At 54.7% G+C, this 141950-nt stretch overlaps 2 protein-coding genes across 2 annotated transcripts; both read left to right on the plus strand.

Annotated features, from left to right (window-relative positions):
* The first annotated feature begins 28231 nt into the window (after nucleotides 1-28231).
* Nucleotides 28232-75904, plus strand: FAM20C (FAM20C golgi associated secretory pathway kinase). Its single transcript, XM_055340851.1, has 10 exons — nucleotides 28232-28830; nucleotides 30685-30863; nucleotides 40447-40525; nucleotides 64118-64210; nucleotides 65161-65276; nucleotides 72167-72347; nucleotides 72923-73032; nucleotides 73185-73266; nucleotides 74208-74267; nucleotides 74905-75904. The coding sequence occupies exons 1-10, from the start codon at nucleotides 28232-28234 to the stop codon at nucleotides 75152-75154; spliced, it is 1749 nt and encodes a 582-aa protein (XP_055196826.1). The 3' UTR covers nucleotides 75155-75904.
* Nucleotides 75905-89649: 13745 nt separating this feature from the next.
* Nucleotides 89650-91017, plus strand: FOXL3 (forkhead box L3). Its single transcript, XM_055339506.1, has 3 exons — nucleotides 89650-89756; nucleotides 90153-90321; nucleotides 90622-91017. Exons 1-3 carry the CDS (start codon nucleotides 89650-89652, stop codon nucleotides 91015-91017), a joined length of 672 nt encoding a protein of 223 aa, XP_055195481.1.
* Nucleotides 91018-141950: the final 50933 nt, after the last annotated feature.

A 141950-nucleotide genomic window follows, 5' to 3' on the forward strand; every position in this document is an offset into this window, starting at 1 on the left:
GGCCCGGCCCGACAGGAGCACAGAGCCAGGGTGGGCAGGAGGAGGCTGTTCTAGAGTGTCTCCCCTTGACTTTCTTCATTCAATCCTGCTGTCAGCAGCTGTGCAGGAGCTCCCCTTGGTGTGGCCACGTGTGAGGCACACAGGGCCCTCCTGAGCTCTGAGCTGCTGGAAAGATAAGCAGACGTTGCACGGGCCTGACAAGAAGACCAGTGGAGACCTTGCCTGGGCTGGGAGGCTGCTCTGAGGCTCACAGGCTGAACGGTTGAGGGGGCAGGAGTGAGGGGTGGGGGTGCTGCCTTCTAACTAGACATGCACTGAAGAATTTCCTCTCTATTGGCTGTGGATGCGACAATGCTACTGAGCAAATGACCCAAATTAAGCAGCTTCAGTGAAAGATCATGGATCCCTTCCTCACAGATCTGTGGGTCAGCGCGGGCTTGGGGGTGCAGGCATTTGCTTGAGTCTAGGTCTGCTCTATGTGTATGTGTCTCATTCTTCTGGGTCCATGGTGGCAGCAGAAGCTGAAGAAGAGAAACCCAACCCCTTATGCACATTGCAGGGCTGGCTGGCATCACACCCACCAACACCCCACTGAGAGACAGGTTCCTTCTGTGGAAGCCAAGGGCAGGAGTGCTACCTGCAGAACAAGATCAAGTCTGCCCTGCCTGGGCACCTCACCTCAGTACCTGCTGCAGTCATGTGCCTGGAGCAGCCGGGGTGTTGGTGAACACACCCTGAGTGAGACCCTGCATTCCTGGATCTCTGCCTCCAGGATTAAGTCCCTCCAGAGCTCCCCAAGGCGAGAAGCAGCCCCCCGAGCACTGCCTCCACTTGCCCCAGTGTCCTGCACGACCTGTTCCATCAACCCGAATATGCAATCCCAGCTTGACACGTCTGCACGGTGGTGTGCAGTTTGTGCCAACGGAGCCGCTGCACCTTCCATCGCCACCTGGAAATGTTCTAGTAACCCTCCAGGCTGGTTAAATCAGCAAAGTGTTTTTGGAGAGGGCCTCATCCTGAGCTCCAGCCCTCATGGTAAAAATGCTGTGAGGAAGGTCCTGTGGGGAGGGTGCTAAGTTCCAGTCCCTGGGCGGTGGGGTTGAGGGAGTGTAATTCTAGCAGAAAGGCCATGGAGTAGGTGGTCTAGCGACTCCTGCTCTGAGGCTTCACACCTTCCTGACTCTGTGTAGGAAGGAGGGTGGGGAAAGTGGGTTCCAGTGGTCAAGGGAATCTTCCCAGCGGGCACCTGCCCAGGGGTCAGCTATTATGTTCACGGGCAGGAACCAGAGCCCAGGTGAGGGAGACCACACTCAGGGGTTTGGGTGACAGGTCTTGGCTGCCAGGCACCAGGGCAAAGTCTCCTGGGGGGAAGTTCAGGGTCCCATCACAGCCACTCACCATAGTCTGCTAGCCCTGAGGACAGAGAGTCCCCCTCCTGGGGATGAAGTCAGGTGGAGAAACTATGTCTATATGCATTCATGCTGAGGAGGGAAAGCAGAATCAGCATGTATGAGTGCTTATTGTATACTTGATTCTATCCTGGGTCACAATATAGTCCAGGCTCTGACACGTACCAGCCCTGTGACCCTGGAAAACCCACCTTAGTTTCCCCAAGCCTCTGTCTACTTATTCTTAAATTGGGCAGAATAATCCCTCCTGGCTGGGTGATTGGGAGATGACATGGGATAGCCCCTTTCTGCATCCAATTGGCAAGCCCAACCACGGAAGCAACAACACTATCACACTTAGCTCCCTCCCCACCTCCAAGAATCCTCCTGACCATGCAACAGGGAGCTAACCATAGACTGACACAGCCTGCTCCCCAGGTACAGAGGTCATGGTAAGAGGTGGCTCCTAAGACGGCTCTTCTGGGGGCCTCTGCATTTGGTGACCGTATGTGGTGGGATCTGCCACCCTGCCTTCGAGAGACTAAGAAGTCTGCTCCCTCCCAGAATGCAAGGCAAGTCTCCGGGCCTGGTGACATCAAGCATTTGTAAAACTCCGTGCAGCCCCAAATATTCCCTTGCAAGGAAGTTCCACTCATCCCCAACCCGTTACTTATGGAAGTGTCCAGAGACTGCTGGGACAGGTCACCATCTGGCCCCCGTGGTCAGGCCTGGGGCTTCTCAAAGCCGTATCAGCTGAAGTAATCTCAAAGCATTCCTGCATCTGAGAACGAAGACGTTACCCCCGTACCTGGGAAGAAGGGAGTCTGATGCATGCCTGGTAATGGAGCATGGTGGTGGGTATCAGGAACAAATAGACACTTTGGCACAAAGTTTTGGAATCTAGATTGCAAAGAAAAGGCAAAATCACAGGATTAAATATGTACAAGGAAGCTGAGGTTAGAGTTGCCCGTCAGTTGAATGTGGCCTCACTCACTCTCCTGTAGGCCACCACGGCCACAGCAGGCAGTTGTGATTTCATGAGGCCGCGTTGGCAGTTTCCTGGCTGTAAACCTGCACAGAGCCCTTCCTGGCCTCAGAGAAGGGGAAATCCAGAAGGCTGCCTGCCTGCCGGATGGTGGACCCAGGGACTGGTATGGTGTTTAAGACATCAAGCTCCAAGAAGATGGTGTGGTGTGGCACGGGTTGTCACATGTCACCAAATACTTCATCCTGCTGAGTGTGCTGTGAAAACATGCCTCACCAGGAAGGGCTGGGAGGTGTGTGTCTTCAAAATGCTCTCAGCAACCAATCATAACGTCTTCCTGGTTTCCTCTCAATGAGTGAGTTAACTGAAATCTTTGACACATGAATATTTTTTATTTGCTTGAGGGTTGTGATTTTTATCTCTTTGAAAATTATATTTTGGCAATCTTAAATTATTTTTATTTTATTTTATTTTTTAAAAGATTTATTTATTTGCTATTTGAATTTTCTTTCTTAAGATTTTATTTATTTATTTATTTATTTATTTATAATAAATTTATTTTTTATTGATGTTCAATTTGCCAACATACAGAATAACACCCAGTGCTCATCCCGTCAAGTGCCCCCCTCAGTGCCCGTCACCCATATTTATGAGAGACACACAGAGAGAGGCAGAGACATAGGCAGAGGGAGAAGCAGACTCCCTGTGGGGAGCCTGATGCAGGACTCAATCCCAGGACCCTGGGATCACGATCTGAGCCAAAGGCAGACTGTCAACCACTAAGCCACCCAGGTCCTCCCCACTTTTTAAAAAATTATGTTTAGAGTGCACATAGATACCACCTTAAACTCTTTGTGTACTTCAAAGGCTGGGATAAGGAAGGAAGGGAGTAAAGGCCATTGGGTAGTCTTGTCAGGACTGTGATGGGGAGGGGAGGAGTGGCTGGTTTGTAGAAGAACACTGACTCATCTATCTATTAACCCATCCACTCATCCATATATCTACCCACCCACATATCCATTCATCCATCCATCACCCACCCATCCACTCATCCATCCACCTATCTATCCATCCATATGTCCATCTGTCCATCCTCCTTTCATGGTGCACCTCACCCGTGAGGGTCTGGCAGTAACCTCAAGAGAGACCTTTGGCAAGAAGCAGACAGAGGGGGTGAGGGCCACTAGACAAGGTTAAGCCCCTGAGTCGGTGGAAGGCAGCTGCTTAGAGGAAGCAACATCTGAATAGGCCTTGGGGGTGGGGTTAGGGTTTTAACAGTGGAGATGGGAGGAGCAAGTGTTCTCATATTTCCAGAAGAGATGGTGTGAAAGGAGGCACAGAAGTGGCAAGGAGGGGCATGACCAATTGGGGAAAGTGCTGGGCTCATCAAGGGTGCGAAGAGGTATGCTCAGAGGCAGCTTCATTCACTCACTCTGCACCTGGGTGGGGCCCACAGATATTCATCAAAGGTGAGCATGTGGAAGGGCCTGGAGGCTACCTGAGTGGCCCTCTGAGGGCCTGGCTCCCTCAGGAGCACAGTTAGGGTGCCAGTCGTCCCTTGACATCTCTGGGACCTGGCTCTTCATGACAAAATGACAGATGGCCTCCACACACCTTGGGAGCCCTGATCTTTTGCAAATGCATGCTTGTCTTGTATCCCTGGTGACAAAGATATTTGTTTCATCAAACCCCTCATTCTCAGCCTACTGCAGCTCTGAGAATCTCCTTGTTTATCTTGGTAGATAAGCAAAACCCCTCAGTCGGTCACTGACTGCAGTCTCTGCTCAGGAGGTCCAGCCGTAACACTGCCTCCACCCCCACCCCACCCCACAGAGCTCTGATCTGGAAGCCTTGGTCCCCAGGGGAAGGATGGAAGGGCAGTGTGAAAGGAGCTGTCTCACTCTGGGGAGGGGTCTTGTGCTTAGGAAGGGCTAAGGGAGTAAGGGAGCCTCCTGAGGAGTGGGTCCTAGTAAACCCCCTGTGTTCATAAAACCCCACACTTGGTTGTCTATGTCTTGTGACTGTTGCATATGCCAGCTTATGGCTTTGCCTGTCCTCTGCCCCACTAGGGTCACATGTAGGAGATGCTGGTCAACCTTCATGGGCTTCCTCTTTCTTCTCCTGGGTTGTCCCCAGACTCCCTGATTTTGCCACTCCTTGGCAGAGCCATTAAGACAGTGTGAGACCACCCTGCCTGCCAATCTCAGAGCATCTGAGGAAGGCCAAGAGGCAGACTTGAGGCTCTTGCCTGTGGCCCAGCCCAGAGACTACGGGGTCTCTATAACAGGCCGAGGTAAGCCCAGGCTCTGGAACATGGGATGAATGGTGCTCGGTGGTAGTGGTGGTGGGGAGGTGGTGGTGGTGGTGGTGGTGGTGGCAGGTGTCTGGTTAAGTCAGCAAATGGTTGGGAGTGTTCAGAGGTAGCCACATCCCCAATAAGCACCCAGTAGGAAAGAACCTCTGTTTTTTTCTTTGGCTGCTCACAACCATGTCTTACAATTTTTTAAAAAATGAGCTTCTCATGGCACCGGCACCAGCCATCTTCCCACTGGACATGCACTTTCTTTCAGCCTAATCAGAGCCCCCAGCTGGAGGACTGTGGACACTGTCATCCCCACTGTCCTGGTTTGTTACAGTCACTTCCCCATTAGAAATTCAGGATAACCAATGACAAGGACAAAGACAATTAATAAATAGAGGGTGTTGCCTCCCCCCCTCACTGGGTGCTCTTGTCTCCTGTCTGAGGCACACGCTCATCATCACCCCTGACCGGATCCACGAAGATGCCCCACATGAGGACACTCAGAGGCTGCACGTTTGTAGTTTGCTCTGGCGAGGGGCTTGGCATTGTAGTGAACAGGGGCCCCAGGAAGGCCCTGGTGGTGGCCACACGACTGGGAAGTGAGGTGACTACCTGGTCACAGGCACCCTGCGTGAATGGTTAGAGGAACATATTTGGCTTTTTCTGGCTTGTCCTGAGTTGGAAGTGATGAGGACCAACAATGCAGGTTGTTCTCTAATTTTTGCAGCCACTGATGAGGTCACGACCTCCTGGGCTGGTGATTGCCAATGCTGTGGGTGGGGGCTTTGGTCCTGCATCATGGTCTGGCCAAGCCACACATCGTCTGATACCATGCCTGTCTTATAGGAGGAGGTGCTCAAGGCCCAACCAGCCAGCCCTCCCAAAGAGGGGTCCACTTGGAGGGAATGCCCATGTCGTCAGACAGGTGTGTGTAACGTGAAGGGACTGCTGGCACCAGGGAGGTCGGGGGCTCTAACAGGGTTCCTTAGATCCTGCAGAGTGATAGAGGTGTCCCTGGCACCATCCAACAGGGGTGAGGAAAGGTCGAGGAGTGGATTCCAAGCCCCTTTCCTCGGCAACCCCCTAGTAACTCCGTTGTGATGTTTTATCTGCTTTTATTTTTTAAAAAATTTTAAATTTTATTTAAAAATCTATTTTATTAAAAATAGAATAAAAAATCCTTGAATCTAAGTCACTTCAATGTTAGGAATCAAGAGGATTATTTCAAAGGGAAATGGACTTGACTTGCCCCCTGCTTCAAGGGAGACCCTGCCTGCGAAGTCTTTAAATGCAGCCTTGCTGGAAGCAGGACACCTTGTCAGTTCAGCCCTGTCCTGAGGCCCAAGTGCATAGGTGTGCCTGTCGCCCCTTCCTCCAGAGCACCTAGACTGTGTGGGGGGGACCTGTGCATTAGGCAGTCATCACATGCCTCCTGCCAGGGGCTGCAATTTCCTCCTTGTGTGGGTTCCAGCCTTGCTTTTAATAGCACCCACACCATTACCAGGAGGAGGAAATGGGCCCACTTACTCTGTGCAGATAAGAATTCCATTAATGTTCTAAGAATTCCATTAACGTTCGCTCTGACCTTTGCTAATTCCAGCATCATTAGCAGTGCATACGTTTCAAAATCTCCTTAATGCCAAAAAGCAGTAATGGGTGTCTGCTATGCTTGCTTAATGAGCCATAAAATGAACCAGTGGGTGATGTGTTTCTTGCCATCAAGCCCCTGGTTAAGTAATGGCCAGGCCGGTGGAATGAGGCTATGCATCTTGTCACCAGACAGCAGCTCAAGGCACTGGCTTTTCTAATCACAATTGATTAAAAGGTAAAAATATTTATATGCACCTACCTTATTTTCCATTATCTTAAAAATTTTTTTCTCAGTAATTAGTTTCTCCATCATCATTTTGAGAGAATGTTTACCATCATTGATCTTTGTTTCTTTAATTATGATAGATCCTCATGGGAGGCTCCCCCAGAGGCTGGGCCTTCCTCCCCAGGACCAGCCCCTACCTCCTTCCCCGAGGACCCAGCTCCCCTGTCAGCTTCCCTGCTCAGCTTCTCCGTTCCCCTGCCAGTCAGGGCCCCACACAGCTGGCCCAAGTCTCTGTGTTAACAAAGCCTGTATCTTTTCATTAAGGAGAAATGTGAGAAAAGCGCACACCCCAAATCCGTTACTCTACCACATTTTTTTTTACATTTACTCACATCAAGTAGCATTTTTAGTACATGCAGACTTTTTAAGTGGTTTCTGTTTCAGTGTGCATATAATACTGTTTTAATATATAATTGGCACTATTTTCTCAAGATCTAAGTCATTTTGAAAACTATTATTGCAAACAATTGCATCACATTCCAATAAACTCTTCAAAATGCACCTTCCATCCCTTGAACACTGAAATACTCTTCTTCCCCTAATAGATATACTTCAACAGATAATGCCACAAATATCTTTAAGAATGGAAGTTGGCCTTTTTGTTGTTGTTATTATGTGTTTATTTGCTTGTTTCTTCAGCTGACGATTTTTTGTGGGGTCAGTTGTGTTGAATAGATTTATGGGTCTAGATTTTCAAAAAGGCTGTGCAGGGGGGATCCCTCTGGAGGGAGCTGAGTGATAGGCCCTAGAACAACTTCTGGGGTCAGATGGGTCCCCTCCCTTTGTTATCACTCCCGTGTTTTGTGAACTCCTCCCAGGTGTAGTCCCTCAGTTTTGTGCAGCCAGAACCCAGCTTCCAATGGATGGTGGGCTCTTCCTTGGAGATTGGGTGGTAAAGACTGTGCCTCCTAAGCCTTTTTGTCCCTCCTATTTGCCCCCAGCTTGTTCCCTCTGGGGAAGCCCCCATCCTGTTGTGAGCAGCTGACAGAGAGTCCCACATGGCCCAGAACCCAGGGCAGCATCACCAGGGGCCTGGGGCTCCGACAGAGGCACTGAAGAACCAGCATGGGATGTGACCTCCCCCAGAGGCCAAGCTGTGACAAGGCCAGGGTTGGGGGCTAGTTGTCTTCCCTGACTGTAGGCCTGCAGGGGGAATTCTGATGGGGCACCCCTCTCTCACTCTAAGACCCCTGTCAGAAGCCACACTCAGATGGTACCTTGATGCCAGGCAGAGGCAGCATCCCACACTTCAGAGTCACTTTCTCTGGGCTACTCAACGCTGGCTTCATTCTGTAAAGAGAGCCTGAGCTCTCCCTACCTCCCCTGTCAGGCTAGTGGTATGTGTGGGAGAGACAAGTGAATCTCAGAGAGCCAGCACACAGTAGGTGCTCAATACATGTCAGCCACCAGCTTCTCCAGGCCATGCATTTATCCCCTGGAGCCCAATGCGTTTGCATGCCCTTCTTCCACTTCAGACTGGATGCAGCTGTGCACTCTTCTGGTACCTTGAGGGAGCACTGGGATGCCTGTTCAGTTAACAAAGGGGTGAAGGGATTAGCAGGCCAACCAGAGGCCTCCATGTAAGGGCAAGGCCACTGTCAGCCCCAGAGGACTGTTTCCAAGGGTCCGGGCTGGGAGGCCACAGTGTAGCCAGAGGTATGGGTCTGGGGACTGCCAGCGGGTTTGCCTGCTGTCCTCTCATGGCATCTCCTCTGTTCTCCTTCCAAGGCCCGAAGCCAAACGATTCAGTGAAGATAGAGAGGCTAAGAGAAGCAGGGTGTGGACGTGTGGACGCTGGGGTGTGCCAGGGGAGGCTCACTGAGCCTCGCTGGCTTGGACCAGTCACTCCTATGCTCCAACAAGTGAGACCAGGCCACTGCCCCTGGGGCTTATACACCTCAGTGCAGCTGTTCCAGGAAAGGGGCCAATGCACACACTTCTGGGTGGGGCTGGGGTCTCCCGATCCTTGCAGAGAAGCATGGGCACACACACACCAACACACGTGTGCACTCAAATATACACGTAAACACGTAAACACACGTAAACAAAAGAATGCATTCTTCATCCCTGAGAGCCTCCCAAAGGGGCTCATCCTAGTTTCCCGTGACAGGTGACAGGTGTGCAGGCTCTGAGGTCTTGGGACTCTTGGGAGATGCTCCTCTGTGCAGTTGTGGACCTGTAGGGAACAGGCCATCCTTATCGTTCCCCTGCCCAGACCTGAGCTCACTCCCTGACCGACCTTGAGCACCTGCTTACTCTGCCTCAGTTTACCCACAGTAAGCAGTTGGACCAGAGCATCAGTGGGGCTATTTCAGCTTCAGCCATGGAGGACTCACCCCTATGCTACCCAAATCCTGGCCAGTTTTTCCTGCATCCCTGTGGTTTTCTGACAAAGAGGGGCATGCTAGCACTTGAAATGTTCTCACCTCTTGCTATTTTTGCAAGAGGCCTGAACGCAATTGTTAAAAATAGAAATAATGAGGGAAGGCAGAAGCTTCTGACCTTGAGTCACGAGGCCAGGACAGGTTCCCAGTATCCTCCCGGCTCACGATGATAGATGATGGTCGCGCAGCATGTGTCCTTAGCTAATTTATCCTTGGCCTAGAGAGAGAGAAAGTTTTCTGCTTGCTTTTTTTGAGGGGATGTTGCTGGAAAGGTGCTTCAGGACCAGTAGCTTTGCCTGCTCTGTTTTGGGTGCTCTCTGGCTGGCAGTGCTGGGGGGAGCTCACCCCAGGTGCTCTGAATCATCATGCCACCTGTGCTGGCCAGAAGCCAGCAAGGCCCACCAGACATATTCCTGCTCCCCTGAGTTGACCCGTCCCCCTGCAAAGGGGCCATGAAGGCTGAGGATCTTCCAGCATCCTTGAGAGGCTGTTTGTCCATAGAACAAGGGCCATCCTCCCCGAGATTCCACAAAAAGGCCGTAGGGCAGGGCCTGGGAGGTAGTGGGACTCCAGCATCTGACTATTGCAGGCCTACTCTGGAAAATACAGAAGTTTGCATCTGGAAGGCCCTTGGCATCTCCTACCCAGGAAGGTTCAGGACAGTAGCTTCTTTCCACTCTCCTCCCACATACACAGCCACCCCTTGCCCCATGCTACTAACCTCTCCCAGACAAGAGGCGCCCCCACCCCTCATGAGTCATAGAGAGAGGCAGGAGATCTTGAGAGAGGCCTGCATCCACCACCCACAGCACCTGGAACAGAGCTGAGATGCTGTACCCATCCTGGACTTAGGTCTGCACAGATTTAGAGCTTCTTTTTTAAAATCCAGGACGCTGCTCAAAGCTCACAGTTGTACCTCCACCTTCAGGTGCTGAGACAGTGAGAGATTCAAACCAAAGGGCTTTCTTGCAAGTTGCAGTGTGGAGAAGGCATTCGGATGTGGCTGGGGAGCATGGATCCATGCAGGAGGGCAGGTGGGAAACCCTGGCCTGAGGGCATTCCATCCCTGGCCTGGAATGCATGGGTATGTTTTGGAGATGGGATGGGCATATTTAACTTTTTGTCGTTTATAAATTACTCCAAGGCAGGTTCTGGATCAGTCCCAGGAGCGATAGGACAATGGCTGATTGCACTTATCTGCTGTGACCAAGGGGGCATTTTGGCATGGGTGTTTCCCCTGTCCTGCCTCCTTAGCTTTTGCATAATTCAAGATTCACAGTGTGGTTCCTGCTAAAGTGAAGAGGGTGCATATGTACTTGTGTGTGTGTGTTGAGGTGTGTAAATGTGCGCATGCATGTCCCACATATTTGCCTGCGTGCACCTGTATGTGTCATATGTGCATACACAGATACAGACTATGGAGAGATGTGTGTGGACCTGCCCAGATACTCAGCTGCACTCTCTGCTCTGAGTCCCTCCCACTGGGCCCCCCATAGTTGACAACTTGGGGTAAGTCTTGCTGAGGCCCAGGCAGTGGCAGGTACATCCTGCCACAGGGACAGAGCGGGTCTCTGAGTCCTTACTGAATAGGAACTACACCTCTGATCTGGGGATTCTCAGGTTTTCCTCTGGTCAGCCAGGACGATGACAATATGGAGAGGCCCCGTCAGGCTTTAACATAGTGTTCCAGGGGTGTAGGCTGGTGAGAATCATCCAGTGATCTTGCTTTCAAAATCAGCATCATCTACCCAAGATGGACAGGGAGGTAGATGCCAGGTGGGTTCCAGTAAGCAGGGCTGCTGTGGAGTCGGCTCCCAGTTACCACCCCAATTCTGACCCTTCCAGAATCAGTGTATGGAGGGCCATTCTGTTAGCACATCCAGGCTCGACAGAAAGAAAAGGAAGAAAGGCATCTGCTGATGCCCCAAACAGAAAATCAGTTAAGTACCCTGGGCCAGGAGCAGAGGGTTTAAGTGAAGGAAGAGCCAAAGTCCAGAAGGGGCCAGGCGTCTGTGACTCAGCCTCAGCAGAGACAGCCTGTTTCGTGCTTTGTCCAGCCTCCCTGTCCTCCTGCTACCGTGATCGTCCAGGAACAGAACACATGCAAACACGTGCCACTGGAGACACACGGAAGCGAAGGCTGGCATCATGCAGGGGCAGGACCCAGGCATCCGGTGTCTCCCCCAGGCGGTCTGGGGAAGGCTACTCCCAGCGCAATCCTTCAGCTGAGGCCTGACCACCACTGTGCGAGCCCCCTCCTCCTCTTCCTTGGGGAGGGTGAGGCCCCTCCTGGGGTCCCACGCTTACTGGACACCCCACCGTATGCTGTCTGCATCAGTCTCCTTCCTTCAAAAGACTTCTCTCGACTATGAAGTCCCCAGGCACGACCCCAGACCGTCCCAGTGGGCCTTCTGCCAACACTGCTGGGTCCCCTCTGGGCAGGCTCCCTGTTCTGAGCACCTTCGGACATCTGACACATGATGTGCCTGCAGGTCTGCTCCTGTGCCCCGACTGGAAATGGAGGCTTCAGCCCACAGAGCTGGGCCGGTGTCTGGAGTCCCTTCCTGCTCAGGATGCCACATGGCCTCGGGGATCCCTGAGGCTGCTGGCCTACATGCCATGCCACGGCCTTTCCCACCAATCTCGGTGGGGCCCAAAGCCCCAGCCCCTGGACAGGCGGACAGAAGGGTGGTGGCGGGGGTGGACGCAATGAGCCCCCAAAAGGGGACAATGTACCAGTGGGAGCACGCATGAGTGCAAGTTCAGAGGGCAGGCTAGACATGCGCTGGATTTGCTGGGATGAACTCCCCTGTGACGGCTCTTCTTTCCAACTGAGAAGACTCTGAGGTTGAGGCCCTCTTTCCTCCTGGAAGGTCAGCAGTGGAAGGTCCCCACTGTCCACTCTCACAGCCCTGGATGTGACCCTAACCCTGAAGGGTCTCTGCTTACCCCTCCCCGCCACCCTCTCTACAGGGCCATGGTGGGGACACACGGGCTCTGGGGTCATGGTGCACCCAAGCCTCGGGTCCCTCATCTCAGGCACAGTGAGGCAGTGAGGGCATCCCCTGTGGGGTGTCTCGTGACATAGCAGAGTGGAGGCACCCAGCCCCACACCCAGCAGATGCTCAGTACATACTACCTCCCAGATCCCTACTGCCCTGGGGCCTCTGTCAGCCCTGGCCCCCCAGTGCCTGCTGCCTTTGGCCTGGGATCCTCCCCCAACACCCTGGTTCTAGGCTGCCCCCTAAGCTGGGGAAGACAGTGGAGCCCAGCTAGTGACATGCTCAGGGTCAGGCCCCATGGGGGGAGGAGGGAACAAGGAGGAGGGACAAGCCAGCCCAGTCACGGAGGGCTCATAGGTGCCACGATACCTGAAGAGGCTCTTGAGGTGTGTGTAGGAGTCTCCCAGGAAAGCGATGGAGGGCCCGCCGGGCCACAGGGCGAGTGTGAACAAAGGACTTGCATCCCCAGAGCCCTGGAGGGTTTTCTCAGGTATCCCACTGTACTTCCCTCTCCTGGGTTTCAGCAAACTGTCTTTAAGATTTGCACCCTAGCCTGGCATGCTCCCTGGAGAGAGCCTGGACCTGTCTACAGGGATCGGCCTCATGCTCAGGGGAGGGCAGACTGTCCAAGGTCAGAGGTCCTAACCCTGCCCGGAGGAGGTAGGGGCTGGCTGTCCTGAGGGAGGCCCTGGACCCCAACATTTCTGTGCAGAGCCTGAGGAGGGGCCGGAGGGCTGAGGGAATGTCACCTGCAGCCCACCCCAGGGCAGGAAGAGACAGGGAGAGAAGAGGCAGGACGGATCAGGGATGGGGGTTGGGGTCAAGGGACAAACTCAGAGCGCCCCGAGAGGCTTCCCTGCCCACACTGACCCTTCCCTACTCTCTCTGAGGCCCTACTCTGGTCCCAGAACTCCACCATCCAGGCCCAGAACTCCAAGCTGCACACATAGCCATTGAGTTGGGCTCCAGAGGGGCCAAGTCAACCCAGAAAAGCAAGGATGCTCACACAGACGTGGCACTGGCCTCGTCCTTGGCCGGTGGCCACTCCCTCTGCCTCGGGGGGGTCCCTGGGAGGCTCCAGGGATACGTCTCCCCACCCCACTCGAAGGTGATCCTACTCAGCCTGAGGATCCTCTGTGTGGTCCGTGCCAGAGGGACGAAGGGGCATCAGGGCAGGACTGACCCTGGCCAGGTGTGTGTGGTTCTTGGGACTGGCTGCTGGGGTGGGGCCCAGGGCTCAGAAGTCCAAGAAGGAATCCACACACTCGAATCAAGCAAGAGGTATGGCCCTACGTCAACACAGCTGTCCTCTACAGAACGTGTATCAATGGAAACTTTATCAAATACTCAATATTTAAAATATGCAAACCCAACTATCCCTTTAGGAAGAATCCTCTAACGCTGGAGCGGGAGCCACAGATCCAAGGCCATCCTTCTTGTCAGGGGGCTGAAAATGATTTCTATATGTTGCAATGGTTAAATAAGGAGATTTTGTGACACATAAAAATTGCAGGAAATACAGGGACACCTGGGTGGCATGGTGGTTGAGCATCTGCCTTTGGCTCAAGGCGTGATCCTGGGTCCAGGGGTCGAGTCCCACATCGGGCTCCCTGCGAGGAGTCTGCTTCTCCCTCTATCTATGTCTCTGCCTTCTCTCTGTGTGTGTTCCTCATGAATATATAAAATATTTTAAAAAGTTATAGGAAGTTCAAATTTCAGTGTCCATGAATAAAGTTTTACTGGGACATAGGCACTCTGTCACTGGCTGCAATGGCAGAAGTATTGTGACAGAGGCAGGCTGACAGCCTAACTATTCACAGAAGAGCCGTGACCCCTGTCTACTGCAGAAACCCAAATTTCCTGTTTTGGGGTTTAAATTAAAGCCTCAGGACAGAAAGGCCAGAGAGACCAACACCACCATTCCTCCAGCCTTCTGTCGTCAGAGGAAAGATGACAGATCCATAGGACCAGGGAATAATTGGTCCCAATGCAGCCTGGGTTTGGGGTACCGAGTCCATGAGGCTAGCTGGGCTCACCCTCACAGGGACAGAGAAATGGCTGGGGGTCTGAGGATGGTGCAAATGCAGGTGACTCCTCTCCCGAGAAGAGGCAGAGCCGCAGACCACAGGGCAGCAGGCAGGAATCTGGCCACGGCAGGCAGCCCAGGGCCTATGGCTGCTGGAAGGCTCCCATTCCTAGGGAGACTCCCCAGGAAGCCCCTCTGGATTTCTCCTCCAAGAGGATGGTGCTGGCCCTCCACCGTCACTCCCAGCCTCTCCCTTCTAGTCCCTCTGATGCCATGTCAGCCCAGTGGATTCCCCTTTGACCCTGGCACCTCTGAACCTTGTTATGCTGTTTATAGGATAGGTGGCCAGGACAGTGGCTGGCCTAGGCAGGGGTCAACCATCTTCTGTTTAACTGATGGATTTGGACTCTGGGGTGAGCAGAAACCCCAGCACATTTCCTGCACCACTTTTGCTATAGACTGAATGCCTGTGTTCGCTCCTCCTACCAATTCATGTGTTGAAACAAGATGCCCAATGGGATGGTGTTAGGAGGTGAGGCCTTTGGGGGTGATTAGGTTATGGGTGGAGCTCCCATGGAAGGGATTAGTGCCCTTATAGGAAGAGACCCCAGAGAACTTTTGTCCTTTCAGCCATGCAAGGACACAGTGTGAAGACGGCCATCTAGTGTCTAGGAAGCAAGTCCTCAGCAGATATCAAATATGGTGGTCAGTGCATCAACCTTGAACGCCCAGCCTTCAGCCACCTGAGTGGGCATCCTGTCTGAAGCTGGACCAGCCCATGACCTCCATGCTGGACCGTGGGCAGACCAGGAGCTGCCAGGAGGGTGCAGGCAGTGGCAATAGCCCCACCTGCAGACCTGGATCTCCCCACCTGCTTTATCAACAAAGACCATGAGGGAGCTCGGGATCAGAGTGTAGAAGGAGGGATGGACAGTCTGCTTCTTTCACATTCAGTGATTTTGATCCGTAAGTGCTTAAAATAACAAGAGCCATATCCCAAATACTCACTTTGTCCCTGGTTCAGCAAGTGGAATTGGGTCCATGGTGCAGGGCTGCTCCTCCCACTCTGGGGTCTTCCTGGTGGGGGTGCAGCATCGGAGTTCAAAACCCAGGGCTCTTCTTTAGGCTGGGCGGTTCCAGTGGTCACCTCTCAGGAAGTCAGGAATGCATGCCCGCAGATCACACCTGGGCTTCTGCTGCCCAGCCGTGCTGGCCTGTTGCCTCCCCCAAGCCCAGAATCAGGCTGGGGCAGCTCCAGATCCCTGGGCAACCTGTCCCAGGAAGCCCCACCCCGCCAATTCCGGGGCTCCCCCAAGTCCATCTGCAGAGCAAGGCATGTTGGCAGGGTAGGGCAGCCCAGCACAGAAGCAGAAGGACCAGGACCCACGGATGTCAGCACTGCTGTGGGGTTACCATGGGCACCCAGTGTACCTCCACTCCCTGGTTCCTGCATCTCCACTTCTCATTTTACCATATTCAGGGTCCAAATTGCCGAGGCTTCTGAGAACATGGACATCTTTGCACCTGCTTTCTCAAGGGATGGGCCAGGCGCACTGAAGAGTAGTGGGTAGGAGAGACAGACTCTGGAAGGAGGCTGCATTTTCCAGGGAGGGGTCAAAGGCAGCCTGGGCCCCTTTGGGGTCCCCTGAGGGTTGGGGCCAGGGGCTTTCTAAAGGGTACTCAGTGTCCCCCCAGCCTCTCCAGGGCTCCTCCTTGGCTCCACAGAGAAAATAAAAACTTCCCTAAAGGCACCAGCAGGGACCATGTTCAGATCCCATCTGGAGGACAGCAGCCTGGAGCAGGTCCTACACAGAGGGATGGAGGAGATGTCACTTGGCCACAGGGTGGGGAGCATGGGGTCCCTGGGGTGCTGATCCTGAGACCCAGCTAACAAAAGTGCTCCAAAGGAAAGTGAGCTACCTCGGTGCTTGGCTGTCCTCCAGCCTGGGTGTCGGTAACATGAGCTTGGCCCCTGAGTGAGATCCCTTCAAGAAACTTCTGGACTCCCCACACATATCTGTCCCAATCCCTATTTCTACCATAGCCCCTCTGCCTCCCAGCTTCTAGGTCATCTTCATCCTGCACTTGCCCTGCCTCACTCACCCCAGCTGACCCTCCTGAGTCTTCTCTTATCCTTGTCCCAGCAGCACAGCGTGGGCCCTGGAAGCTGGCCTCTCTCTCTCAGGGGGCCGAGCTCTCCTTTAAACCTTTGCATGAGGAGCCATGCATTTGGTGGCATTCATGCCATTCTTCTTTGGGCCAAATGCAGTGATTTCCCTGGACTGAGAAATCTTTTCAAATTCTTTTGCAGTGCCAGGAGGCTGGGGATTGGAGCCACAGTTATGAGATTCCCGGAAGACAGGTGCCCCTCCAGCAGGGGCCCAAGGCAGTGATAGGAGAATATGGAGTTTTTGGTCTTGACCACTAGACACAGGCCTCACTGGGAGGAGCGCAACAAACACTGACTTTTGTCTTCTGATAAAGAGAATGGGTTGGCCAGGGGGGTCCACGCAGATGGCCACAGGACAGAGGACAGCAAAGAAAGGACAGGTGCAGGGTCTTCGGTCCAGGTTGGGGGATTGGGGGGTAACCAATCCCTGTGGAGACTGGCCTGTGCTAGGGCTGTGCCCAGATATAGGGGCACCAGCAGCTGCCTTTGCTGCTGTGACTTGACTGGCAGGAAAACAGAGTGGGAAATGAACCTCAGTCAGTGTGGTCCAGGGACCTCCAGTCAAGGCCAGGCCTGCAGGCTGTGCCTGCTGCACCCGCTCAGGTGCCCAAGGCCACAGGGCATCGCCATGGCCCTATTACCATAAGCAATAATGCAGAGGTGTGATAAAAGCCATCTGTCATTCATAAAAAGGCGACGTCGCCTTTTTGCAAAGCCATAAGCCATCCTGGGGCTCAGCCAAGAAATGGCCCATAAAATCCTGAGTAATGGCCTCAAAGCATACTTTTCAATATAAAGAATATTCTAGGCAGCTGTTTCTAGAACTTATCTGTGTGCAGTAATTTTATACCCAAAAAGGATTACCGGCTCAGTGTCTGATGCACCCCTTCAGCAACCCCCTCATTAGCAGCAGTAAAGTGTCTAGAACTTGTTTGATGGTCCTGTGAGCACAGGATCCTGCCCCCTGGGTGACAAGTGGCAGTGCTGTGCTCATGGGCCATGCCCTCTGCCATCAGATGCATTGGCATGCAGGGGCCTGGGGGGACACCCACTGTCTTTAGGATCTCCAAAGTTACCAGGGAGGAAGAGCTCAGCCTGTCCTGAATCTGTTTCTATGGTAACGCAAGACCAGCTGGTTTTGTCTCTGTTGGATGAGGGCAGGCATCCTCTCTGGCCAGGGCTGTAGGGGACCCCTCTGACCACCTGCCCCGGGCAGAACCTGAGGTGTGCAAAGGACAGGGAGCCTCAGGGGAAGAGACCCCCGGGAACTGCTTGGGGCAGACCTGGGGCTTGCACCCAATAAACAGAGGAGACTTGGAATTTTCGTGATTTGGCTGAGGAGGTTGTCAGCACTGGCTATAGGGGTGGGTCAATGAACTTCTTCGCATGCTGCCCCCCACCCCTGGAGAATCGACACCCCCATACCAGGAGGAGTAGCAGCATGGGATTTGTGCTCTAAACTTGGAAATTTGAGGGCTCTGTATAAGAAGTTTTGATGTAATTTAGCCTCTCATTTGAATCTTGCATTTGCCTCCAAATATCAGAACTTATTTGTCTAATATCTATATTTTCATCTCTGCTCAGCAAAGCTGTAGATTCCATTACACATAAAATAATGTTTGATGAATGCCTTTTAATATCACAAGATGCCTCTTCCTAAAATTATTCCCCTCTACCTAGGAAGAGACAGAATGATGTCAATGGAAACTTGGAGATAGAAATGTCTTGCAAGTTTTACTGTTTTCGCTTTCTTCATTCAGGCTAGCAAGCTTTGCTGGACCTCAGAGTGACGTCCCCAATGTTGAGACGAGGGGGACTGTCTGGCTGGTAACAGGTTCGATTACTCTGTCCCCTTCCTCCCCCTGACCCTTCCCTCAGCAGGGGCCTCAGCCCCAGATGAATCGGGTAGTCCCAAGGCAGCACCCCAAGGCCTTGCAGTTTGGATCTGAAGGCACCTGCATTGTAATGTCTGTGTGTTTACAAAGAAGCGTGCATTTTGCTGCCGGCTGCGAACCACATCTGGGCCAATCCAGCCAACAGCGTCTAGCCAGCCCCACACCCACAAAAGCTGCACAAGGGCTTCTGGGAGACCAAGCGCTGAGGATGCCCCTAGCTGTCTGCACACTCTGCCCAGGTGCCTGTTACCACCTTCTTCCTTGACCAGATCCTGCTTCCAGGCCTGCTTGCATGGCCCTGCAGAGGAACCTCCCAAGCTCTCCCAGCAGCAGGGAGATCGTGCTACCAGCTTCTACAACTCTCTACTCTGTTTTCCATGAGGCCCGAGCCTCTGCTTCCTTGGGGAGGCCTGTGCATGCTTATTAAATGGTGAGTGGCTCCTGCGTGATGGCACTCAGCTGAAAGGCCTTCATTTGGAAAGAAGGAGAGGCAGAAGCAGTCCCCTGTGTCTATTGAGCATTTTCTGTGCTATGCACAGGGCTTAGAGCTCTGGCTCCCCATTAAGACAGGCTGACCCTGCCCTCCCGCATCCTTCCTACAGCCCTGGGAGGACAAAGGGTACCCCATCCACTATTGCTCAGGGCAGAAGCCAGGCTCAGGAATCCGAGCATTGTCACACACTCATGGATGGGATGAGACCACAGCTGGATAGTGACCTGGCTAACAAGACCCAGGGCCCTGCCCCCAGTGACCCACCAAGGCAAAGAAGAGATGCTCCAAGTGTACGGACTGACTCATGTGGGATAGGAGAACTCTGAGCACCAGTGATGGTGTGTAAAAGGCATTAGGCACTTCCAAGGCAGCTTGCCACATACACATCCCTTTCAGAGCAGAGAAACTGAGGCCCCAGAAATGTATCCATATGCTCATCATCACTTTGCCAGTGAGAGATGGACCCGGCTGAACCCAGGTCTGCAGGGCTCCCTGCCCCACCTGGCCTCAGGTGGCCCCAGCCAGCTGTGCCCACAGCCTCCCTCCAACCACCTAGTCTTGCCCCAATGTATACACAGCTATAGGAGACAGTGTGTGACTCTGCAGGCCTTGCTTCCTCATAAAAAGCAGTAACAGGAACTCTGCTTTGTAAAGGTGATTCGCTATGTGGCTGCTCTTGGTGGCTGTTGGCTGCTCCCACCACCAGGTCCTCTGTCCTTCCAGGGCTTGCATCTGGGGTCCCATCTGGACAGGTGACAGGGCCTGGGCGGGGGGAGCTGCCTCCTTGTTTTCAGAGGCCAGTGTCTGCAGGATAAGGAGTCCTCTTCCACACCTGAGGCCGACTCAGCTATGTGCCCAGGCAAGACCTGGCTCCCTGACAGCAGGAAGAGGCCTGAGGCCCCCTGACCCCTTCCCATTATGCCCTGGGTGCCCAGTCTTGCTGAGGGCTCAGGAAGCAGAGGCTCTGGTCATTTTTTGAAATATTTCAGATTATTGTAATTTGCTGATTTCTAAGTTCAGGGATTATTGTAAGCAGCTTCTTGGTATGAGTTCCAGGGTGACAAGGTTATGTGGAGCCTTCCGGCAGGGCCCTGTCTGGCTTATTCCTCTATCCCTTGAATCCCTAGCAGAGGGCCTGGCACACAGTAGGTGCTCAGCAAACAATGGCAGACTTGAACAGATCTGGGTGATCTGTACTCCCCCTCATCCTCGCCAGACTGAGTGCCCCAGACGCTGGGTGGGTGGTGTGACAAGACACAATGAATATAAGGCAAGTAGGGTCCCAGCCTCCAGAAGAAAGCACCTGTCACTGCAGGAAATAACACTCATCAAGACAGTCCCGAGAAGGTGAAGCTCAAACCGGGGCCTCAGGAGATGAATGAGAGAAGGCAGTGCAGGGTGACCTTAGAAGCAGGGGTCACTTTGGCCAGAGCAGACATCAGCCTGGTCCCAGCCCTATTGAGCCACCAGGGTCTTTCCAACAGACTCAGCCCAGATCTTCAAGCACGTGCTCCTTCTTTCCTGTCTCCAGGGGCTGACAACGTGGACTCAGGGATTCTCCACGGGATCACGCATTACCCATAAGCGTCCTACTGGTCACTAAGTGTGGCTCCCATGACCAAAGGGTGACACATCATGAGAATCTTCCAGGACTCAAATGTGTGCTCTTCCACGGAGCTACGGAAAGAGCCCTGGGCCGCAGCCGATGTATAAACTTGGGTCCTAGCTGGGAGGCGCAGCGTTTGCCATATGATTAGGGATTACAGCTGCTTTTTGCTTCATTGACACCAGTTGAGTCGGCTGAGGGCAGTTTGGTTAACCGTCAGTGAGCACATTTTCATATTTGTAACCTGTACCAACCTGATAGCTGGTTAAGAACTACATATTGAGTATCTGGACTGTGAGTCACCCTACCCCCGCAATCAAGACTGGTGTGTGCTCCCTGCCTTCTGCCCCATGAATCTCTACATTCGCTCTATTTTCCATCAGGGAAAGTGTGATGATTTTATAAATTCGAGGGCATTGTTTTATCATGTAAGATTATGACTGCAAACCCACTCTCCTCCATGACACAGGTAGAGACACAAGGTATGGCCATGGCCTTTCAAGAATGCCTTGTTGTGTTGAGTTACTTCCTTCTGCAGGCAGTGGTGGGAAGCTTGGGTCTGGCCCTACCTGGCTCAGAGCAGGACACACAGTGAATTTTTTCATCATGCTCCTTCCGAGGTGGATGGAAATAAAGTGATGGGACTAAGTATGTGGCATGGAAATGGAAATGGAAAGTCAGACCTCACATAAATGATGTCAGGTGGCAACAGGGTATGCAGAACATGGAAGCAGGATGAGGGGTAACAAGTGAAGGTGTGAAGATCTAAAACAAATGAGGGAGCAAGCCCATAGACTTCTGGGCAAACAGTCCTTCAACAGCTCGTGCAAAGGCCCTGGGGTAGGTACCTGCTTGCCTAGGAAATAGAGGAGAGAGAAATACAGGACAAGTCAGAGAGGTAGGGTGGAGGCAGATCCAGGATGGCCTTGCAGGCCATGGGCAGTGCTTTGGATGGAGAGTAACTGAAGGGCTTTGAGCAGAAAACCAACATGTTTCATTTGTCTTAATAGGATCACTCTGATGCCATCTGCAGTATACAGCAGGGGGTGGGGTGGGCAGGGCAAGGACAGAAGCCAGGAGACCAGGGAAGAGGCTATCCCATCAGTCCAGGCAATCAACGCCAGCTTCAATCGGCCCTGGAGGTAGCAAGAACATGTTTTGAAAACTGCATTAACAGGCTTTATGTCCAAGGTGATTCCAAGATATCTTGGCCCAGGAAAATATCTGACCAGGAGGAGTATTGTGGCAGCAGGGGGACTTTGGTAGTGGACATACTGGGTTTGAGATTTTCATCGGTCATCCCAGCGGAGAAAGCCACTAGGGTGAGTTCTGCAGGGGCAGATGTGGGGCTGCCAGTGCACTGATATTTAGTGGGACTGGAGGAGACACCAGGGTGCATGGAGACAGGGCTCCTGGGCCTGAACTCACATCTCCAAGTGCAGGATCCAGCCATGGGACTGCCCAGTGAGGGCGGCAGAGATGCAGTGGGAGGTTGGAGGGGATTGGGATCTTCTCAGTGGTCTGGATCTCGGGGTCAGAGTCGGGGAGATGGGGAGAAAGAGCCCTGGAAGCCCAAGCCCATGGGGGCACGGCCACACATGTGTTTCAGAAGCTCCTCCTAGTTGAGTGGAGTGTTTATAACAAACCTCTGGTGAGTGGATGGAGCAGCAGATCTGAGAGAGGCAATTTCCGACCCTTCCTGGTTTGCCAAGCTGTTTTAACATTGATAAGTATGGAATTTTACAAAGTGGATTTTCAGCACCTACAAAATGATCACAGGATTTTTCTCCTTCATCTGTGAAGTGAACGAAGCGCTCACTGCTTAGAGATGGGATGGCCTTATCTGGGGTGTCTGAAGTGGCCGGTGACTTCCCATCCTTCTCATCCACTTTGGAGCAGTTTCCATAACATATTAAGTATCTGTTCGTTAAGTGTCTGATAAAGGTCAGGCAACACGGGCCTGACTTTTAAATAAATAAATAAATATTTGACCATTTTCAACTTCTCCCACAATGAGGAGTCTAGCACCATTTTCTAGGCCTTCCTTTGAATCTTTTTTAAAAAACACACCTTTTGTTTGTACCTTCAAGCTGGTGCAGGTGGCACCATCTCTTTAGGGACTCTGCAGCCAGTCCCACTCCCAGCCCTATGCCTCTCTCGGCCTTACCTCTCACCGCCTACCCCCACCTCTTCCATCTCTGAGCGGCCTCCAGCACTGCTCACTTGCTAATAGCTGTGCTTTTGGTTTGCTCTGCATTAATTCATCCCTTCTTTATTTGGGATTTTTAAAGATTGCTCTTCTAGTTTCTTGGAACAAAAAAAGCTCAGTTCATGTACGTTTGGTCGTTAGCATGTTGGAGTGAGTGTGGTCATCACCCCAACCTCCCTCTGAGCACCCTTCAGTGGCTGCCTGCGGGTTCAATGGGTGCTGCTCTTACTTGCTTTCATTTTAAAATGAAAAGTGTGCAAATTCTCTTCTGGCTTCCTTCATAAGCCCCAAATTATATATGAGCGTTGTTATTTATGGTATTTATTTCCAGGTAGAAATATTTTTAAAGGTGAGCTCTTGTTTTTATTAAACTGTGCTGTGTTGAGTGAGCAGACTGCAGATCATGTATGCATATGCTTCTGCATGAATGTGTGTATCATATGTACGTACACTCGGTGAACAGACTGCAGATTATCTGCCTTTGCAATTTCTTGACATTTTCCTTATGGTCCACAGATGGTCAGTTTTTATGGCTATTCCATGTATGATATATATAAATCGTGTATTTGAGGAATCCAAGATATACAAAATAAAGTCGAGCTTTTTTATTGCTTTCTTTGTTCATTTTTGGCTTTTTGAACTGTTGCTTTAAATTAGGACAAAGAAACCCTATTTTCCAAAGACCCCCGATGCTGCAGATGAATGGGCCAGAGGCTCCTCCTGGTCCACTGAATGCTTCCCCACTCCCCCTGCTCCAAGCTGCCTCAGGAGACCCTTAAACCCAGAATGGAGGGACACTGGTCTCAGCTCGCCTTCTCCTGGGGAGGGGGCCATCTCTCCTGGTGGTGGCGCGTCCCTGTGTAAGCTCTGCTGGCCCATTATCCCATCACCCCTGCCTGACAAGTCCAGTTCCACGTTCCCTGATTCCACCAGACAAAAATTAAAACCGCACATCCCATGATGCCTGAACACAGGTGCCCAGTGAAGCCCATGTCCTGCTCCTCCTCCCTGCTGCCTGCCCGCCCCCAGCTCCCAGAATAGCCTGTGGCCAAGGCTGGCCTGTGGTAAACAGCCCCAGAAGCTTCCCCAGTGGGTCCTGGATGAGTAATCCCTAGGAAAACATCGAAGGGTATGAGAGGTGTAGGTGCCAGGACCTAGTGGGTGGGTCCCTCTGGGCCTCCCTCCTGCACCCTCCTGGAATGTTCTCTAGTCATTTGGGCAGGAAAACCAGTCATCCTTCCCTGATGGGCCTGGAGCTTCCAGGACAGTCTTTCTCCAGCAGCTCTGTCTCTTCACCTCATTGCACACCCCCCTCCCGCCCTTCATCCTTGTGGTGGGGGCTCCATGTCACGGTGACCACCGTACTGACCCGCCCTCCATCCACACCGCCCTCCATCCCTCACACAACCGTCACCATTATGCCTGTCCTACACTGCCGCTCTTCTTGGACCTCACCTCAGTCACCCACAGGAGCCCTGTATCCATGGTGGTTCTCAGCCAGGCCAGCTGTGGCTTCCCACAGCCAGGGGGATGTTCAGGGTGCGAGGCTCACCTCCTCTGTGCTTTAACCAGGACTGAGGACTGACTGGCCGCTGGGGGAATCTGGGCAGACTTCTCGGCTGCCCTAAGCACATTAGAGCAAGCGGCATCTCCTCCTGTTGCCTGTCCCCAGGGATCCAGCCACAAAACCCAAAGACCCAAAGTCCACAGTCCTGGGCCTGTGCCCAGGCCACGTGCTCTCTCTCTGCCTGGAAAACACCTCCCTCCACCAGCCACCGGGGAACTCCATCTGTCCTCTGGCTCAGACCCTGTCATCCTCACTGCTGCAGCCCATCGCTTTCTCCTTGCCCCTGGGAGGCCTCCCGGGCAGATGTCATTGGATGGCACCCTGGGGACTGTACTCTCACTGAGGCATCCTCAGAAACCCAGAGCCCAAGAGTCCAGGCCCTCTAGCTGGTCTAAATGGGAGGTTGGTCCTGCCTTGACCCCAGCCACCGTCCCATTTCTACACTCCCTCCCGCACAAAGTTCTTCAAAAGTCACGTCTGCCCTATGGTCCCCACCACCCTCTGCTTCACTCAGGACTCCTGCCTGCCTCACCTGGCCCCACCAGGGCCCTGTGGGTAAGACCACCAGCAGGCCGACATGGCTTGGGGTGCTCCTTGTCTGCCTACCAGATGGGTCACCTCCCTCCTGGCCTCAGGGGCAGAGGTCCCAGGGCCCAAGTCTCGGTCCTGCCACCCATTCTTTCCTGACCCTTTGCGCACGACCTATGGCTCTGTGTACACCGGCAACTCACAGTCCAAAATCAGACTCCTCAACCCTAGCACCCAAACCTGGTCTTCCAGGGCCCATCCTGGGGCACTCCCCTTCCTTACCCATGGCAGATTCTTTATTCTATTTTCAAATGTCTGAGCCCAGGACATGGGGAGCCCACCCCACCCGGGTCTGACCTGCCACCTCCCACCTTTACGTGGCTGTGCTGCTGTTGCCATGTGGGCACAGCCCCAAGCCAGCCTTTCCTGCCCTGGGGCTACCACGTCTCTCTGTCTCTATCGTCTGGTGGCTGCTGGCCTCCTGTGGGTTGCCCTAGCCTGCTGTCTCCATCACTCAATTCCAACCTTGAGGAAACTGCCAGACATCATCCCATCCTAGGACCGTGTCACCTTCAGCCCCCCACCCAGACCCCATTCACACAGACCTCCAAGTTGCTTATTCCTTCATGTGCACATTTCTGACCAAATGTCACTTTCTCAGGGGTCTCCCTTCACCTCAGCCAGAATGTCCAATTCACTCTCTCCGCTGTACCAATTTGATTTTCGACATAATTCTTGTTACCACCTGACTTATTTTACATCGGCTCATTGGAGCTCCAGCCCCCAGAACTGTTCCCTGGTCTCTGACAGGGCCTCATGTCAGTCTCCTGTAGCCCTTCCCAGAGTAGCCCAGCCTGGCCCCCAGGCCTTTGTACAGAGACCATAAGGCAGAAGCCTGAGGAGCTTCAGGCACTATGTGCATGTGTGCATGTGTGTCTGTGTGCATCTGTCTGTGTATATGTGTGTCTGAATGTGCCTCTCTGTCTGTGTTTGTGTGTGTTTGTTTTTTGTGATTTCCACAGATAAATGGATTGAACCAAATCAAATTACTCCTCAGAGCAAAGTATAAAGACACTAGGCATAAAAATTCAGCCAAGTGTTTTCATGGTCCGTCCCCTACAGCATGTGCTCCGTTTTCAAAGGCCATTTCATGTGTGCACCTTAGCTTGCTAACACCTGACCCCAAGTTGGATGGTGGCTTGTGGTCTGCTCTGAGCATCTGCTCTGCACCAGGACAGAGTTGTGAACAAGGCATCATGGAAGGCTCCTACTTAGTGGGGCATGTGCCTTTTAGGGGAGACAGACCATAAACAAAAACGGATGTTGCCTTCCAATAGTGGTGTTGCTAGGAAAATAGAATGGTGGGACATTGAGGGAAGGGGGTGAGGATACTTTGAAACCATCTGGTCAGCGAGATAATGCTTCTTCAAGGTGATAGTTGAAATGAACCAAGGACTATGCAAGGGAGCCATCCAGTGGTGAACAGAAGTCCAACTAAGCTCCCCAAAGAATTTAGCAGGGGAGGGGCATGAAAATAAGCTCCCCTCTACATGATGTCTACGGTTCATAGGGTCAGGCCACCCCACAGCCACCCTGAGGACATGGACCAGGGGACTGCTGAGGCAGCCAGAGGCTACAGAATCCCAAGGCCAAGGAAGCTCTGTGGAGCTCAGGGTCCTGCTCCCTTCGTGAAAGGGAGCCTCCATCTCAGCGTGGACGCCGTCTCCTTGGCCTCTCTGGGTAACCTTGCCCAAAGTGACCTCTTTGGCACACAAATGGCGCCGTCAGTGTGGGAAGGAGGGGGAGCTCCATCTCCAGATCAGATCCACGCTCACACTCTGCCCGTCCAACTTCCATTTCCAGCTCCAGAAGGGCTGAGTGACCTCTTCACTTACTTCACTGACCAGCTGGGTGGGGACTCCTCTTCTTCACCACAAGCAGCTAGTGGGTGCCTACTGCATGTTGGGCCCTGGGCCAGACACAGAAGTGCTGTTAAAGCAGGTAAGGGGAAACTGAAGTCCAGAGAGGGCAGGGAGATGCCCAGGCAGCACCGCAAGTGCACGAGACAGTAGGGGCTCCCCGCCAGGCCCCCCACCAGAGACTGCTTCTCCACAGAGAGGCTGAAAATTCACAGTGCCTTGAGGGCATGGGGCAGACAGCCTGTTTGCTTGGCTGCGGATGTGTTTGGACTGCCTTCCCCGGCCAGGGTCACTTACCCTTCTCACCAGGACTTTAGACATTCACATGAATATTCCCCACTGGGGGCCCAGATGAGGCCACGTAGAAGTGGCCCGCCCCTGGGTATGGGTGGGTGATTCTGCGCGTAGGAAGCAAATGGCACACACACACCAGCCAGGGAGGTGCGGCCTCTGCAAACGCCAGGTATCTCTCAGTGCCAGGCGAATCCTAGCACGGGGGCGCCCGCGCCACCAGAGTTAAGGCGCAGGCGTGTCCCCTTGGGGTGGGGTGAGGCCCGGCCGGGCGCAGGGGCAGCTCCGGCATCCCCTCCGGATTTGCTACTGGGCCGAATACCGAGCTCCTCGCGTTTCTTTCGCGGCGGCGCCGGGGCTCCCCCTCCTTCCCCCGCCGGCAGCGGGGCGCGCGGGGGCCTCCCGAGGCGGGGGCGGGGGGCACAAGGTCGCCGCCCGGCGGGGAGCTCATCCGGCGGCGCAGACGCCCGGAGGCTCCGGGGAGGGACTTGGCCTGGGCTCTGGCCCTCGGCTCATCTGGGGAGGAGCCGCGCGGCTGCAGCTGGCGGCCGCCGGCCCGGGCAGGCGGAGGTGCCGCGAGCGGCGGCCCGGCCCGGGGGACCCCCCACCCCCCCCCCCAGCGCCCGCGCCCGCTCCCCGTCCCGCAGGAGCCGGCTCGCTGCGCCCGCGCGCCCGGGCCTTCGTCTCTCGGGTCTCTCCGTCTTCGCTCGGCAGCCGCGGGAAGGAGGCGCCCTCTCCTCCGCGGGCCCGGAGCTGCAGAGGCAGCGCGGGGCGCGGCCGAGGGGAGGAGAAAGAGGGAGCGGAGTCGGCTCGGGTCTGGCCGTGCCTCGCGGGGCGGCGTCTCCGCCAATCTGCGGGCGCTGACGCGGGGGGCGGCTCCGCGGCTCTCGGATATCTGCCGGCCCGGGCGCGGGGCGCCGAGAGGCTCCGCCGCGCGGGCGCTGCGCTCGGGGGACGGCCGCTGCACCTGCCTGGGGACCTCCCCGGCCGCTCCGTGCGCCCCCGGCCCTGTGCCCGCCCCCGCCCTGTCCCCGCCGTCCTGCGCCCGGCTCCCCCTCCAGGTCCCCTCCTCCGGGCCGCAGCGGGAGGGAGACCAGCCTTGCCCGGAGGAGCCGCCCCTTCTCCGCCGGGCCGGCCCACGGAGCGGCGGAGGGGACTGCGCCGAGCCGTCTCACCGCCGCCCCCAGGCCGCCGCGCCCTGGCCTAGATGGGCCGCAGCGTCGGGCCCCCGCGCGCCGGATGAGCGCAGAGACCCCAAGCCGGCCGCTGCGTGCGTGCGGCCTCGCCGGGCTGCGCACCCAGCTCCGCGGACGAGGGCCGCTGGGCCCGGCCGCCGAGGGCGCGGCCGCTCCGGAGAGGCGAGGGGGAACGGCCCCCGAGATGGCCCGGCGAGCGGGCTCTTCGGCGGTGGGCGCCCCACACGTGGTGCGCGCCGGGGGACAGCCCTGGAGCTGGTAGCCGGCCGCCGCCAGATGGACCTTGACCTGTGCCTCGGCACTGCGTTCGTGCCAAGCCGAGACTAGCCGGGGCCCGGGCGGAGCGCGCCCCGGGAGGGCTCCCGGAGTCCCAGGCGGCCTCGCCCGCGCGGCCATGAAGATGATCCTGGTGCGCAGGTTCCGCGTGCTCATCCTGATGGTGTTCCTGGTGGCCTGCGCGCTGCACATCGTGCTGGACTTGCTGCCCAAGCTGGAGCGGCGCGCCGTGCGGCCCTCGGGGGAGCCCGGGTGCTCGTGCGCGCAGCCCGCGGTGGAGGCGGCTGCGCCGGGCTGGGCCAAGGCGCGGGGACGCCCGGGGGAGCCCGCTTCCGCGGCGGGCGACGGGGGCTGGCCCAACAAACACACGCTGCGTATCCTGCAGGACTTTAGCTCCGACCCTTCCTCCAACCTCACGTCCCACTCGCTGGAGAAACTGCCGGCCGCGGCCGACCCGGCCGAAGGCGCCTTGCAGGGGCAGGATCCCGGCCGGCCCCGGCCCCGCGATGCCGCGCACCGGCCACTGCTCCGAGACCCCGGGCCGCGCCGGTCGGTGCCGCCCCCTGGCCCGAGCGGGGACAGCTCTCTCCTGGCGAAGCTGTTCGCACACCCGCTCTACCAGGTGTCCGTTCCACCGCTCACCGAGGACGACGTCCTCTTCAATGTGAACAGTGACATCAGGTTCAACCCCAAGGCGGCCGCTGAGAATCCTGACTGGTGAGTGAGGCCGGAGGCCGCTCAGGGTGGGTGCCTGCAGGCCCCGAACCCTCAAGCAGCCATCAGCCTGTGCTCCCCTTCCCCGCAGATGCCCTTGCACATCCAGGCATTGTTTAAAGAGGCGTAGGGGCTCAGGAACCCCCAGGGGGCATGGACCCCTGTGGCAGAGTCCCCACCCTGGCAAGGAGAGCTCTGTGGGGCGGGGCAGCATGCCGCCTCCTACTCAGGGCAGTGCCTTTGTCTCTGGAGTGACTGCCTCCTTGAGAAGGGCCTCTGGGTGGTTTGGGAGCTGCTCCCTGTGGAGTCAAGGGAGGGTCAGTGCTGACTCTATAGCAGAGCAGTTGCTGGCCTGCAAAGTCCTGGTCACTGGCTCTGGAAACTAAGTCAGGTAATGCATGCCCAAGCTGGCAAGGGAGCGAATGAGAGACAGAGACTGCCCCTAACCTTTCCCTGGGGAGCTGCTGGCTGCTAGGATTTTAGATTCTCGGCGACATTTCTCTGGTGGACACGTCAGGAAAGTCTGCAAAAGCCTAATGAGCCTTGTAAGCCAGCCGCTGAGAACAAAATTAGCAGAGGGGCGTGCTGGCCCCAATGAGGCATAACAAAAGGGCTCTCCCAGCCAGGGTGCAGACAGCAGCTGCCCTTGGAACCGTGCCAGCTGCGTTGGGTGACAGCTTCATAAAAGGTGAGAAGCATCCTCAGGAGCATCGCTTTAAACTGTCCTGGTTTAAACAGGACACCCCCCCCCCACGCCCTCCTCAGCCACACAGATCAGAATAAACGGATGCTACAGCCCAGAGTAGTGAAATATTAACTAGCAGCAAGGCCAGAATAAATACCTACCTGCAAAAGGTTACCCAAGGAACTCAGGGGGAAGGTTAGCTTTCCAAAACATCTTATAAAAATCCTTTCTACCCTGAAATTTGACCAGGCCCAGGCTTTTCTGTCTAAATACACCAAGGTGCTTGGTGGCCTCTGAGCTTTGTCTGCTGGCCAGGTTCAAGGAAATGCTTAGAAACTTGAGAATCAGAGCAGTGACCTAGGCCTGGGGCTCTTCCCAGGAGAGACAGCCCAGGGCTGGGGGTCAGTGATGTGGCCTCTGGGGGACAGGACCCGGGGCCAGAGGGCCTCATCCGTAGGTGAATTAGGGTTAAGACAGGTTCCACTTTCCCTCCAGCCCAGCCGCAAATAGGCTCTGTCCTCCCCCAGACTGGCCCCTCAACTCCAGAGATGTGAGGAGGGCCCACGTGGGCGGCAGGTCCTCACTTTAGGCCTCAGCTGGAGTGAGTGCCTGACTCTTTCCTCTCTCCCCACCCAAGACTGCTCTCGTTAAAATCAAATTTAGCTTCTTGCATCATTTCTACGCTTGGTTGTTGGAACCAAAACAGAGCGTCCAGGGAAGGTTTCTGACAGGCGGGGCATGTCTGTGATGTGCACACAGCTCGGGGTCAAAGATGGCTTGCTTGTCTGCCCCCAGGAAGAAGTGACAGCCTCCCATACCCCAAGCTGACATAACACTTGTTGGGCTGTTTTCGTGACCCCAGGACAGACGCGGTAGGGCCTGGCACTGATGTTCTGGGCTCAGTCTTGATTTAGTTATAGCTGTCTGGGCGTCTCCCGAGGGTAAGTAAGAATTACAGTTTAGATATGTTATTAGTTAGTAGAACAACAGCCGCGGAAAAAGTACAGGGTGTCCGCAGGGTCCTGTCTGAGCAGAGGCATCTTTGAATAAATCTGCATTTGTTTAGATCCAAAGTTAAAACCTTGGCATTGGCACCAACTCCCTCCTATTCATCCAGATTTTACCACTCTGTTCTTTCCCTGCTGATTCCGGGTCACCTTCATTTTCTGTAGGCCACGTGAAGGCACTGAAAATGAAGAATTCTTGCCCACGGGGGAGGCGGCAGTGGACTCCTACCCCAACTGGCTTAAGTTCCACATCGGCATTAACCGGTACGAGCTCTACTCCAGACACAACCCTGCGATCGAAGCCCTGCTGCGCGACCTGAGTGCTCAGAAGATAACCAGTGTCGGTAGGTGCCCTCACTGTGCTTCTCAATGGGGTAGGGTCTGCTGGGTCGGGGCTGGCTTTCCTGTGGAGGAGAACTGGGAAGCCATGGCTCCTTGCTGGAACATTACCTCCTGGAGTGATTTATGAGGGCAGCCTTCTAGAGGGACAAGCTTGTGAGGCCTGTAAAGGAGGGGAGGGATACCTCTGAGCAAGGCCAGTGAGGGAGGCAGAGGTGCTGTCGCGTTCTGCAGGGGCGAGGAAGGAGCAGGCACCCCTGCTGACTGGGGCGCCTCCCTCGGCACAGCAGGAAGACAGCGGGCAGAGCTCAGAGACCCGCTCTGCCCTGCTCCTGCCGTTTCCATGCACAGGGAGTGACCAGGGCTCAGCTCTGCTAGGGTGGAGGCCCATGCGCTTAGTAATTCAGAGGCAATATCACCGAGTACTTTGGGATCTGCTGAATTGGACAAAAAAAGGCATCCAATTACTGATTTCAGGGAAATGTGTCAGCAGCAGTTTCTGAGCACGGAGGTTTGGGGCCATTGTTCTCAGGCCTGTAGGCGATCATTTGTGAAGATCCTCATTAGTCACCGTGGCTTCCAAGAGGCAGTGAGGGAAGGGCTGAGGCCCTGGGGTGGAGGGAACAGTCTGGGGGCTTTGCAGGAAGCTGGGCTGAGTTCACACCGCGGGAAGGCGTGGAGGGAGGCCAGTCGGGGGTAACGCGAGTGTAGGCCCCCACCCACCCTGTGCTGCGGAGCAGACAGTCCGAGACACTGTCTTCTTGGCATTCCCCTAAGCAATGCTGATGCCCTGGGGCTCGGTCCAGCTGCTGACACAGGGGAGTGCAGCTGACAAGTGGGTTTTCCAGAGCTCTTTAAGGACTGTGTTTGGCTCGCTCTGCCCAGTACTGAGGTGTCTGCTGGGCATCTACTTGCTGTGTAGCCTCTCTCTAGCCTGTGATTGCTCACCCTTGGGAAGGGGAGCAAACAGGAAGAAGCTGGTGTTTCCTCTCTTAGCTGGCTGCACCTCCCCGACCCCCATCCTGCCTCGGCCTTCCCCGTGAGAAGCTCAGCCTCCCTCCTGCCATGTGCACAACACAGACCATCCCGTGGACAGCCACGGCCAGGGTGCCCCTTTCACTCCTGATAATAGACGAGGCCAGTATCCAGGGCGTTGACTCACTGGTTCATCCACTCAGCAGATTTTCTTGAACATCTCCTGGATGTCAGGCCACTTTCTGGGTAGCGGGTTGAGGATGAACGAACCTCAGCAGGATTGATGCTACTGACCCAAGACGTCCGGGGGCAAGCAGGACATGAACACACAATGAGGAGGCATGAATGCTTTGAGCACCATTCACATAAAATCTAGGTGACCTCCATCTAGAAGGAGGGCATGGAGCATGTTCCATAAGAAAAGATTTCTGACCCAGGGCTTAAATGAAGTACAGGCACTTGTCATAGTGGACATATCCTCCATAGGGATCTGGAGGGCTGGGGCTTCTGGGAAAATGAGAACATATTAAAATTAGAAATGTTTTTAGGGAAGTACAATGTTAAAGGAATCTGCGCTGCTGCTGTCTGTGGCACCTCTCTTTGCCTCAGTCTCCCCATCTGTCAAATGGGCTTGTGGCTACTCAGGTACATTGCATTTGTTCTAATAAGATGATGCATATGACCAAGCTTATAAATATGAACTAGTTTTTTTTTGCACTACGTGCTTGGAGGGTCACCACTCTCAAGTGCAGAGTCTGGGGTGGAGGAAGGGCTGTTGGGATTCCAAAGGCTGGCCAAGCTCACCATATCCCTCAGGGAACAAACAGCCTCCAGTTCTCCCTGGACACCCACTGTGCAGAGGACAGGGCCCAGCAGCTCAGGGAGCATCTAGAGTGAGAAGACAGGCCTCTGGGGCTCACAGGCATGTTGCCCACCCTCAGTGTCCTCCTCCCTCTGTCTCCCCAGGGGCCTGTCTTTGAGGCGCCCCCTACCCACAGTAGTCTGACTGCCCTGGGCAGTGGTGCCTAGACTGCCTGACCACAGTGGACTGAGCCTATGCCTGGGGATCCCATCCTGGCGGGATGCTTGGTGGTGTGACTGGGAATGTGTCCTTGCCCATTGTCTCTGGTGGGCTGTCTGTGTTTCTGCCACTCACGCCTGGACTGCCCTGGCCAAGCTGGTCCTGCCCAATCACCGTGTAGGACCTAATTGGTACTGGAAGGTTGACTGATTCATCTGTGTGTGGTGTGAGTCTGGGCTAGTGGATTAACCTCTATGCTCTGGTGTTCTCACATGGAACATAAAGATGGTCTAACCTAGTACCTATCATCTCTGGCTTGCAAATCTGAAATCCAAACGTAACTTGTTCAGCAAAATCTGACTCAACCTGAACTTATATGGGAGCAAAACCTAAATTGACAAAGCTATTTATAAATCCTTATTTTTCTCACTTGGAGCGAATATTCACATGTTTCTCTGAGGAAATAGGAGTGTGTTTAATTACGGAGTTCTGCCCAGACCCATTTGGGCCGTTACATAATATGTGGGATGTACACATTACCTGCGCCTTTTGTCATCTGAAATTTTTGAAATCTTTGAAATCTATGAGTACTTCTGTCCTCAGAGATTTTGATGACGGGCGTGGACCTGTGAAACCTGTATCATGGGGTTGTTGAGAGACCTCAGCGAGTGAATAGGAGAAAGAGGTCAAAACAGAGCCTAAGCTGTGTCCCTGCCAGTAGGTATATGTGTGGCACGAGGGTTTCGGGGGCAGGCCAGAGCCTCCTTGACCAGAGCAACCTGTGCTGGACAAGCCAATGGGAGGCCTCAGCCAACACTGGGCCCCACTGTCCCTGCTGCTCTGGTGTCATTGGTCAGAGGCAGACCCTTTGGAAACTGCCTTCCCAGAGAGGTCACAGTGGGTGGCTGCAGTGGGTCCCAGGTGAGTTCATGCTTGTGAAAAAGCCCTGGTCTACAGGGAGCAGCAGGAGAGGGGCTGGCCCCGGGCCAGGCTACAGGCATCCCTTGGAGATGCACACTCTCTGGGCAGAGTCTGCCCTACATCCAGTTGGATATTTTGACCAAGAACCCAACCTTCTGCTTGAGATAGCAGCCCCTGGCTGGGCCCTTGGCTTAGCAGAGCCAGCTGGGCAGGTTTGGAAATGGAGGCCCTAGCTAGGAGCTATCTGCATGGCTGTGACCCAGAGCAGGATGCAGCCTTTGAAGGCCTGGTGGTGGGGAGCCCAGGGCTGCCTCAGGGTCAGGGTTCAGCAGCGCCACCCTCCTGATCGTGAAATGGGAGAGAGACATTGAAGCCACACTGAGCCACAGTGGTGGTGTAGAGAAGAGCCTAAGTTTAAAGAACTGGAGATCCAACCCACTTCTAACACCCCTTCTGCAAGCAGAGAAACAGGCCCCGGGTTGGGGGTGGCTTGCGAATCTCTGCTCCCAGCTCAGAGCTCTGTCCCCTAGCCATCCAGCCGTAGTAGTCCCTTTAACCTCCAAGGTGTGCATCCCGCTGTTAAGTGTGAGCCCAGAAACGTTGTTGGAAGGGGGAAAAGTTGCCGCAAGGTTCCCAGAGCTTCCTGTCGGAAGGGTTCCATTAACTCTCCCCGTTCAGAACCACTTGATCCACTTCATGAAGCACGTGTGGCCTTCGGTACAGCTGCTGTGGCCGACAGAGATTTATTTATAGCCGGGCTCCTGGCTGCTTGGTAACGGCCATTCACTGCCTTTAAAGAGGCTCGGGACGTTATCTACCTCTATTCAGCTTGAAATCAGGCATGCGGTGCCTTCAGCTCGGGCCGCCGATAATTAAATTGCTATCGTGCACAATTATGGATGCAAAGAATAAATGACACAATTAACTGCTCTGTACTTGGAATCGCTTAAAAAGGAAAAGAAGTCACATAACACGGAGAGGATCCAGGCAGCCTCTGGCTGAAAGACACCCCCGTAGCTCCGTCCAGGTTGGACACAGCTGTGGTCGGTGCGTGAACAAAGGAGAACCGCTCCACAGGACCAAAGTCCCGGGCACTCAATGATCTAGCTAGGATCCAGGACTAATTGGCCGGCTAGCTTCCAGGAATAAAGACTGTCATTGGGGTAGCCCAGGGTGGGCAGCTGCCTGAGGGGCCCCCCCAGGGGGGGCACCCTGTGTAATTGGTCAGAGGCAGACTCCTTGGGAAGGCAGTTCCAGACCCAGAGACGGCACAGTGGGTGGCTGCAGTGGGTCCCTGTCTCCAGGTGCTGGCTCTCCAATAACCAAAAATGCTCAATTCACTGGAGGCATTTAGGGTCATCTGGGAGGAAGGACGTAGCCCACCCCAGACCATCCGGAAGGACGATCTGGTGCCAGCAATGCACCAGAGAAGGTGGCAAATAGCTGAGAACTTCCTCAGCTCTCCTTCCCACTGTCTAGTCCAAGATCAAGAACAAAAATCCACATGAGTGCCTGGGCACCTGCTTTTTCCATCTTGAGCAGGCCACTGGGGGTTCCAGAATCCAACAGGCATGTATTCCGATTGCGTTCCTTCTCATTCCAGGGAGGGTGCTGGTCTCCAGCTAGGGCAGCGCTCTACTCTCGAAGTAAATTTAATTATCATAACCCAAGTGAGCTGTCTTAAAGAGCTTGGCTACACCGCTGTCCAGGCTGGGGGTGGTGACAGCTCAAACACCCCAGGGGTGCCTGTGAGGGACTAAAGTTTAGTAGAGGTCTGCTAAGCAAGTAGGCAGGAGAACCCCGGCCTCAGAGCCTCTTCCGGTCCCTCACTTGGAGCAGCCCCCTCAGTGCCAGCCCTGGGTGTCCACCAATGACGGACAAGTGAACATGCACCACGCTGCTCTCTGAGGGCCCTCATCCTGGATACCCGCAGGCAGGATAAGGGGCTCTGTGTGGCAAGGGATCTAGAGCACTGGTTAGATCCCTGTCCCACCAAGGGTGAGGCATGTGGGATGGGTGGAGAAGAACAGGTGACCTCAGTGCTCCTGGCATCACAGTCCTCAAATCTGAGCCATCCTTGGCCAGGCGCTTCTTTCCTCTCACACTTAAAAATAAGGCAGTGGTTGTGAAAATATTTGGAGCACTTGCCTGACCATGATCCCTGAAGACAAACATTGATCCCACTTCCAAGACGAGGTGACAGAGGCCAAGGATAGTGACGTCAGAGGGCCCCACTGGTGGCCTGGCAGCGCCTTACCCATGGGCGTGTTTTTGTGGCCCACGAGTGTCTTAAGAATAGAATTCATTATTTAAAAATCAGGAGGTGGCTAATGAAAATATGACTTGGGGGTTCTTGTTAGAAATAGGGAGCCTGGCAGCATTGACCCTGGTTTCCACAGAGAAACAAATTGATGAGTGGGGGCTGCAGCCAGTGAGTCAGGACCCAGGTCACTTGTCCCTGCAATCACCAAGGTGTGTGACGCAGGAATAGCTGGCAGCAGAGCCCAGAGCCCTGTGTCTCCCACTATTTACACCTCCTTGGTGTGGCAGTGTTGGGGTTCCCGGCCAGGATGGCACCCCCTTTCCCTTCCCGGCTGTCTCTCTCCTCCTCAGGCTGCTCTTCGTGCTTGGTTTACTTGATGCTTCCTTGGAGGATCCTACGAAATGCAGTTCCCGTTCCAGTTCTTCGGAGGGGAAAGACAGCAAAACCACACAGTGTCCGAGTGTCTTAGTGGTCATGGGATTTATAGCATCCACGAACATTAGAACAAAGTATAGTGTGTCCTGTTAGTTTATATGAATATGTATAATTACTGCATGTCATTAATCATCACTAATCAGTGCTAATTAATGTATGTTAATGCATAGCTGGGGCATATGGCTCTGGAGGGTTAGCAGGAAGGACAGAGCTGATATCCATGGTCTGAATGGTGGGACGTGCCTGTAGGAGCCGGCTGAGGAGGTGAGAGCCTATATAAGAGGCTCGAAGGAGCCAGGCAACTAGGTAGGTGGCCCCCGTGTATTAGTGAATTGGTGACAGTGAGGCCTAGATTTGGGTGGGACCATGGAGATGGAGAGAAGGTGGCAAATGGGGCTCCTTTGGGGTGAGTGTCTTCTGGGGACATGGCCACTGGGTGTGTGCCAGGACAGCCCCAGCCTTAGCCTGGCCCGGAGTCCATGGTGGGCTCACTGCACCCAGGTGTCCTCAGGGCTGAGGTTGGCCAGGTGTTGACAGGCATCTGTCCCCCGAGAAACCTGGAAACCTGACCAGGTGAGGGCATGTCCACCACCTCTCACGTGGGGTCCTTGCTGCCCACATGGGCTCCTCTCTGAAGTTTGCCTCTGCTCCACAGCGCCTCCCTACCCTGCACGGGGGACAAGATTCCTCAAGCCTGTGTTCAGGAAGAAACCCCAAACTCACAGCCTCCTTCTGGAGGCCTAGTTAGTGTCCTGGCTTTGCCACCTGGGCCCTCAGATTGGGCTCATTCAGTAGCAGCAGAGCAAAGCCACTCACTCCATCTGCCTGTCACCCACCCCAGATGAACACTTGGCCTTTGCCATGACTCGAGGAGTTTGCATGTGGGTTTTTGCAGGGAGACCATCCCTCATTTCCAAGCAGAATTCCAAGTGTCTTCCAGTTTTGGACTCCAGCTTGGCAGAGTGAACGGCGGACCCAGGTGGGAAGGCACACATCCTCAGACAAGAGGAAGGCAGTGTCCAGGGCAGTTAGCAAAATCCTGGCCTTTCCAGAGTCCTTAGTCACCCGGAGCCTCTAAGGCCCATTAATCTCTAGTTCTGTGCTTGTTCCGCGGAGAGGAGCTGGCAGTGCAGTGGAAAACACGGGGCAACAGTGCATTGAGATTCGCTTCCAGAACAAGAATGACTAAACCGACCAGATTTGCATAATAATTTATTATTCAAGAAAACCAGGATTACAGGCCCTGGAACGAGCTGATGTGCTGTCCCCGATTGGCCCGGGAAGGAATAATTAAATCCGGTGACCCCAGTTATTACATGGAAATGGGGACATCGAATGGGGCTTAATCGGGCCACTAATTTTCTTAATGATCACTTCTGTTTTCATCTTATTAAAAATGTAATAAATGTTCATTGTAGAAATTTAGAAAGCATAGATAAGGGAAAAAAGGAAATTAAAATCATCTGTGGTTCTACTCTTGGGGGTAACCACTGGGCTGTAGCTTCATATCTGCATCCAGATTTTCCCACCCGCTTACGTACACACCTTCCAAAGAAGGCAGCTCACGGAGCATAAATGCTTCATAAGCTGCTTTGCTGTGTCATTAGAAATTCTTTGGTACTGTTAAGAGGGCTTCAGAGTATTCCCTCACATGAGATTACCCTGCATTGTACTTCTGCCCCCAGGGTTGGGCACTTTTAGGCTATTTCTAGTGTTTTGGAGTGAAGTGGAATTTATCGCTGGCTTTGTGTTCCTGAAGAGGGTACAGGCTGGAAGGGAATCACCGACAGACCTAAGTCTCACACTGGTCTGGGGGAGCTATGCCTTCAGCTCCACCTCCTGGACCCCAAGACCAGGGCGTGTCTGACTGCAGCCAGGCTGTCCCTGCCACAGACTCTCCAGAGGAAGGAATGGCCAAGTGGCTGGGTTGGGTACCCAGGGAGTAGGTCAGAGGCCATGAGAGCCCCCCAAAACACTCAGGGAACTTAGACCTCCTGGTCATTCTTCGCACTCATGGGGCAGTTTGCCATCTTGAATGTGCCATGTGCCCTGTGCCATTCCGGATGCTTCACAACCATTACCCACTTAATTATGATAGCAGTCTTGCGAGGTAGATGTGATTGTCATCCCCGTGCTGCATGTGGTCAACCTGAGGCATTGTCAGATCAAGTAATACATTGCTCTCATTTGTCTTGACCTTCACTATAGCGCCATAAAGAAGGCTGGGCAGGCATCTGCTGAGCTCCATCCAGTACAAGGGGGAAACCAAGATTAGGGAGAGTGAAGACTCCCTCTCAGGCGCCTGGACATAGGAAGCTGGGCAGAGACTCCAGCCTCAAGGCTCCTCCATACCAAAGCCCCCCAGTATGGCACCCTCTGAGTATGGTGCCCCTCCAATATGGTGCTTCTCCAGTATGGTGCTCCTCCAATACGGCACCCCTCCAATATGATGCCCCTCCAATATGGTGCCCTCCAGTATGACACCCTCCAGTATGGTGCCCCTCTATTATGGTGCCCCTCCAATATGGCACCCCTCAGTCATCTCTACTCATCTGGCCTTGATCTTCACCTCCATGCACATTCCTCCCCATTCATCTACTGCTCCAACTGGAACCCAAGGGTTATCCTAGGTTCCTTTCTCCCCTCCACACCCCACACCTACTCCACTAAATGGTTCCTTGGTTCCTTGGAGCCTCAGATATTTCTTAAATTTTTCCATTATCCCCATCTCTGTCATCCAAACCACCATTGTCTGCTATGGCTGCCTTGGCCTCCTTCCCCTGGCTTCTACCTTACACCCTTGTAGCCAGCCCTCTACACTGTGGGGGACAGCATTTACCTGGTTCCTGGCTATTCTGCTGCCTAGCACCAACCACTCACCCCGTGTTGGAAGGACCCCTCTGAGAGCTGCTGCATACCCAGGCCCCCAACCCACTTCCCTCCTACCCACTGGGATGGGGGGGCCCCACGCGCTTCCTCGAAGGCTATAAATGTGCCTAATTCTCTCCTTCTTCAAGGCCTGTGCATTCCTTCTGCCTTCCGTAGTGTGTTCAGGCCAACCTCTACTCCTCCCTCAGAGCAGCTTAGGTGTCACCTCCTCAGAGAGGCCTTCCTAAGGGTTCTCCAGGGCCTTTTGTCCTCTTGTACCAAAGCCTGAAGTCATCTTGCTGTCATGCCATACCAGACACAGACTCTGGTGGGGATACTTTGCCTCTTCCTTGGTCATACCTGTGACAGTAGCACAGCTCGTGCCTGGTGTGGATGCAAGCGGCCCTCCATGTGGCCTGCTTCACATGGTCTGGGGCTCTTGCCATGCAGAAGGTGGGGTGGGTAAGTGAGCTCAGCTTCGAAGGTGGCCACAGACCAAACCCAGCCTCTCGGCCCCACATCTTGGGGAAACCCCTGAATATTTTCCTTCCTTCAACTCCATCAGCATATAGGAGATCCAGAGTCTGGGGAAGAGCAGGTATTTTCAAAAAATCTTTAAGCTGCTGAGCTGGTGTGGCAGTTGGGAAGCCATAATGATGCTTTTGGAGACTTCTACCCCCATAGTGTCCATGTAGAGCCCCTGAAGCCCTCTGTGATGAGTCAGGTGCTTCTGGCCAAGAGGTCTCCAGGGTCTCCTCAGACTAACCCTGCTCAGACTTGCAATTGAACCCCAGAAACTTATACTGGGCAAGCAGTAATGTGGGGAGGGGTTGGGGGGGCGTATAAGTAGGTCATCCAGGTGTCTGGGGAGGGAGGCATTGCTGGGATGTACATATACTTGACCATCCTTTCTAGAAGCCAGTCCCTTTGTGTCTGGGTCAGACTGTCTGAGAGATCCTGCCTCCAGCACCAGCACCTAAATATCAGGTGGGAGTGTGTATCAGCATCAGTGGCCGTTGGAGCAGAGTGGGAGCTGGCCTCACTTGCCCATAGGAGAAGTCTTGGGTAGCAAGTGACTCCATATCTCTTTCCCTCTCCCTTGCAGCCATGAAGTCGGGGGGCACGCAGCTCAAGCTCATCATGACGTTCCAGAATTATGGGCAAGCGCTGTTCAAACCCATGAAGTAAGTGCTGGGGGCTGGTTGGGACTGGGATACCAGGGGCAGAGACATGTCTGTACCAGCGTGTGCAGCACCAAGTTTCTGGTGGAAAATGCAGTGTTTCCTCCCAGAGGTGTTTTGAGGTGAACTGTTGGGTGACTGCTCTGGGCTTTCTCTGCATCAAGGCAAGAAGTTAACACAGGGGTCCTGCATCCTCACCTCCTTCTCTCCCAGGCCTCCCCAGTCCTCCCCATCCCAACCTTCACCCACTGGCAGATCATTCCTACCCCAGTGAGCATAAATGTTTCAAACAAGGAACCTGAATATGGACACCAAAGAATGCTCCTAGAGGAGGCGGCTTTCGCCTCTCCTGCATGCCTCGGGGATCAGCAGACTGTTTTTCTATAAAGGGCCAGCTGATAGGTATTTTAAGTTTTGTAGGCTATATGGTCTGTGTCTCCATGCCTCAGCTCTGCTATCCTAGCCCAAAAGCAGCCAAATGATACATAAATGAACAGTCATAGCTGTCTGTCAGTAAAGCTTTATTTATAAAACTAGCGGTGGGCTGGATCGAAACCCCCCACCACTGTAGTTTCCTGTTCCATAAAATAGAAACTGTGCTACCAAAATAAATATTAAGGCACTTGTTGGCACATGAAAATTTATGGGAGTGGTAGAAAGGGGTATTTGAAAGCCAGGCCACCGCAAGAAAATTCATGAGGCGCATCCGTGTTTTTGGTGTCCGCTCCGATGATGCTGGGGCATAGGTATCCCGTGTGGTCCAAGGTTGCTGTGCCATCTCCTGTTAGCCACACCAAGGCCATTTGTGAACTGACAAGAGAGAGTTCGTTGCATTTAAAGTGTGGGTTGTACCTCCCAGTGCCCACGAGGACCATGCTGGTGGTGGGAGCTCATGGCAAGCTGCCGGGCCTGGGCTCCACCAGAAGGGGCAGTTGCCTGTGCTCGCCAGATCTTGGCCATCTGTCCCGATATCCAGTTTTCAGGATAAGCTAGAAATACAGATACCCTTTTCTGCTAATTTTCAAATTTCAGAAAGGTTGGTAACTAATTGAGAAACATTCCAAATACCTTAGAGACCCAATAAAATACAGCTACTAGTTGGTAACTTGTTACCAAAGGGGTGATTTGGGGCTGCTGGGATAAGGTGCAAATGCCCCACACTAAGGCGTGGTGAAGGTACCCATGATGCTGTCAGGGGTCTGTGAATACGGGCCCCTCCTTTCTGGGTCTGTGCAGAAAGGGAATTTTACAGAGCCTTCAGGAGAATCAGTATAGAAAAAGGAGCTGCAGTGGGCTTGGCTGTCTTGGGAAGGTGGCTGGATGCAGGAATGTGGACAATCAGCATGGCTCATGTAGCCCCCCACTCCAGAAGGATGACTGTGGCAGGGTCCACACAGCTGGAGAGTACGTAGCCTGGGGAGGGTGTGGGTTCCTCCTGGAACATTCTGGAAGGGATGAGGCCTGGGAAGGCCTGGGCTCCTCATTGGAACATTCTGGAAGGAATGAGGCCTGGGCAAGCCTGGGCTCCTTGTGGAACATTCTGGAAGGAATTGAGAACTAAGCAGGCATGGGCTCTTCATGGAACATTCTGGAAGGAATGAGGCCTGGGCAGGCCTGGGCTCCTTGTGGAACATTCTGGAAAGAATTGAGGACTAGGCAGGCATGGGCTCCTCATGGAACATCCTAGGCTCCTTGGGCTTCTTCATTATTTCAGCCCCTCTGTTGAGGAAAATAGTTGAAAGGGTGTGGCCTCTCACAGGGGAGCTGAGGCAGAAGGACTACTTCCAGGTCCCTGATGCCACGAGGATGCTCTTCCCGCCCCTCCGTGGGATTACCTGTGTGAGCACTTGTGGACGGGATGCCCAGTGTAGGCTCTAACAACAGCAATAATGGTAACGTTGCCTGAGTGGCTGCCGTGTGCGTCCCTTGGGCCTGGCCCTGTGCCAAGGGTTACAGGTCTGTTGTTCCGTCAGCACGCCTCTGGGAGTTATAGGAAGGATTATTACTCCTGCTGTTGTTCTGCCACATAAAGAGGAGGAAGCTGGAGCTTGGAGAAATGGTGTAGATTGCCCAAGGTGGAGCCCAAAGTCCAGGGTACCCAGCCTCCCCCTCTGCCCTCATCTCCCTAACCACCACCGCTCCGGCCTCCCCCTCTGCCCAGCTCCCCCTTACCCCACCTCCCCCCTTCCCCTGGTCTCCCTGACCCCCTCCCCCTCCTCCCCACCTGCCTTCCCCCCACCACTGCCCCAACCTCCTCTCCCCCTCCCCCTCCCCCTCCCCCATCTCCCTGACCTCCTCCCCCACCCTCCACCTGCCTCCCCCCTCCTCACCTCCCCCTCCCCTTGGTCTCCCTGACTCCCCCCCCTTCCACCTGCCTTCCCCACGCGACTGCCCCAGCCTTCCTCTCCGTCTCCTCACCCCCAGCTGCGGCAGCCATGGTGGGCAGCACCCAAGGTCACGGGAGGAGCTGAGTGTAGAGATCTGGCAGGTAGGACAGCCAGGCTCCTGGGTCCCTGGGAAGCTCACGTGGCTCACCTTTGCCCCTTCTCTCCTAAACTGTCAGTCCTCAGCCCATTTAGAGCAGGAAGGATGCCTGGTCCTGCCTCTCCAGCATCGAAGGCCGAGGCCACTCGTGGACAGTCTGGGGCAGGGCTTGTGCCAGTGCTCGGCAAAGACCAGTGTGACCTGTGGGCTGAGTGGGGATGTTGAGGCCAGGTGGTAGCCATGGAAACAGGGTTGAGAGTCTCTAGGCAGTTGGGGAAACTGAGGCCAAGAAGGGCAAGCACATGCTCATGGCTGCCAGCTGGACTGCTGGAGCCAGAGCCACGGTGGGTGTTCTGAGGTCAGCTCGTTCCTGGGCAGCCGACGCCCCCCTCCGCCACCCGCCCCGGGCAGAGTGGACACACGTTGGGTCTCTGATGTCCCTCTCGCCTGGTTCTCTTGCTATTTCTGCTGGCTTGGACCCAAGTGCTTCCTCACACCCAGACCTTCCTCGCTGACCATGTCCTGAGTCTGGCATTGATCGTGGTCCTGTTGCCAGCACCCTGCTCTCCCCTGAGGAACCCCGGGGCCCAGGCCCACGACCTGAGGAGGCTGCACACGCCATTCCCGTCCCCAGTGCTGCGGTCTGAACATGAAAACAGCTGTGGTTTATGACCATAGCATTACAAAATTAAAATCCATGATTAATAGTTCTTTTTAAGAAAAACTTTCTTCTGTGAGCTCTAATGGCTTTATAAGTTATCAGTAGCATATTATGAAGTACTTTTCCTGTTTCTGGACATTCTTGCTTTAGGATTAAGTAAGTAAGCTTTCCAACAGCTTCATCAAGACGTAATTCACCTCTCACACAGTTCGCCCACTTACAGCCTGCGGCTCGGTAGCTTTTACTCTATTCACAGAAGGGCATGTCCACCACCACCATCCACGGTAGAACCTTTTGGTGACTCCAGAAGGAACCCTGTGTTGCCATCCTTCCCCGACTCCCCCTGGACCACCACCGATCCATCTTCTGTGTCTGTGGAGTTACCTGTTCTGGAATTTTATATACATACACTAGGATATGTGTTCGTTGTGACCAGCTTCTTTCACTGCGCATCGTGCGCTCCAGGCTCATCCATGCACGGCGGGCGGCGGTGCCCTACTCCTGTCTGCGGCCAAATGGTACTGCATATGCTGTGGATGGGCCATGTTTTATTTGTATTTCCACCAGTTAATGGGCATTTGGATTATTTCCACTTTGGGGCTGTTACAAATAACGCTGCCGTGAACCTTCATGTCCATGTGTTTGCGTGAACCTGTGTTTTCATTTCTTTTGGGTCTAAGCCTAGGACTGGAGTTTCTGAATCTGATAATAACTGAACGTAACTGAGGGGCTGCCAGAGTGTTTCCCACGGGGCACACCGCTTACATTGCACGGCGACCTTGTGCCCTGGCCAGCACCTCTTACTACCTGTCTGATTCTGGCCCCCCTGCTGGTGTGAAGTGGTGTCTCCTTGTGTTTTGTTTTGTTTAAAGATTTATTATTTATTTATTTATTTATTTATTTATTTATTTATGATAGATATATATATATAGAGAGAGAGAGAAAGAGAGAGGCAGAGACACAGGAGGAGGGAGAAGCAGGCTCCATGCCGGGTGCCCGACGTGGGACTCGATCCCGGGACTCCAGGATCAGGCCCTGGGCCAAAGGCAGGCGCAAACCGCTGAGCCACCCAGGGATCCCCTCCTTGTGGTTTTGACCCACGTTTTTCTAATGACTTGTGATGTTGAGTATCTTTTCATGTCCTTGTTGGCCATTTGTGTATCTTCTTTGGGGAAATGTCTCTTCAGATCTGCTATTTTTTGGTTGGCTTGTTTGGTTAGTTGTAAGAGTTCTTTATTTTGCACATGAGGCCCTCATCACATATGTGGGGTCCTTCAAAGCACGAGCTTTTTATTTTGAGGGTGTCCACTGTGCCTATTTTGGCGTGGTAGTGCCTGTGCTTTTAGTGTAGCATGTAAATGTTCTGTGAACTAGGTATGCCGTGATGCAGGTGAGGAGAGTGACCGGAGTTTGCAAGTGCTGGCTTGTCCACAGAGCCAGCAGGCCTGGTGGTGGTGTGGCCACAGGCACCACGTTTCTCAAAGGCAACTGGGAGGAGCTGGTGGTTTAGCAATGTGCGGTGGAGACAGTTGGACAGGCCAGAGAGTATGGGCACTTTGCAACAATTCCAACTTGCTTCTTGAAGAACGGCCATACAGGTAGGCGCATGATGCCAACTGTGAGCACCTCCTGGCAGAAACATGCACAGCCATCCCACAGTTGCCCACAGAGCCCTGGGGCCTGGCCTCGTGCCTCGGATCCACACTGTGCAGACCCCACTCTCCTGCTGCTCAGGTGGGATGGAGAGCAGTGTGTGTCTGCTCCTACCACAGCCCCGGGAGTGGGGGCCGAACTCAGTGTTGGTGCTGTGTATGTGTGTACAGAGCAAATGAGGGGGTGGGCGGACAGTGGCAGACATGAGCATGTGAGCAGCCACCCTCACCTCCAGGTGTGACGGGGGGCTGGTGAGTACATGTTAGGCAGCTGGATAGCTTCTCAGAAGGGACCTCCAGCTGAGGCCTGAGGTTGAGGTCCTAGCACTCCAGACCTGGGGACCCGAGAGCTGGAAGAGGGTGAATGCTGGACTCCCCTCAGGGAGCACCAGTCAGCAAGAAGGTCCATGCCTACTGCTGGCAGAGAGGTGCAAGTGGTGAGTGAGGGGAAGGCTTTGTTGGGTGTCAGACGAGGCGGTGGTGTAGATTCAGGGCTAGGGTGAGTGAAGGGTTCTGCCCGGGGGCAGGGGCACCCAGCAGAGAGGTGCATGTGGTGGCCTGGAGCCTTGCAGAGCAAACGTGCCTGCATCGAGTGTCATCTGCTGCTCCCTTGCCTGTGACCTTACAGATGCCCCTTGTCTGCTCTGGGCCTCGGTTTCCTTACATGGCCCCAGGCTGGATTCTGTGAGGCTGAGGGTCCCTCCATGTCTTGGGAGGAAAAGGACTTGATGCCCAGCATGGGCTGAGTGCTGGGTTTGGTGGGAGATCCAGGGAGTCACCTGCAGTTTTCTCCATAGTGTTAACTCGAGCTCTACAATGATTTCTGGGCACTCTGGGGTTTTGGGGTCTGACTATCCCAGGGAAGGTGACTATTTGGTGCTACTGCAGGCAGGCCAGAAAAGGAGTACAGACGCGCTTCTCCTAGGGTCAGCCAGCGCCCGGGAGGCCAGTGTGAGGGTCCCATCATAACCAGCACTGCTGGGCTGTCCCTCAGCATTGGAGCCCCTCAGTGAAGTGCACACCAGAGGCTAGAACGCCTCCTGTGCCTATATGTGGTTTGGGATCAAAGTGTCTTCAGAGGCCGTGAGGAAGGGGAGATATCATGACCCATTGGTAGCTTCTCAGGGAAAACTAACTTCAGCAACAGGAATGACATTACTGGGGTTATGATTGCTGGTGCTCTGAGGGCTAGCCTTGCTTGCAAAAAATTAAAGAGAGAGAGAGAAACAAGAAAAACCCTGCAAGTCAGGCTCAGTGAAGTCTGGATGGTCTTTGGGCTGGTAATGACTGTCATCCAAGGCTTGGGGAAACCTAAAACCTCAGGAGCTTTCCCCACGGGAAGCTCACTGTACCTGGCCTGAAGGTGGACAAGGTTGAGGTCTTGGGTGCGGCGCAAGGGTATCACAGACCCCCTGAAGAACCCCATCATGGAGGAACAGACCAAAGTTTAGGGTGGCAGGGGGACATGCCTGAGGGCACCCAGGTCACCCAAGGCCACACAGTCAGGAGGTGAGGCTGGAATAGGCTATGCAGATAACTGACCCCAGCGCAGCTGGGGTGCTACTCAGATCTCAAGGCAGGCGCACCCCAGCCCAGGACCACAACCGTCCCTGATACTGTTAAAATGTAGGTTAACCTCCTAATTCCTCATTGATGATACTTGAATTCTACACTTACATATGCACCCCTGTTTGAGTGTCTGGGGCCAGAAGTATGAACCCAAGGTGTCCGGGCCACGCTCCCTCTCTGGGCTCCAGGGGAGGGTCCTTCCTGCCTCGTCCAGCTCCTGGCTGCGTGGCCTCCTCCATGCGTGTACATCCATGCTCCCGTCCTCCATGAGGACCCCACCCTGCTCCAGTGTGACCTCAACGTAACCATCACCACCTCAGAGTCCCTGCTTCCGAGTAAGGCCACGTTCATGGGTACCAGGGCTCAGACTTGGACGTACCTTTTGGGGGACAATTCAACCTGCTAGCGCCCCCGGGTAAGACACGGCCTGCATGTTCACCAAAACCTCTTCTCAGCATCAGGGTTGACAAAGGTACTAAAGACTCTTCATCTCTGCTATTCATCTGTTCGCCCTCCGACCCCCCAACCTCCTTCTCTGTGTGTTGAGAGATTGGATTAGGTCAAGAGTAAATATCCTAAGCATTGCTACAATCTAATTCCTGCATGCAGACAGCTTGCCCTGGCCCTTTATTGTGTGGAACATGCCAGATGCCTTATGCTGAGTGCTGTGCTTGCAAGATGCCGCTACCTGCAGCACATCTGCTCCTCTTACCGAACTGGGTTCCGTTGTATGAGTGCATCCCCCTGTTGATGGATGTGCAGCTTGCTTCCAGTTTGAGGATATTATTAATAACGCTGCTATGACCACTCTTGTACTTTTGGAGAACGCTGTTTTTGGGAGGTGCAATATGCTCAGAGTGAAGTACTTGGTCTCAGGGTGGGGTGGTAGTGGGCTGTGGTACGTCCTGCCAAAGTTGTCCAAAGGCCGTATGGTAGTCTGTGCTCCAGCAGCCTAGCGTGAGGGTTCCAGGATGAAGCCTTGTGCCTGGGCTGGATGCTGAGGTCTCTGCTGGCTGTGGGGCTGCAGGGGGTCCTCACAGGCCCATGAGAGGTTGTCCACACAGCCTGGAGAGGTCACAGGCAGCAAATGTGCTGATCCCCAGGTCTGGCCTGGGTCCCCACTGCCCTTGCCTAGGTGGGTGGGAGGCTCCCTGCTGTCCTGCTCTAGGCTCCTGCGTCTGAGAGAACTACTGGATGGTGTTGGGGCCCCCCGTATCCATGTATCTTGGTGCAGTGTGGACATGTGTTGGTGGCGATTGTCCCCTTGGGGAGAGTGTGTCCCTGCTTCCCCCACCATGTACTTCTCTTCCTCCTCCTCTTTAATGTCTTGACGTGGCTGTAGAAGGAACGTGTGTCCCAGGCAGCCATGCTGAGTTTTGACCCTCACACTCAAGAAGGCCGTTTCCTCATCTTTGCGTGTCCATCAGGGTTTTCCATCTCTGCTCTGGCCTGCATCGGAGCAGGCGACAGGGGATGTTACGTGGCTCGCATCAAGTCATCTCACCTTTTCAACCACAGAGGTAGGCTTTATTTTTATTGCCAACTCTCCTTTAAGGAGGAGGAAACTGAAGATCCAGAGGGTTTAAATATCAACAGGGAGTGACTAGGTGGCCAGGGCACAAGTCCAGCACCTTGGACACTAGGTCCTGGCCCTTTGGCAATAGGCTGCTGAGGCAGGGCCGTCTTGGGAGTTGGAGCCTGCCTTGCTGGGACCGGGGTGCCCACAGCGAGGCACTCACTAGGCTATCCTCCCAGCCTGCAGATTTCCGGAAACACCACACATGGTGAAGAGGCCTCACTCTGTCTCCTGATTCGTCTCCTGTCTGCTATTTTGCTGTGTTGATGGTTTGCAGGGCAGGGCCTCCAGCCCTGCATGTCCGATCTGCCTTGATTTACCTCTTCTCTATGGCCGGGGATGCAGCTCGGCCATGTGTTTTGTGCATGCTGCAGACCCTGCAAACTGGCTATCTGCTTTTCTTTCCTCTTACAAAGAACAGAAACGTGTACGTGGATGTGTTTGTGTCCCAGAGAAGCCATCTGCCAACAGCTGTTTGGGGCCGAGGAATTCCTAGCAGCCAAGACACATACACAGAGGCATCTGTAGAAAATGTGCAGGCCGAGACGGTATCTTAAAATGCTCTGACCAAGTGTGGTCCACCAGGCAGAGTGCATGCCGGCAGGAGAGCAGGGCCCCTCCCCATGACCCAGGCCCTGCTCTGGGCTGCAGCCATGTGCCTCCCCAATGAACTGAGGGCCCAAGTGGACCTGGGCCAGCCCTTTCCCTTGTGGGATGAGCAGGTTCAGCTGGGAGACTCTCAAACTTAGCATCGACTTTCCCAGGGGCCCTGGGGCCACTCAAGGGGCCACACACTGGAGACCACTTACCTACCATCCCCCCCATTGACCTTTGGGCCTCCGCATGACCCGTAGCCCACCAGGGCCCATCTTCCTGTGCTTGTGCTTCCTCTGGGTTGCTGATGCAGGGGCTCCCTACCCCTTGCTGAGGCCCATCCTCTGTGTAATGTGAGGCCTCAGGGGACTCTTAAGTTCTGAGAAGAGCAGGGTCTACCCTGGGGCCATCAGGGGGTAGAAATTGTCCCTGTTGCAGCTCTGACACAGACTGGTGGCTGGGAGGTGCCAATTTCCCCCTGCCTCCCCTGGGCTTGCATGGGCAGAGAGGCTGTGGTGGGCTCTCCATGGTCCCCAGGATGCCTGCCCCGTTGGCAGGTTTAACCACAACCTGGGGTTCCAGCTTCTTTGTAAAAGCATGAAACCGTGCACACCGTCTCCACTTACCATGTTTGTGGGGACAAGGACTCAGAGAGGCCCCGTGAAAGCTTGTGTTTGCCCGGCCATCCTGGAGGAAGAGACACATACAGCCATGGGCTTTAATTCCGTTTTTACCGTGATATTATTGGGCTGTGGCATGATGTGAGTTTCAGGGGGTTCGACATGTTGGTCTGATACATTCACATGGCAACATAGGTCAGCAGGCCTGACCACCCCGTGCAGTGGGAGCAGTTAAGATCTAATTTCTTCCCAAGCCTGAGGATTAGGATGCAGGTTGGCTGCATCCTACTTCCCAGGACCCACCTATCTATTGGCTGCAAGTTTATGCCTTAAACAGCATCTCTCCAATTTTCATTTTTATTTATTTTTAAAAATTTTTTAAAAGATTTTATTTATTTATTCATGAGAGACACACACAGAGAGGCAGAGACACAGGAGAGGGCAAAGCAGGCTCCATGCAGGGAGCCTGACATGGGACTTGATCCCAGGACTCTAGGATCAGGCCTTGGGCTGAAGGCACCACTAAACCGCTGAGCCACCCAGGCTGCCCCATCTCTCCAATTTTTAGCATCATTCCATGTTCCTGTTAGTTGAGCCACATAGCTCATGTCCAGACACATAGCTGCAGAGACATAGATGCCACTGTGATCAGGCTCCTAAACCTCCCCGGGCCTCAGTATACTCTTCTGTGAACTGGGGTCATGTACCAGGGGCACCACGGGACATGCTGGGACACATCATTAAGGCAGCCCAAGTCAGACCCATAGGCCATTGGAGGATTCAGTATGGACAGTGTAGCTGGGCCCTTTGGTGGTCTTGACCCCACTGGCCTGGCCTCACCACCTCTGCCAGCTGTTTGCCCAAGGGAGGGCCCCAGCTCAGCCCTGCACACTGGCCTGCCCACTGCCTTCAGTTTGTCCAGTTGGTCCCCATCGAGCCCTGGAAGTGGCCTTTAACACTATTACGTGACCTGTGTAATGTCCCCAGTAAGCACAAGGCCCAGGGAACTCAGAGGAGCCTCAGCCTCCAAACTCCATACCTGGTCTCTCAGGGCGACAGGGGTCTGAGAACACTTCCTGTCAGTGGGCATCATGCAGCTGCTGCTCTGACCCCTCCTGGCTCTCCAAGCACGACCCATGTTCAATAGCCAAGGCTCAGCCCAGGCATGGGGCTGGCCACTCCTTCCTCCCAGGGTCCACTATAAGTCAGTGCTTACTGATTGGCAGGGCTAGGAAAGGGGGGGGTGAGGTCGCTGACAGGAGTCAGCATGGGACCCGGCCCAGCCCGCATCTTACAGATGTGCAAGCCCAGATTGGAACCAGGGGTGACCTCAGAATCACTGAAGGAACAGCATGGCCAGGCTGTGAAGGGAAGAGTCCCCAGTGCTCCCACCCACAGCAACTGGAGAGACAGGCACATAGCACAGCACATGTCCTAGCAGAAAGCTCTTCATCAAGCAGGAGATGCAAACAGTGAACCCACCTGGCAGGGGCAAGGCTGACCCTCCCCAAGCCACAGGTTTCCTCCATGAACACCACGGTCCTGAGGCCCAGAAGTACACCAGGAGGGCTCTGTGGGTAGTGAGACCCCAGAGGCCTGAGGGTCGACACAGTTGAGGCCGTGTAAACAGCAGATGAGACTCTGACAAGAGGTGATCCTGAGAATGATTCACTGATCCTGTAAGAACCTTCGGTCTTGTCCTGTCCTGTGTTCACTGTGCTGGACTCGGGGCTAAAACAGCTCCTGGAGGGGAAAGCTCAGGCTGGTGTGTGGCACAGACCCAGGCAAGACCACACGACAAGGTCAGACAAGGTGGGAGGGCAGGAAAGAAGGGTTCTTGGCTGCCAGACCACCATGAAGATGACCTTTGGGCCAAGTCTTGTATATATAGGTATATAGGACTTCTTCCTGGAGGCAGGAAGGGTGCTAGGCACATGCCCTACATACTAAGGCTCAGAAAATAAAAAGATTTTGAGGATCGGTGAGTGAACAGTTAGGAGTTTCAAGGATTTGTCATTCTGCTGCGAAATAATCCACGTTTTGTCTGCACTGGTACACTGACCCAGGCCCCAAAGGCAAACTGATTGCCCAATAGCCAGTCCCCGGGTGTGGGGCCAGCAGAGGCCTGGCCCGACCAGAGGTGAACAAGGACCCGTTTGTGTCCCTGCTCTGCTCGGGCCAATCTCCAAGCTCACTTCCCACCCTCGTTCTGACTGGCTTCCAGGAGCTCCAGCATCCTCCCCTGAGGGGAGTCGGGCCAGCACCCTTGGTCAGACTTGACCCACTCAACAAGCTGAGCAGCGATGCGGGCCGTGCTGTAGTCCATGTGTTTCTGAGGAAGCTCTTAGGCCAGTGTGGGCAACGGGCAGGAGGCACTGGTGCGGTGTGAACCCAGGGCTGGCCAGGTCCAGGGGGCTGATGGTGAGGAGGCACTGCTGGACATGTCCAAAGCAGTGAGTGGGCTGACACCGTCAGCCTCCCACCAGGGCCCTGAATCCTGGAAATCTTTGAGAAGTGGCCTGATTGCCCCCATGCAGGGAGCAGAGGGCCACCAGGGAGTGGCTCCAAACCCCAGTGGCCCGAGCACCAGATGGAGACCAGTCAGATTTCTTCTGACGCTCCACTCTCTGGGAGGCTCTAAAACCCTGGGGCCTGGCCCTAAGCAAGGGTCTCTCCAGCTGGCTGCAGAGGTGAGTGGAGGGGGCTCCAGGGTGGCCATGCAAGGGATGGTGAGCAGCCCAGTGCAAGAGTGTGCGTGTGTTCACACACACATGCAGGTAGGCACACAGGAAGTCAAGACCAGCACTCGTCTCCCCAGCCAAGGTTCAGAGGTTGTGGGACCAGCTCCTCTCTGGCCTGAAGCTGGTTGTTGGCTTAGGGCCACACATGGGCTATGTCTTCTCTTGGAGCAGCAACCAGGCTCCCACCCAGACGGGCAGTTTGATGCTGAGAGCTCAGCCAGCAAGCGTCTTGTTGTCAGGGGGTGCCCACTGAACACTCGATCCTTCCAAGTACCTCCCTGCACACACGCAGTTACAGTAACAGGGATCGGGGGTCTAACTGTTATCTGCGCTCTCTTAGACCAGGAGCTCCATGGGCAGGTCTTGTGTTACTTTTCCTCAACTCTGTGTCTGTAGCACAAGCCACATGGTAGGTGCAAAATAAAATGAGTGTGTGAATGAATGAACGGAAGGACAAAGAACCTGATGGGGTTTAATGTGCATAGCCCACCAATGAGGGGTGCATGGGGCTCCCCTGGTATCTGGATCACCGGATGGGCCACACATGGTCCCCGCTTGAAGGAGTAGGACCCTACCAGGCTGTCCTGGCCATGGGGGAGTGCATGCACACACAGCCATCAGAGTTGCGGGGACCTGATGCTCTGGATCTGGGGCAAGTGGAGGTCCCTGATATGGGGTATGGACAGGCCCCTCAAGTGACTTGTGGGCAGACTCTAAGCACAGGAGGGAGCCCTTCTGTTGCGGTGCCAGGTCCCGCTAGGGCCTTTGGCCTGTGTCTCTGGAGCACTCAGCCTGCATACTTCCCAAGTCTCTGGGAGTGATGAGCAGATGCCACATTTCCTACGGTCATTTACTTGATAGTCCCTCAGCTGCAGGGCACTTGAGTTGTCTCCAGCTTTGTGGGTTATTTTTAGAGTCAGGAAAAAAAATGGACCTTCCTAATTGAAAAACAAGTAAGTTACAACCCAAAACAGGCTTTTGGGAGACTCTCCTGGGCCTCCCCAGCCATTGCTGGATAGCACTTGCTAGTGCCACCCTCAGAAGACAACTGTTCACCCTGAGTTCTGCTGCCCCAAGAATAAGTTGGATTTCATCAGCCTGAGAAGAGACAGCAAGAGAAGAAGCCATGGGGACAGAGTGGGGCTCTCTTGACTTGCAGGGGGCTGTGACCAGGAGCCATATGAGGAGTCCCACCAACCCCGGCTTAGCTCCCCTGGGGTCCCCTGCAAGTGTTTTCCCTGGGATCCTAGTGTCCCCATGCATGACTGAGGAGGACACAGTGACCTGCTCTGCCCCTGGCCCACTGAGCCCACCAGGAAGACCAGCATGGCACTGCCCACTCAGAGAATGTGGCACATCCCTTACAAGAGGGCCTCGAGCTCTTGGGAGCTGGCTCAGATGTCTCAGCACTGTGTCCACAGAGGGGACCCAGAGTCTCAGCACAGAGATCGCTGCCCACAGCCACAGAAGGGCAGAGCTGCTGGACACCAGTGCTGTGGCCCTGAGGGATTGTTGCTCCGTGGCTCTGTGTGTGGCCCTGTGTGGCCCAGCACGGGTGCTCATGCTGGCTCGCCCTTCCATGGTCCCAACACGGCCAGGCCTCCCTAGCCGCTGAGGTCACTGCAGCTTCCCCAAGCGCCCTGCTGCTGTACCGTTAGCCAAGACTGCATTAACTCAGGCTGCCCGCAGAAGCTAACCGTCCTCTCCTGCGCTTACTTGGCAGCTGGGAATTCCTTTGCTTAGCAAAATAAAAAGGAAAGGAAATTATTAACAATTCTAAAGCAGTTGCAGAAACCTGGCAGGAAGATGAATAAATGGTAAAAACATCATAAAACCTTCAGAGAGCGTGGTTCTGAACCTGCACCTGCTTTGCCCCTGCGGTGCAGATGGAGAAGTGGAAATCCGAGTGGGGAACTCCAGGCAGGACCCATCACCCCACCTCTCAGCCAGCCTCCTGGCCTGCTGTGGCACATGTTTCCTTGGGGGCGTCTGGCAAAGATCCCTTTTGTTTAAAGGGAAGTCATTTCTTCCAAAAATGTTCTCCCAAACAGCAATATCAAGGGTGTCTTTTTGTATTTTTCTGTGGTTATCATGGTCTCTGGGGTGCCTGCCAGTGTGTGGGCCATCATTCTAATTGTCTTGAAAGAGAGGGAGGATTAAAGGGCGGGTAAGAAAATACGATTTTCATTTTCCTTGTGCTGGGGAAGCAAGTGGAAGTCAGGGACTTCTCTCAAGTCCAGCTGTCTCTTACACCCCAGAAGGAAATATTGCAGACTTTAGGTCTCCTAAAACAAGCTTGGAGAATGAACTGGAATGTCCCCACCCTCTGGATGAGTTTGTTTTTCTGTTTTTCAGAGCAGTCACTTTGGTGCTGAATATCCACGGTTTAGTGGATCGGGAGTCAGTAGCATCTCGTCTTATTCCCTATAAAAATGTGTTGAACCGCAAGGCCTTGCACACCTGTGTTTTCGGGGCTGCTGCAGAAGGTGTATCCATGTCCATGCTAATTTCATTTGTTAGTCATCCTCATGAACGCTGGATGAGCTGGCAGGAGGGTATTTAAAACACAGCGGATCTTAAACTTTCGAATGAGTTGTTTTCCTCCTTGACTTGAAATCAAATGGCTTTCTTTACAGTTCCAAATCTTTGAATCACTTTTTTTAAAAGATTTTATTTATTTATTCATGAAAGACACACACAGAGAGAGAGAGAGACAGAGAGAGAGAGAGAGAGAGAGGCAGAGGGAGAAGCAGGCTCCATGCAGGGAGCCCAACGTGGGGCTCGATCCTGGGTCTCCAGGATCAGGATCTGGGCTGAAGGCGACGCTAAACCACTGAGCCACCTGGGCTGCCCATGAATCACTTTAAAAAAAAAAAAGAAGATTTATTTATTAGAGAGAGAGTGGGGGGGAGGGGCAGAGGGAGAAGAAGAGAGAATCCCAAGTGGACTCCTCACTGAGCATGGAACCCAACCTGGGGCTTGATTCTACTCCCTGAGATCACAACCTGGGCTGAAATCAAGAGTCGGATGCTCAACTGACTTGAGCATCCAGCCCCCCACCTTGAATCACTTGTATGTTGGTTTTTACTGAGTTGGCCATAAGATGGTTAATTTTTCCACCCAAGCAAGTGTGACTATTCTCCTGTGTAGCCTACCTTGAAGAGACCTGTGGGGAGGTCTGGAGGCTCCTTGTGGTCACCTGAATAGTGGCAAGTTACCTACGGTGCTGAAGCCCAGGCAGCCAAGGCTCATAGTATAGCTGATTGGGAGCATGTGCAGGTGTGTGCCCAAGTAACATGATGGCAGGAGGAGGACCCGTCCACCAGCTATGGTCATGATGAGGCCCATGACCATCAGAGAAATTTTGACAAAAATAGAAGCCAAGTTGGTAGGAAGCCCCACCCCTGGGCACTGCCTTGCCTTGGCGACTCCCATCCCATGGCTTCTGGAGAGAAGGGCTCAGCAGCTAAGCTCAGAAACCTCTCCAGCCTGTGCGATGTCAAGGGTTTCTGTCAAGGGCTGGCTCCTTGAGGGCTCAGGTCCCCTGTGCAGGTCAGGGAGGCCCCAAGAGTCTGTGGCACTTTGGTGGTGGCCACTGGGGCCAGCGTCATGGCTCAGCATGGCAACAGCAGGCCAGCTCTGCACCCTTGGACTGGAGGCCACCTCCCCTGTCCTGCACAGCTGAGGTGCCAGTACCATGGAAGGCCCTGAGAGGGTGGCAGGGACAGTGTGCACAGTGACTGCACGCTACTGGCTCTCAGTGGTTTCCAGAGCTAGTGTGAGCCACAGAAATGAATGTGTCCCACAGGGAAGCAGCAGGCACTGGCCACCACTTGCCAGAACCAAGGCCTTCCTATAGGTGCCGGCCTCCTGGGCACACACCATGTCCTCCACCAAGACCAGCTTGGGCCCGCTGGACAGCGCCGCAACTCAGGCCGCCTCAGCTGATGGCACGGTCAGGGCCTGGGTGGCTGCCTTGACAGGTTAAAGTCCCGTGAACGTACAGGTCCCTCCCTAGGCCACCTCATCCTGAACTGGAATCTCGACCAACTGTCTCATGTACAGACAGGACCAGAGCCAGGTTCTGAGCAGCACAAGGGCACAGCCCGGCCTGCAGCCCTGCTCGCTCTGCATCTTGGGTGCCCCCCGCTCCCCCCTCCCGCCAGGCCCCACAGAGGTCAGTCCGCCCGGCTGTCTTCACGCCTGGATTAGCAGTTCTCGTTGTAACCTTCACACCTCCAGATTCTTGTGGAACAGACATGCTTTCCAGGGCTGAGGGTGCGTGAGTGCGTCTTCTGCTCGGCACTCATTATGCAGGGTCTTCCCGCCCCATGACGAGTCTGTACCTCGCCCACTCCTCCAGGGTTTTCTGCTGCCCTCAAGTTTATGTGGCATGCACGTGCCGCAGGCGTGGAGAATAGGGAGAGGTCTGGGGGGCATGGATTGGCGTGGTAGCCTGTCCTTTCTGCAGCCACGGAGACTCCAGGACAACACAGGTCTGATCCAGAGAGTCTAAGTAGATGAACAGGTGCCAGAGGTTTTGAATAGGACAGGCACGTTTTACCAAATAAACAGATTGCCCCACGCCTGCATGGGACCAGAATTGGCAGGAAATACTCAGTGGGCCGTAAGGCTAAAAGGTCACGCTGAAGGAGCTGCCAGAAGCGGCCCTTCTCTCCCCTTCTAGAACATGTGCCAGCTGAAAACCTGATATTAAACAGCTTAATATATCTCTTTAATGACAAGGTGGTTGTTTTCTGCTGTGTGAGTGATGGGAAAATTATCCAGGATAGAAAGGCTAATTTTTGCTTCTCTGCCTTCATTTGGTGAGTCAGGGATGTGCTATGTGTTTAGGAGGAAAGGGAAAGCATTTGCCTTATCTGGTGTTTTCCCTGCCTGAGGCTAGCCAGGCCCCCAGCAAATCAGACCCCAGTCCCAGGTACCCGGACGTGAGGGGATCGCCCTGAATGCAGCCTTGTGTGTCCTTGTAGGAGGGAAGCAGGGGAGCCAGGGACGGTGATGGGACTGCCCTGAGGAAGCTACTCACACAATGGTCAGGAGACCAGCTGATTTGCTCCACCGTAGTAGCTGGCCAACACCTGCCTCGGCCTTTCATTAGCAAAGATGGTCAGGGGCCCGAGCATTCCGGGGATAGCGGGAACAGTGGTTATGTGCAAAGGGCCTGGGGCTCCAACACAGAGACCCCATCAAGTTCAGCCTATTCGAGGCACAATAGGCAGATGGTGAGAAGTGGGATTTGGGCCATAGCGGTGGGGGTGGGGGTGGTGCACATCGTGATAATGGGGTCCATTGGAGTGCAGTGGGTGCTCTTAGGGTGAGCGGGAGTGGCAAGAACAGCATTGCTCATGGTCATCAGGTAGGAGACACTGGTGGGTGGTGCTTAGGGACATGCCCTGGATGGGATCCTCTTAGGTGGAGGGTTCCAGAGGGGGCCATCCAGGCAGCCACACTGCACGTCCCCAGCTGGTAAGGGTGTTGGAGAGCACTGGCTCTGTTAGTTCCTACAATAGAGTGAGCAGGGAGCCCAGCACACGGGAGTCCTGGCAGCCTGCTGTGTGCCCCAGCATGGACACGCGCATTTCCAGCTGAGTGGAGGTGCAGTGATATCTGCAAACTTGCTTCCTGGTGGTTTCTCTGGGGCCCCTCAAGTATTCTCTTTTCTCTGCTTCTGCCCTGCGGGGTTTGGCTAGGAGTGCTTTTCCCCTGATACACAAGAGGTGCATGTGTGGCCCACCTCTCTCCGGGCCTCAGTGTTCCATCTGCACTCAGGGACCTCGGGGGCCCTCAGCTCTGACGAGAAAACAGTTGTGGGACAGCTGTCTGTGCCCCGAGCAGTCCCACAGCTATCCCTGCTCCAGAGCCTGACCTCAGAGTTTGCAGTTGGCTCTGTTCTGGCTCTTGTGTCCCATCCGATCGGCCTCAGCCCCCATGCCTGCCATATGGAACCCACTGACCAGACAGGCATTTGGCTCCCTCACATGGGACTGCATACCTCTGTCCCCCTCTGTAAGGCCATCTGCAAACTGAGCCCTTTCTAACCGGCGGTGTCCTGGCTGTGGATGGGGACACTTCACAGGCTGTCATGAAGGAGTGGATCCACATACACAGCTTACCTCATAGTAAGAGCTGGATACTGCTGGATTTTCTTCCCCCACAGGCTTTAGTAAAAAGCTGCCAATTTCCTCTATTTTTAACCAAGCACAAGTTTTCTGTTTTCCCACAACTTAAAGAACATTGAGATGTGAATAGCGACAGTGGGGACTGGGCGGGGAGGAAGGGAGTGGTCCCACTGCGCTGAGGGCCAGCGGGATGGAGAAATCACAGTTGTTGGGAGCCAGGGCCTTTCTGGGGACTTGGGGACCGTTCCTGCAGCCAGCCCTCTAAGCCGGCGCATGGCCTCCCCAAGTCCCCAATGAAGCCTGGCACCTGACCCAGTCCTAATCCCCAGAGGTGGTTCTGATCCGGCAGGAAAGGCAGACGTGCAGGGCCAGCGGGAACCATGTGTGACCTTGGGGCTCCCTGGAGAAAGAACCCAGGACCTGCCATTTCTGGCTGTGTGATTCTGCACAGGCTTTTCCCCCTTCCTGACCTTGGATTTCCTTGTCATTAAAATGGGGACAAGGACCAGAGCCCTGGGGGGCTCACGTGGTCTGTACTAGATCCTGCCTCTCTGGCTTCTTCAGAGGCACCTTCTCTCAAAATGTTCTGCATCAGTTCTTAAAAGTCTAATAAACGTAGCAGTGATGGCATGACCCAATCTGAGGAAAGAGACCGGATTTCACAACTGTGCCAAGGTTGCTAAATCGCCGTGTCCTTCCCGGTGCTTTCCTGTTGCCAAAGGTTCTGTGCCAGTGGCCTGTGCTACTGTGGCCAATTACCAGAAGCTGAGTGGCTTGAGGCAACATGAACGTGTTCTCCTACAGTTTTGGAGGTCTGCAGACTGTGCTACTTCTGAAGGCTCTGGAAGGCCATGTATTTGCTTGCAGAGAAAGGCAGGAAGCCTCTAGAAGCTGGAAGGTCAGGAAACAGAATCTCTCCCAGTGCCTCTCTCTGAAGCCACCACTGTGGCCTCTTGCGCAGTTAGATCTCCCTCTGCCTCCTTATATGGACTCTTGGGATGACGTTACACCCCAGATGATACAGGATAATCTGCCCATCTCAAGATGCCTAACTTAATCACATCAGCAAAGTTCCTTTTGCCCTTTAAGGAAATTCAGACCATGGATTTCCTGAGAGACTTCAACATAGTAGTCATTCTCACTTTAGTATAAAAATGCATGATCAGCTGTTACTGTGCTTCCTCCTGAGCTAAGGGAAGTCTCCTCTAAAGGGAGGGAGTTTGGGTGTGGTCAGCTCTGGAGAGGAGGGAAAGAGGGAATGTGGAAGAGTGGGAGGCCCCAAGAGCTGGTCCTGAGCAGCCCCTTGTCAGGGTTTAGCAGGCCTGGACTTCAGGGTGTCAGGATGCTCAGCATACCCCTGGGGGCTGCCCCCCACTGACTGTTTCTCATGGCCTGTGGGGCTCAGTGTGGTTGTCCAGCCAGGCAGAGGTACGAGGTTCGGGGGCCTTCCTCGAGAGCAGGACCATAACCTTCCCTAGGGTCCAGGCCTCCTGAGTTCACCGTCTTCCTGCTTTGACCTTGAGTCACTGTTGCCAGGGCCTTTCCCTGAAACCATGTCCTTGGCTGTGCTTGGTGCCTGGTTCCTTAGCTGCTATTTTCCAAGGAAAGTGAGCTGACACTCCTCCGTTGGAGTGGGGCTCCCAAGCTCTGATTGCTCGCTGCGTGGGGGCAGGGACCCCGGGGCGGGGGGGCGGTGGCCAGACCAGGAGCCTCCTCCTGTGCCTGCGCCCCTCGGAGGGGCTGCCGTCTGCCTTGGGCCCTCCCAGTCTCCGGGAGAGGACAGCGACTTGCTGGCACTGTGCTTCCGGGTGCACACTCGTCCCCAGGTGCCTGGGCTCCCCGCCCCTCGTCAGGGCAGGCACAAGCTCCGGGTGCCGAGCCAACCCCGACTGTCTGATAGCATCTTCTTTCCACATTTCCATGCTCCACGCCCCAGGAAGAAGGCCAGAGCCCCAGGCAGACCACTCCCTTGCCTGGGCCCAGCTTCCGCCACCCACCTGGAGGAAGGAGAGGCTGCCAGGCGACTGGGTTCAACCGTGTCCAGTCTCCTGCCAGGTGCAGTGAGTTCAGAACTTTTCCAAAGTGTTCTCCCCAGATGGCTGAGTGAGCATCAGCATCTGCTCCCCAGTGCCACCAAGGACGTGGCAGGAAGCTGGCAGTCCTCCCCAGAGGGGACCATGCCCAGCTCCTCCCAGCCCAGGGTGAGGCGAGAAATCCCTCTCTCCCCTCCACTGGTGCCCAGAGCCTCCTCCAAAGCCCCAATGCTGTGCCTTGCTCCACAGCCCAGCCCTGAGAAGAGCTCTGGGACCCCCTGATTTTTCCTCTCAGTCGGGGATCAGCTGGTAAGGATGTCCTGTAGGAGGCAAGCTGATGGGTCATGTCATGTCACCAGACCATGCAGGTGGGTGGCAGGCACAGCTACCAAGTGTTCGCTCCCCAGATAGTCAGCAGGAAGAGCCAGCCTGCCCCTCTCAAGTACCCTTACCACTTAGTCCGGGCCTCTTCTTGCCATTCTTCCTGCTTCAAGCCCATTTGTGTGTGTGAGTCCTGGCACTCTGATGACAGGAGCCGGGGTCGGCTGGCTGCACCCAGAGCCCTGCTCACCTCGTGGGGATAGAGGCTCACAGAACTACCCCCATTTCACAGCTGGGGAAACCGAGGGTCCTTCACTGCCACCCACAGGCACTCTGTCTGAAACAAAAGCCTGGGGAGGCCCACCCTGGAGCCCACTGTCCCTGCCACATGCCCTCTCCCCTTTGGGTGTTTCCTGAGTTCCCAGCCCCACCCTTAGCAGGACAGGTTAAGCTAAGCCCCTACCTCAAGTTGCTCACAGCCTACAGGAGCCTTAAGACCATGCCCAGGTCTTTCACACATCTGGAGGCATTGCCCAAGGAGTGCACAGGCCCTGGGAGCCCCTCAAGCACCTCTGGGGTAAAGACAGTCGCTGAGCATACAGACAAACAGCATTTCATCACCACTTCTCTGCACTCGGCCTCGTTCTGGGGAGGGGCATTTGGAAGCTGAGACAGCCAAGCAGAAGGCCTGTGTGTGGCCTCGGGGTGGGGGAAAGAGCTGTCTCTTTGTGTGGACAGCTTGGGGACAGAGGTCACTGGAAAGCCCTGAGGTGGGAGACAGGAGGGAACGAGGAACTGTCCTGGAACCTGATGACACCACCTCCAGGAAGTGTCTTGGCGCTTCCCAGGTAGCAGGGCTCGGAACCACCTGCTTTCCAGGTGTGCAACCTGATAAGAGGGATGAGCTGGAGTGAGGGTGAGGGAACAAAAGCCAAAGAGTTGGCAAGTAGAAATGCTCACTTGTTAGCATCACAGATAAAGTCGCTGCACATGGTGATAATGGTGGTGGTGATGGTGTTGATGGTGGTGATGGTAGATATTGAAGAAATGAGGGAGGGAAGAGCTCAAGGCTGCAGACCGATTTGCGCCCATTCCCTGTCCCTCCATCAACTCATTTGTTTATTGCACACCTGTTCTAAAGCTAGGCACTCCTGCCCCAGGCCCTGCAAACAATGCTCTGATGTAGCAATGCCAAGTTCCTCTGCAGAAGGTGCGTGCCAGCGCAGGCCTGCCGGGTTGCCAAGGAAAGCCTGTGGGGGCTGAGGCTGATCTTGAAAAGGACGGAGGAGGCCAGTATAGGTGGAAAGCCCATCAGAGGCAAAGGTGCAGAGGTGGGGAAGTCCGGGGAGCTGGGTCTGGGAGAGGTGTGGTGATGCTGGAGGCAGCGCAGGGGTGAGGAGAGAGGAGCGCAGAGCTGAAGAGGGAGCCAGGAGGTCTCTGGTAGTCCTGGGTTGGGGGTAGGCACCAAGGAGATGGGGTGATGAGGGCCATTTGGGGAGGCTGAGCCTGGCCAGCACCCTGTGGCCACCTGCCCCATACACTCTCATGGCTGCTCCCTCTGCTTCCCTCCTGCCTGGACCCTCAGTGCTCACCCAGGGCTCGCAACCCTAAGTATGCTAATCTGGCTAGAAGGCCTTGGGGCTGAGGGTGCAGGAGCTGAGGCCTGGCCACAGAGCCTGGGGTGGACCTGCCCCTGGCTGCCCTTCTGCTTCTAGGCCAAGAGCAGAGCAGTGGGCAGTGGGATGTGCTTATGCCTGGATTTGTGCCGGTCACTCATCTCTGGCTTGAGCTTGGAGCCTCTTTTGCCACAAGGAAGCCAAACTATCTTCTGTGCCACCACAGGCTCCTTTGCGGGAGGGTGGCTGTGCCAGAGAAAAGGTAACAGACCAGGTCCTACTTCTCTTGGAGATGCTTCTGACACCCTGTCCTGGTGAGGAGTACTTGCGAGTGTCTGTATGTGTGTACACATGTGTGCATGTGTGGTCTGTAGCAGGCAGTCAGGACCCTGGCCCCGCCATCAGTGACCCTCCCTGGGCTTCAGTGGCCCTCCTGTGAAGACGAGGTCCTAGAGGCCCACCCTCCCTCCCTGGAGGCCCGCCCACACTGAACCTCATCCCACAGAGCCCCAAGAGGCAGCTATGCGCACTGTCCCTTCAGGGTGTAGAACTGGGTATCCCAGAGGGGTCACACACCAGCCAGTGGCAGAGCTGGGCCTGGGGACGTGCTCTCTGTTCCATGGAGGCGGATCTGACAAACGTTCTCCTGCAGACAGGGTCTGGGGGAGCCAGGAGGGGTCTCCCCTCTTAGCATGCATGCATGCAGACCCCAGGTGCATTTACCGGGAAAGGCCTCTGAAAGGAAAAAAACTATTCTGGAGGGGCTTCCTGGAGGTGGTGGCCACAGATAGAGCTGGCCCACCTGGAGGGCAGACAGAAACCACATCAGGCCAGAGGAGCTGCCGGGGTCAAGGGCATGCAAACAGCCCTGGAGAGGCAAAGCCAGAGAGACAGCACGCAGAGAAGGATCTAGGCCCACTGTTCCGCTTAGGTGAGGAAAGCAACACAGAGGGCGAGAAGGACTAGGGACGCCTCAGGCCTCACCCACTAGAGCTGCACCATCCAGGACAGTGGCCCCTAGCCAGGTACGCCCACTCATATCCAGATCGGCCAGAATGAGACACATCAGCCGGTGCCTCAGCCACACTAGCACATTGTGTGTCTAGAGCTGCACGTGGCTAGTGATACGTAGAACGTGGTCTCCACAGCATGTTTGGACAGCACCGGCTGGGGCTGGGGCCATACGAAGAAGCCCATCCTGTGGTGCAAATACTTCCTCATTGGCTGATTTGAAGCTCTCAGCAAGAGGTCACTGAAGGTGGCCTTGGGGACGTGCATCAACTCATCAATATGCTATTTGCACCTGCAAATGCAGGAGAAGTCAGCAGCCAGCCTCGAGAGCAGACAGTAGGATGCCGTGAAATAACTGGGAAGTGATGAGATTTAAATGTTTATTACTTTTTAAATGTAACTTATGTGGTTGTGTGTTTATATATAAGCTGATTTTTAAGGATGACTTTAACAACTGGCTCAGAACATTCTTGGAAGTTTGACAGTCTGTTTTTGCCAGCCGGTAAAAGCCACCTGTACCCTTTCACTGGAGGGTTTTGACGGTGATAAATCCTTTGTTTCATCCCATTTTCTCCAGGCAAACAAGGGAGCAGGAAACACCACCTGACTTCTTTTATTTCTCTGACTATGAGAGGCACAATGCAGAGATCGCTGCCTTCCACCTGGACAGGTGAGCTGTGCCCCAGATCCATCACCCGTCTTCTGGGATGGCTTTACCGGGCACAACATGAACTCCTTTTTGGTCTCCGCACTGCCGCCTGCTGCTGGGGAGCTGGGCAGGGGTGATGGGTGGCCGTGTAGGTGTGCCCTCCAGAGGGTGTCACGGGCCAGCATCCAGGGATCCAGGGGGTGGGGGACCCCACCTTGGCCCTCTGGAGTACCCTGCTTACATGGCAGGGACCTCCAGCTTGGGGTGTAGTCCAGGCCGCAGCTTCACGGTCCCCCAGGCTGGGTAGAAAGCAGAGTCCCCGGGGTCCCCCCAGACTTGCAGATGAGGGTTTTCCTAAGACCCCCGATACACTGAAGTTTGCAAGGCCTGTTTTGTTTTGTATTTTTAAAGATTACATATCTTGTTTGGCAGCCACAGAAACCCCAAGTCAGATTTTCAACAATTTCAGCTACTGAACATCCCAAACCCCACAAAGAGCCCTTCTGTGAAGAGTAGTTGCCACAAAGGCAACAGGGGTCACTCACTTGGGAGGTAGAGCTTATTTATGACACAAGGCGGCAAATATAGCAGGCAGGGCATGCCTGCAGGAGTGTGTAGGGGGATATAGGACGCCCGGCTCCCCATGCCCAGCCACCTTCCCTCGGAGGGCATCCGGGGGCAGCACATGGGGCTCATATCTGTGCAAGTGGGTGAGTGCAGTGCAGTTCAGATGGCATTCCATTAAAAGTGGCCAAATTAATTTTAATTTATTGAGCCCTGAAAGGAGGGTCTGGGCACCTGGCAGGCCTATGCTAGAAATAAAGTAGTCTCGTGGAGCCCATGTCTTCTGGTCGCTGACAGCACCAGGTAGACCTGTGGGCTCCAAGTTGGGCCTAAAGGGATGCAGAGAGATGGGTATTCATTCTGCCCCAGCCCGGGCATGAACCCTTTCCCTGTCACTTTCCTGCCAGGATCCTAGATTTCCGCCGGGTGCCCCCCGTGGCTGGCAGGATGGTCAACATGACCAAGGAAATCCGGGATGTGACAAGAGACAAGAAGCTGTGGAGGACCTTCTTCATTTCCCCAGGTAACCAGCTTATGACATGGTAACCACCAGTGTGTACTTAACCTTTTTGACGAAGAAGAAGGATTATAAAGAATAATTGTATAATCCAGCCCGTTGCTTTCATGGGGCCACATGCAGGGCATCCCTTCTGCTGGACAACACAGTTATGTGTTGGGGTGTGTCTACATCGTAATTTTAAAAGGCTGCCAAATGGCCATGTTACCATCCTTAAATCAATCCCCTGGTCTGGGTATAGAGGTTTTTCCTACCATTTGTTTGTTTTCGAAGACAACATGAGTTCATTTTTTTTTAAAGATTTTATTTATTTATTCATGAGAGACAGAGAGAGAGAGAGAGAGGCAGAGACACAAGCAGAGACACAAGCAGAGAGACACAAGCAGAGGGAGCCTGACGTGAGACCCGATCCCGGGACTCCAGGATCACGCCCTGGGCTGACAGCGGCGCTAAACCTCTGAGCCACCCGGGCTGCCCAAATGAGTTCATTTTTGAAAACTCCCAGCCACTCTGGAGAGTCTCCTCCAGGTGACCGGGCTGGAGGAACCTCTGTTCTCTGAAATGTCCCCTGGAGTAAGAAACACCCCGGCAAGACCCTCACCCAGTGGCAGGGCCTGGGCTGCCTGCTGGTGCCCTCAAGGGTGGCAGGGGCCTGCGTGTACCATGTGCTACAGAGAGAAAGGCGCTGACATTTATGGAAAACTTTAAGACTATATCCTCAATCTCCAGCGCACACCTAAATGTAAGTCACACCCTCCAGAATCATGGGTCCTGGGTGCTGAGTGACAGCAGGTATCCCTGTCCCTGAGAGAGCTTGAGCCAGCAAGGCTGCTAGCAGGCTTGCTCAGCCTGAGCGTGGGGAATACCTTCAGTCTCAGGGATCTGTCCCTTGTATGCGGTTCCTGGAGGTGCCAGGGTGTCCGGGGGATGCCAGAGAAGTGGAGCACAGGATGAGCATGGACCTACCCTGGGATAGAGACCCTCCTGGTGGTGAGGGCCTGTCCGTGGGAACGCCGTGGCCACACCGTTAGTTCATGCACATCAAACCCACGTAAGGCCCTTGACTGGCTGTGCCCGGGGGTCCCCGACATCTGGCTTCTGCTGGTGGTTTGGGCTGCATGGTTTCTTAACAGCATTCACAGATTTGCCTGGGGTGAGGCCCACGACTTAACCAGGCTTCATTTCGGTCATCTGCAACTCAGCACACCCTCACGGGGCTCCTCCTCTCTGACCCCATAACGGGGAAATAGGACAGAAATCTCCTGCCCCTGCTCTCTGTGCCTCAGCGGCTCACCCCGTAACCAGAGACCAAAGGGTGCTTCTCGGTCAGCCTTGTCTAAGCCTGCCCTTTCGGTAAATTTCTGTGGACATGTCTCATACATCCTGGGCAGCTTACACACCCCAGAGACGGGAGCTCATCGGCTCACTGGGAATTCAGCTCCTGTTTGCACAGCCTGAGCTTCTGGGAAGGTCCTTCTGCAAGGGTGGAAACCTGCGTCCCCAATCTTGGGTTCTAGTGCCCTCTGCTGGAATTACGCCCCCCCTCCGCCGCCCCAAGACCTCGAGCTGCTCCTTTCCCTCTGCCCACAGCCGACCCCAGGAGCTCTTATTCCCAGCATCTGTGTGATCGGCCTCCACACCCCCACACCCCACACCCATGCTGCCCCAAGTGCTGACGAGCCCTCCGAGTCCAGGATGGGTCACGCGGGATGCCCAGGCTCTGTGGCTGCTCCTTGTCAGTGGTTTTTGTGGTTTTTATTGTAACATTCCTGGTGATGTTGTTCAGTGTTCAAAAATTACAACATACCCGCTTCCCACACCCACCGCCCAGCTTATCACTCACCAGTGTCCCTCTCCATTAGGTGGATGCTCTGTATTTCTGTCCTGGGCTAGTTCTGGGGCTTTCACCACAGAACCCACACCCACCGAGGGACTGTCATAGGGTCAGCAGAGATGGGCCAGAATGCCTGTTATTGCCAAGGGCATACTTGGGGAGTGGCCATTCAGGCTGGATTGTGTCCCCTCGGCAGAAACTAGCCCATTCCCATGTGGGCAGCCCCCAAGCCCCTCAGACGGGGCTGTGCCTGCCAGTGAGGCCTGCAAGGAGGCTCCCTGGGCCCTGTGTCCCTCCCCTCAGTCATCACACGGTGGGGACGGGACACGTACATCACTGAGCACCTGCTATTGCCAGGCACTGCTGTGTGCCCACTGTGGGATTCCTCATGTAACTCTCAGGCAGGACCAGGGGGGCAGATTGTTTCATCATCCCCATTTTTAACCAATTTTATCAAGGTGTGATTGACATGCTTTGTAAATAGTGTCACAGTGAGAAGTTGCATGAGTTTTGATAAGCAGAGATATGGTGAACTGGTCCATCCTTCCCGGTCCCATCCTGGCCTATATCCTCCGAGACAACACAATCTGTTATGTATCTCTGATTGCACAAGCGGGAGTGGCACACGGTGTGTGCTGTCGTCCGTCTGTCTGTCTGTCCTCTGGCTCGGCAGCACCATTCTGAGATCCATCCGCATGGTCGTGTGGTATCCAGCATGTTGGTTTTTAAGTCAGAGTCCGGTTACACCAGACGGATGCAGTGCACGTTGTCCTGCAGTCATCTGTTGAAGGCACCATCCAGAAGGGACTCAGTAACTTGCCCAAAATGAAGAGAGGAACTACAGTCTGGAGTGTCAAGAGAGGAAAACGCATGAGGATGTTTCCATATTTAGTTTTCTCAGGGCAGAGGGGCCTCCCCTCAGGAGCTGCCGTGCCAGGGCTCTCAAGGAAGGGGCCGCGGAGCCACAGCATCCAGAGCCCCAGCACTGATGTTCTGCGTGTGGTGGGTGATGGGTTGTGGATTCCTTTCTGTCAACAGAAGCCAGAGTCAGTCCGTCCTCTGAGCAGGCACATTAGGACACGTGCTGCCCACTGTGGTGGTTTGGTGCTCCGTGCACTGCAACTGTCAGCCCTGGCCTGTTCCCAGTGTCCTATGGCAATAGCGAGGATGCCTGCGTTCGGCACCATGATTGCCGGAATCTTCCATGGTGCCACTCAGATGGCTGGATCCCTGTTCCTGGTGTCTGGACCTGATGGGACGCAGCGCCACTCCATCAGCCGGATCTCTTCCCAAAAGCCCTTTGAAGTGTGTGGTTTTCTGTAACGCAGCTGGGTGGTGGGAGCCAGCATCGACCCCATTCTAGAAAACAAAGTCTATTCAGATTCACTTGCACCCCTTCTGCTTTGCATTGCTAGAACCATCCAGTCGCAAAGTAGCCACAGAGGCCAAGCTTCACTTGAGCATCAGGCACATGTTGGAGAGGTTAATCTTCCTTCCACCTCAGAGGCCTGAGTAGTTCTGCTCTGGGGTCAGTCATGAAAGGGGAAAGTCACAGCCACCAAGAGGGGAGCTTGGCACCAGCTGAGAGCCGGAGGGGCCTGTGGCTGGTACAGGCAACCCTCTGGCCCAGCCCTGCCTGATGCCAGCCTCTGGCAGGAGGACTGATACCCTAGGAGGCAGGCCGAGCTCAAGTACACTGCGGTGCTTCTGTGCGCCGGAGATAGGGCCCTGTCATTTCGGAGGATGGTGTCAGGATGCAGAACTCACAGGACAGCAGCCAAGTGCTCCCCGCCACGTAGCAGTGCAGAGGCAGGACAGGTCAGAACCCAGTGAGCTGAGCCCCACAAATTCCTTATGCTTTTTCGGTAAATTTCTGTGGACACGTCTCATACATCCTGGAAGGTGCCCACATCCATGGGTTTCCATAGGGGAGCCCACCTCCAGGATGAGACCCAGAATGTGAGCAGCTGGGAACCCCTCCCAGCCACTCAGCCCCCACCCACATCTTTAAAGTGGCTCTTGTTCCTGTCACATGGGCCAGGGGTCTGGCTGGGTGGGCATGGGGACCCTGCCCACACACTATGGACAATGTCCAATTTAAATGCACGTGGAGGGTGAGAGGGGGTCCCAGGCTGGGCCCAGATGTCTTCAGGTCACTCCTTTATATATATATATATATTTTTTTTATTGGATTTCGATTTGCCAACATATAGTATAACATGTGCTCGTCCCATCAAGTGCCCCCCTCAGCACCCATCACCCACTCACCCCATCCTCCTTCCCACCTCCCCTTCTACTACCCCTTGTTCATTTCCCAGAGTTAAGAGTCTCTCATGTTTTGTCACCCTCTCTAAAATGAGTGGGAAAAATTCAGCCACTCCTGAGTGACGGTAGCTCCCCAGCATTCCAGCCCCACCTGACAGCCACCCACATTTCAGAGCCACCCAGGTTGGACGAGGACAGCAAGCGTCCCATTCTTTGGGACTCACCTTCTTGCCGAGCAGATCCCTGAAATGCTCCTGGTCTCCACCCTCAGGCCTCACAGGTGGGGGGAACGTGTCAGTCCTTGTGCAGAGACCAGCCTGTCTTCCCCAAGGTGTCAGGTGTTGAGGAGTGGCCTAGGGTGCTGGGGAAGGCAGGTTTTCCTGTGTCTATCTCAGTTGTCATCACGGAGATGAAACAGGCCCCTGCTCCTTCCTTTCCCTCGCCCACTTCTGTCCAAGGGCAGGGGCGAGCTAATGACCGCTCACATGCAGTGGCCCCTGACTTGCTGCTACATATCTGACTTGACCTGGTTACTGTGTTTAACACTCAGCCCCCTGAGCAGGTGCTGCTGGAGCCGTCATTCAGGTATGGACACTGTGGCCCAGGGCAGAAGCACCACACCGGGGTTGCACCCCTGGGAAACTTTCCGGGCCTACCCTGGATATCCCTTTAGAAACCAGACTTGCATCTCCGAGGAGGAAAACGCCGTGTGCTCACAACATGCCTTTGTCTCCCAGCGTGAATCCATCTAAAACTAGCTCCGGCTCCTAGATTGGCACACCCCAGGGTTCTGGCCAACAGGATCAGAGAAAGACTTTCCTCCTGAAAGTGGAGCCGCTGCCTTGGCTGAGGCTGTTTTGGGTGTTGTTGGGATGCTGACAAACGAGGTCACAGACTGATCTTTCCTGGATCGTCCTCTGTGGCGGTCATCCAGCGCTGGCTCTGGGGTCACAAGGTCCTGGGAGGGAGACAGGTGATCCAAGCAGGGACATGCCGTATGCCAGCAGGGCGCCTTCCCATCTCCTCTGGGTGGCTGCTTACCGGGCGCGGAGAATCTTCACTTGCAGGGGAGCAGCCAAGTGCCCCCCCACCACGTAGCAGGGCCTTGCCACGCATGTGTTTTCATTCCATGAGGAGAGTGAACCTATGGCTGGAAGACCCTGGGAGCCTCGTGAGTGTTGCTTGGGCAGGGTGTGCGGCAGCAGCAGAGGAGACGCCTCGTCTGGCAAACTGGCTGTTTGCACCTTTGGGGGCTTGTGCATGGTGCCTGCCCCTCTGGCTGCCGAGTTACTACACACTCCAGGCTCTGGAGGGTTTCTCCCCCGAACCCACAAAGCAACTGAACTCCGTCGGGAAGCACACATCAGGGACAACTGGTTGGGGTCTCCAGCGACAGCACAGCAGCCAGCGATGCGCGATTTATCAATGACTCGTCTTACTGAGACATGAGTCGGATACTATACAATTGGCCATCTTTTTTTTTTGGCAACAAAATGACCATGGCATTTTATTCTTTTTCTTTAAATAATGTGCCCATCATTTGTGCTTAGATTGAGTTAAATTTGCCCTGCTTTATTATTATTTTTTTTTAATGAAACTTATCATCTTGAAGTGTGCGATTCAGGGGTTTTGAGTACATCCGTGATACAGTGCCACATCACCACTAGTTCCAGAACATTATCCTCACCCCAAAAAGAACCCCATCCCTGTTAGCAGCCCCCCCCCCCCGCAGGTCCCCCAGCCGCTGGACCACCACTGTTTTCTGGATGGATCTGCCCATTACAGACACGTCACACACACGGAGCGTGCCAACCTGGGTCCCTCATGTCTGGCTTCTGTCACGGAGCATCACACTCTTGTGGCTCATCCACGATGGAGCCTTGTTGTGTCAGCAAGGGTGACACTTTCCCATTGTGGGTAAACAGTGTTCCATTTTATGGATGAGCCACATTTTGTCCACTCGCCTCTGGAGGGACACACGGGTTGTCTGCACTCGGCCACTGAACTGAGCTGCTGGGACCCTCTCTGTACGACGTGGATGCTCGAGCGTAGAATTGCCACGTCGTGTGGTCATTGTGCGGCAGACTTAGTGAGGAGCTGCCAAACCGGCTCCCAGGGGGGCTACACCACTTGGTGTCCCTCCAGCACCGTGTGTGCCTCCAGCTACTCCACACCCTCAGCAATACTGGTCCATGTCTCTTCCCCCGACCGAACCTAGCCTGGTGGGTAAGAAGCAGTGTCTCACTGCGGTTTCAGCATGCACTCCCCGAATGACCAAAGACATGGGGTATCTTTGTCATGTCCTCGTTGGCCATTTCTATATTTCCTTTGGAGAAAAGTCTATTGAACTCCTTGGGGCATTTATTAGTTAGGCTATTTACCCTTTTATTATGGGTTGTACAAGTTCTCCTGTGCTGAGTGCTAGATCCTTGTCAGGGCTACGAGTTGTGAACGTCCTCTCCCACTGTAGAGTGTTTACACTTTCTTCATGGTGAGAGTGCCTTTTTTTTAAGGCACTGAACACTGACTCTAGAATCTCAGTAGATGCCAGTCTGAGATCCGAACGCCGGCTCCCCCAGCTGTGTGGCCTCAGGCAGGTCAGCTCCTGTCTCTGGGCCTCTGTGTCCTGTAGCACAGGTTGCAGCAATTCATAAGAGCCGGGGTGAGACAGTGGGTGAGCCTAGCCTGCCAGAAGGTGTGCCTGGGGGCCTGGACCCGGACAGACAGGTGGGGAGGGCTGGCGTGAGGGTGATGCCCCCCCCCCGCCCCACTCACCAGTATGTCCGTCTGCCACCAGCCAACAACATCTGCTTCTATGGCGAGTGTTCCTACTACTGCTCCACCGAGCACGCCCTGTGCGGGAAGCCGGACCAGATAGAGGGCTCGCTGGCGGCCTTCCTGCCAGACCTGTCCCTGGCCAAGAGGAAGACATGGAGGAATCCCTGGCGGCGCTCATACCACAAGCGCAAGAAGGCAGAGTGAGTGTCGGCTGGACAGGCCTTGCGCGTGGCCCGCATCCTCCTTATTCTGACATCCCGGGGTCTGAGAGGCTTCTGCCCACTTTGCTCAGAGGGGCCTCGGGCCCGTTGACAGCCACAGGAGTAAGGAGTATCAGGGAGGGGAGGCACACCCCCTGCCTGCCCCCTGCGTGGCTGGCACCTCCCCTTTGTGAGTAGATGGCAGTGAGAATCAGATGCACCCCCGCAGTGGAGCGGACTGGCCTGCTGCAGCCCGAAACACAGCTTGTCCGAGTTTGAACTTCACTCACACTCCCTGCCCTTCTTGTCCCTTGTGCAAAAGGGTGGCCATGGAGGTATCTCTGTGACTATGCTGTCCAGGCCCTGTTTCTTAACAGCAACCCTCCAGATGTGGTTTGACCACCTCCCAGGCCCATACTCCTGTTGATGCAGCCTCAGCTGTCAGCACTGTTCTGTGGTGACACCTCTCTCCACCCCCGGTCCTCACTGCAGTAATTCTGCTGTGCTGAGCTGGTTGGGGCCTCCCTGTCCACACAGAGGAGGTACCTGGCCTTCTCACACTGGCTTCCCTGCAGGTGGGAAGTGGACCCTGACTACTGTGAGGAGGTGAAGCAGACACCCCCCTATGACAGCAGCCACCGCGTCCTGGACATCATGGACATGACCATTTTTGACTTCCTCATGGGTATGTCGCAGCCCCAGCCTGCACTGGGAGCTCCCACCCTACATGTGACCCTGCTGCGGCCAAACACCTGCTTTGCCCCGTGGCTCTGGCCCTGGGGTCAGACGTGAGCAGTGGGGGACAGCCCTGAGTTTTCGGTCTGCTTCTCTCCACAGGGAACATGGACCGCCATCACTATGAGACTTTTGAGAAGTTTGGCAACGAGACGTTTATCATTCACTTAGACAACGGAAGAGGGTGAGCCTTCTGGACCTGGGAGGACTCGGGCTCCGAGTGCAGGTGGTGGCCGTCCCCTGGGGACGCTTTGTGTGTGATGCAGCTCCTGTCGGCAGGAAAGGCCTGTAGTGTTACTCTTCCTGACCATCAGGGTCACCCTGTGTGCTGAGTCCTGTCATGTCCTCCTGTTACCCTGGGGAAACTGAGTCCCAGAGAGGCTACTTGCCCAGAAGGCATCTTAGTCATCTGGGACTGGCTTGCTGGGACAAATGGCTCTCCCTGCCCCACGAAGAGGGCCAGTGGCCACTGCTGGCTGGCTTCTGGGCAGGCCTGGGCCACCTAGGAGAGCCCTCTGCCTTATAAGCAGAGCGGTGCATGCGGGGACCTACATTCCTAAGTGGTTAGAGCTGCTGGTCTCAGATGCCTGGACAGTTGTATGTGGGGGCCACAGCTTCCCAGCTGTAAAAGGCAGCACTGCGGCTAGACCCTGGGCTGCCCCACCCTGGTGCCTTCTCCCCTCGGCCTGCCTCAGGTCCCGCATCTATGAGCTGCTGCCCAGTGCAGTGGCCAGAACACCAGGCAGCTCTCAGGGGCCTCTCTCATCCCAGGCCCCACGTGTGCTGCTGGGGACAGCAGAGACCGGGACACACTGCCCAGGCTGCTGGGGACACACACTGGGGACAGACTGCTGGGGACACACTGGCCAGGGACACACTACCAGGGGACATATTGCCTGGGGCACTGGGGACACACTGCTAGAGGACACATGCCCAGGGGTGCTGGAGACAGACTGCCAGGGACACACTGCCTGGTTTCCGTGGCCCTGGTGGCCTGGCAGGGCACACACGAGGTGCTGCTCACTGCAGTGCTTGGGGTCCCCCGGAGGATGCGTGTGGGAGGTGGTGCACGCAGGAGTCCTGCTGCCCATGGCACCCTCAGCAATCCTGCTTTCCCTTGGGCAGGTTTGGAAAATATTCCCATGACGAGCTGTCCATTCTGGTGCCTTTACAGCAGTGCTGCAGGTACGGTGTCCACCCTCTGCCCCTAGGAAGCCCCCAGCCCAGCCACAGGCTGGGCAGAGTCCCCCGATCCCTGCCAGCCAAGATACAGAGAAGAGGGGCTCCCCCGAAGCCCCACTCCCACTGCACGGCAGCACACAGGCTGGCACCCCGACACCTGGCAGTGGGAGCTATGGCTCTGCAAAGCCCTTCCTGGCACGCAGCTCGTGCCAGCCGTAACGGCCCATCTTACAGATGAGGACAGTGAGGCTCAGACAGTGTCCTGCCCCCAGTGCTCTGTGCCACTCTGCAACCCTCTCTGTGGGGCTCCACCCCCCCCCGACTCCCCACCCATGCTTCCTTTTACGGTTGATGAAACAGGCCACAGGGCAGGTGTGGAGAGCTGAGCTGGGCACCGTCCCCTGGATGGGTGGGCTGTCCCTCCCCACCCTGTGTCTGCCTGGAGTATTGGTTCCCTGTGCTCACCCCTCGGGTCTCAAGTGGCCACCTGCGCTGCCGGGCAGGATGCTCACCACGGTGCCTCTGAGCAGGTCAGGGACCAACCTGGGACCACCCCACATAGAGCCAACACGGCTCCTCATCCCAGCCTCCCCATACCCAGTTTCTGGGGGTCAGGTACTGACCTCTGTCTACACTGCAGGATCAGGAAGTCCACCTACCTGCGGCTGCAGCTTCTGGCCAAGGAGGAGTACAGGCTGAGTCTGCTGATGGCCGAGTCCCTGCGCAAGGACCGAGTGGCCCCCATCCTGTACAGGCCGCACCTGGAGGCCCTGGACCGGCGGCTGCGCATCGTGCTGCAGGCCATCAGGGACTGCGTGGAGAAGGACGGGCCCCACAGCGTGGTGGAGGATGACCTGGACCCCGAGCACAGAGCCCCCCCCGGCAGGTAGTGACCGAGAGCCGCCAGCCTGCCGTGGAGGAGGGACACGCGCATCTGCACCGCGAATTTGGTGACTTCAGGAACAGACAGGCCACTCCGGGAATTGGGGAACCACGGGAACGTGGGGTCCTTCGGCAGTGGGTCTGACAAGACACGTTGTATTCGCTTTCAAGACCAGAGAAGGTTGGGGAGGGGGCGCTCTGTGCTCACGGACGAGGCGGCCTGGCGGCGGGGGCGACCCACCCTTTTTCTATGGAAAGGAAGCCTTTATTTACTATTTTGTATTTATCCATGGTGTCTATGTACATAAATAGTGACACCTATGCAGACCCCAGACCACCTACCAAATGCACACAAGAGGGCCGCGCCCACTGGGGCCGGGCTCTCCCCCCAGGTGCACTCACTCTGGACCTAACTTGAAACAAGCCCCCATCTCTCCCTCCTGGGGCCCGAGCCCCATGGCTGAGTCCCGTCTCAGTGCAGAAGGCACCCGGTGTCATCATGGGCTGGTGGACGGACAGACTCCCAGTTTCAGAGTGACGCCGATGACCACGTCTTCCATTTCTCAGAGCCGCCCAGCAGCACCTGGACTTTTCTCGGCGGCTGAGGATGCTGCTCATCTTCTGACTCTGCTTTGATAGTTGGTGTAAATACGTCACATGGGCTCCTCTGTGGGCCTCGGCAACAAGCTGAATTTTGCAGCATTTTTGTGGAATAGTTTGCAATGTGGTAAAAGTGCAATAAAACTAGAGCAAATGTATGTTGGAGTCTGGGTCCTCATGCCCTGAGCTCCGCTGCCACCCACCCTCCACAGAAGTAAGTCCTGGAACTGGGTGGAGCCGAGGCTCAGCTTTCCAGGCGCTGTGGCTGGCACCATGGCTGGGAAGAGGGCCTGCTGCAGGCAGGGAAGAAGAGGGGGCTAGCCACATGTCCCACTTCTGGTGTGGCAGGTGCAGACAGAGCTGGGTGAGGGTCAGTCCCAGAGGGTAAGCATCATGCCTACACAGCCCTGGCACCTGTAGGCATACTGTGTTTGCCCAGCGGAGCCAGGACATTCAGGGCCTGAATGCTCCTGGGAGCCCTGCCTGGAGGCTCCCCCTAAGCCTGTTGTCCGCGTGGGGCACCGTGTGGGCACAGGATTCTATGACAGGCCAGCCCCAGGGCTTCCAAGAAGAGGACTCCCCTGAGGGCCAACATAAACCCCGGAGCTCAAGAATCCCTGGGAGCAGAGCACACTGGTGCCTCCTGGGCTCTGCGTCCCATTATGCCCCAGCCCCCCTGCAGCCCCTTTTTTGTGCACCAGCACCTTGCAAACCAGCCAACATAAATTATCACTGTCTCTAAAGCAAGATTGCAAGGTCGGCTTTCTTCTCATTTCACAGGTGGGGACACTGAAGCTCAGTGAGGGGCTGACACTCTGCCCAAAAGTCAGGTTAGGTTTCTGGAATGGCCATGCCATTGGCTCCAGGGCCAGAGGCCTCCCCTCCATCCCTGAATCCCACCTGGAGCTGCACTCAATGTACGGCAGGCCTGCCTGCCACAGAAATACAAAAGAACCTCGACTACAAAGGCAGTAAGTGGGAGGTGTGCTAATGTGGCCCCCAAAGCCAGCTTCTCCGCAGCCCCCTCCCTGGCGCAGGCTTCCCACCCACCACTCACCCAGTGATTCCTGGCCGAGTCATCCCTGCCCCTTCTTGCCAGTAGCTGGCACCTGTGTACCTTGGGCCTTGCCCACCATGCTTCTCCAGTCTTCCTCTGTTCCCCATCCCTGCCCCGGAAAACGCATCCCCCCAGCTCCCAGGCCATCCAGAAAGAATAGGGTGCTCCTCTCACAGCCTCTGACCCAGGGGCTCCTTGGCCCCCTTGGTCCACTCACCATCAGTCCAGTAGAAGGTGCTGGGCAGCTGTTATATGCAGACCCTGACTCGCCACCAGACAGCGAGGGGGTGACACATGACCAACTCATATGTACACCACAAACTAGACCCCTCCACACAATAGGGATGGGGAAGGGATAGAGGAAATGGAGACACCAGGCCAGGCCACGTGCAAAGACATGTCTCCCAAGTTCCTAGGTTGAGGCCCGACCCCCACTGTGACTGCATTTGGAGATGGGCCGTTAAGTAGGCGATTCAGGTTGAATGGGGTCAAGAGGTGAGGCCCAATGCCCGAGGACTGGCGTCCTTGGAGGAGGACAGAAGCAACACTGCAGATCTCTCTCTGCACCTGCAGAGGACAGGCCACGTGGGGACAGGCCATCTGGGGACAGGCAGCAGACCTGAGCAGAAACCAGCCCTGCACCTGCTCTTGGGAGTCCAGCTTCCAGACTGCGAGAATAAACGTCCACATGCAAGCTGCCCGGCGTGCCTGTGCCACCATGGGAAACACACATTTGACCTTTTTCCTCGGGTCCCAACACAGAACCCCCAGGTCCTTTGGAGCTGCCTGAGCAAAGACAGTAAGCAAGCACGTGATTGTCACGCAGATTCAAGCCAGAACCTGCCTCTGTGACCTGCAGTCCTGGGTCCTCCTCAGCCACAGCAGGACACACCCCTACATGTGGAGGTGCCCTTTTTCGATGCGAACATCCCACTCTACAGGGTCACTTCCGCTCTGCTTCAGAGCATCTCCTGTGTCTGCTATTTCTCAAAATAACCAGCTCAAAATAATCCTTATGCCAAAGAGGCCCACTTTGGGGTGACATACTCTGCCTCCCTTCAAAAGCCAGGCAGCATCACGAGGAAACTAGAACATGCAGATGTGTTGAAGGAAGACCAGCGCAGGACGGTGGCAGTGGTCACGAGACTTCAATGTGGCCCTGGGCTCCATTCAGACACAGCTCAGAAAGTGGGGATTCACAGACCAGGGGCAGGAGGCCCCTGAGGAAGTGCAGGGTCTGGGCGACTGGACACCACCTGGGTGTGCAGGATGGGGACCCCCATCAGGCATCAGGGGTGCTCAGGGCTCTCACTCAAGTCACTTAAAAGGACTCTTGCTAACAGTGGCCAATGCAAAGCAGAGCCGGAGGTTCGAAGGCAGACGGCTGGCTGGGAGGAAGGCAGGTCAGGTAGAAAGGAGACCCCTCACTCCCAGCACACACGGAAACACTTCCCAAAGCTGGACGATTGGGATGTGATGGTGGTAATGCTTGAAGCTATGGGGAGCTGGTTATTCCCTCAACAGCCTGTCCAGCCAACCACCCAGCGAGGAGACCTTGGACCCTGGGCAAGGACGCAGGCCTGGACGGAAACTGCGGGAGGATGGCACCCAGGGAGAAAGCCAAAGAAGGAAAGTGGGCAGGGGAGTGTCCGTGCCACCCTGGCTTAGCGGGCAGAGCAGGGCGTGGGAGGGCCATGGCCAGGAAGACACGGAACAGAGGAACTGGCTCTTCCTGCAGAAGAGGGGACGACACAGCCGCAGCCGGTGATGCAAACCTACCGGGACGGACGGGCAGACAGGAAATGCCTTCCTCCCAGAGGATCAGCAGGGCAGGAGACGACGTATAATTACGAGAACTCATGACTCAGCACTGTATGGTATTCACAGGCATAATCAACATTCCTTCTCCAAAGAAAGAAAAGGTGGTACAACCGAGTCGGGACTGAGCGGGGAGGGTGCTGTCTGGGAGCTGAGGCCTTCCTCTCTTGCAGGGCAGAAAGTTGATAGGTGTTAAACTTAAAACCATTGTCACATCTGTCTGTGAGTTAGAGACACAGAGGAAAGACAGACGCAGACGAGAACACACCCAGGGGAACGTGGGATGTGGTTTCTCAGGGACACGGCGATGGGGACAGGAGGGACGAGGTCTGCGGCTCTGCTCAACGCTACCCCAGTGTTACTAAGACTTCGCAAGGCGTGTTCATCAGTTTTTTTGCCACAAGCTCGGTATGAAGGGAGGAGGTGGGATCAGAGCCTGGGCCGCAGGCCTGGCCAGGATGCAGGACCAGCCCCCATGCCCCCGAGAGAAATCCCCACCCGACTACACCCATTTTACAGCTGTCACACTGAGTCCCAGACCTGAGAGATGACTTCCGTGAATCTAACACTGGGCATGTGGTGTTCAGGCCTGACCTCTAGATGCAGGAGACCCCTCTTTCTGTATTCAAAATCAAGCCAGAGTGGCCCCCGATGCACCCACAGCTGCGGAGAGAGAACACAGGCCCAACACCCTGACCAGCCTGTGCCCCAGGCTCCCGTGAGACCTCATGGGGTGGAAGATGCCAGAGTGGAGGGAGCCGTCCCATCCCGAACAAAGAGACGGAAAGGACTTTCCTTTTTTTAAAAAAAAAAATTATTTTTTATGTGTTCAATTTGCCAACATATAGAATAACACCCAGTGCTCATCCCATCAAGTGCCCCCCTCAGTGCCCGTCACCCAGTCACCCCCACCCCCTGCCCACTTCCCTTTCCACCACCCCTTCCATTCCACTCCTCTGCTTACCCAGCCAGGAGGGTCCACACACCAGACGGCATCTCTCCAGAGGTGCCTGAGGGCAAATGCAAGGAGAGCTCACACAGAGTCTCCCCTCTGAGGCCTGGAAGCTCGTTCTGGAGACTCAGGGGGCAGGCAGGAGTGGGGGCAGCACCCCACCAGGGGCTGCAGGCTCTGTGCTCAGACTACCACCCAAGGTAAAGTAAGTGAAAGAACAAACAAACCAATATATAAGCCCCAGTCCTCGTGGGCACAGGGCACAAAATGTGTGCAGTGACACTTTGGCAATGCAGGGAGGTGGTGCCCCCATATCCTAGCCCCTACCCAGAGGTCTGAGATGCACAAAGGACACACCCATGCCCCAAGGCTGGGTGATGAGGGCGCCTCATCAACTCCAGGCCCTCCTGGGTGCTCCCCGGGGGCTCCCCAGATGTCACTGCTCTCTGTCACCTGGGAGCAAGCTGGATGCATAGACCCCCAGGCCCAGAGCCCCAGAGGCCAAGCCCCAGGTAGAGGAGGCCTTCGTCAGGCTCCTAGGTAGTCCAGTGCCATGCATCACCCATGTGGCTTCCTCCTGCCGCCCGGGGGCACAGACTCACCCTCCCTCCCACATCCGGACCAGTTTCTGAGGAAAACCCCTCCCCACATCCCCGCACCCCACCCAGAGGGACCTTGACAGAAGAGGTGAGCCAAGACAGTCTCCAGCAGCCTCTGCTGGGTGTGGGGGTGTGGTTAGTGGTGAAGGCAGACAGACCTCAGACCTCTGTTAGGAGAGCAGCCCCTAGAGCCCCCACATGGGAAGGAGGTCCCCATATGCACAGAGGGGGCCTTTCTTATGCTTCTTGGAGATGGCATTTGAAAGGAAGGGTTCAGAGCTGGCTGGGACCTGCCCACCTGGGAACTGGGAACAGTGTACACTCTGTCTCAGAGTGGGGAGGACGGCTCCTGGCCTGGAAGTTATAACTGGACAAGTGGGGTGAAGCCAGGAAAGAAGTCAGCTGCAAGGTGGGGTCGGGAGGGGTGCCTCGGCCCAGATCAGGCTAGGTTGCTGTGCCCACCGGAGGCCCTCGGTGTGGCCATCCCATGGGTCTCCTCACCACACTGGCTGTTGCAGCCAGATATGTCCTGTGGCCACCATCACTCTGGAAAGGCCCTCCGGGTTGAAGGGGGCCACCAGAAACACTGCCCAAGACTGGCCCACTTGCACCATCTAGAGGAGAGCCCAAGAAAAGCAAGGCCCCGTCCCCAAGGCCTGACTAGAGCCTGGCCCCAGGAGTCTGTTGGTCCTCAGGACCAGGATCCAGGACCTCAGAAGCAGAAAGGGGCATGGGGACACTCAGCTGCCTGGCAGGTGGGCCCCTCAGCCAGGAAGGCCATCAGCAAGCCCCTGCCAGCTGCTTAAGCACCGACCGGGCCAGCCTGTCCTCCCATGTCCAGGGCTCAGGTGGCCCCAGGCAGAGGGCCCATCAGGCTTGCTCTGCATTGTCCCACCAGGATCGGCACAGTGCCTGCCATTCAAAAACCAACCCTGAATGGATGAGTCATTCTTCAAAGATGATTGAATGGAAACTCTGTGCCCCAGTAAACATGTACCGACATTCTCTTCAACACAGAAGTCAGGGGCTCATCTGGAGGGCAGTGCAAGCAGTAGAAGTACACCTTCCTGGGGCCACAGGGCCTTTGCACAGTCTCCCAGCCTGGTGTTCTCTGCCCCACACCAACCATATTGTGTTAATTCCTATCCTGAATGCTGCTCAAATATTCCAGCAGTGGAAGGGAGTTTCCTGGTACTTCAAGGCCATCTCAGTATGTCCTGTCATGGGGACATACTGTCCTACTCTCTTCCTGAGAGCCTCTGCTTTCTCTCCAGGCTGGAAGCAATGTGAGGACTGGGAATGCTTTCCATTCTCCCCGGCTCCCGAACACTGTGGATGAGCAGCATTGTGTGGATCAGTCCCCACCGACCTTCCTTCTTGTCTCCTGCGCTGAATTTGTAACATTCCTCTGAGGCACCTCCCTCTGGGACCCTGAGTGCTGGGACCCGGCTGGCCTGCTCTGCATCTGGGGCCCATCACCGTGGCACTGTAGCACTTGCTATTTCTCTCCATGCTGTCCTCACCGCTAGAGTCGAGGGTTCCCAATTCCCATGGTAGCAGCAGCCCCCTGTGGGCCCCCTGTGGTCTACGCCTCCTGGCAATCACAGCCCTGTGATTGGCCTCTGCTTCTCTGTCTCCCAGATCTCCTGTGTGGGGCACTTATCTGCCTTGTTATGAGTGGCTTGCTGGAAAGGCCCATGCGGTGAGGACCGGAGGCCCCCCCCAGCCAGCAGCTGGGACCACGACACAAGGCTTGGGGAAGGCTGCCTGCAGGGGAAGCCTCCACCCATCAAGCTTTCAGAAGACACGGCCCCAGCTGCCATCCTAGCTGCAGCCTCGTGAGAGAGCCTGAGCTGGAGCCGGTCAGCTCAGCCACATCCAAATTCAACTCTCAGAAACCCTGTGACATAGTGAAGGTTTATTGTGAGTGTAAGCCACTAAGTTTGGAGTGGTTCGTAATGCAGCATAGCTAACAAAATGCATTGTGTCAAGACTTTTACGTGATCTGCACAAACCTCTCCATCTGTTCACAGTTGCTGGAAGCTCACTTGTTAGGAGCAGAGGATCACCCTGGCTCCAGTTCAGACATCTTGGCTATCTGTGTTTCTCATGAGCTATTGCATAGGTCCTTGCAATGAGCAAAGCAAGGGACAGTTTGCTCTCCTATACTGTTTGTGCAGACAGACTGCACAATCTGCATTATGCCTGCCGCCCCACAGCCTGCCTCACCTTGAAAGGCAGGTCTTGCTTTTCCCAGACCTTGGCTCCACTGTAGGGAGTCCCACCTCCCTTGTGAGCTTCAGTCTTGTGGCTCGAATAGGACTGACCTTGCTTCCGGACACCAGACCTGGCCCTTTCTAGTATGAAAACTGTAATCATCCGGCTGCAATGGCTGAGGGGCAGAGGTGACCCTAGGCAGGCCAGCGGGGAGTGACACAAGGAGATCTCTGTGGGCAGGAGTGAGTGTGAGGCACAGATGGAATGCAAGGGGGGGGCAGTTCACTCACCCCATTTGGGGGCTGGATTTATGTAATTAGCTCTGTTCTTTCTTTGGCTATTTATCTCACTAAAGTGTAGGGTTCTGGAAAGAAATTTTTAAATCTCTGTGAATGTTCCATTTTGCTTCTGATTTTAGAGGAGCAATGATTGCTTGCCAAGAAGAAATCCCGAGATACTAATTGCCTCCATTTATGTTGGCGGCTGAGAGCACACACTCAACCACAGTGATCAGGAGCTTATGCTAATGCCTATGCTGTTGGTTTGGAAAAGGGACATTGATGTGATTTTTGTATTTCTTTATTCTGTCCATGCATTACCCATTGACAGTCTGGGAGCAAAAGAACCAAATCTCCCCTCCTGGCTCCAAGAGAGCTCAAGCAAAATCACTTGGAAAAGACCAGGACCCTCCCTTCGTGGGAGCTGCTGCATGCTTGTCAAGTTAGAGAACTTCTCACCAGGTCTGGAATGTGGCACATGCTCTGCCAACGCCAGCTGAGCACGAGCAAGCCGCGAAGGCTTCTGCTCTTTAAAGTTTGGTCGGATTTTTAAGGAAACTCAGCATTAATAAATCTATAGCACAAATCAGCAGATGATTATCCACATAATGAGGTTCCTGAAATTATTTACATTTAAAACATGACTTATAAGTGAATTCTGATACACTCTATATTCTGTAACATTAAAAATCAAATTCTTAAAGAATATTACAGTTAGCAGTTTTGCAAATGCTTCCCACCTCCCGAAATTGAAATAGCATATTCCAGCATGTGAACAGAGCCTGCTTCTGAACAAGTGAATTATAGCTGATTTTTATTTTTATACCTTTCTCTGTTTTATAAACTTTCTATAACAAAAGCAACTTTTAATTAAAAATACAGCAGTGTCCGAACAAGTTGTGACTTGGCGTTACAGAGAGCTCCTAAAGACCCCCATGGCCCTCTCTGTCTGTAATGCAGCATAGCTAACAAAATGCATTGTGTCAAGACTTTTACGTGATCTGCACAAACTTCTCCATCTGTTCACAGTTGCTGGAAGCTCACTTGTTAGGAGCAGAGGACCACCCTGGCTCCATCCTCTTTCCCTCTGCTTGAATTTGGTGTTTATCAAGACCATAATTCTATTTTTGCCATTTATGAGTGTGTCACAAACAGCACAAGTCACCACTCCACTTTCGACCTCCATGAGTGGCCCTGCAAGGCTGCTCTGGGTCTGCTGGTGAGGCCCGCTGACTCGCTGATTTAATGGTGGCGTCGGAGAAGCTCCCCACAGTCTGGGCAGCCGGGTGGTCCCCTGCATGCTCCCATTCTCCATCTCCGCCCAGCCACCTGGCCACACATGGGACTATTCCCAAACCATGTTCTGACACATGCAGCTGCTGTCATCCTCCTGGAGGGTCTGGGTTCAAATCCTTCCCCCACCACCAGCAAGTGGTGTGATGTGGGTGAGAACCTATAAACCAGGAGCAACCAAGAGTGTCTGACTTGGGGGATTGCCCCTGAGAAGGGAATCGGTCAATATACGTAAAAAAGTCTTAGAACATTGCTGGCCTTGTTTGCTGCTGACGTCACCATGTTTAGGAGTATTTCAAGGATATTTTGGCTAAAGATCAGAGAAGTCTGCCTTCTCACTGCCGGGACCCACATTAAGAAGTCAATTTTAAAGTAAGTCAAATAAGTGTTTCAGAACCCTAAGAAATCAAAATTCATTAGGGAGGTTTCCTAACTAACCAACAGGTACTTCTATTGAATTGAGTGAACATGTGTGCTTTCTCCACCACCATTGTAAGTCCCATCCTTTCATGCTTCAAATGGTGGCCCGCCCATCCCTGAACCACACTAGCAGAGTTCAGGACAAGAGCTACCAAAATGTGGGTGGGGGTGCGGGACCCAGCCTGAGCTCCCCTCCCTGGGGGACTGTGCGCACTCCCACCCACCTGTGATTGGCTTCAGCAGCGCATCCTTCTCGCAGGCCCACACACCACACCTGTCGCAGGTCAGCAGGTGCTCAGACCTCAGACCCACCTGGGGTGTAACTTGTTGCCCTGAAACCTGGGTTCTCTGACCACCAGGAATAGCCATGACGGGACACTTTGGTCTCTTGCCACGGGGCTGCTTATGTTGCTCATCTCGCTGTGCTCATGCTCATCTCGGTGCACTCATCTTGACACAGAGCTGCGAGCTGACAGGTGGATGGTGGGTGAAGCCACTAAGTTTGTGACAATTGGCTACATCACAACAAAATGGTGATTATATACATTTGTTACGCTAGCAATACACTGTCCTTATAAAAATTTACATTTGGCAGCCTGGGTGGCTCAGCGGTTTAGCACTGCCTTCGGCCCAGACCATGATCCTGGAGACCCAGGATCGAGTCCCACATCGGGTTCCCTGCATGGAGCCTGCTTCTCCCTCTGCCTGTGTCTCTGCCTCTCTCTCTCTCCTCTCTGTATATTCTCATGAATAAATAAATACAATCTTTTTTAAAAATTAACATTCGAGATGCGTGGTGGCTCAGTCAGTTAAGCATCTGACTCATGGTTTCTACTTAGGTGGTGATCTCAGGTCTTGATCGAGCCCTGCATCCAGCTCCTCGCTCAGTGCAGTCTGCTTCTCCCTCTGCCCCTCCCCTTACACCACCCCCTGTCCTCCAGAATTACTAAATAAAATCTTTTAAAAAAAACAAAAACAAAGTCTGTGGCTGGTTCTCTCCCCAAAGGTCACCACTATTGTTGATGGATGGATGGATTGATTGATTGATTGATTAAAGATTTTATTTACTTATTCATGAGAGACACGCAGAGAGAGGCAGACCCAGGCAGAGGGAGAAGCAGGCTCCATGTAGGGAGCTCGATGTGAGACTCGATCCCAGGACCCCGGGATCATGCCCTGAGACGAAGGCAGACGCTCAACCACTGTGCCACCCAGGTACCCCTGTTGTTGATTTAGGGTGCCTCCTTCCACGTCCTTTTTTAAGAGACATGAGAGGCATGATACCCTGACTCTGCCATATACCAGCTCCCCTGGAGCTGTTGATGGACAGAGTTCATATAGAAGGAACTCAGAGCAGTCCTGGCACACAATAATTGCTCAGAAAATGTTCCTTGTGACTGCTGGGAATTTCTGTGTGTGTCTGGGCCCAAACAAAGTAGGTGGCTATGTTTGATTTAGTTTTTTGTGGGCAGCACCAGACTGAAGGTAGGTTCAGCTCGTTGCTCTGAGGACCTGGCTGTCCTGGGTGCCGGCTTCTGTCTCTTGTCTAGCTCAAGGGGGCAGTTCATCCCCTTGGTGAGTTTCAGAGCAGCTAGCAGGTGCCCGGGAAGCCTCCCGCGTGCTGGGGTCCAGGTACAAAAGGAGCTCCCCGGGATCAGCCAGAAGCAGATGTGGACCAGGCCCCCAGATAAGGTCTCAAACCCACAGATTCGGAAGGGTGATCTGGTTTGCCCCTGCAAACACAGACTCCAGCAGAACCAGCCATCTCGTGGACTGCGTCTACTGATTCCATACAAGAAGCAGGATTCCACCAGGGGTGTTACAGGGCGCATCACGGGGTTTGGGCCAAATTCCCATCCCAAGGAAAGGAGCCCAGATGGCAGCTGGGAGAGAAGGTTGCCTCCATGTCATGCTGTTATGACAGTGAGTGTTTTCCAACAGCCCCTGCAAGTGACACATCGAGAGAGGGCATGGCTTTGGTGATGAGAGCTCTTACGTTAGAAGTGGTTTCAAACTTGGGCTCTGATCTTCACCAGCTGTGGGATGCAGGGCCGGGGATCACTGTCATCTGTTTATCCAAGGGCTGGGATGTGGCTTTTCCAAGGGAAGGGACCATTTCCAGGGGATGGGGCGGCACACACGGATGTGTGAACTGCTGTGGCGCCAGCATAACCCAGCCTCGGGGTGATGGCTCCCTGAGCGGTAAGTCTCCGGGCTACTCCAGCTCAGGGTTCCCCTGCTCTGGAGGCTCAGGTTTGGGGTGGCCCCCGGAGCCAGTCCCCCAAAGCTGTGGAGGGCTGAAGTGAAGTAGCTATGTTGTTTCCTGCTTTTCCACCATCTGTGTGACAGAGGCTTCAAGATCCCCAGAGCACGGGGTCCCCTGGTGCTGGCTGACCTCACTGACCGGGACAGAGGCTGGCCTGGAGCCCTGCCAGTCGCCACCACATCTCCTCCCACGCTTTTGCCTGACCAGTGGGAGGACACGCCTCAGAACCTAGGCTCTCCCAAGAAGCGAAGACAGCGAGAGGCTTGACGTGGAGGGGAGGGGCTGGCGGGGGAGCACGCAAGGACATGGACATCAGGCAGAGAAAACCCCCACTGAGTGGGGCTGATGGGATTCTCTCTTGGGCACATACTGCTCTGTCTCAAATCTCCCTCCCGCAGCTTGGCATCTCTAGGTCTCCAAGCCCGCTGCAGGATAGTTTAATTAAACTTTTTTATTTTGAGATACTTGCAGATTCCACGCAGTTGTAAGAAATAAAACAGAGGGGGGGATCCCTGGGTGGCTCAGCGGTTTAGCGCCTGCCTTCGGCCCAGGGCATGATCCTGGAGTCCTGGGATCGAGTCCCACATCGGGGTCCCTGAATGGAGCCTGCTTCTCCCTCTGCCTGTGTCTCTGCCTCTCATTCTCTCTCTCTCTGTGTCTCTCATGAGTAAATAAATAAAATCTTTAAAAAAAAAAGAAAAAAGAAAAAAAAAAACAGAGATCCTACATACCCTCTACCCAGCTTCCCCCTATAGTGACATCTTGCAAAACTCTAACACAGAATCTCACGACCAAGACCTTGACACTGACAGTCAGGACATGCAGAGCAAGGCAAGGCCACAAGGGCCCTTGTGCATGGTCCCATGACGTGGCCTCCACTTCCCTCCTACCCACACCTCCTCTTAACCCCTGGAAACCACTAATCTGTTCCTCATGTTATCATTTTGTCTTTTCAAGGGTGTCCTATAAATGGCAGTGTGTTCTATGTAACCCTTTGAGGCTGGCTTCTGTGCTTACATAGTTGGGGATCCATCAAGGCTGCTGCTGGACTAGTGGTTATTCACCTCGCATAGCTGAGGTGTCCCATGGTGTAGAGGGGACCAACGCCTATATAACCGTCTCCCCGTGTAAGGACATTTAGGCGAGTTTCAGTTTGGGAATGTGAGCACAGGTGTTTGCATGAATTTACCTTTCCAATTCTCGGGGATAAATGCCCCAGAGTGTGGTTTCTGGTTAACACTGTGGTCACATGTTTAGTTTTTAAAGAAAGTGCCAAAATGTTTTCAAGAGGGACTGTACTACTTATGTTCCCACAGTCCAGCGAGCATAACTGACATCTGACAGAGGACAGCACAGAGTCAGTGAATGTCTCTGAGCCCCACTGTGCTTCCGACCCTCCACAGAAGCCAGTCATGGCACCCCTGCAGAAGGGGCGACTGCACAGCCTCCCCCGGGGAGCTGGCAGGGGTGCTGCCCCCTTCTTCACCATGGGCTGTGTGCAGCATCAAGCCCTCATGCAGCCAACTGGCTGGACTGAACACAGGTCATTTCTGAGCGAAGGGTCCTGCTTTGAAGGGAGAATTTTCTGGAGAAAGACTATCCAGGCTTCCTGGCCTTAGGCAGATTCACACATATGGGTCAGTTCAGAATTCTGCAGAGTTGGGGCACCCAGGTGGCTCAGTCAATGAAGCGTCTGCCTTTGGCTTATGTCATGATCCTGGTGTCATGGGATCAAGTCCTGCATCAGGCTCCCTGCTCAGTGGGGAGGCTGTTTCTCCCTCTCCTCCCTGCTTCTGCTCTCTCTCTCTCTCTCTCACTATCTCTCTCTCAAATAAATAAATAAAATCTTTAAAAAAATAAAAACAATTCTGTGGAATTGTTCATGGAAATGCCTTTGGTGGCACATCCACTGTGAAACAATCTCCCCCCTCACCACTACCACCCCACGCCTGGCAAGATCCCACCTCATTCTTTTTCCTAAAATTCCCATTCCTTATCTTCTCTCCTGCATGCATCTATCCATACAAGGAATCACAGCCTTGGAGCTAGAAGGGACCAGGAAAGTGTGGCTCAGCTCTTGAGCCTGTCCCCAGGACCGAAAGCTCTGTGCTCCAGGCACTCAGGGGCTTCCTTACAGAGCAGGCTCCTGAGCCCCTTGCTGGGACCCCTGGAAGAGACACCCTTCTGGGCAACAAGAGACAGTGCCTCTGGGATGCAGGGCCTTGGAGAAAATGCTGGCCGCTTTGTCTCTGACTCGGCTCTGATCCGGTGCTCCAGGCAGGGACAGGCCAGCTGGGCCCAGACTACCCTGCCCGGATCCTGCCGCTCAGGGGCAGGAGGTGGGGCCCAGCCTGATGGTGGAGGAGGTGACAGCCCTGGCCCTGTCTGTGGCCTGGCTCATGATTCTGTTCTGGCAACCCAAGAGTCCACTCTGGGATCCCATGCCCCGGAAAAACCTAGTGACTCCCTGGCACTGAGGGCGCACAGACCGGTGAGCTCTGAGGAGACATCCGCCAGTGCAGGGAGCCCCCGAGGAGCCCTAGCTCTGGCTTGCGGGTGGAGGGGGGGGTGGTGAGAGGGATATCCAGCAACTCTGCCTGGAAATCTGGGGCCCGCGCAGGGAGCAGAGAGCGCGGCGGCGCGCACGGGGCGGGAGCGGGAGGCGGGGTGGCGCCCAGCCCGTCGGACCACCCAGCGCGCGGGGCCCTCCTCCTCGGTCCGCCGCCGGTCAGCGGGTCACTGAGAGCCCCGCTTGCTTCCCTCGGCCGCTTTACCGGTGGCTGGGGCCTCCCCCGCGCTGGGATTGGATGCGAGACAACTGGGTGGGCGCGGGCGGGGGACCCCAGAAACCCAGGCTCCCAGCTCGGGCGTAGAGCAGCCCGCAGTGCAGACGCTGCTGGCCGGAGCCTGGGAGGACTTCAGCACAGACCTGGCGGGCTGGCGGGCGGCGTGGAGGAGGTGGCAGCGACGCGGAGGCCCCCCGCAGGCACCAGGAGCGCCAAGATGTTTGACAGCTCGCAGTATCCCTACAATTGCTTCAACTACGACGCCGACGACTACCCAGCCGGCAGCTCCGAGGAGGAGAAGCGGCTCACCCGGCCCGCGTACAGGTGCCCGCGGGGTCGGTGGTAGGAGCCTGGGGGCCTGCGAGGATCCTGCTCCAGGACCCTCCCGGAGGAGGGTGGGCTTTCTTCTCCGGAGGGAGGGGCGGTGGGTACCCTGGGAAGGGACCCGTTCCTCCTTTCTCCGCAGGTCTCTCCACCCCCTTGAGGAGACTCCCAAGTGTGAAGATGTGCTCCTTGGGTCTGGGCAGAAGCGGGGAGCGGGGAGCGGGGACCTCCGGGTTGCACCTCCCACACCCCCCGGAGCCCTGGGGGCGAGGGAGCGCGCTTCTGGAGGGGCCGGCCTCTGGGCAGGGAAGGGCTGCCCGGAGGGGACTCCAGACCCCCAAGTCGTGAGTGGTCCCCTGCACCGCCCCGCGTGGCCCGACGCGCCCCTATTTGCAGCTACATCGCGCTGATCGCCATGGCCATTCAGCAGAGCCCCTCGGGCAGGGTGACGCTGTCCGGCATCTACGACTTCATCATGCGCAAGTTCCCCTACTACCGAGCCAACCAGCGCGCGTGGCAAAACTCCATCCGCCACAACCTGTCCCTCAATAGCTGCTTCGTCAAGGTGAGCTCCCCACTGCCGTCGCGCTCCCCGAAGGGCCCCGGACTGTCCCAAGCTTGGGGGCTCCTGGGCCAAATCAGCCCCGATAGGGGGCGGGGCCAGATCTTGCAGCAGCAGCTGTTGGAAAGTTCATTTTTAGCAAATGGGGTGCCTCCAGTTTGCTCCCTGAGCAACGCCACCCACCGCAAGGACAGGGACCTATCCAGGGCCTGCCCCGGAGCCCTCGGTGAGCGTGCAGACCGGGAGGGGTGGGCGGGAGCGCCCAGAAAGCCAGCCCCTCGCGGAGCCCCTCCCTGCGCACAGGTGCCTCGGACTGAGGGCCACGAGAAAGGCAAGGGCAACTACTGGACGTTCGCAGGCGGCTGCGAGTCGCTGCTGGACCTCTTCGAGAACGGCAACTACCGGCGGCGCAGGCGGCGCAGGGGCCCCAAGCGGGAAGGGGCCGGGGAGGCGCGCGCGGGGGACACCGAGGGGCCTCCGGGGTCGCAGGAGCCAGCCCCCCGCCCCCACCAGCCCCTGGCCCCCGCCAGCCCAGCCGCTCCGGGGAAGGAGGAGCACAGGGGCATCAAGTTCAGCATTGACTACATCCTGTCCTCCCCAGACCCGTTTCCTGGGCTCAAGTGTCCCCTGGGCCTGCAGGAAGGCAGGAACCCCCGGCTGGAGGCCCAGCAAATGAACCTCCACGTTTGGACAATATGAGACGGGGCTGGCACCCGGGCAGCCCCGGGTCTTCCCGGGTGATTTCAGCCCCACTTCCAGCCAGAGGCAAGGTTTTGCCACAGACTAACTTCCACAGCCTCTTGCTCCAAGCTGAAGACCCCCCCCCGGGGGGGGGGCCGGAGAGACAGGAACTCCAGTCTTCTGGCTTCCTCCTTCAGAAAAGTTCCCTTGCAAGAAGACTCACGGGGTCCTGCTCACCTGAAGCGTTTGCTCCAGAGCTCCTGAAGAGTCCTACTCTGAGGAGTAGGAACACAGGTTCAGGGCCACCTCCATCTGAGGATTTGCTGCTTAGACAGCCACAGCCTGGAAGGTGCCCACGCGCTGGGCATACAGTTAGCCGGGCGGGTGGGCTTCTTCCCTGGAGCTGAAAGTGATGCTAATAAAATGCAAACAGTGAAGTCAGATACTAGTTGATCCCATGAATGTCGCCCCAAGGTTTTTGACCATGGCCCTGGTGCAGATGATGTGATCAGAAGTGTAAGTGCATCTCATGCTGTGGACAGAATAGTTCGTAATTGCATAAGAAATCTCGTGCGCTCTTCTATCCAGTAGAGAAGGCAGAAAGAAGGGAAGAGCAAGGGGGGGGTGGGATTCAAATTTGGGCCAACATGGGGCAAAGCACACTTTTCTTGCTTCTTCTGAGCAGGCAGTAAGCTTCTATTTGGGCACGTTCCACCCAGCTGGTTTCCTGAGGAAGCAGACACTCCATAGCAGGCAGTTGATAGATCCCTGCTACGCTGTGAGGTGTACGATTAGGGAGTGCACAATTACAAGCATTGGAGGTGGGTTCACTCCATTTGAAATGTAAATGATTTAATTACTGTGTGGAGACGGGTGTTTTAAAAAACACAATTATGCACAGTGAAACTATTTGACCAACCTTATCATTTTTCACCAGCCCATTTTTGCAGAGTTAATTGCTTTCCATGACTTAATTTGAACATTAGTATGGATTACACCTAATCTGATCCACTAGGTGACAATGATTGGCTAATTGTGTAAACAACAAAAACACACCCAAGGAGGCTGACTGTCTCGACTGAGAATTACATGGTTGTGCTTTATCGGACTCTGAAAAACCCTGGGCCGGTAAAGGCAGGCAGGAGACCAGGACAGAAAGAGCCATCTCAGAGACCCACTTAGACTGGCTTGCTTCTGATTCAGACACCCTGATATTTCATCAAACTACAGCACTGTTACTCATCCACCTCGGGTTGATGTGACTGTTTTGAGAAAGGGGAGAAGGCTGTCACAAATGTTGTGAAGTGCCTGGTCCCCGAGTCCAGAGATGAGCCCTGGTGGTGATGTGCCCACTGCCTGTCTGTCAGCACTCTCTTGGTCCATCCAGGTCCCGCCAGCGGGGCAGCCTGTTGGCCTCATGGAAGGAGGGGAGCCCTGTCTCCCTCAAGCAGCCCTCCTGAAAGCAGGACTAAGCCTGCAATAGAGGACATGTCTCCTTTGAAAATGCCAGCTACCAGAACTCTTTGCTGGGAAAGCATTCAACATTTGTGGGCCCTCGCTGCCCACTAGACCTGGTGCTGAGCCCGGGACAGGGGTTGTCTCCACGGCTGGCACACCAGCCCTGATGGCTGGTTGCATGATTTCTCATTCCCATTTTATAGATGGGGGGCCCGCATGCAGGTGAACCCAGGCCCCAGACCCAAGCATGTGGCTTTGGGGCTGGGCTGCTCACACTTCCTCCAGGCTGTGGCTCATGCAGGCTCAGAGTGGTCCTGTACACAGATGTGTGTATGTGTATCATAGGTGTGATGTTTGTCTGCGTTCCTATTATTTATATCCCTTTGCCAGTTGTCCTAAAAGCATTGTTTTAAATGATAGTAGATATGACATAGGTGGTGCAATGCAGGTGGTACTTATTATACATAAGTAGATGGTACACAAAGTATCTGAAGATATATTTTTCTGCTACCGGTCAAGCAAATAAAATTTGCATTTTATCTTTCGGGTTTTAGCCGTGTCCCTATGTTTTGTTCTGGTGAGCAAAGCCAGTGGGACGGAAGATTCCTCTGTCCTAAATAGAACAATTTTGGAAGCCCCGGCCTTGGAGGGGGAGAGGAGGCCTGGTGACCTGACATGTTGTTAGCAGGTCCTCCCATTGCACACGGGCCGGGGCAGGTGCTCACTGGCTGCCAGCGAGCAAAGGGGAGGCGCCAGGCAGGCAAGGTCTGTGCACTATGAGGTAGAACATTTGTTTTGCAAAGGATATCAATCATGTTTTTAAAAGCGAAGGGACATTTTCAATTTGCCAGTGTGTGATATCCCGCGACTCCGGCAGGTCTTCCAGTCTTTCAAGTGAGTGGCATTTAATACCAAACAACATCGCAGGGGTGAGGGCCGGCTCTGACCTATTCAAATACCGCCACCACACAGACTCGCCGGGTGCACGTATAATTAAATACTTTATGCCTCTCTTGCAAATCCGCTGATTGATCACCGATATGTACATTACCACCACATTACCCCCGAGCAGATGTCTGCCACACAGTTACGGATCACCGGGTTTCCATTAACAAAGTTGGGAGGCGCTGCTGTGCAGGAGTTCAGGGGAACTGTATGCAAACCACCATGGTGCGGCGCCAAGTTCCGGGCTCGGCGGCATCCAGGCTGAGCTCTTCCTCACCGACTCCGAGGGAGGATGTCTGTCCTCACAGCAGCCGGCCGGGCCGGGGCCCTCCACCGCAGCCAGAGACAAAAGGCGACCACATCTGGATGGACGCGAGAGAGCACTGGGGTGGGAGCACGAGCAGGGGTGCAAAATGTCTGTGGGTACAAAATGGCCTCGGACGATGCTCTTCCCCATGCCCGTCTTGAAGTCCAGCATCGCCGCGTCTCCCCAGAGAGGCCTCCTTCGCTGACAGTGCCCTCCATACCAAGCCAGCCTTTGGAACCTTGGTCTGCCCCTCCTTTCTCTTCAGATTCCTTCCTTCCCTGATTGAGTGGCTCCCGGTCTGTGTGTTCATTCAGTGAACATCCATGAGCCCCATGCTAGGTACTGGGGTGCAATTATGGACCAGCCTGTATCCCCACAGTGTGCATGGAGCCCTCACACAGCCAGGAGGCCGGGAAGTAAGCCTGTGCCCAGGGAACTGAGAGACAAGTCAGGGCACAGCAGTTAGCTCAGACAGGGTGGCTGGGCAGGGCCCTCCAGGGGGCCACGTTCAAGCTGAGGCCCGAAAGATGGCCAGGCGGAAAGGGCATTGCAGGTGGAGAGTAGTAAGCCGAGCCCCTGAGGTAGGACGGAGTGGCCGTGGGGGCTTGCAGAGGGCCAGTGTGGCTGGAAGGATGCACAGATAGGGGAATGCTCTCCCAGCCTCCAAGTCCAAGACAAACACCCATGTCTTTAGCCTTTGAAGTTTGAAGTCCGTCTTCTGCATTTGCCTCCGTTTGTCACTCTTCTTTCTGATACATAGACCTGCTGACGGACAATCACTTGCCATGTTCTGGGCACTTGTGTCGGTTAATGTGGCCTCCATACAGTTCACTTACTAGAGCAGACACAAGAGACATATCTCCTGCTCTGGTCCTCAAGCCTCTCTTCCTGACCTGTCCCATCCTGTACTCATGAAACCAAGACACAGGTCCTGGCTGGGTGGGTGATGCCAATGAGGATAGTGTACAGAGTGGGGGACAGGTCTTCTAGAGCTCCCGTTGGCACCAGCTCTCCTTGGCATCTTCTAGGCCTCAATCAGCTGCCCCAGAATGACCTTGGGGGTCTTCAGACCCATGGTCCTAGGAGCAGCATCAGGCTGGGAGCCTTGCAGGTGCATGTCCTCGCATAGGCCATCTGCCCACCTGAGCCCTGGGTTCTTCATGTGTAGCATGGAGGGCTTAGCTGAGACAGACCGTGTCTCTCATCTCATGTCCCCCCCACCCCCACCCCGTCCCGATCCTCTGCTCCACCCACACCCAGTGACAGAGGCAGGGAGGGACTGGGCCATGACCGGCCCCATGGAAACCAGCTCCCCCAATCCGGGCAAGTCCTCTGGGTGCCTCCCTTCCTGGAAGCAGCCCCCAGGGCTCCTGCTCCTTCCCTGGGACCTCACATCTGCCCCAGCCACTGCCAGCTCCCTGCCTCCCTGCAGGCAGGCAGGGATGGGGCCACCTGGAGCCTCCAGAGTGGGAGGGGTGGCCCCGGGGGACTCTCCTTCTCCCACATGGGTGGTTTCCTCAGTAAATCTACTCTGGCCTCCCACTCCAGGGTTGGCACCATCCCCCCTCTGCCTCACCCCTCCACGGTGAAGTGAGGCACATGGTGCTGAGCTGGGTACAGGGCCAGAGAGGAGCCTCCTGCTCCTGCCACCCCAGGGTCTGGGCTCCCTCTGAAATTCCTTTGGTTCCAACCCCCCAAGATAGACTCTCAGCTGTGTGGGTGCAGCTCCAGCAAAGGCGAGATTATCTAGTTGCTGAGGACCCTGGGACCTTCTGCAGAAACATTCCAAGAAATCAAACAGGCCTGTTTCTCACCAAAAGTATAAAACTAAAAATAAGCATTGCAGGGCCTGCAATGGGTGGGGATCTGCCTCGCAAAAGGGCCCGCACCCCAGATGCCCAGCCATCTTTACCACCTCTCCTGGTCACACCTCGCCCTTCTGTGGTGGGTTATTCAGAGTTTCCCATCCTGGCCTCCAAGCTGGCTCTGTTGAAACTTCTGTCCCGGACACGTGAGCAGATTTGGAGCAGATCTAAAAAGTCCAATCCAGGACAGATAGAAGTCCAGCCATGGCTTAAGCAGACTTGGGGCCTCTTAGGGGAGCCCACCTGTGTATCTTAGTTGTGAGTGCAGAACAAGGAGGCTGCCCACCACAGCAAGTGGAGGAAAGACCCATGGGGGTGGAGATGCGTGGGCCTGTGGGCCTGGCCTTGCAGGGGAAATAGGGGATGGGCACTCTCAACTCTCATTCCTGGTGCCCAGGGTCAGGGGCTGCCCTAGAACCTGGACTGGGTGAGGGGACCCTGATAGTGGAAGGAGGCCACTTACCCGAGGCAGGGGAGGCTGACACTAAGGGGCCTCCCGTCGGAAGTGAGACCAGTGCTTTACATGAAGACCATGGACTCAGTCGGGCAGGTGTCCGAGGGGACAGCTCCCCTGGACAGCACTGGGATGGAGAGGGTGCTCATCTGAGGAAGTGTGGCTGAAGGCAATGCCAAGGAGGAAAGTCCTCAAGGGTTTGGTGACCAGGCCGAGGCTCCACGACAACCACTTGCAGAGGGTGTCTGCCCAGGGTATGCGTGAGGATGGGAAAGGACCTCTGGGTGTGAGACCCTGGTGGGGAGGGCGGGGGCGCTTTAGCTCCCAGTCAGGCAGGCAGCCGCACACTCCTGCAGGGAAGTACCGAGTCATATTGCACACCCAGGAGTTCCTCTGAGGAGACAAGGCAAAAGGGCATCCCATCCTTCACAGGAAGCTATGCTCACCCCTCAGACCACAGCCTGGCAGGCAGGGGTCCAGCCCAGATGGCCACCCAGGTAACAGAGGTGGCAGGGTGCCAGGTCCTGTTCTGAGGATGCTCAGGCCATATTACGTGCCTCACCATTTCATGGGTGAGGCAGAGAGAGGCGTGCAGTGGGGTTTGAGCACAAGGGTCTGACCACACATGTCAGCAGTTTGTCTTAGAGGGCCCCAAGGTCCCTGGCCAGGCAGCAGTGTGAGTGACAGCCAAAGGTGACTCTGGGAGATGAGAGAGGGCAGGGCCAGGGCCCAGGGTCTAGGATCCAGGGTCCCCACACTCCCTGGGTGCTGGCCCCCACCTACCTCTTCTGGATGCCCCTCAAGCTCCATGCCCTAGAGAGGAGGATAAGGTAGTGACAGCCAAGAAGAAGGGGGATCATGCCCCTCCCAGAGCACCTGCTGCCCACCACACAGCTTAGGGCAGGGACAGGGCAGGTGTACAGCTCCATTTCACAGGGGAGAACACTGAGGTTCAGAGAGCCTTCGTGGGAGCTCCTGGGAGCAGAGGCAGGCCCACGGTCCATCCCCCACTAGCCAGATGCCCGGGATGCCAGGCTGAGGGCAGAATAACACCTTCTAGGCTGGAGCTTACATGGAATCAGACTCCAGGACCTACGCCCCCACCATCCCCGAGCTACAGCCACCCTTCGACAGTGGGACTGTTGAGCTGGGACCCCAGATTCGGGACTGTGAGCTGGGTGTGGACCCATGCCTTCTACAGGAGGGGGTGCGGGAACCGCCACCCCCCTCCTCCACGGGGATGAGCCCGTTGTGTGGCCCCGGCGACAAATACTCCAGGAGGATTCCAGGAAGGCCACACGCTATCACCTGTAACTTGATTTTGCATTCGGCCAAATTAGCAATCCATAAACATTTGCAAAATTAATGTTTTCATCCCGTTAAAAATACCAAGTGCATCTTAGCAGGTGGGCCTCACCCATGCGCTTGCCGTTCTAGAGAAACTGGCTCCTGGAACGGAAGGCGCTGCTTGTCAGGCCACGCCGCGATCGACTGCAAATTAACACCCCCGTGTGCTCTTGTGAGGCCGCGTTTCTCCAGCTTTAGGCCACTTCAGACCTGGTCCACATGCATGTGAGCTCGCTCAACCAAGACAACAGAATTAGATTTATAATGAAGCACAGTCACGCAGCCACGCAGCTTCTGAAGAAAAGGAAATTGAGTGGGAACATTTGAACTGATTTAACTTCGCTCTGCAACGTGTTGGTATGCACACCGCGGGGAGGCTGCTGCCCTTCCTGCTAACCCCTGCTCCTTCCGTCCAGGTCCCCGTCCTCACGTGGCCTGTCAGGTGCTCCGACAGCCATCGCACAGCCCCACACTCACCAGGCACACACGCTGGTCCCCAGGTCCCCGCAAGCCCAGGACTCCCTCACCTCGGTGGCCTAGCCTCACCCTCCAGACTTGCTCAGCTTCTAGGTTTGAGAGACACCATGGTATTTGTACCTGAGTTTGCAGCCAGAGGAAGAGAGTTGGACCAGGCCTCTGTCAAATGATTCAGGGGAACCATCCGGTTGTAGAGAGGGAGCATATCACACCCATTCCTGACATTCGTTGTGTCACCGCCTCCATCCCCCGGAGTGTGTCTGTGGTGGGTGAGCCGCTGGCTCCAGGCGGGGGAGCCTCGTGCAGTGCTCAGCCAACGTGGATGAACTTAGAGTCGGGGCCCCTGATGGCTCCTTATTACAGGCCACAGATGCAATTGGCCACCAGCGGTTGGAACGCTGGAGGACAGGGTACAGGGAGCTCTGCTCCCCAGCAAGAAAGTGGGGCACCGGGTGGCTTGTTGGGGCCACGCAAAGTCTGAACCTGGCAGGCAGCAGAGCCAGGGCCCATCTCCACACACAGGAAAGGAAATACAGGTGCATTTGGGGTGGCAGTGCAGCCCATGGCCTCCCTCAATGTCACAGGTATGGGCTGAGGGCACCTGCGTGGCAGGGATTCTGGGTGTCCATGCAAAGCCACTTTTGTCTCCACCAGCCAGGCAGGTACAGTAAGACAAGAGCCAGAACCACTCAGACCTGGACCAGTTCTATTGATGGGCAATTCTGGTGCCAGGTGAGGGTGGTGACCCACAGGGGGCCTGGCCTCCCCTGTATTGTCCATACCTGAGAGCAATTTAGTAATGCAGACGTGCCCTGAGGCCAAGAGAAGGAAGAGGATCTTTCTTTGGTGGCCTCTGACAGCCACCATCTTATCATCCTGGGAGGTGTGGGCAGAGCTCACCCTGATCTGACAAAGGGGGACCCTGAGGCTCAGAGGGAGACCACGGCTTGCAGCCATCATCGCCACGTGTAAACTGGTCCCTCAGATTCCCACCCCAGCCATCATGCACGCCCACCTTCACGCACGCACACACTCAAGTGCGCTTGCACACGCACACGGCATGTGAAATGCACACTCTCGTGTCATTCACCCACAGACTCGGGGAGGAGATGGGCGTCTCCCTGGGCACTGCTGGCCAGATCTACTTGCCGCAGTCACGCCTGCATGCCCTGGCACGTGTAGCTCCCTCTCCTACGATGCCTTTTCCATCTTCACAGTCTCATAAAAACCTATTTGGCTTTCAAGTCATGGTGCAAAATTCCCTCCTCTGTCCAGGCCCCTGGCGCTCATGGGCAGAACAGAGCTATTTGGGCACAGGCTCAGATGGTAGAGATAGGACAGCCGGCCTCTAACGGGGACCTGCATCTTCTCTTGTGACACAGAGGAGAAAGTGGAACCTCGGAGGGATGTGCCAGGGCCGTGTGGCTCAGGGTGGGTCAGGGGGGCTCTCAAGGTCCCTGGCATCACCCACCCCAGAGGGGCAGGGACATGATGGAGCAGAGGGGGCAGGAGATCTCCGGGATCCTGGGGTCACCCCACCCCCTGGGGTCATCTGACTTCCTGGCGATCCTGCATTTGGCAGGCGCCTTGGTAAGTGCATCTCGGACATGTCCTTGTCTCCGGAGGAGTCTTGGGCCTACAGAGCAGGATGTTCCAGACACGAAGAGGAGCAGGCCACATGTGTGTGCAGTTTCTGAAAAGCTGGGAGCAATTTTTCCCCACTGTTTTCTGTTTAGATTAACTGACTTGGCCGGATGTTGTCCAGGAAACTGACTAGTGTGTCTCACATCAGCCCAGAGAGGGGGGGCAGGCAAACCTCCAGCTCCCTTGTCACAAAGGGTTGACATTGCCCCCCTGGAGGCGGTGGCCTGGGCTGGCATGGGGGACCGAGCCAGACCTGGCCTGAGGAGCCCAGCATCCCGAGGTGGACATATCTACCTCATGTGTGGGCTGGGCCTGGCTGGGTTGCCGGGGATGCCTGCCCCCCACCTGCAGCCGCTTCCATCAGGGCCAGCACTCAGGGCCCCCATGGTCCAGTGCTAGAGCAGAGGGACCCTCCCAGGCACTCTCCACGGCACTTCAAGCAAAAACGATGGGGCGAGCAATTGATCCTCATTCTACAGATGAGGAACCGAGGTCAAGAGAAGGGATGGGCCTCCGAGGTTCCATGTCCCCCACCAGCAGCCCTCCGAGGGCCTCACATCACAGTCCATGGGACAAGGGGTGGCTGGATGTGTCTGTAGGCCTCAGCAGTGCTTCTGGGCTGTCCCAGGTTGGCTCCTTCTGGGTCTGCCTCTCTGGCTCCCATTCTTTCTGTCTCTGGAGCTTTGCCCAAAGGAGCAGACCAAGGGGCACAGGAACTTCCCCGAGCAGAATGTCACTGGTGGGGAGGGTGGGAGGGAGCCAACGCTGGGGTAACCAGCCCCTCGCCCAGAGGAACCCCCACCTGCAACCGAAGAGTGTCCTGCCTGGAGGATCACCCCTGAGAATCAACGTCCTCACCATGTTCCCGTTGGGACAGACCCTCCCATCTATGGCCACCTGGCACACCCCTCATCCTTGAATGATCCAGATCTCCCCAGTTAGATGACCCCTTCCCTTTGGTCACAGACATTGGTGCAGGGAGGGTCACATGACCCTGAATCAACTGAATAAACCCCAGCCCCAGGGCCTCCGCTGAAACAGTGGGAAAAGAACAGTTTCTGGCTGGTGCAATGTGAATCTGGGGCTGTATGTGGACATCTTGCCATTGCCTAAGAAAAGCCTGTTGGAGGAGAATAAATAGCACAGCCAGAAGCAGAGCCAAAAGGTGGGGAGAGACAGATTCTTGACAACATAACTCCTAGATCCAGCCATACCTGAAGTCATTACTTTCCAGTTATCTATGCCAATAATATTCTATTATTGGGCTCAAAGTAGTTTGGCTTGTAATTCTTAACACTCCCAACTGAAGGAACTTTTTTTTATACAAAAGTGTTTTGGTACTCGCTCCACAATGGACAATAAATGCTTTCATCCAAGAAATATACCCCTAATGGTGGAATTATAACCAGTGAGACAGACATAGCAGCTTAAAGGCCCTCATGCTCAAGCACAATGTGGAAACCTGGTCTACAGGTCATTGAGTCTGAATCCCCTAGGAAAGAAATGCAAATTCTCCGACAAGTTCTGAATTGATACAACTGAGGAGGGCTCTGGAATCTGCATTCTCATAAACTTTCTGATGCATAAGAGTTTGGGAACTGTGGTCCTGGTCTCTGTTGCTGGAACAGTTGCAAGAGGGCATACCTTCTGGTAATCAAGACCCCTGTGCTGCCCATCTGCCTGCTCAGTGCTGGAGGCTTGGTCTGCAGGCTCACAGCACTGGGGAGGGGTGCAAACAACTCTGCTACATCTCTGTCCCAGAGAGGGCAGGACACAAGCCTGCTGCAGAGGCCAGGACGATTCTGACCCTGGCAGCCAGTGGGAGGTGCAGGGCAGGGATGGGGGTGCCCAGAGGAATGGCCACACCAGCCACCAGTGAGGCTCAGAGCTGGCATAGAAAGAGCATGTTGAGCAGGCACAGCACTGGGGGGCACTGGGCACTGCGTCTCCTGCATCCCCACACAGGGGCAGCTGTCCAACCATCAGGGCTCGGTGTGGAGACCCTTGGCTCAGCCTCCTGCCCCTCCAGCCCCATCACAGTTGAGGCAGTACCAACTGTCCAGTGCTCTTGAAGCTGCACTCACTGCCACCCTCCCCACCCCCTGCCAGTCTCCCTGGAGTCACCTCTGAGGCATGTGCTGCACCGATTCTGGCTCAGGCCACATGTGCAGGACCAGCGGCAGACCCCCAGCCTGGCAGGTGTGATCCCCAGCCCTATCTGTCCTGGTGCTCTGGACCTCTGGCAGCAGAAGGGGCTTCTCCTTCCATCAGTTCACCCATGTGACATTCCCCACATGCAGTGTGCAGAGGGCCCATGTGTGCATTTCTACCAGTTTATGCCTGTGAGCTCCGTGTGAAGTGGGTACTTGCAAGTGTGCACTGTGAGTGTGTATGCATGTGTAACCGTGCAGGTTTTGCTGGTGTCTGTGTGCATGTGCACACGAGTGTGCAGAGTGTGGGTTCTTGGATGTGTCGGTGAGGACGTGACACCATGCGCTTAGAGCCACACTCTAAGGGACTGTGGGAGGGTGGGGCAGGCACACGTGGGGGTCTCTGGGACCTCACACCCCCTCACTCCCAGCTGCACAGTCACACGGGTCATATGGGTCTGTCACCAATCTCACGGCCTGATCACAACGGCATACACTTAGCAGCCTCTCCAATCCTTTCTGTGCCAAGACATGAGTGTGTGGTGGCAACTGTGAGGGCCCAGTCTTGCGGGAATGTCTCCTCCCAGGGCAGGTGGCGGCTGGGGACGTGCCCAAGGTCTCGGCCGTGAGCCCGTCTCACAGAGCCACTCAGTGCTGAGAAGCGCTCCCAGAGGAGCCGCCACCACGCAGCCCAGCCCAGGCAAGCAATCAGTGCACCACGCCGCTGCATGTAAAGGTTAGTACATAAATCAAGGGAAATGTCAAATGCCTTTTTACACTGATTGAGATGTAATTTGGGGCGGGGCCAGGCCGGTCACTCGCGCTCAGGGAACCGGGAAGAAATCATGTCCATAATCACCTCGAGATTGATGGCCGCTCGCCCTGGTCGGACGCCTCTGCGGCCTTCCAGGACGGGGGGAGTGTGGCTAGTGTGGGTCCTGTGTCTGTGGTGCTGACCAGAGCCCAGGACGCATCACAGACATGGGCCGGGCCCTGAGGACTTTCCAGATGCCCCCAAGACAAGGCACATCCTGGCATCATCCCTGAGGGGCCGGAGACACAAGGCTCAGCCCAGGCCTCTGACTGCCTGGATCGGGCCCAGGATCCAAGCTGCCGTGAGGGGTGGGGGGGCTCCAGCCTCACAGGTGTGATGGGCTGCAGGTGCACCTTTTATAGAATATTGTCTTCAAGTGAGGTGATGATGTGTGTGCGTTAAATGTATCATCAAATGGAAGCATTAAAAATACTCTTAAAGATCACAGCCCAGTTTGACCAGTTGTTCCATTAAAAGAACTAATTCCTCGTGTTTTCACATCCTGTGATGCGGTAAATAGAAGTGGTGCTCCCCGCCCCCGCACCCCCCCCCCCCCCCCCCCGCCCATGCTGCCTGGAGAGAGTTTCCAGGCCCTACTCCTGGACCTGGAGCAGCTTCCCAGGCTGAGCCTGGGCCCCAACTTTCTGCCGTCCGCTAAGGAACCAAAGCCCAGTGGCCTCTTGTGTTGCTCTGAGACTCAGTGCTCAGGCTGCTTCTCTCAAGAAGCCTTCCTGGCTGCCCCCACCCCCATCCAGGCTGGGCTGCCAGACGCCCAAGGGCTCCCACCACCTGGCCCGTGTTCCTGACTTTCCTCCTGTGGGGATCATGGCACCTCCTGGAGCAGCCCTGGTGTCCCCAGAATGGGTTCCACTAGCCCCTTCATTCCTCTTGGAAAGGAGCCTGCCTGCCCACAGGGCCCCAGGACAAACCTCGAATGCTGTCTGTCCCCGCACCCCCACCATGGCCCCTGAACCTGTTAATCATATAATGTGCAAACATGACTTTAGATTTCAGACTCACCTCGTGGCCTCACCCAAAATAACAATGACAGTAGCAGTGGCCTGCTCCCCACAGGCTGCCCGTGGGCTACACTCTGTAACAGGCACTTTGCCTGTATTCACTCATTTAATTGTCCCAACAACCCTATGTGGTTGGTGCCACATCTCCCCATGTTACAAATGAACAATCCAAAGCACAGAGAGGTTGAGTCACTTGCCCAAGGTCACACAGCCTGCAAATTGGCGAGGTGAGCAATGAGACACAGGCGTTCCAGCTCCAGAGTCCTTGCCTTTATGCTTCCTTCCGAAAGAGTGGCAGATGGAAATTTTACAAAAGGGCCAGGACCTTATGGTAAGCCTCGGCTTGAGGTGGAAACATAGCTCGGTTAGCGCACTACTAGGACGGAGGTCCATGCCGGCGGAAGGGCAGTGGTACTGGACAGAGATGCACACGGAGCAGCACCGACACGCCAACCAGGGGCAAAGTGAGTGTCGGCAGCAAAGCAGCGCTCACAGCGTTGCATGGGGAATCCCTGCAAGGGGACAGCTCTGAGGGGGTGGGAGGCACAGGCTCCCAGATTGCAGCAAGGTGGGGAAGTAGCCACAGACGACAGCAAGCCCAAAATGTATTATAAGAGCACCCGGGGGGCTCCGTGGATGAAGCGTCTGCCTTCGGCTCAGGTCATGATCTTAGGGTCCTGGGATGGAGTCCCACGTCTGGCTCACTGCTCAGCGGGAAGTCTGCTTCTCCCTCTCCCTTTGCCCCTCCTCCCCACTCATGCTCTCTCTCTCTCTTTCTCTCTCAAATAAATAACACCTTTTAAAATTTTTTTTATTTAAAAAATTTAAAAATAAAAGAAGAATCTATTTGCAATTGCCAGAGTAGCCGTAATGAAGAATAGTGAAGGAATATAACCAACAAGTTAACAGAAAGACAAAGTTAATTAAGCATTTGATTCACTCAAAAGAAATCAAGAAAGTGAGGAAAAGCAGGAACGAATGGCAGACGGGCAATTGAGAGATCGGGCAGTGAGATCGTAGACATAAATCACGGTAAATGCCAATGGATCAAGAGAGGGTTGCGGACTGATGCGTGCTCAGCTCACGACAAGGATGCAGGGGGCAAGGGCAGAAGCGGGGCTAAGCCGTGACTGCACGGGGTGCAGGACGTGGGTGTCACTATAGGAAGGTCATGCTGGGTGGGCATGGAAACGACATTTCCGGAGGTGCAGAGGGCCGCTCAGAGTGACAGACCAGCACGTGGCCAAACCCCGGGAGGGAAAGCACACAAATCCACATGTTGAGCTGAGACTGGAAGCCGTCACTTTCGACAGCTGAGGCGGTGCAGACGGAGCCTGAGAATCGCCGGCTGCCTTTCAGGCGGGCTCCCCACGCCACCGTGACCAGGACAGGGGTGCCGGCCACCGGCCAGGGTGACCAAGCCAGGAGAGCAACTAACAGGCACATGACTAGGAACAGAAGGGACAGACCACACGGCGGCTTACGTAGAACACCCAAAGGAGCCTACAGACAATTGCGTTTGAGCAGTTGTTTTTGCACAGACCAGCAGCAATGTCCTGTACAACTGTGTTGCACACGCAGGAGCCTCTAACGGAGCAGAGAATTCTGTGTTGGGAACACAGACATTCTCGAGAGAAGCTGGGAAGGACCCGCGTAAGGGGAGAGAGCACGTCCCCTGCTCAGGATGGGAAGACCCGATACTGAAAACTAATCTACAGATTCAACGCCATGCCCATAAAAACATTCACAGGCTGTTCTTTTTGTTGTTTTGTAAAGTGACAATTCTAAAATTAACATGGAAGGAAATGCAGTGTCCAGAAAACCCAGAGCCATCTCCAATGAGAACAAAGCTGACGGAGCACCTGGGTGGCTCAGTGGTTGAGCGTCTGCCTTCGGCCCAGGGCGTGATCCTGGGTCCCGGAATCGAGTCCACATTGGGCTTCCCGTAGGGAGCCTGCTTCTCCCTCTGCCTGTGTCTCTGCCTTTTTCTGTGTCTCTTGTGAATAAATACATTTTTAAAATCTTTAAAAAAAAAAAAAAGCTGAGGACCAGCGCTGGTGACCCCAGGAACTACGGGGCAGTCCCTGTGAGCACTAGCGGGTGGGGGCGGCATAGCGGGAGCTCAGACGAGGCTGACCCCACACACACACGAGGAGCTCTCACACACGAAAAGAGCAGAGCAGCCAATATCAGAGGGGAGTGGCTGCCCAGCGAGCCCGGGCGGAGAGGCTGCGGTTCAGGAACATGTAGGTGAACATCTTCCCTCCCTCCCGTGCGTGTCCTCATGTCCTCGTGTCCTTGTGGAGCAGCCCTTGGAGGTGGGAGGTGGCCTCACTCAGCCAGCTGCGTAGGGCGGCCTCGCCTGGGGCTGCGCAGTCCTGCTACCCAGGGGCTCTCCATGCAAACGCTCTTTACTCTGGCTGTTTCCTGATTTGCTCAGGATCCTGGGGAGGAGAGAGAGCTTCTTATTGAGGGCCCCTAAGAAACCTCACCACGCTCTCATCCCCATTTCCTTCGGAGATCACCACCTTTCCCCTCTGGCTTGGCTGGGTGATGCCGTGGGCCACGGGGAGCCCAGCCCCTGGGATCCCCTAGTTTGTCATTTTCCCATCTCCCGGAAGCAGCTTGCCACACATTATGCTGGATCTGTCCCTTCCACACTCGAGAGTGGGTCCAGCGAGGGGAAGGTACTGGGGAGCTGGCGATGTGTGGGATTGAGGCGTGCCCTACAGTCTGAGCAGAGGCTGGCATCCAGGGGGCAGAAGGCGGAACAGCAGGGAAGATCACTTCGGTTCCCACCTTCCCTCGGTTCGGCCAACAGCTGCTTGCAGAAGTTGTGTTTCCACCCGCGTGGCCTCACAACTACGGCAGACACGCCCCGCCCTTAAGTGCTGAGTGCTCCTTAGGCAGCGGCAGGGACTTTGCCTGGGCTCCGGGTCACCCCTGCATCCCCGCCACTTGGGGCTCACGGCACCACGTGACTAGCTTCTGGCTGAAAGGCCAGGACACAGCTGTGAGTGCATCTTCCAGATCAGATCTTTAAACCGGAGGAACATGCTCTCTCCCCCAACCCCATTCCACTGCCCACTGGCTCCACGAAGCAGCCAGACAGCCGTCCAGCTACAGGACGGGGGCCTGAGGACGCACAGCCAGTCCTGGAGCACTATCTGGGCTTCTGTAACAGTCACTTGCCTCCAGGGTGGGGGTGCTGCCCCCACCTGCTAGTGCTCACAGGGACTGCCCCGTGGTTCCCGGGGTCACCAGCGCTGGTCCTCAGCTTTTTTCTTTAAAAAAAAAAAAGATTTTTAAAATGTATTTATTCACAAGAGACACAGAAAGAGGCAGAAACACAGACAGAGGGAGAAGCAGGCTCCATGTGGAGAGCCCGATGTGGGACTCGATCCCGGGTCTCCAGGATCACGCCCTGGGCCGAAGGTAGACGCTCAACCACTGAGCCACCCAGGTGCTCCGTCAGCTTTGTTCAACTGCTACACCCCAATTTCTCTGGCATAAACCCTTCCCGACGCACATCGGGGAGGACTGCTCCCACGGGAGGATGGACAGTCGTCCCCAGGCCTGGAGCACAGGCTTCTGAGCAGCCCCGCACCCACCCCTCCAAATCTTATAAGTTGATCAAGAGACCTGAACTGGGCTCAGTCACCTACATGGCACAGCTGTGACCACCACCACATCCGTGTCAAGGCCACGTCCTCGGGGCAGCTCCGGGAGCCAGGGTAGTGAGCGAACCTGCATTCCCAGGAAGGAGGGGGCAAGAAGCCTGGAGTTTCCGCCCGGATGCAGCTCACAGGCCTACTGGCAGTCACATCGATTTGACCGCGTTCCCAGGACACTTCAGGTTCCTCTCGGCACTGTGCAGAACGCAGGCAGCGGGACCAGCTGAGGAAGGGAAATGTTGCCGTTTCTGTCCCTGCCGAGCACCCGGGGCCCCTCAGTATGGCAGGACGGGGCGGGGGGTGCGGGTGCAACCACAACACAGAGTCATCATGGACCCAGAGTCACACTGCCGAGGACAGAACCCAAGCCTGGGAGCAGAGGGAGCACATCAGATGGTGGCGGGGGATCCATGAACTGTGAGCAGAGAGGGGACACAACCTCCCTCCATGCTTCCTTCCTTGGCAGCCGAGTGCAGCCCTGTGGGGTGGACGGCCCTCTTTCATGCTCTGTGTTCCCTCTGGTGCACCGGGGCTGGTGACACCTCCAGGATGGGCTTGGCAGAGTCCTGATACAACATTAATGCTCCCAGGACGCCTGGGTGGCTCAGTGGTTGAGAGTCTGCCTTTGGCTCAGAGCATGATCTGAGGATCCAGAATCGAGTCCCGCATCGGGCTCCCTGTGAGGAGCCTGCTTCTCGCTCTGCCTGTGTCTCTGCCTCTCTCTGTGTGTCTCTCATGAGTAAAATAAATTTAAAAACAAAACATTAATGATCACAACTGGGAGGTAATGCCCATTTTGTGCACTGCACAAAGGCAAGGATCCTGGCTAACACCTGACAACACACAGGACAGCTTCCCCTCCAAGGCACTATCTGACTCCAAATGTTGATAAGGCCAAGGATGGGACCCTGATGCAGGCTGCACGGCACTGTTTGACCTTTATGTATTAGGCCTCTGATCCTCAACATGGGCTTGAGACTGAACTAGAAGAAGAGACATTACCCGGCAGTGTTGAACTTGAAGGTGCATGAGACCTTACAAGCCTACTGAGTATAGTTACACAGGTTGTGCACTGCACAAACAGGAAGTCGCACTCACGTTGTACACATTATACACTTATATGCTCGTCTATTTATTATGATGGTTTTCTGGGAGGTGACAGTAAATACCTACTTCTAACAACATCAACATGTGCTAAAATCTTCCAGGAGATGTAAGTAAAGTGCCTTAGAGAAGAGATTCCTTCTTCTAATCACACATAGGAGCCACATAGGCTCATGACCCTGAGACTCTGAGTTGGCCCGTTAGGGAGAAGATGAGTGCATTTTACTCTGTATTAGGAATAATTGGATTATGTGAGCTGAGAGCACAAAACGGTTGCCTGGAAGTTTAGATTCCTTCGTTAATGTTGGAAAGCACAAGATAGGCTCCATATGCAGACTTGGATCAATCTCCTTGCACTTGCAAGATTGCCTGCGTACGTGATTCCTGACTCCATAGTAGATGTAAAAACAGTGTCTCCGGGTACCTCTATGGCTAGGGGCATGTGGCCGAGGCTTCCGCTTCTCTGGGACACTGGCTCAATAGCCAGATTGGATTTGTACGTGGCCGATGTGAGTGGATAACGGGCACAGGGGAGGCTGTGTTCTGGGGAGCATAGGGCAAGGAGCCCAGCTCTTTGGGACAGATGCGACTGAACCTCTTCTGGGTTACCCTGTGCCACGTTCTTTGCCAAAGACGGGGCCGCCCTCCCCTGGAAGACCTCACGAATGTATCTGTATTTGTGTTGACACAAGGCCATGGGCGTGGGCTGACCAGTGTTGGGAGTGGACCAGGGATGTTAGGCAGCTGGTGGTCAACTACGCTGCCCCTCGCATCAAAGAATCCTCCTTCTCAAACGCCAGCGTGCTCCGTGGAGAGACCCTGCCCCAAAGCCGTTGGGCCTCACCCGAGAAGCCCCGCAGCACGCTGGGCTCAGCTTCCGTCAGTGCACCTGTGGAGCTGGGGCCCAATGTTCACTGACAAGGGTGTTCTCTGCTGAAACTGAGCCAGAGGAGGTGTCCTGTTTGCAGCTAAGTATCAGGACTGATCCACGTTCCACCTTTCGTCTCACTCAGGAGCGCCTGGATAGTTTCCAGATGTTGGCCGTCTTCTCCACTGACTGTCCATTCCTGCATCTCAGACTTTCCTCTTGGGGTCACTTCTCTCCTTCCTGAATTATACCTTCCAGTTCTTTCTGTCAAGGGTACTTCCTCAGTCTGCAGATGTCTTCTTCCCTCTCTCCTCCATCCTCCCTCCTTTGTGTCCTCCCTCCCTCCTCCCTCCTCCCCCTTCCCCCTTCCCCCTTCTCTCTCTTCCCTTCCCCCTTCCACCCTTCCCCCTCCCTCCTCCCTTCCCCCTCCTCCTCCCCTCTCCTTACCTCCTCCCTCCTCCCTCCCCTGTTCCTATTTCAAGGAGAGGGCATTCCATCTTTCATTGCTCAATGTGATAATAGCCATGGGTTTTGTAAACAAATTCTTTATCAGATCAAAGAAATTCACTTCTATCCCTAGTTTGCCAAGAGTTTGTATTGGGAATGGATGTTAGATTTTGCCAAGTTCTTCCCCTGCACTTACTGAGATAATGATGTGGCTGTTCTTTGCTGCTTTGTTAATATGGTCAACTACATTGATTGATTTGCAAACATTATATCACCCCTGCATTCCCGGGATAAGCTCATTGGCCATGATCTATTTTTCTTTTCATACATGTCGGAACCAATTTTATAGAATTTTATTTAGACTTTTTATCTCTGTCTATGAGGGATATTGGTCTGTAGTTTTCCTCTCATGACTTTGGATCACAGCCTGGGGGCTCCTCAAAAAGGCAGGCATAGACTTACCCTGTGACCCAGCAATTCCACTTCTAGGTATGTGCCCCAAAATATAGAAACAGGGACTGAGCAGACACCTGTACACACACACACACACACACACACACACACACACACGGCAGCATTGCTCACAATAGTCAAAAAGTGCAAATAACCCACATGCCTGCTGGCAAGTGAACAGATGAACAAAATGTGGCATACCCATGCAGTGAAATATTATTCAGCCATAAAAAGTGATGCACCTGCTACCACACAGATGAGTCTGGAGAACATGGCAAGTGAAAGAAGCCCATCCCCCTAGGTCCTGTGTTGTAGGATTCCGTTCGCATGCAGTTCCTCAGCAAACATGTACAGACAGCACATCCATAGTTGCCAAGGCAAGGAGGGAGGAGAGAGTTGGGAGTGACTGCTCATGGCAGAGGGGTTTCTCTTCAAAGTGATGAAAATGTTCTGAAATTAGACATGCTCCTCAGCGGTGTGAATATACTAAAACCCACTGAATGGTACTAGTTAAAATAGTGAATTTTGTGCTACGTGGATTATACCTCAGTTTTTTAAGTCAAACACACAAGCCTAATGTCAGTGAAAGCCCTGCTCAACCCCTCACCACCACAGAAACTGGGAGCACGTCGCTCTCCAAGCTTTCTCTTCCTTATGCTTGAAATGGGGGCAATAACCCTGACTCACAGGTGGTTGTGCCAATCAAGTCAGATAAGGCATGGAACGCCCTGGACTATTGTGCTAAATAATGAGATAATGCATGCAATGTCACCATTTACAAAATGTCACCTGGCCCTGTTCCCACCACACCTGTGGGTGATTTGGGCCTGACACCTGGGAATCAGCCTTCACCCATAGCACCTCCTCCGGCTCTACCCTCAGCCTTGTCCCCCTGAGCCTTGAAGGCAGCACGTGTCCCCACCTGCTTCCTGCTGGCTCCAGCCAGAGTGGGACTTCTGGATCACATCATGCCTACCCCTTTCCCTGCCACCCCCTGGGTCCCCACCAGGCTTCTCACGCACCTAGAATAAGTCCATGTCTTTGCCACGCCCCACAGGGCCTGGGGATTTGCTTCCCTTCACCCCACTTTATCCTCCATGCTCCCTGCCTTCCCCCCATTCACTGGGCTCCAGCAATGGCCTCCCAGTTGCTCCTGCCCCAGGGCCTTGGGACTACTGTCTCCTGCCCTGGAATGGTCTCCACTCCTTGTCCTCACATCTGTCCAAGCCAGCAGCGCACTACTCACTGACCTCTCCCTTGGATTGCTCTGCAACTGTGCTTCCCGCTACAGGACACAATGGTATGTTATACCCTGGGGTCCTGGTGCGTTAACTCTATTGCAGAGTTTGGCATTTGTCTCCTTCTTTATTCGCTTTCCACTCTAGAAAAGAGGCTCCATCTACAAACCAGAGCTTTGTTTGGGGGTCTCCCTAGGCCCTAGAACAGTGACTGGTATGCAGCAGGACCTGAACATCCTCACGAGAGAAGCACTACCACAGCCTCAGTTTCCCCAGCGGTAAAGTGAGGAGAGCAGCTCATGAATGCTCTACAGGTAGCACCACACCACAGGTAGCAACTGTACTCGTCGGGGACCCAAGCTGAGTCCAGAAGAGTGGACAGCTTCCCTTTCATCCCCACCCTACGCCCATCACTGCGGCCTAGAAGCTCCTCTGCGGGATTGACCTTCCAGGAACACGCAGGGCACCTGCAGGTCCCACAGGTGAGAGCCAGAGGGTGCACGTCCGCACCGCGACACCAGGTGGCAGCAGAGCGACAGCGATGGGCCGGGCCGCGGAGCCTGGAGGTGGCAGCGGCTGGAGCAAGCGCACACGGGAGCGATCTGGCCCCGCCCCACGGCCCAGGCCCCGCCCCCTCCCCCACCCCGACTGGAAGGACTCAGGTTTGGGGTGCGGTCTTCCAGGGGGTCGTCCTGAAAAGGAACGTGTGCGGTGGGTGATGGAGCTGGGGGTGGGGCGGCGGGAGGGCTCTGCCTGTGGAGCCGACTTCACTGCCAGGCCTTTCTAAGCCTCTGAGTTCATGGAATCATTTCCACCACCCACCCACCCCCCAACCCTCCCTCCCCCCCCACCCCCCCCCAGGAGACACGGACAGGGAAATGCCAGATGTCTCCTTGGAACATGTGCGGCCCAGAGAAACGAAGTGGAGGGTGGGCTGAGTCATCCTGGCCACGCCGGGGCCCTGCTGTGATCTGGCCCCTAACCAACAGCCCCCGGGACACACCATTGGTACCCTCCCACCCTCCCACACCTGCTCAGCTCCAGCATCACCTGAGACAGGTGAGCACTGATCCCAGGTCCAGGTGGGTTCTGACCCTCAGCCCAGGTGGGCTCTGACCCCAGGCTCAAGTGAGCTCTGTACCCTGGCCCAGGTGGGCTCTGACCCTAGGCCAAGGTGGGCTCTCTGATCCCAGGCCCAGGTGGGCTCTGACCTTCAGCCCAGGTGGGCTCTGACCTGGGGCTTAGATGAGCTCTGCCCCCCAGCCCAGTGAGCTTTCTGACCCCCAGCCCAGGTGGGCTTCCTGGCCCAGCTAAGCTCTTCCCCACTTCCTGTGATCTGGTGGGGTGCATCCAGAGGACAGCTGTCCAATGGGATTCACAGTGGGACCCACCTGAGAGGCAGGCACAGAAGTTGGACCCAAGTATCCAGGTCCTGTTTGGCGGTATGTCCCCTTTCTCCCGTCCATCCCCAAATACTCTTTTAGGGTCTCTGAGCAAACTTAAAGGCTAGTCTCTGGATTTACTCCTAATCAGGCTAAGAAAGGGTCTTGCTCTTAGCTGTGGCCAGGAGGGACCCCTGAACTGTCACCCTTGAGGGGGACTCTAGGGAGGTCTGTCAAACTGCTACCTTCAGGCACCCTCCTGAGGGAGTCATGGAGTTTGGAAATCCACATGCTGATTCTAACCTGTCCCCCTAGTGTTTTGTACTAAAATAAACACAGATGTCCTCTGGCACAGAATTCAGATTTTCCATTAAATTCTATTTTAAAGCAGGAATGTTGAAGAAATTCTGAATCTGGGTAGGGCTGATCCAGGTCAAGGGCCTCCTTTGAGTATCCTCTGGTTTTAAAGGTATGCCCATAGAAATGCCCAAGAACATCCATGGAAAGCCAGCATCAGCCACTAACACCCTAGTAAGAGTGAGAGTGAATTCCCTGAGTGAGAGTCTGGAGGTGCAGCAGCACCTGTATGAGCAGGATACCCACCGCTGCAGGGGGAGGGGGGCAGGGCTATGACACAGCAACCCTGGGTGCTGGGGAGGCCCCGTGGGAGAGGCGCTCAGCGGGGAGATGCAGGGCAGCCCGTCCTCCGGCTTAACCTCTCCATCTTCCCTGGAGCCCTGCCCACTCCAGACCCCTGGACCACACCTCGGATGACCAGATCCAAGTCCAAATCATGACTGTCACACAAGTATAAAATGTATCAAAGATTTTATTGATCTCATTAATCAATGAGGAAACCAGTAGCTTGTTAGAACTAGCTGGCGGGAGAATTCAAAACGCCACATTAAGTAGATTAGGAAGGCTGAGGGAAGGCAGGTCTCCCCGCAGCGCAGCGATCGATCACATTCGCCAAACAAAACTCACTTCATTTGTAGGACTGTCCATCAGTGTTCTGCAGAACAGCTCACCTGAAAGATGGGGAGCGCCCGGCAGGGTGTGCTAGATGGGGCCCCTGCAGAGCCTCTGGGGGGGATGCTCCTGCTGGGACCAGTCACTCAGTTGCTCCCTCCTTTCAGACACAGCAGGTCTGAGAGCCCAGCTGTGGGCTCCCCGGAGCCAGGCTCCCCACCGGGCTGGCCCCACAGCCTCCAGGACCAGAGCCTGGGCTGTCTGGATGCTCAGTGCCCCCTCCCTGGGAGCAGCTGCCTTCCTGGACTTGCAGGACAGGCCTGAGTTCAAATCCTGCTGCCATCTGCTGGCTTGTGATCTTGAAAGCTGCCTGTTCTGTGCAAGGTCTCCGAGTCTGCAAGGAGGAATTGCGGGAGTGCTGGGTCCAGGAGAGGCACACAGCTGAGGGTCAGTTGGGTTGGGGGGAGTGTCAGCTTCAGGCCCCTCCCCCCTTAAGCCCCTACCACCCGCTGCCTCTGGGGCTTCATGCCCGGCTCCCTGCCAGAGCATGCTACTCCTCCCCAGACGAGCCAGGGGACACTGGCCTGCACAGATCTCCGTCTGTCCTGCCCCCAAGGCATTTCTACTTCTCGATTTGACTAGAAATAAAACCCAGATGCCTTGCTGCAGGCTTTGCTCCATTTGGCCCTGTAGTTCTCCACCTCCACTCAGCATCCTGCCTCCCTCCCCATCCCCAATACCCATAGCCCGCACGCTTGGGTCCTAGCTGCCCACAGCCCCTCTTCCCTGCAGGGTGAGATTCACTGATGTCCATCACATCTTCCTCTCTCCTGGCCACAGTCAGGGCAGTTCCCTATGGGGACCACTGACACAAACACATTTTCTTTCCCGGGGAGGGTGCTATTTGGATGTGAAGTCTGGAACTGGAGCAGCCACTTTGTGCCCATGAGAGAGAACTGGATTTGGAAGAAGGCCAACTATGCTGAAGACAGGCAGAGATGGAAAGAAATTGAGGCCTTGACAGCATCTTTGAGCCACTGGACCAAACGGACCCGGGAACCTGCCCTGCCTCAGGAGCTTCAGCACAGTCAGCCAGTGGCCCTCCCTAGGTTAAGGCACTTAGGTCTGGCGCTTCCTTTCTTGCAGCCTGGTGCTTCCTAAGGCACTTCCTTCCCCTCGCCTGCAGCTGGAGCAGGGCTCCATCTTTATTCCTATTTTTCAGGATGCTCTGGGCATCAGGTGGCTAGCTATCTGACTGGTGTGTCCTGTACCAGCCCGCAGGCACTTTGAGCCAAGCTCCCAAACAGGTCTTGTTCTGGGGCAGTTCAGACCAAGTGAGCCCTGGTTCCTGTTGGGGAATCCGACGTGGCTGCTGTCATGTCGCTCTGGAAAGGATGAAGCAGATGGGCACAGAGGTCAATGACACAGGGGTGCCCACTGGCTTTGGAGTCCTGGGAGGTATTACCAACCCTCCAGAAGATACAGACTGAAACATCCACCCCTTGGGAAGAGGCGAGGAACCTCCTGGCCTACTGTAGCCCCAGTCCCTCGGACTCCATGTCAGTGGTTGGTGCAAGCTCAGCTGCCCACGAGTGCTGGGCACCCTGGCTGGTGTCCTGTGTTCTCAAATACCCTGAAATGCACTTCATAATTCTGGAAGCTTCAGCTGGTCTGCGATTATAAGTAGCCCTTACTAAAAGGCCGTATAACCTCCCCTATCAAACAAGATTAATCAGTAACAAGCTGTAATGTTATGAGGTCATTTCCCAACACACAGTAACTCCGGGGCAACCCTATCTGATTGGCCAATGTGTAAAGCCTCGACTCTCCCGCATTTATCTGTGTGCCGTGAGCCTTACGCGAGATGTTTGCCTGTAGTTGGATTATACGTGGGTGTTGTTTTGCTGCGTTATCTCGGCTGACCTGGCAGGGGTATCTTATGGGGTATGCGCCACGCATACGGTCCTCTTGTTCAGGCCCAGACCATGAGAAAAGGCATGGTTCCCTTAGAGGGGAGGACCTCACACTGACAGTGTCCGTGGGGTCCTGATTGGTCTGCTGTGGTCACCCGCATCACTCTCTATGGCCACTCTATGGCCAGTTTCAGTCCTCATGACATCACCCAAATCTCATCATTCACTGAGGTCTGATATTTTCTTTCAATGGGTCTCGCTGCACTTGTCGTGGCCCAGCCCACAAGGCTTGCACCCTGCGTCCTTGCTGGCCTGCACACCGGGCCCTCGCTCTACCCCGATGGCCCACTTGCACGGCCATGTAGTGTGGCAGGTCATGTCCCTCCGAGACGAGCACAACAGCATGTCCATCCCATGGCTCCTCCTACAGGAGGAAGATGGACCCAGTTTCCGGCCCTGGACTCTGGGCAGGGCTACTGATGGCCTGGTCCTCCAGGGAGGGTGCTGGCAGCCCTGAGCTGCCATGTTGTTGTATGGGTACCCAATGCCGCTATGATGTAAGGACACCCACACCGGCCTACACAGAAGGCCATTTGTAGAAGCCCTAAGGTGACAGAGAGAGAGAAAGGCCTGCCCAGCCCAGCTGGGCAGCCGCCCCGCAGAAGCCACAACTGAGCCAGAACCCCCCAGCTGAGCCCTTCCTGAAGTCCTCGAGTACAGAATCTGTGAGAGTGTGAAAGGACCGTTGTTGCTTTGAGCCATGGAGCTGTGGAGTGCTTTCTTACACAGCTTCACATGCCTCTTGGCTCACCCCAAATGCCCGGTGCAGTGCCTGGCATTCAAATGGCCCAGGCTCCAGTGCTGTGACCTGCAAGCTGACTGGCCAAGTGGGTAGACAAACAGGAGATCATGGCAGACAAGGAGCAGGCTCAGCAGTGGGTCACACACCTGATGAACGTGGGGAATGTTGGCCCATGAGAGCCTCGGGGACCCTAGGGAGGGAGGAAGTGATGGCCTACAGGGTCTGGGGTCCCTGTTCTGAGGGCTGAGGAAAGGGGACTTTCAGCACCAGATGAGAGGGAGGCCAGAGCCTGGTCAAGCGCAGTCCCTAGCGCCCAACCCACGCATCTCTCTTGGCAAGTGGCACAGACCAGCTCCTCCAACCAGACAACTTTGACATGGGCAGCAGCACAGCCACCTCGGAAGCAAAGACGTCAAGCCCAGAGAGGAGAACAGTCAGGCCCCATGGCTGCTATGTGTCAGAGCCAGCAAGGGATCATTTGGCTGCATTCACCTCAATCTTGCTCTTCCGTCTTGTTAAATAAGCACATTTAGTTTAAGAGAGAGAGAGAGAGAGCATGCGTGCATGCAGGGTTGGGGGGGCTGGCTGAGGGAGAGAGAATCTCCAGCAGACTCCACACCCAGCACAGAGCCCAACGTGGGGCTGGATCCCACAGCCCTGAGATCATGACCTGAGCTGAAACCAAGAGTCAGACGCTTAACTGAACGGAGCCACCAGGTGCCCCCAAGAAACTCATGTCTTTAAAAGATGTATTACTTAAAAAAAAAAAAAAAAAAGATGTATTACTTTATTTGAGAGAGAGAGCACAAACGTGGCAAGGGTGGTGGTGCAGAGACAGAGAATCCCAAGCAGACTCCAGGCTAAGCATAAAGTTCGATGGTGGGGGGGAGGGAGGCGGGGGGGGGGAGGGCTCCATCTCAGGACCCTGGGATCACAACCTGAGCCAAAATCAAGAGTTGGATGCTGAACCAACAGAGCCCCCCAGGTGCCCCAAGAAACACATGTTAAAGTGGGTTGCTTTCTGTAGAAAGTAACAAGACCCCCACCTGACCTCCGTGAGTCCTCCCAGCCAGACAGTTTCAGAGGTATGCAGGTTCCAAGTAGATGACCTGGCTGTTCAGCAGATCTTCCAGGACCCCTCGCGTATGAGCTGGTGGCAGTCCCACCAGCTTCTCACTGCCCACACAGACGGCTGGGCCAGAACATGAGGCTGGTGGGACAGCTGAGCCCTGAGGCCCGCCACTCACCAGGAGCCAGGTGCACAGCAGGTGCCAGACGGTCCCAGCCAGGTGTCCTCACCGTGGGTCCACGGCCCAGGTGGGGACACAGGTACTGCTTTGTAGTTACCTGGCCCTTTATGGGGACAAGAGGGCAATTCGCCCTCTAAAATGGTTTCTGGCATTCTATTTCTTATATCACATGCACACACATTTCTCTATGTATGCACATATACATACATATACATCTCTCTCCATATACATACATGTCTTTATGACCTCATGTGAGGTCATGAATGTCATGAAATATTCCAAAATATCACTTGGAAACCTGCCCAGAATCCCGTCAAATGGATGGCATAGCAAATTTGCCAATCGCATACTCTGAGACAGGCGGTAGGTCCGCTCACAGTGCTCCCCTGGGACGAATGCCCAGAGCGGGACTTGCTTGTGAGGCTGTGGTGTGTGTTGTCCAGTTGTTCTCTAGAAAAGTTATCTGGAGAAGAGCACAAAAATACTGTCTCCCGCGGAATGGGTGCTCTTGTTGCATTTTCTCTCACTCTGGAATTTATCACTCAGAGAAATCTTTCCACTTTGGTGGGCAAATAAAGTTCCATGTTTCAGGCATGGGTGAGAAGGGCACTTTTCATGTTCTCATGTGTATTCCTCTGTTGTGCAGAGACGGCCTATTTGTCCCCAGTGCCCAGGTTCCTGCTGGGCACCAATCCCGCCCCATCCAGCCTGGTGCTCCCTGGGCGGCCTATACCAAGCACATTCCACCTATGACAACAAGTTCCTGACCATTTGCCTGGCACCACCCACCAGCTGCCAACCGATGTGTACTTCTGTGTCCTTTTTCAATAGATTCTGCATGATTTACAAGGACTCAGTCTTCTATCCCTGTATCTCCTCAGCACCCAGAGAAGCCTCTTCACTCAAAAAATATTTTAAACCCTAGGTAGGTGCCCAGTAAACATTTGTTGTTTGCCCAGTTGGTTGGGTTGACTTTATTTAGCATTGCCAAGAGTGCTGGGCTCAATAACCAAACAGAGAGATCACACAGCATATTTTAGCAGCAGCAAAACAGCAAATTCCTAGGAATAAACATAACAAAAAATTGCAGGATATACATAAAGAAGATATTAAGATGCTACAACCAAAGTCAAAAGATAGTCAACCAACTGGGGAAAAGATATCAATAAGTATAAAATAAACTATGAGCTGATCTCCAAAATATGTAAAGAGCTCCTACAAAACAATAAGATAAAGTCTTGCAACCTAATTGAAACATGTGAAGAGAATAAGTGTAAGCAACTGACTTTTTAAAAAAAATTTTAAAGATTTTTATTTATTTATTGAGACACACACAGAGAGAGAGGCAGAGGGAGAAGCAGGCTCCACGCTGGGAGCCCAACATGGGTCTCGATCTCGGGTCTCCAGGATCACACCCCTGGCTGCAGGCAGCACTAAACCACTGCACCACTGGGGCTGCCCAGCAACTGACTTTTTAACATACCGGGGGATGTTCAGTCATACTCTCACAGCCAGAGAAATGCCAGTTAAAACTAAGGGAGATTTCACATTATTATCCAGATTGGGAAAAAGTAAAGTGCTGGACAATCTTCCATATTTGCAAACTCGTGGGAAAAGAGGTACCCTTGTACCCCGCTGATGGAAGCTCAAGTTAGCACAACCACATGGTCCATAAGTGTCACTGTCAATAAGAGATTCTGACCACCACCACCCCCCGCCCGGCCCAGCAATTTACTTATCCTGTGTGTAGAGTTGCACACAGGTAGATGGTTTCCCTACAGAGTCATGCACTGCATTATTATTTGTGATGACCAAAAAGTCCCTTAATAGGAAATTATTAAATATATCATACAGGGCCCATAAAATAAATAGTCGTTAAGCATAATGAAGACTCGCATTTGGGCTTTGGTTAGCCAGGTGGGAGAAAGCACCTGCCGGCACGCAGCAGAGCACCGGCACAGCCAGGGCATGAGGCCCAGGACATCACAGAGAAAGGAGGCCCCGGGCTCAGCGCTTCTCCCACGAAGCAGCTGCCTGGTGCTGTGAGCGGAGATGCTGAGGGAGGCCAGCAAGACACACAGCAGGTCAGCAGGGCTTTCACCACCATGAGAGGAGGAAGGCGACAGCAGGGTTGGGGCCCCTCACACATCCAGGCACTTGGGAGCAGGATCCTGGCGAGAAGACTTGCTCTGAGCAGAACAGGTGTGGTGTTGGGGAACTGAATCAGTAAATCTCGGGGTGGGGTTCCCTGGTGTGCATACAAGCACCTGTGGCTTGCATGCACACCCTCAACTCCACGTTTATGTGTCCAAGGCTGGACACTCACCTGCAAGCCCCACAGACATAGGGGTAAGTACACTCAGAGCGAAACTCCTGCACGCACACCTGATCCTCACCAGCCACTGCCCTCTGCCCAGCCTGCACACCTCCCCTCTTGGCTGAACCTGTCTAGGCCCCTCAGCATCAGGGTCCCCCCACCCCAGCACTCACAGAAGCAGAAGTCAAAACCCAACTTCTTCAGGGTATACATGGTCAGCCTCCCACTTCTTCAGGGGGATGAAATCTTCTACATTTTATTTTAGGGGCTCAGTGGTTGAATGTCTACCTTTGGCTCAGGTCGTGATCCTGGGTCCTGGGATCGAGTCCTGCATCGGGCTCCCCTGCAGGGAGCCTACTTCTCCCTCTGCCTGTGTCTCTGCCTTTCTCTGGGCCTCTCATGAATAAATAAATAAAACCTTTTAAAAAATTTATTTTAGAACATTTATAGGTTGACAGAAAAGCCGTGCACACAGTGCCAAGAGTGCCCAGACCCCAGCACCCCTTCTCTCCTGTTACTACTGTCTTTGGGGCATGTGGTGCGTGCCAGTTACTGACCGGCGTTGACAGGTGTCACTGGTTGGAGCCCACACTTCACTTGCATTTCTTTGGTTCTCACACTGGGCTCCTTGCTCTTTCCAAGCCCACCAGAGTTTTGAACCATGTGACTATATTACCTGTTAATTAAATTATTCCATTTCTCTTTTAAGCATGTCCCAGTCCCAGGCTGGCCCATGAGTGGACCTGGGCCCACGGCCCATGAGCCCAAGGACCTCTGGCAGAAAACACCAAGGCCAGGTCTGGCTGGCACAGGTGGGCCCTGTGGAGGGGAGGGATGGGGAGGGAGAAGGGGGTGCAGGGCAAGGACCCTGAAGCGCAGAGATTGCGCTGGGCCCGGCCCGAGTTCCTCCAGTGGGTGAGGGAGGACAAGGTTCGGGGCAAGGAGCAGCGGGTGTTTCTTCCCAGCTGCCTAGAGCTCGGGTCGGTGGCGGATGACTGACAGGGTTGCCTCCTGACCTCGGGGACCAATGCCTGCCACAGCTTGCAGGGCTGCTTTCCAGGAGAAATGCTATCTGAAGTGTGAAATCAGCCATTCCCGGGGTATGAAGTCACTGCTGGGGTTGGGCAAGAAGGGGGCCCCAGGCTCACCCCTAGCCCTGACCTGGAACGGTCACTTCCCAGGGAAAGTGTGGCCGTCCTGCAGGTGCCAGGGCACCCCGGGGCAGGAAGGAAGCAGTGGGCTCTCCCAAGCACCCTCACCAAGCCCCGAGCCGCCACCGATGGAACAGTACAGGGGTGGCAGGGCCCCAGCCCCAGGTGCTTACCCAGCCCTGCACCCTCCCAGGCAGCCGGCGGGTGCACTTTGACCTCTGTCTCCGCTTGCAGCAAAAGCACCTGCAAACCCACATCGGCCAGCAGGGGCGCCTTTGTCTGGCTCCTCCAAAGGGGCCGCAGTGCCAGTCCCTGTCTTGGTTTGAGGGCTAAGTTGGTAGGAGAATTTTCTCCAAAGGGGTCCTGAGGATGGCCTGGGATCTCCCCAGCACAACAGCCGTGGGCTCCGAGCTTCACCAGGGACACTCCGTCTGTGCTTGCCTCCGGGGAGTACAAGGACCCCCAGGAAGGAAAGGGTGCGTCCCGGCAGCCCCTCCCCTGCGGCTGCCCGCACCCCCCAAGGTGGAGCACTAGCCCCCAGGTGGAGCCTGGGGCCCTGACTGCCCCCTCCTGCCGCCACCAGCCCTCTGAAAGGCCTTTTCATCCCTGTGTGGACAACACCACTGGCCGCATCAAAGAACTTCTATGGAAAGTCATATTTTTCCCCAAACCAGAAAAGTTCAGGCTCAGAGCACAAACATTCAGCTCATTATTTAGAAATAACAAGTCCTCTGGGTCCTGGTATCAGATCAAAGCTCAGAAATTAAATTCTCCAAAAGAAGAGGCGGCCTGGGATCAGCAGATTTGTGTTTGCTTATTTTTTTTCATTCAGCAGCTAAAAAAAGGGAATCGAAATCTGCCTAGCGGTTTGGAAGTCTGGCCGGGGTTTGAGAGCCGAGGAGACAGTGTGCTCTGGAGGCTCCTGGGCGTGGAGGCTGAAAATATTTGGTTGACATGACAATGGAGACAACTTGGCAGTGTCTCAAGAGCAGGTCTGCAGGAGGAAGCCGGTCTCACTCCCCCACCCTCATTCACACACACATGCAGACAGACGCACACACACACACACGTCTACTAGGGCATCTTTACCCTGGAATCCACACGGGAGCGCACAGGGAACATGCGTGTGCCCGCACACACAGAGCGCACACACCCGCGAGAGACATCGGGAGGTGCCACTCTGCACTCTCCCCTCAAGAGCCCAGAGCCTGGCATGGCGGGAAAGTGTGTCCCTGAAACCCAGGGAAGACCCAGGGCATGTGCCCCAGGGTCGGCAGCCCCAGCACAACAGCCCGAGGCCTCGAAGGCCAAACTGCAGACCTGGGGCGGGGCCCTCACTCTTCTTTCCCTGCACTTCTGGGGGTCCCAGGCCCCCTGGCCCCATGGCCCCCACCACACCAGGTGGCACAGGTCCCTGGAGGAAGGCACAGAGGGCACTGAGCCACCCTCACAGTGACCATGTGTCACTGCTCACTGCATATCTCCAGGGGTCTCTCTCCACTCGGGCGGGCCTCCACCACCCGTCCCCAGACCCTCACCCTTACATGGCCAGACTGAGCCCCACACACAGCCCTGCCCTCTCCCCTGGTCTGCTTTGCCAGCCGTGACCCAGTGCCAGCTTATCTCAGCCTGCAGGGAGGGCACCAGGGCCTGGACGGTCCATCCATCTCGGTAGGGAAGCTAGGTGCCCAGTAGCATCACTGAGCCCTGAGTTACACCAGCCCTGAAGCCCACAGCAGCTCCCACCTTCCAGGCTCAAGAGCCCATACCCCCCTTTACTACTTCAGGTGGTTTAAGATGGGCTTCCTCTTACCTGTAAATCCCTGCAGGCTGGGCCAGCCCTCCCTGTCTGTCATGAAATAGGCATCTGCCTCCAAAGGCTAACAGGGCGACTTCCCCTGCTCACTGCCACCAGTGGTGCCCAGTAGGGACAATCCCTCAGGCCCAGCATGCTGCCCCTCCTCAGTATCTCCAGGTGCCCCCCTCCCATCCTTCCTGCCATGTGGCCTTCGCCTGTCCCAGCCCTCCCCCTGCCCCACTTATGATGCACCTGGGGCCTGCCCAGACAACTCAGGACAGTCCACCTGAGATCAAAGGCCCCACTGTCATATATTCCCCTGTCACATCTCCAGTTTCCAATAATTAAGATGTGGACATCTTAGGGGGTTTTTTTGGGGGGGCACACTTTCTAGCCTACCACCTATACCAGTAACCCTAATCATGTGTGTACACACAGCAACACTACAAGCACACACAGAAACAGGCATGTTCCCTTCACCCAGGTTCCCTAAAAGCAGAGCCTGAGACAAGGATTTGGGTGTGGGTGGTTTGTTTGGGAGGAGATCTCCAGCAGCAAGAGTGGGAGGGTGTAGCTGAGAGCTGGACCCTTCACCAGAGGATACTTCCCTGGTCCCTGGCCCACCTGCCCCAGGACCTTCTGAGAGACCATGAGGCTGGAGTATTGATCTATCACCCAGTCCCTTTGCTTGTCAGTTGAGGGTCACTCCTGATACATTATGGTGCCAGCTGTCTGAGTCCACAGACAGAGGCTTAAAGCAAGTACACAGAGGCAGAGGCCTCTGGGGCCAGACATGCTCATGACACCCATATGGGCCCATGGGTGCTGCTGGGTGAGCCCTTGAGCAGGACGCACGAGCACACCCCAGGGCAGATGCTCACCCCCACGAGGAGGGCTTGTGGGAGTGGACTTAGGGCACACTTGCACAGAATGGGGCTGATGGCCTTGAACTTTCTCCCAGAATTCCCAGCTGTAAGTTTAGCACCAAACACCAAATAGAAATGGGAAACAGCTATAAATGCTGAAATGTGATGTTTTTTTCCTCAAAAAAATGATAAAAATAGTATCATAGGTGAGTTCGTTTTCTAGGCAATGTTATTTTAGGCAACATGTATTAACGGCACGAGAATGAGTGCAAATGAAGCACCTAGGTGCCAGAGCTGATGTGAGGGCGCTGGCCTGGCCACACAGGCCAGGGAGACCCGAAGCCAGCCAGGGCCCTTCCTCCTGGACTCCCTCTGGACACGCTGTCCTGCAGGAGGTCCAGTGTGCCAATGCGCACAGCAGGGCACGGAACCCACACCCTCCTAAGCCACCCTTCTGGGCCCTGACGCCCTCACACAGCCCCACGCTGAGGGAACCTCGAGCCCCTTTCACAGATGAGCAAACAGAGGCCTGGGAGGAGCACAGTCACCTGTGCCACGTTCCTGGGGGTGGGAGACATGGGTCTGTCTCATTCACTGCACACCTTCCCAGGTCTTGGGAGCACAGGGCTCAGTGTAGACCCACCCCAAGCCCTGTTGTCTGGTGGTGAGGGAGACCCATGAGCCATCTCCAGAGTGCCTACTGGCTGCCCGGGGTCCTAAGGACAAGGTGTGGGGTGGCGTTCCCTTGGGGTCCTGGGTTCTCCTGGCTGGGACTGGGCACACCTGGGTTCTGTGCTGCCTATGGCCTGTGTGTGGCCTGGAGCAAACCCTTGCCCCCCCTCCCCTGCCTCAGTTTACCTCACTGCACAAGAGGCTGGGAGAGCTGCTCAGCTGGGAGCTGTGTCCTGGGAAGGCGAGTATAAAGTACTCAGTAATGACCACTATTACTGCCACCAGCATAAGCTCTCAGCCCCCAGGCACTGTCCAGTCACCTCGGTGACCTCCTGAGCCCACAGTTTGCCCCCTTTGTTCTGTATGTCTTTTGGAAAAACTGAGCTTCTGGTAGGATTTCCTTCTCAAGGACATCCCCAGACCAAATGGGACCCCTCTGACCCCTTGCCTTGTATACTCTGAGCTCCTGAGGGCAAAGGTTGCCCTGCTTTCTCCTTGTTTGTCCCGGCACAGGCCCAGCAAACAGGTGCTCAGACAGCGTTGGTTGGCCACGTAGATGGCCAGCAGGCGCTCCCTCCTCCCAGCCCCCCACCCCAGCCCCCTGGGTGGCCTCTCCAATCCAGAGCTCCGAACTGGTGAGAGAGCTGTGCCACCCACCCAGGGAGCCCCCATCCCACAGGAGCCTGGCCGTGGCCCTGAGACTGCCTCTGGCTAAACTCTCCAAGTCCTCCCCCAGCAGAGACCTCGGACCCCATATCAGCTTCACTTTGGGGTCCCCCATATCAGAGCCTACAAGGTTGATGCAGGGGATTTGGGGGCCTGGTGTGAGCATGAGGTGGGGAGCGTGGGTATCAGGTAATCCACTGATGTGCAGGTTCTGGCCACAGGAACCGGGGCCTCCCCTTGCTGCTGACCTGAGGACCTGGGACACATCCCTCCACACTGTCCTCGGAACAACGGAGTTTGGGATACGAGTCCTGGACTTCAGTCTGTTGATAGTCAGAGGGCCGCTCTGCAGGAGGTGGACACCAGAGAGGGCCCCTGTGCCGAGAAGCCAGGACGTACAGGTGCCTGACCAGCACCTGCCGGAGGGCGGGAGGGCGGAGGGGCTTCTGGGCGACGGGACCCCAGCAGGGGCCACTGAAGCAACAGCTCCCACCAGTAGAGAAGCAGTGCGGTCTGCCCCTTTCCTGAGGCCTAGTGAAGGTCCCCGGCACACTCCGGGGCAGGGCCTGTGAAGATCCTGGACTTGAAATGGGACACGTGGGTCCTATGCAGATGCAGGATCTTGGCCGTCCAGCCTGCACGGCCGTGACAAATAAACAGCTGTGGTGTGGAAGCCCCCGGCTGCGGTGCTCTGACACGGCCACCGAGGGAGGTGCTGGACGGATGTGGATTTGTGGGCCTTCCTCTGAAGGGTTCGGGGAACTCCGGGCTCACTTGCTGAAACAGCGCCGCCCGCAGGGACGACAAGGGCCGCAGGGTCACGGCAGGGGCCTGCTTGGCTGCCAGACCTCAGGTCATTGGGCCTCCACAGTCCCTGGACTGTGCTGTCCCCTCCCGGAGCCCTTCCCACCCCGGAGGGGAGACAGGCATCTCCTCCCCTCGGGCTCTGCAGAGACCCAAAAGCCCTTAACTTGAAGGCCGTGTTTTCTGCAGCCTGGCACTCAGGGTGGGGCATCACCATTGCAGGAGCTCGGGGACGCCTAGGCCTCCTGAATCAGAAGCTATGTCAGGACAGGACCCTTGGTGGCCCGGGCACATGTCACAGTAGAGAATCACTGGCCGGTACAGCCAGACAAATGGAAGACCTGGCCCTGGCTGTGGTCACCTGGACAGGGCGGGGCCGGGCGTGAGAGCAACAGCCACTCCCAGCCATGGAGCCCCAGCAGGCCTGGCCTCAGGCCCAGGGTCCTGGCACAGCCCTCCAGGCTCTGGAAATATGGGGGTCTGCGCTTACTCACTCTGGTGACATCCCACCTTCTTTGACCATCACTCATTTTCTTTCTAAAAACTTCTCGCTGCCCGACAGAAGCTGCGTCCAGCAGGGGTGAGCACCATAAACCAGGTCACACGTGGAACATATCCGAGGTCACCTCTGCGCCCTGTCCCCCGCCTGCCCCTCCTTGACCAGTGGGGAAAGCAAGCCTGGCAGGGGTGCGAGCCTGTCCCTGGCCCCAGCTGTGGAGCAGCTGAGCTCACTGGGAACCAGGCTGTGGCCTGAATGCTGCCCTTGTCTCCGGGCCCTCGTCAATAGCCTCCATAACCGCCCAGCGTCCTATTGACTCAAGATAAGTTCCGGGAGGCCCAGAGCAGCTCTGTCTGGCCCTGTGTCCGCTGGCCAAGGCCGGGACCCAGCTCCGCACACACCCTGGCCGGCCGCAGGCTTCACCCTTATCCGTGGGGCCCTACCCCAGAGCCCTGCGGGCAATCGCACCTATCAGCTTGGCTTGGCAGTGCCAGTGTGTAAAGACCGTCCCGTGTCCTCACGGCTCTACAGAAACAGCTGCTGGAGGTGACATCACCGCTCCTCGCAGGGAGCACTTAGGTCTCCCGACTTCTATCAATATTTACGTTTCCAGTTCCACGGAGGATCTAATCAGACTTCTGATGACACCTGCCATGTTTCTGGCCCACAGTGCTCCTGGCTGGGGGCTGGGGGGCACTTCAGAGCATATCCTTGTCAGGGCCTGGCTAGCTGACAGGCAGGGCTTCGGGGGTGCCAGGCGAGGGTTAGAGGACGAGGTGCAGGAGCGGGAATGGATAGGGCCCCCTCCCGGCCCCAGACCCCGATGGGAACAGAGGGCATATCCCCTCCATCTGTTGCCCCAAACCTCATCACTCATGCCCAATGAGCAGGCCCCACACTCAGGTTCATCTGATAAAGAAAGGGGTGGAGAAGCTCTTTCCAGAAAATAGTTTTTGGAACAAAAGGCACTTTGCAGTCCAGCCCCCAGGGAGCAAACCCAGTACTCGTCAGGCCCACAGCCTCGAGGTCTCCTGGGGAGGGGCCTGGGACTATCAGGCCCGGGGCTGTGCTGTGGGGATGCCACGGGGGCCTTCGTGCTGCCCGCCCGCCCGCCCGCCTGCCACCACTTTTGAATCCATGTGGTTGAGGGCTCACCCACTCTGCTTCAGGCACCTGCACCCTTAAACTGGCAGCAGAACCCAGCAAGGCAGCCGCCAGCATAATGGCCCCAACAGACCCTCATGCCTCTGGAGCTTTGGTTCTTGAGAGATGCAAGTCCTGACTGTGCGTTGTGACCCCTCAACCCGCCCCAGAGGGCCCCAGAACCTCGAGAGATTTCCCAGCAGCGTCTGGGGTTTTATTGACACGCCAGAGCAGGAGATAAACCCCACCTAATGTCAGAACAAATACGAGGCTGAAACCTGAGAGGCCTGGGAGAGATAAGGCAGGCATCCGCCCCCGGCTGTGAGGTGAGCAGGGGAGGGAAAGGCTGTGCCCCCAGCCACCCCTACCCCCACCCTCGAGAAGCAGGGAGCCATTTCTCGTGGGTCCAGGGCAAGGCCCAGCTCCAGGGACCCAGACAGACCCCATCCCTGCCCAGTCTGGCAAGGGACACATTTACCAGGTGACCACACAGCTGGTGGATGGTGACACAGGGCGCAGTAGGCCCTCCCTGGTTGGTGGCAGGGCTCTGGGTCTCACACAGGCCAGGGGTAAATGGAGGCAGGTCACTCTGGCTCTGATCCCATCTTCAGCAACCTGAATGGAGGTCGAAAGGGGCCCCATCCCCAAGCCCCTGTGCTGCCTCGTAATTATCTTGGGGTCTGTGTGGAGAGGGAGGAAGATGTTGCCCCCAACACCACCCCTGGGGTGACACTGGCGGAGCTTTCAGAATTCCAGGAGGTGTGCACCCTGCGCTGCTCCCAACCCCTGGCAGAGAGCGCCCCCCCCCCCCCCCCCCGGGCCTGAGGCCTCACAGTAGGTGCAAGGCAAAGCTGGGTGAAGCCCATCAGCTGCCATGGTCAGACCTGGGGTCCAGTCCTCCCTGCCACCATCTCCAGGCTAGACCCAAAGAAGCCCAGTGATCAGAGAGGGGCAAGCTTGGGTCCTTCCCTGGAAAGCTGGGGGAGGAGCTCCAGGTTGCCCAGGAAGGGAGAGAGGTCGCGGTGTAGGGAGAGGGACACCAACAGGTGACCACTGCCTGAACTGCTCAGAAACATGAGAGCAGGTAACCTCCTCTGACAGGCTGGGAGTCTGCAGCCCAGAGGCCCTGAGGGGAAGAGTGGAGAGCCCTGGGGGCAGCTGACAGGAGGCCCCGGCCAGACTGACCCTGCCGGGCTCCTCATCTTATATAGATCTGCGATCCGCAGCTACTATCGAGTTGGGATAGCGACTCATAGATTTTAATTAGATAGTATTAGGAACTAGAGAGTGAGAGAGTATAGTGATATAGAGACAAATAGAAATGTGGTATAGTTGTTTAGTTGGAAAATAATGAACAGAATTCCTAGGATAAAATCGGCCCCCCCATCCCTAACAAGGCCTCCCTTATGGTACAGCGAAAGCTCGATCGGCCGCACATTGATTTGTGGATTGTCATGATGTGGGGGGAAAACACTCTCACCCCTGTTATAATCTCCTCGTGCGGAGATATGCTCAAAACAAGGAGGAAGACCATGTCGACGAGCAACGGTCCCTCTCGACACTCCCGCAGGCCTGGCCTTTGTCGCTAAACAAGAGCGCTCGCACAGCAATTCGTGACACGAGGAGTGCACGCTTAGCATAGGACCTGGACGGGTGCTAAGCCACTTTTTACAAACCGCTCTAAGTCGAGTTGCAGAGCTATATGCTCTCTCTGAAGATGAGAGCTGTGCGCCCTAGAGTGGCGCGTGACACTCACACGGAGAATATTTGATGCAAGCTCTGATGTGTCGAGCATTGCAGAACGCATGTTAGGGAGAGATGTGATCTATACATCGAATCGGCATCGCTCGTCCGTGGCGCCTCCGTGATGTCCTTTGTTGTGTGCATGTACACCATTATGCACACAGAACTGAAGCCCATGTCTCCTCATAATAGCCACAGTCTCTGCTCTATAGCAAGCAGAATATTACCCTAATTCACCACTTCCATCCTGATCTAATGTGTCCACACAATCCTAAAAACAGTATTGTCATCCTCCAGATCGCAAACACACAATCAATCACGGCACAATATCATATATAGATAATCCTGGATTTGTGTTTTTACTAAACTGGAAAATGGCATTCTCGCCATTTACCGTAACTCCTCAGTACTATCACTAGCCCATGTACAAGACTTCAGTATTCACCCAAGCAACAAAACTCTTTTATTATCTCTCAATGTTTCCTTAGAGATTGCTATCAGGTCTTTGCGGACTTACTGATACACTCCTCTCATACAGATATGTCTATATGTTCATCACCCCCCCCCCTCCTTCAGTCCTAGTCAAACGTGTGTAATATACCCATATCTGCTAGGTCATTCCCGAGAGATGAGACAACTCATCTCAAGTCCCTACTCCTCATACCACACACATTCCTGTCATTGACCGACTGTAAAGCGTACAACTGAGTATACAATAACCCAAATTCAACACCCCAACGAAATAGACCCCATCTCACCCCAAAACCCAATTGACCGAGAGAATACACCTCTTAACTAGACACATCAGTAATACACCTAGATAATAATTTTCTGAAGTGTGACTATGCTCCCCTATCATGATCTCTGTATCTTCTCATATTAGGATGAAAACCACCTCCTGTCGATGTAGATAACCCCATATAAATTGGTGACTCGCTCTAGAACGAGAGATGTATTAGAGAACGATCATAGCACACTGTCCCACCTGTGTGAGTGTTCTTGTGTAGAATCATCCTGTCATCTCTGTGAATCTCTTGTTTCCCTCTATTCTACCCTTGTGTCTTGTGTGTACTAGATGTGTGAGTCCGGATGACTATGATGTGCACCGCCTTAGATGTCAGCCTTATAATCAAGTCTCCTAATTGCACCAGTCTGAGTGCTACTGTCCCTTGATGAGCTCCTCATCTTCCCATGACTACATCATATATATTACCTATCACATTGACGTATAACACTACTCAATGCACGTATATTTCGAACAGCTTCCTCAGCTCTTCATCACACAGATAGATGCACATCCCCATTACCTTAGCCCTCACGTCCTCTGCCCATCATTGACATCGACCCTCGTCTTGCAATGTTGTGCTTTGTGACACGTGTCGCGTGTAGAATCTTCCCTCATTTTCTATTATTTTCCTGATTCCTGCACTGCTGCTGTGAATATTCGCATCTCACCCCACGCCGCACTACTAATTACCCTATACACTCATGAGTGAGACAATTCATAGACTGTCTCTTCCCACCCACCTGCTTAGTAACCTATATAAACGTCTTGTACAGCAGTTACTGTGTACTCAAACCCCCCTAATTGCTAGTGATGTATCCCTTTCCTAACCCAATGTGAAATGATCAATGTCTTCTCACTCTGATGCAGCTATGAGTACATAGAAATCAGTTAGATTGAAGTAGTAACATATTTGTCTAGATGGCGGCTTCTCAGAATCCCTTACTTGAACTTTATTACATTGTGTTGAGTGATACCCCCAGGATACAACACTCCTAATTCCTCTGTCCTCGTGTACTTAGTGTGTCCACAATTCGACCTCCCTCCATTCCACCATTTCCATATCACATTTTCTTCATCCTAATCATCTTTTTAGTCAAAATCACACTATCTAAAACACTTAATAGAGCTACACCAGACAATACACATGACCCCTACTGCCCTTGTACATACTGCACTCACATGTCCATTCATAAATCACATCCTCACACTATCACCGTGTACAACTCGACACACATCAACATTCCTCAATTATGTTCCCAACCTGATGTGCTACTCACCCCCAAACATAACCATATAGACAACGAGACCCAAGTCGCTAGTGTCAACTTAGCTCACCAATTTTCACACATCTTGCCAAAAATTGATTGATGTCTCTCAACACCCCCCAACATCACTCATTAACCTAATCTCCCTGCACATGCGCCACTTTGTGTACGTACACAACATAGTACCATAACTGTGTTCCCTCACTGAACACACATATATGTGCTACATTGTCATCATCCCTATCACAATACAATCGAGTCCAGTACGACACTAACGCCATGTGTCCCACACTCTTGTACCCACACCCCCAAATATGACCTTGACAGACCACTTAATCTGAGATGCCTTAGTCAGATACTCCACCCAACCTGAAAAGTCATTGTTGTTTTCGAACTTTAGTCTGTGTGTTACCGTATGAGAGCGCCCACCACCATTACCTATCAGATGACTCCTATGTATGCTGTTATCTCTGACATCGCGTATGTCTATCTCTCCTCCCAACTATTACACTTCTAGCTCGAACACACCACTACTCGTCTTATCAGTCTTCTATCCACTGATAATGACTCATAACTCTACAATACTTCACTACCAACTCACTTGTGTGTACCGGTCTAGTACTATTTCTGTCAACCATCCTCATCACCAGACTTCCCGTTCACAGCAACCCTATCCTACTCTTGTACGTTTGCACTATCTGACCATGGATGACTATGTGTCCCCCATGCGCGTATGCGCTAAGCACTGCTACTGTTTGTTACTAGTCTATCATTGTGTGCTATCTCCCCATATCTCCAACCACCGTCTCCATACTCTGCTGATGAATGTTCTGCCTCTTGTGCTCTCAACACTCAACATACCATTCACTCTATATCCCCTCTCAACACACTCACATCACCAAACACGATTACTCTACACTACACTGGTGTAACACATACTAGCACGTACGCGAACATCCACTCCCTCTCATCATCAATATGTGTCACTCTGCATCTAGCGCTCACCCCTATGTCGGAGTGTGTGTGACCTCGCACCATTCATCTGTCTTAAATCCCCTCCATATAGTGTTATTGTCAAGATAACGTGCTTACAGATATATACAATCCCTATGTTTCTATAGTATATACAACCTCACTGAAATCAGATAGATGCTCTCATCCCATAGACCAATAATTGTCATGTACGAAGATCACCCCTAGTGACGCAGTGTCCTCTTGCTCCATGAGTTACATCCGTGTCAGCATGACTTCATGTCCACAAATGTCGCAATCAAGTCCTAGTGTGGTCGTCAACCACCCCCCCGAGTGTGTGACACACCAATCTCGACACCCCGCGCACTGTACGCCGCTAAGTGTCTCCTCTAGTGATGCTGTCCTCAAGATAACTAGTCACTTCCACCATGAGCCCCTCAGTACACTAGTCATGACGACACTATGTCACTGTATACGACACCTGTACCTGCTGTTAGAACTAATGCCCTCTATGTAGTAGCAATCCCCCCGTGAGCCTCTATGTGCGTGTCTTACATTACACGAGAGTCACAGTGACTAGCTCAGACCACCCTTGAGAGTATTATCTCACATGCACCTGTCATGCTTCCAATATCACTAACCACAGCATCATCATCTCCAGACATCACCCACTCGCCACACACTCATCCCCCCTCCCATCTATGTTCTAAGACACATGTCTTTTCTCTCTTGTCTATGTGTGATCCAAGATCATATCTCCTGAGCCACAGTCGTGCACCCTATCTACGTGTGTCCTGTCGCACCTCCCAGTGTCTATCAATCAGATATAGACCCTCTATCTCAACTAAACCGCGCGCCACTGGTGTCGAGATATAGTGAAGACACCCCAGAGATGGCTCTACAATGCATCCTGTGTCCATTGCGCTCTACTCCACACCGCATATGTAAGACACTCTTCTATACCCTGCTATCCATGACACTGTATCGACACTGATGTGATATTCGTGCGCGTGCCACCGATCTATATCGGCACCACATCCTAATATTCTCAGTGCTCACCATTCTCTAAGCACATATACCCATTACCCATGAATCAGATACCAAACCATAGGTTTCTATACGCTCCGTCTCGTCACGTTAACCTAATCCATTATTTTATATTACATCCCCAACCTACTCCCATTCATACACACACATAATATCCTCTTTTTCACCGTCATCCCCACCTCTATCCTTATATACCTAACTCCTTCCCCCCTTACTCATCTATTTATTCCATTTTATGTTGTTTGATACTCGTAAGTCGATCCTGTTTGGTGTGAAGTGTTCTCCCACGTAGTTCTAAGACCATCGCACCCTGTGTCCAGTCTGTAATGCATGTTACCTCATGACACATATCTACCTGTCTGCACCCTCCTGACTAAGTCACCTAGCGACCGTGTACATTCACCTCAGATAATAACATCTCACCAACTCACTATAGAGTGAATTGATATGTGATGCTGTGGAACCTTATCCAGCCGCTAGATGAACGTCAACAAGTACATATTGTTGCACACTATACCTAGTGCACTTTGATATATTCCACTTGAGCATAGATCCTCATCACTAATTTAGACATTACAAAATTGCCAATCAGCACCAACAGTGATACCGCTAGTATCAATACAATCACCATGTGTGCGCCGTATATCTACACTGAACACTGAGAGATTATCTCCACCTCAATTGACCCAACATCCCCCCACTCACACACACTCCCACCCCCCCCCCACCCCTACATATCCCATCCTCACGATCACACGCACTCAGTCTTATGTCTGACCGTATCCTCTATAACTGTAATAGATCTAGACCAGCCGTGTACCCTACGCACCCTCTTGCACTGTCTGATCACTGGTCCATCTTATTGCCTCTCAACTGCTCCCATGTACCTCTAACCCACATCTCATTCTGACTCACAATACCTGCAGGCGCACTCGCTACCTACCCAGCTTACCTGATGACTATTCCTATCATGAGAGAGTAGATCTAGCTCGAAGATTACTAGTCATCTCTATGTTATATATACACGACTGAGCCCAAGTATTTTGATAGCACTGATGCATCAACTACTGTGACCCCAATTCTATATCGAGATGACACTGCTCTCTCGCGTATCGAATACATCACTGGCGCGCTCAGTCTCGGACATGCTCGCGATCACGATCCTGTCCATTCTGCCACGTGCAGAAGACCCCCTCCCCCCCATCGTCGCGTCACTACTCTCACTTGACCCACATTGCCCATCATCTCTATCGCATCCCCCCCCCCCCTATACCTCGACACTCAGCACTCTACTAACTCAGCTCACACAACTCTCATATACTAGATATATATATACACTCTCTATGGTCATCAGCCCTCACACACCCCTACACCATGTCTCATCCCTTCCACAGTCCCTATCATACTGTCATCTGATCCACCCATAACCGCCCACCCATCCATCACCTCTCCACTCATCCCAGATGAGTCGTGCCTCTACCTCCTGCAGTACCTGTCATCCTAGGTCTCTCGTACCCACTCCCAGTCATGCTCCTCTTGTCTTTAGTACAATCCCTATCCTGTGTGCGTATAGAGAAGTTCCCCTCACACCCATATTATGTACCACTTGTAAACGCTGAGAGCGTGTCGAGGTGTACATAATATCTGCAGATGCTAGAAGCATGAGAGGATGGACGGCCCTCCCAGGGTGCGGTGTTTGCCCCTACTCATCTCCACCTCACTATATGAATTGTGCTAATTATGTGATATACATGTGACTCCATAGCGCACATCCGCGCTGCCATCATTTGACACATCAACAGCAGGAGTACGGATATATCAACCACACTATACAGGCTGCACCCTCCTCCCTCTGTCATACTGTGACTCGTCTAGTGTGTCCATCATGTGTGGATCGCGACAGAAATCCTCTCTATCCGGTGTGTGTGTGTTGTGCGTGTAAGAGAGTGTGAGTGTCTTTTGTGATATAGTATGTGTGTCAATGTGCCGATCGGCACGGTAATAAACCTTATCCGCGATCTTCGAAAGTTGGATGTAGAAGCCGAAGATGGGTGCTCAATTTTGGTTTGTACCTCTAGTGTTGTGTTTGAGAACCAGGAGAGCAACTGTGAAGTGTCTGCTCTTTGGCTTGACACTCTCTAAAACTGCTCTATGGCGAAATCCTGTGTCTGTCTCAACTACTGTAGAAGATCCGCCATATCGCTAGTCCCGTAAAGTGTGATCTCACCACCGCTTAGTGACACGACTCATCACTTGTGTCCCTCTGGAGCACATGTCTGCTGGCAGCCTGACTCTCGAGTTGGTCACTCGTCTCAGCTGAAAGTAAATGAAAGAGGACTGTAGCAACAGAGGCTTCTGATTCCTCCGTGCTGCGGCATCATCTCTGACCCCTTACAACTATTCTGGAGAAATGGATGGCGGCCTAAGCGTGGGCTCATTGAGTTCGGGAATGGAAGTGGGCGTGAAGGCTCTTTCTCTGTCCTCTCCAGGGAAGCCTAGTCTTCATGGGGGTCGAGAACGCTGACCCAGGAAGCTCTGCTGGGGGTGGGCAGAGAGAGGGGAGAGCCCGGGGCTGGCTAGGACTTGCACATTGTGGGAAACAAACTGTCTAACTTGCAGGTAGAGGACATTCTCCAAATCCAGGTTTCATCCCTTTCCCACACCACTGATACGCACTGATGTGGCGATATATGCAAGCTTCGCAAGTGCGCGAGTTGCTAGTTTTCTACCGACCTTCACCATGCCGTGTTGACACCGTTTACTTCAATGCCCTCTGCCGTCCCCCTGGGCATTGCGGAGGGTTCCGAAGACCATGCCCTTCACGCGTGGTGCCTACTGCTCTCCAGGCCACCCACCCCAGCCCAGGACGTCCATTGCTGGGATGGAACAGGACACAGGAGAAGGCAGAAAGTGCAAAAGACCCAGCCCTGCTCAGGCATAAGTGGCCATTCTTGGAGACATCAGTCCCTCACTTGCTCTTGCCATGGTTTTGGTGTCAACTCTTGTGTCCCTCCAGGCCGGTTTATCCGGATTATGGGTAGAAGTAAATGACTTACTCGAACAGAGGACGTCCTGGGGGTGCGGGGAGCTTTGCGTTTTGCGTATAACGCACTCTTTGCTTTGACTTTTTATATTTGGTCCACTGCGGTCCGTTTCGCGATTGTTCCTTTGACTAGCTGTTCTGCATGGAGCTGCTTGTCTCCTCTCCTGTGTCCTCCAGCTCTGTCACTCACTGATTCATAACTTCCACACCTACTCTCACACCACCCGCCCCAACCCCTCCGACGCCCCCACCCCACCACCCCCACCCCCCCCACCCCACTGTCCCCTCCCGCCCCCGCCATGTCCCTCATCCCCTTGCCTTGCGGGTTTGGGGGACATAGTGTTGTGTTTGTTGTTGGTGGATAGATGGGTGTTGGGAGATGATAGTGGAGCATGGGCATGGTCATTTTTCCTGGGGCACCTTTTAGGATTTACCTTTTTGGGTGAGATCACTTTAGGGGGGTCGTTGATTGTACATAATTGGGGTCGTGAACGAACATGGGTGATGAACTGCGAGGCTCAGGGATAGATAGAAGTGTGGGGGGTGGATAGATGGGAAAAGGTATGGGTTTTACGAGTGAGGCGGTTGGGTTTGATTGTGGGTCTTAGATTTACCTTTTTTCTTTTGTTGAGGGTAGCTGGTGATATGTCTCAGTACATTTGTTGTTAGACATCCTCTGATTGGGTCTAAGTTGGTTTAGTGTTATGGTCTTTTTGTGGGAAATGCTGCCCCTTCCCATGTAGACGGACTGCATTGTCCCAGACACATGTGGAGTCAATGATGGGTAAGTTTGTACCTCTCTGGCCTCTGTCGTCAAGACTTTCTGTGGTATTGTTGATTTTGAGGAGCCACCGCCGAACCAGACTGCCCTAGCTCTCAAACTCCCAATCCATGGAGGCCATGAGACAGGGACGAGGTCACTGTCCTTGTAAGCCTCCAAGTTTGGGGATGACTTGTTACACGGCCACACATTATCAATATGCTTTCCAACATTTTTGGAGCTTGATTGTGGAGCTTTGTCGGGGGCAGTGCAGGCAGGGCAAGTTGGGGGCCTTGGGGACCAAGCAAGAGCCCTGGCCTGAGAGGCCCTTCTTGTCACTCAGGCTGTGAAACCAACACCATAGACCCTCAAGTCCTGGCAGCCCGACCTCTCCAAATAAGGTCCTTGGGGGGCATTTATGGTGAGGCCACTCTTCCCAGCTTGGAGACGGCCCCCTTCCCGCCGTGGGCTTGTGGCCTTTCCTAGGTGTGAGTGTGGAGAAAGAGCTCTCCCCCTTTTCTTTTTTTTTTTTAAGATTTTATTTATTTATTCATGAGAGACAGAGAGAGAGAGAGAGAGAGAGGGACGGAGAGAGGGAGAGAGAGGCAGAGACATAGGCAGAGGAAGGGAGAAGCAGACTCCATGTAGGGAGCCGGACATGGGACTGAATCCTGGGACTCCAGGGAGGTGCTAAACCGCTGAGCCACCCGGGCTGCCCCCCCTCTTCTTATGAGGACACTGTCCTATTGTATCAGGGACCCACCTGCATGACCCCATCGAACCTTAATTACCTCCTAAAAACCCTATCTCCAAACATGTCACATTGGGGTTAGTGCTGCAGCCTATGAACAGGCGGACACTTCTGACCACAGCAGACCCCTTCCTTCTGAGTCCTGCCCTTTGGGAGCCCCTTTGCATGTGACCCCAGGGGCAGGGCAGGTCCAGCCCAGTGCTGGGCCCCTTGTTCTTCAAGGTCTCTGCTCCCACGGGGGCTCCTTTGTGCCTTCCTGAGCCACCTATCGTGGGAAATCTGGCTCTGGAAAGGCTTTCTGAAGGGGGGCCTCAGGTGCTGACCTCCAACCACATCCCAAGGAACCTCTGGGAGCCAGGGTCCCATGTTGTCCGTCTGCCTCCGTGGACCAGTCACTCAACCTGACCCCACCTATGGGGAGAGAAGGTAGACAGCAGATGCTCTTGTCAGAGGCGCTCAGCCCTGCAGGGGGCATAGGACAGAGTCTGACCTCCTCATACAGATGGAGACACTGAGGCCCAAACGACCATGGGATCGGCCAGGGGTTATCCAGCAGTCCTGCCTCAGACCAGTGCTCCTCAAAAAGGCTAATTGCTCAAAGACGCCTAGAAGCTCTTTTTTTTCTCCTGAAGTTGAACACTTTGCTATCATGGATGGAACGTCAGGAAGCATCACACACACTGCTGATCCCAGGCTGTCACTCCCTGGGCCCCGCCAGCCAGCTGTGAACAGACTTCCTGGTCCAGGTCCCCGACCAGAAGGTTCCCAGCAGGTACAGAGTGGCCAGTGGAGCCCAAGACCCCTGGGCAGCCAGTCTACTCCACAATTCAGTCCAAAGCCCAGGTGGTTGTATTTCCTGGCACATTTGGGGTCAATGGGGGTGCTCTCGTCCCTGGAGGCCCCGGGAAGGTGTGGGCACGCTGGAGTGGCCAGGGTTTGCTTACCCCGCAGGCCCAGCAGGGTACCCCCGGCTCCTCTGGCGACTATTTACTCAGACCCTGACCACTTGCAAACGGGATCTGAGGTGGACGGCTTGCTGTGTGCAGCAGCCAAAGTCAATGGAAAATCCTCTCTGGGGAGGAAGGGAGGGATGCGGGACGTTTGACCTGCGGAGCGAGGCTCCGGAAGCAGGTGCACGGGAGTGGGGGCGCTGAGGAAGGCGCAGCCTGATCCCAGCCCCAGGAGAACCCGTCCGTCCGTTCTGTCTTCAGGTTCAATGCCCTCCCCTCCCACTCCCTGCCTGGGACCATGTGTGGGTCACCGTCTGGCCCCCGCATGCTTTCACCGGGGGGGCAGTCTAGCAGTGCTGGGCGACCACCGCCCCCCTCCGCGGAGAGAGCCCTCCCTCCTGGTGCTGGTGGCTGCGCCCTGTGGATTCCCACACGTCCTTCCCGCGCTGGGAGGGCACATCTGGGCCACGTCCAGGTTCCTGCTCCGTAAATAGCTGCCCCGACATCCCCACGGAGCCCCCGAGGGCACCGCACAGGACTTTCCCAGACGCAGCTGAGCAGGCTGCAGGCTCAGCCCCCGACGCCGGCGCCAGGTGCCTGGGCCCGGCGGTGTGAGGGTCCCGTGGCCTCGCCAGCCCTTGGTATGGTCAGACTTTTCAAACTTTTGCCAGCCTGCCGGGTGAGTAATGATCTCTCATTGTGACTCTAACTTGCTTTTCCTGATTACTAACGAGGTCTGATCCTATCTGGGTTTCCTCTGTGGTGAAGTCACTGGCCCGTTTTTACAGCGAGGTGCTTTGTCCCATTGATGCCTTTTAAAGTTTGTTTTTCATATTCTGGACCTTCCATTTCTGGTTGTACGTGTGGCGGATCCCTCCCACCTCCTGGTTGGTGTCTTCTCTCCTTTTATGGTGACTTTTTATGAAATGGAATTTCTTAATTGTAATTAGACTGTATCAATCTTTGCCTTTATGACTATCTTTTGCAAATTGTTTAAAAGTTATAAAAGTGTCCCCCATCTTCTATCCTAAAAGTGCTATCGTTTTGTTTTACATTTAGCATTTAATTACACAAACGTGTGAACCTGATGCACACGTTGCACTTCCTATGTGTGGAGACCCCTGGAGACCGACCTGGATCGAGACACCATCCTTCCCACCGTGCCTCCTGCTTTGTGTTAAGAATGATGTCTGCTCGCAGAGTGGGCACCTTCGTCATGTCACCCTTGTGCCTCCCTGACCACAGCTATTGCTCCGTCTGAAACTAGCTATCCTGCTTTGTTCTGGTTACTGTTAGCATGGCGTGTTTCTCTCCATTCATTTGCTTTTCATCTACGTGTGTCTTTACATTTAAAGTGGGTTCCTTGGGGACTCCTGGGTGGCTCAGCAGTTGAGCATCTGCCTTTGGCACAGGTCATGATCCCCGGGGTCCCGGAATCAAGTCCCACATCAGGCTCTGTGCATGGAACCTGCTTCTCCCTCTGCCTATATCTCTGCCTCTCTCTGTGTGTCTCTCATGAATAAATAAAGAAAAAAAATTTTTTTAAATGGGTTCTGTGTGGACAGTGTCTAGGGTGTCTTGTTTCCTGATCCACTCCAACCGTCTGTCCTCCACAGGAATGTGGGGACCACTGATGTTCTGGGGGGAGATGCACACAATTGGGTCACATCCATCCCTTGCTCTGTGTTCCTCTTTTTGTCTTCTGCTCCTTTTCTTGGTCTTGTGGTTTTAATTGGCCATTTTACATGGTTTCATTTTGTATCCTTTCTTAGCATATTGCTTACACTTCTTTTTTTTCACTTTTTTTTATTTGTTACCCTGAAGTTTGCAACATACATCGACAGCTAATCCAAGCGTGCCAGCTGCCCTCACAAGTTCCGGGATGTTTGCCGCCATCCACCAACAAAGACGCAGTTTAGGCTGTGATTATGAAGTGCGCAGATGCAGGTGGGAAGGGAGCCTTCTGGACAGCACCAGCCTTCTGGTTCCTAAGCTCTGGGTCTCATTGATCTCACTGCTTGGGGCCTTCTTGGGCATCTCAACGATGTTCTTTTAGTCAATCTCCTTGATAAAAGTCTTACACATCTTTCGCCTTTTCTATATTTCTATATGCCCTTGTAAATGATGTGTTTCTGAATGCACTTTGTTGTTAAGATTTTATTTCTTTATTTGACAGAGAGAGAGAGAGAGAGCATGAGCAGGAGGACGAGCACAGGGAGAAGGAGAAGCAGACTCCCGGCTGAGCAGGGAGCCCGATGTGGGACTCAACCCCAGGACCCTGAGATCATGACCTGAGCTGAAAGCAGACACTTCACCAATGGAACTACCCAGGCATCCCAAATCAGCTGGTTTTATGTATTAATTTTGTGTCCAGGAAACTTCCCACGAGTCTTGCTAATTCTGACGACTTCTCTGAATGCTCTTCAGCTCCTACTACACACATACCCTCTGAAGATACTGAAAGCTTCATTGCTTCTTTTCCAATCCTTATACCTTGTCTTCGTTTTTCTCACCTCATGGCTTTGCCTAGCACCCCCAGAGCAATGCTGAGTGAAATCCTTCTTTGTCCCCAGTCTTGAGCAAAGCTGTCAAGTGCGGTGTTCATGGGGGTTTGTACACCATTGATCAGGCTCAGGACTTGCCTCTATTCCCTGGTGAGGCATCTTCAAGAATGGATATTGAAATTTATCAAAAATTTCTCCTTGCCTATCGACATGACCTAGGATTTGCCCCTCGAATTTGTTGAGCGTGGTCACCTTACTCTGTCCCTTCTCTGCACTGAGGGCTCCGGGCCGATGTCTCAGGGCCTGTCATTTCCCTTGCTGTGTTCTCAAGTGTCTATTTGCTTTCTCAAGTGCATCAGATAGGATTCTTTTTATGCTGTACCCTGGAAGACTCAAGAGTGGATTAGGTTGTTTCTCGAACATATTGGCAGAAATCATCCCTGAAGGCATTTGAACCTGGAACTTTCTGAATAAGAATGTTTTAGTTTTACATATCTAAAAGGAGTAGATGAAGACTCTAATACATTGCTGGTAAGAGTGCGACTTGATGTAAGCACTGTGGACAACAAGCTGGCGATTTCCACTGAGGCTGAACAGCCACATTCCCAGGTGGGCACCCCCAGGGACCTGGGC

This window comes from Nyctereutes procyonoides, unplaced genomic scaffold (genome assembly GCF_905146905.1).
Source record: "Nyctereutes procyonoides isolate TBG_1078 unplaced genomic scaffold, NYPRO_anot_genome, whole genome shotgun sequence".
NCBI lineage: Eukaryota > Metazoa > Chordata > Mammalia > Carnivora > Canidae > Nyctereutes > Nyctereutes procyonoides.

Excerpts from the sequence above, each read along its gene's own strand:
- FAM20C (XM_055340851.1), top strand. The coding sequence starts at position 28,232 with ATGAAGATGATCCTGGTGCGCAGGTTCCGCGTGCTCATCCTGATGGTG. Across the intron at positions 72,348-72,922 it reads CACAAGCGCAAGAAGGCAGA|GTGGGAAGTGGACCCTGACT; the intron begins GTGAGTGTCGGC and ends GCTTCCCTGCAG. Across the intron at positions 74,268-74,904 it reads CCTTTACAGCAGTGCTGCAG|GATCAGGAAGTCCACCTACC; the intron begins GTACGGTGTCCA and ends TCTACACTGCAG.
- FOXL3 (XM_055339506.1), top strand. The coding sequence starts at position 89,650 with ATGTTTGACAGCTCGCAGTATCCCTACAATTGCTTCAACTACGACGCC. Across the intron at positions 89,757-90,152 it reads CTCACCCGGCCCGCGTACAG|CTACATCGCGCTGATCGCCA; the intron begins GTGCCCGCGGGG and ends CCCTATTTGCAG. Across the intron at positions 90,322-90,621 it reads TCAATAGCTGCTTCGTCAAG|GTGCCTCGGACTGAGGGCCA; the intron begins GTGAGCTCCCCA and ends CCCTGCGCACAG.